Here is a 144,179-nt window from a genome sequence, read left to right as displayed (position 1 = left end):
TGAAGTGGAAACATGTTTGCACATCTGGCAGTGAATGAGTTCAGATTATTTTCTGCACACAAGTAGGACAACAGTAGCTAACTAGTTGCACAGTTGTTTACCAACCGAGGCATTGGTGGTTAATATCGAAGTGTCCTTTAGCAAGATACTAAATACCTATTTTGCTTCTGATGCTGCGTCAACAATACGTGAATACCCCATAATAGTGTAAAGCGATTTGAGTACCTAAGGTAGAAAAGTCTGATAAGAGACAGCACATTTACCAATAGTGATTTTTCTTCCCCTTGAAATTATTGGAATTATGTTTTGATATGTGATCTTTTTCCCCAAGGTTCTTTTCCTTCTTCTTCTTCTTTTCCTTTCGGCTTTTCCCTACAAGGGGTCGCCACAGCAAATCAGTGTCCTCCATCTTTAGAGATTTGTTCCGCATGTTTGTTTTGTCCAAGCTTTTACGTCGGATGCCCTTCCTGACACAACCCTCTGTATTTATCCGGGCTTAGGACCGGCACAACAAGACTTATGTGCCTTTGTGGCTACAGAACAAGCAACTCGCTCAGTAAAAGGCTCCCAAACACAAAATGGTCATTGGCACAGCAACATTAAAAAAAGCAAATACTATACTCACCATTTGATGACAATGCTCTGATCTTACTCTTCCTATGCAATACATTTTCATTAAAAAACGGATTTAAGTTACATAAATACTGCGACCTAAAAGGGCAGTCTTATGGTGACATAAAGACAAATGAATCAATTGATATGAAAGACCTAGTCATACACCAAAGAGGGTGGCAAATGTACTCAACACTTGTTATTTCTGCACTGTCTAAGTCTGGATGTCATGTTAGCCACGAGAGGGCAGTATTTATCTATGTTTCAGTCCTGCCGCTTACTGAGTAGAATCAACTTTGATTCAAATTAAGGTTGAAGACTGCCACTGACCTCTTTGGCGGGTCACCCTTCTGAACTTTGACCCAGTGCTCCACTTGAGCCAGCGTACTCTTCCTTTGTGCATGTTTCTCTGTGTCAGCCCCCCTCTGATACAGCAGATTTCCATTGTGCAGTTCCGATGGCAAAGGCCCCGGCTGGACACTCAGGTGGCCGTTCCTTAATGGGCCACAGTCCGCAGAGTTTAGAGAAAGTTTCTCCCTTGGTTCCGACAACCTTGGCCTTCCTTGGACCTCGAACATGTATGTCCCCTCTTCTCCGAGAGCTAGTCGTACACCTTCACCTTGCTCTCTGTCCATTCTTGGAAATGTTTCAGACAAAGGTGTGGTCTGGTTGACATGGTTTGTCTGAGGAAGCTCCTGCTGTATGCTTTTCTCAGACTTCTTGACTTCTCTGAAATGTGATGCAGAAAATGGCATTATAAATACTTTGGCTGAACACATGAGCATTCATTTTGAAGAGCATCTATCCAGAAGTTGAAGCAAAAATATATTTTCTTTTTTTAATTTGATATATGACAGTGCTGCTCAGCGTCCATCCAACATCCAAAAAGAGATGACAAATGAAAAATGATGGAAATTATGTCATCCAAGTGTAAATATTTATTTCGCTATGACGCACTACTTAATTTGATCCTCCATTGAAGATACACAAAACTTCTGGGACACAAGTAAAATATGCAAGGTCATTCTGAAAACAAAACATAGATGATCAAAAAGACTCATTTTGTAGTATCTTATTGTGGTCAATACAACCAGCTAACAATTAATTTTTGTATTAGAAGCACGCTACACTAGTTTTAAAATTGCTGCATTAGCTCCTTGTGGTTTTCTGGGTTGCTTTTAAGGCTCTTTTTAGTTTTTAAATGTCTCCCTTCATGGTCCTGATGACCCATGGCACCTGCCTTTGAATTATTCGTAGGGTGAGAACCCAAATACACACAGAAACAGTTCATTTTTAAGAGGAAGGTTGAAACCCAGCGTCTTAGTTTGGCTTTAAAACTATTTATATGGCTCTGTTAATTAAGGACTATTTTTATGTAATCTTACTGTTTTAGGTTTTTAGCATTATAGCATTTAGCTTATATTCTTTCATCTTAGCTTAAATTGTTTCATCTTTGTATTGTTTTTTTATTTTTGCAGGAGGGGGAGATCATGTTGCTAATTTATTTATTTATTTATAGCTTTTAGCGCCAGTACTTCATCATGGAAGACTCTGTAGTGGTGGCACTCCCGCACTCCCTGGTCTTGAGCTCTTATTCCTCTCAGCGTGAATGAGCTCCCCTTGGGTGCTTTTTCCTCACATGGTTTCTCTGTACGATGATATTTTTTTAACTGGTTATTGTTATGGTTGTTTGTGGGGGGGGATGCGTTTGTGTGTGTGTGTGTGTGTGTGTGTGTGTGTGTGTGTGTGTGTGTGTGTGTGTGTGTGTGTGTGTGTGTGTGTGTGTGTGTGTGTGTGTGTGTGTGTGTGTGTGTGTGTGTGTGTGAGCACAAGGCATGCTTATGGGGATATATTTTGTCTTTGTGCATGTTAAAATGGAGGGGGAAGGTCTTTTTATATTATATCTTGGATGATTTAATGCACAACACTTTTTTTTTGCATTTCTTTTTATGAAATGATGTTCGAAAAGTGTTACATAAATAAAATTTGACGGACTGCTTCATCCATACAGGCATAGTTCACATTGTTTTGAGATACAAGAAGGTCAACTACAGAAGCACCTGTCTTCACTGGGGTTTATGTCCAGCTGGCAAAGAGCTTCAGTCTTTATTTAGATGCACCTCAGAAATGATCATGACCCTAAACAGCTGGCCAGTGCCTGACCTGTTAAAATTAAGCCTCGAAGGGCAGGCTAACTACAGATCATATATTTCGGTCATACAAATGTTAGTACGTAGATCTTGTGGGGAACTTGTGCATCCAGTCTCTATCTCTCTATTTTTTTTATTCTTTTTGTAATACGAAATACCACCTCATTTCGCACAGATTACTGTGCTTTATGAAGAGGGCGGGGCTTTAGTTATACAGATGGAAGCCCATCCAATGTGAGACGTATCCCGTGAGATGAGACCAACCTCTTAATGGTGCGAGTCTGCTGCATCAGCGCCGCCTGGTTCATGGCCCGTATCCAGCCGTTCATGTCCTCCTGTGTGTCTGCGCTGAAGAAATACGTCCGCATCCCGCAGTGTTCCGCCTGTGAGCCAATCACAGAGTTCTTATTGTAGATGTAGGAGCGCATTCCCGTGTGGCTCGCCTGTCAGAGGGAGACAAAGTGAATGTAGACGTGAGCACAAAAACGACCAACAGCAATGTTGGGAGTGACAGATGTCAACTAAAGAAAAACATCCCATTTTCCAAAGGGCGGGGGAGATGCACATAATAAACAAAAGCTTTATTTATTTTATGACAACTAGCTACCAATAACACAATGAAGGATTCGATGAGTAATGGGATATTTGCCAATTAAAACAGTAAATACTGGATAGTCCTTGTAGTTTGTCATTACTATTGAGAGAATCTAATCTGGATAACTATCCACACTAAAAAATATTCATCTTCTAATTTTACCCACCCAAGCCATACAACTCAAGCTAAACAAAAGCATCACTGCAAACTGTTGGTGACGTTCCATTGTATTCAACTTTTTGGTATAATACAGCTGTACTCACAATGAACGGTTTGTTTTTCAACTTATCTAGAGTAAAATGCTTATTAATTCATCCATCGATACATCCATTTATCCAGCCATCCATCAATTTAGCTAGTTACTTAGTTGGTTAGTTGGTTAGTCTGTTAGTTAGTTTGTTCAGCTTGTATGTGAAATGATTGTATCATTCTAATTGAATTATTATGAATTCTAGTACAATTTTCCCATGTATTTAAACAGAGTGAATGTTCACATTTGTGTTCTGTCATAGTGGCTGACAATGCCATTGAATACTTCATACTTTTTAGCAATAACACTTCCTTCTAATTCAATGTTGGTCATGATCATGAGGAATGGAGAGTTTTGCATTCATCAACGTAAAAAGACATCTGCTGACATTTTCAAGAAAAACTCCCATCCAATAGGAGCTATTCAAATTATTATTATCATAGTTCTGCATCTTAGTGAAAAGAAATTAGCACCTTAGTAATGAGAAATTAGCAACTATTTGAGTTTATTTGCTAATTTTAAAAATACAATTCTGAGTTTCACCCATACAACATACCATACACAAAGTCTCAGTTTCACCCAATTCTGTTTCCATTTCCCGATTTAATTTCCAACGAATACCTTCGTAATTTAAAATTCATTCTGACCACCAGAGTTTTACCACAAAATATACGTTATAATAAGGAAGTTAAACCATCAGTGTAAAGATATGTACAGCGTTGACTGGTAGAATGAATCCCATACGGTCTTAATATGGTTTTGCATTTGAAAATACATATTAAACCTAATGAGCCAATTTCACAATTCTTTTATAAAAACATCTCTGAGTTCCAATTGGAACCTGTGAGAGATCCTGAACAATAAAATGCACTGACTAGTTGATAAATCATGAAGCTTACACAGACTACAAATGACAAGCTGTTGCTGGAGACAAGTATTAACACTACATTGGGGGGCGGGGGGTGAGTTTAGAGGAGTCGTAGAAAGAAATAAGAAAAATGAACACACAAAAGTAACAAATAAATAATCTATTTACTGTAGAGGAACACTGAATGGCAAAAATCAATTGAGTAGTTCATAATAAATAATAATAATAATAATAATAATAATAATAATAATAATAATAGTACATTTCATTTATAAGCGCCTTTCGAAACTCTCAAGGACACTTTACAGTCACAGGATATTTTTTTCTGTGGGTGAGCAGTGACAGCCACACGCGAAATGCAAACATTCATTGCCAAGAATGAGATTCATCATTCCTTTATATGTATGTGTGTGTGTGTGTGTGTGTGTGTGTGTGTGTGTGTGTGTGTGTGTGTGTGTGTGTGTGTGTGTGTGTGTGTGTGTGTGTGTGTGTGTGTGTGTGTGCGCGAGTGTGTGTGTGTGGATTGATTGATTGATTGATTGATTGATTGATTGATTGATTGATTGATTGATTGATTGATTGATTGATTGATTGATTGATTGATTTGTTGAGTGTTATTTTTATCAGAATCATAAGAAAGGGTTTTGAGTTGTGCTTCCCATTCGAGGAGTAGTAATGATGAAAATCACCAGTAGAGGTTAGAGATGTACCATTTTAGATATAAAATGACCTATTTGCTGTTGTGTGACCAGTTTCTGTTACTTGTGAAACGTGAATGTGATAACTTCATCAATCAGCCAGAGGGCACACCGTGGAAGAAAATAGTGTTGCCTGTAAAATTAAATTATCTTTATTCATGACAGTGTTTAAAAAGATAAATGGCCATCAGTTAATATAAACAAAGATTTGCTGGTACTCTGGTGATCGACTTTTGTGAAAATGGCTTTTACTGAGTTTCGTAAAGTGACAAAATATTTGTACTTTCCACCAGTCCACTTTTCCATGATGACAATGACAACATGATGGCTGATAAAGAGCATGACAAGACAAATACCAGAGCCGATGGGAGAACTATTGATTAGTCCTGGCTATCTCACCCCACCAAAGATTTGTTGATGTGAATTGTAACATATTGCAAGCACAAACTGAGTTGGACATCAACTCATTAACATATTTGGTCAATTGTGCAAACACTGAGCAGGCCACTGACACTGCAGTTTCCTGCTCATTCAATTTCCTAAAGTGCAGATCCAATATCAAATGAGTCACCATCCATATAATGCAAAAACAATGTGTTCAAATTAGGAGCGCCTCAAACAGCTCTGGTATCGATCCGCCATATATTGCCGTTTCACGAATAACAACACAGTACCAATGCACATTTAGGAATGCACATTGTGCACCAGGAAGAGTGAGGTGACATTGCTGATGATGATCACTGGTGATGATGTAAGTGAAATGAAATACCTACAGTGTTCATGCAAGACAGGAAGCTTGTGCGAATCAGGACAGCCGCTTGGAGAGAGAATAGTACTCACGCCGCCCGAGCACACACACCCGGTCACAATGGAAGGCAATTGACCAACAGGAAATGAGAGAGACATATTGAGATGGGTTAAAAAATAAATAAATAAATAAAAAAGAAGATCAGAGCACAAGACGTGAAGAACAACAAATGGCTGAGACTGTAAACTTGCCTTGACAGGTAATTCTAGGGAACATGGTCAGTCAGTATATGTTTACCCATGTCATCAAAAAAAAGTTACCATTGTATTTAAAAGTAATACTAGAACCACAGTACATGGTTGTCAATGACCTTTGTTTTAAGTTTCATCATACAATCCAATAAGCGAAGTGGATGAAAGCATGTTTGCCTTCAAAACACCAGCAAGTTGAAATTAAATTACAGAGGGCTTGAATGTGCAAAGCAGTTTGTTTCCAAGTCTTTATCGACCAGGTGTCACAATGCGGTCCACTGGAGTAGCCCGTCAGAGTATACTGTACGTACTAAGATTAGCCCGAAATAACTTGAGCAAATGTGTTACTTCTGAAGTGCAAATCAGATTTCTGGCCTTTCACTTTACTAAGCACCCAAGAAGTAGCTCTCACTTGCAGAAAAAGGTTGGTAACGCTGGTAATATTTGTTAATAATAGGCACTCTAATACTTTCAGGGGGCAAGTATGGGTTTGACTGCGGTTGACCTAAACTGAAGAAAAAAAAATCACAAAATGTGTTATTTTGTGGTGAACTGCCAGAAATTCCCTGTTATTTTTTCCCTCAGGTAAGACCTATTTTAAAGCCAACAACAAAAAAGCAAAAACACCAAAGCAATGAAAAGAAAACACTTTTATACACATTTTTACGACAGTATGATACCTATTTTTATATTTTAATGACATTGACTACACCATAAACAAACGTTAATATTTATTTTAACTATTGCTTGTGTTTAAAAAAAATGAATTGACAAAAAGTTAAAATAGCTTAATAAAACACACACACTTCAGGGGGTCCACTGCAGTTGCTAATTCTTTTGGACATTAATTAAACTAGTTAGATCAGCTCTTGACCACACGCAAAACATCCCAAATATGAATATGTGAACATCATAAAGTGTTGCCCATTTTTGTGACAAAACCACGTGGATGAACAGCTCTTAACAATGATGATTTCAACGCTGAGACATTGCTTCTAGTGATGGTCTCCATTCAACATTTACTATCCAGTCCAACACAGATGAGTTGCTATCAGGTCATGAATTATATACAACATAAAACGGACAATTTCTCACAGGTGTGAAAAAAGGTAAGAAGCTCTTTCCACGCCCCTGTGTATTTAAGCCACAATTAACTGCAGGCTGCGGGGATAGGAAGCAAGCATAATCTATCTTTTATATTCCGAGCTGGACAATGAAGTTACATTGCAGTCTGACATTGAAAGGCACATGAGAGTCCTTGAGAAGTTTACTGGCACTGTAAATCCAACTACAAGAAGTACAAGTAGATTATTGGATTCTGGGTGATTCCAACAGAATTCCCCTCAGCAGAAGCACAACATCAAATATTCAGGCTGTATAGTATTTCCACAGAGGCAAACTACAGTATTGTCACCAAGGCTGATATACTGTGAATGAATGCATTTACTGCCCGCTGGGATAATTCACAGAAGGAAAAGTGCATTTAAATGTTATCCTTTGGAGTCACCGGTTCAAATTTGGCCACTGTTTACTGTAGTATCACTGCGAGTTTCACTTATGTAGCCAGTGGGATCGCTGCACAATCAGATGAATTTTGCTCATGTTGAAAATAACTGCATTGTTATATGTATTTTTGAGCATAATGAATGCAAGTAAAAACCAAAAGCTTTTGGTAACTCCCCCACAACCATCAGTAAATAAAATCGGTCCGTAAAAATGTCATTCGTGCTTGACGTACTGTATATATGCTAATTCATGCTTGGAATACATAAAAGATTCACTGCAGTGGAGACAGCCATCACTCGGGGTTAATAAAAAAGGTGAAAAACCAGACCTTGGCCATCTGGATGAACTCCTCAGAGCTCGTTCACTGATGTGCTGGCAAAATAATTCTACATACTGATGTTTGTCAAAAGGTTTGACTGATCATTTCCTGAGTACCATTGAAAGCAATGATGCTCTATTTTAATAGATTTAAGGTCCCTTACCATCGTGAAAATTGAGATCACACACCTTATCATTATGGGCGTTGATCAAGGTTCACCTCTCATCAGGTGTACTATTTAATGTTATCATTTATAATTGTGCTATCTATGTGTGGTACATTTGAGAAGAGTTGGGCTTGCCATTAAAAGATAACTGACCTAACATCCAGCTGACTGAGATTTTCGCTCCTTGTTGACTTATTGATGTGGGCTGCTCTTGAAAGCCATTTGAATATCTATACCAAAAGTTGGATATCAAGCATTCAGATTAAATATTCAAATATACCAACGCTCAAATGGCTTTCCATATTTGTCAAGCTCTACCCTCTCTGTACCTTACTATACACGAATTAAGTTTTAGCAAGGAATCCAAAGTGAATGGCTTAATTACTATTGTAGCTCAAATAATAGATGATGAAAGGCTGTACAATGGGCCTGAAACTAATTATGTGTGAACCACATTGTGTCACCAAGAGGGAATATTGGTACCTTGAAAGCATATTTGCGGCTGACGTGGTCCTCAGGTGCAACTGGTGCGATGAGATAGCTGGGCAAGGGAATGCTACCAAGGACTGTCTCTTCGCGGCTGTCTAAAGCAACGACAATAACAAAAACACAGAAGCATGTTGGTAATTGGACCCAAAACACTCTGTTCTGCCAAGATGTTTTATGACGTTAACAAGATATTTGATAGTTTTGAGTCGTGGGGAATTACGCGATAATTTGTGAGGAGCAACTGTTTTGAGCGATGCCAAGTGGTACTCGGAGGTCTTTTGTTTACCTATTAACAGAGATGCCACGTAATCTCCCCCCAAACAAAATCAGGGAACAATAGAGTCAAATTGTGTCTTTTTTCTGTCTGTGCGTTACTTATAATTTATTGCTTTTTGCATAAATGTTTCAACTTGTGTTTTCAAAGAAATAACATTTTTGGGATTCTCTCTCTGGAATGACCTCACACTGACCATTTGGCAAGCCCTTTCGATGCTCATCCAATAAAACCCGCCTCAAAACTCACTGGTATTCTTTGGCCTTTTACTCAGCATGACTTAGGCTTGATCTTAGTTTTACTGTTTTAAACATGATACTTGCTCCATGTACAGTACTTTGTAGACATCAAATAACTCTAGATGGGGTCCAATAAAAAAGAGTGGCAAACAATATTAACCCTTCTTACGACACCATTCAGGACAGAAATGTAGACAGGAACCGTGCCAAGAGTGTTGGGAAAGTAAAAATTGTGTATAATTGAGTTGTTTGTAGGCTAGGCCATTCAAGAACTGAGGTTGCATTGAATAGAAAAAAATATTTTATTGAAAAAATTAGCTTCCCATTTACAATGACCAACTCTAATATCATAACTCGTTCTGATGTATTTTCTTAAACCTAAAAGCAATTGCTTCACTCACACTCACCTTTGTAGTAAAACAAGCAGAAGTCGGACAAAACAAACCACTTTCGTTTCCAGAGTCGCATACCGCAGCTGTCCTAAAAGTTCATAACAAAATGTGCATGTGGTGAAGAACGCAACAAAATAACAGTTTCCAAAAAAACAAACCTGTTGCAACAAACAAGATCAGTCACCTGTTTATAGAGCCAGCCCCGCACCACCACAGGGATATTGAGGTTTCGTTTAATGGATTGATCCCTCTTGCCAAAACTATGACATTTGCTCGAAGCTCTCGAACCCTGCAAGGACACAATGAATGAATGAGGTTGTTTTATCTGCATGAAAAAAAATAGGGATGGATGGATAGATAGATAGATAGATAGATAGATAGATAGATAGATAGATAGATAGATAGATAGATAGATAGATAGATAGATAGATAGATAGATAGATAGATAGATAGATAGATAGATAGATAGATAGATGGATGATGGATGGATGGATGGATGGATGGATGATGGATGGATGGATGGATGATGGATGGATGGATGGATGGATGGATGGATGGATGGATGGATGGATAGATAGATAGATAGATAGATAGATAGATAGATAGATAGATAGATAGATAGATAGATAGATAGATAGATAGATAGATAGATAGATAGATAGATAGATAGATAGATAGATAGATAGATAGATAGACTGCAAATTCTCCCAAAAAAAGAAGAAGCTATTACACATCAGCGCTTCATCGAGACCTCAAAATGTGTGTGACAACGAGACCACATATTCATTCGGCATTTTCATGCTGTAACTTTTGTGACATGAAAAAAAGTCTACAAAGTTTTGCCTTTTGCTAAATTGCAATCCAGTTTTAATATGAAAATGTTGACCAAACACATCGTGGTCATTAATCAGAATAAAGATGGTGTCATCTCGAGCTGATTAAACCACTTCATCAACATTAGTATTTCTTGTCAAACAGAGTTGAGAAAATAATTAAAAAGCAGCAAAAGGGAATGAGTTACTTTTTAGGACAACTCTTCTCACCTTTGGCGCCAAAGTGGAATCCATTGCTGCTGTGGTCACATTCTTGGAGGACTCTGTGACCATCCTGGGTGATCGGCGATTGGACATGAGGGACTCTATCCTACAGTACAAAAAAAACAGAATCTGAGCACAGCTGCACTCTGTTGTTCATTCTCTCTCGCAGTTGTAAAATAGAATACAATTACTGTACCTAAGTATGTTATTCCACAATCTGTACTTTACTTTTTTCTTGTGTATATTTACTTGATTCCCTCCATGTGAAAACTACTGTACTTTCTATTTCTTTTTAAATATTGAGATGTTAGAAAGAGTCAGAAATATAGGCAATGACACCTTTCTAAATAGTTTATTGGATCTTGTCATTGAACAACCCAGAATAAATCACATTTTGCTACAATGCAGTCAGTGCACATTGTGTACAACTTGAATTACATGGACCCATGCTTGATCAAGAGTGCAAAGGACATTCTTCAATTGTTAGGAGTTTGCTGTGCAAAATATAAGAAAAAATATTTAAAGAAAGAAAATTTAAGCCACGTGTGCAAATGTATGCTGCGCATTGTAGTAAACTTGCGCTGGATATGAAAATAGGGCCCACTACATGGAATGTTTGACATGACAGTAAACTGTCACCTGTATACTGAGTTGATGCTCGACTGTCAGAGTCCTTTTTAAGTACATGGGCTTCCATTTAAGCACAGACTAAAACAACAATTGCCACCTCTGCCTATTTCCTCTGACCAAATGCACATAAGCACAGATATCTGGTCAAAACGGATGTGACCATTTTCGGGAATTAGCTAGACCGTCTGCCCAGACAGCAGTGACACAAGAGTGGAGAGAGGACAATGGAACCTGCAGCAAGATAACGTCAGCTTTCAGTTAAATGAATGGTCAATAGGCTCAGTAAAAACATGTTTGGGAAGGAGCAAACAGCACAGTCTTCAGACAGAAAATATAGCATGCATTGTGTTAAAATTCAACGTACCTCCTCCCAAGAGAAACAGTTTTTTTAATCCAATATTCACACTAAGACGTTAAACTGCATTTTCAAATACCAGTCCCTGTTTTGTGCGCATATTATTGATTTGTGGTTTTGTTTGCATGACATTGTCCCATGCCTTATTGATTTCATATAACAGTGCTCTTATAATTTGCATTGATTATGCAAATGCCAATTTATTTTGACACAAACACTCGTATTAAGATTACATTGATACTTGGGTGTTTAAGTTATCACTTATTACTAGATAATTGCTTTTGAAAGAGGCCGTCATAGTTGTGACTGACATTCAACTGCGTCCACATTTAATCATTCAAAATACATAAATACAAAGTCAATATGAAATAAGAGTGTCACAAAATCTTAATATGGAAATATATCTGCCAGTGTTAATGCTAGAAAAGGGCTCGCTAATTTGAACTCATTTGACCAAAACGAGAATGAGACGAAATGAAGTGTAACACTTGGCTGCAATCAACAAATGAGATTCAGCAAGTCTCAATTTAGTTTGCTGTCTAAAGAATAAGACATGCATCGAAAAATTCTACAAATGTCTTTTTAAATGCAGAGTCAATATGACCGAAAAAAAGGTTTCTTCGGCCGTCATCTGTACTTCTTTGAAGGTGTCGGACGTTTCGCTTCTCATCCAAGAAATTCGTAGAGTCAAGATGAGTCATTTCAAAACTTTTTTGCACCACTAGTCTAACATACAGTATAATGTAAACATCAGAAATAATCTAGCAATTAAAAAAAAATCAAAAATAAATCACAGAAATATTGTGGTTGTACCCTTATAAATGGAGTTGCTGCTGTATTAAGAATTAGCCAATCAAACTTGAAAGTGCCTCTGATTAATGTATCCTAGTAGGTTTTTGCTGAGATTTTTGCTTTCAAGCAAAACACTGAAGTATTTGTGTTAACCCACACCCTACTCCGAACTGTTCATAATTGTCAAAGATGTCCTGCTGAAGACAAAAAAGTGTCAAAAAATGACGCTGTACTCAAGTCCAAGTAGTCCAGATTGCAAACGCGGTTCATTTAGTCAGAATCAAAGTCAAAGTCAGCTTTATTGTCAAATACGCTAAAATGCATGACATACAGCACAGACAAAATTACTGTCCTCTTGGACCCAGAGACCAGTCTCACTTTATGACTTAAATTTTGTCATCAGCCCAAGAGGTTGAAAAGAGTGCCAAACTTGTATTTGACAAAGCATGGAGTACAAAGTACAGCTTACAAATGAAAGAGTAAATAGAAGATGTTATCATTAAAAAAGGAATATGCAAATGGAATATGCTTACTGAAAAATATACAATCAGTACAGTAGCAAAATATTTGTACTTCATACTTTCATCACTGCTGACATGCAATGGTCCATTGCTTCGAAATCTACTTTACAATCTGACCGGGCTCAAGATAGAAAACAATGTGTGACCTGTTTCCGTGACATTTCAGCAACTGCAGCTCCTGCATTGTTTCACAGCTAGGGGAAAATAAACTCTCTCCTTTTCTTGGTTTGCAGCACTACGATCAAGAAGTACGAATGAATGAGTCGAGAAAACAAGATAACAAAGTCAGCATAACTCTTCTTTGCTGAACAACCCGCACGGCAGCAGTCGTCTCTTCCAGGATGTTTCTTGTCATATCAAGGGGGCCGTTTTATGTGACATTCACTCGTGTTCACCATGACTGTCATCGCAGTAGTTTCCCAGGAGATTTGTTGTGGTATTTGCGCTGAGGAGGGGTGATATTTTACATTTGTGAGAGCGTCAAGGCTGGCTATATTACGACGATAATGGGAATTGGATCATGTTAAATGGCTGCCCTTCTGGCGCCATGGGACCATTGTGAGGACAAGTGGTTCAGAGACTGGATGGATGGAGTGTTAAAATGAGAAACTGATGATCTAATGGATTACAGTATTTATTAGGGAGTCCAATTGTAAAAGGCCAAAATATAGACTGGTGATCGGTCCACAAGCCAATACCTGTTCTTGAGGGAAAACCTTTGTTTAAACTCTTACACAAAGTCATTTAATCCCTGAAGAAACCCACTTTCGACTTCGTAGTATTAAGACATGCGAGGTGGATTCTCAAGAAAGACAGTGCTATTGTGCAAGAGGAGGGTGTATGCCTTCAACTCTTAGTCTGTCAATTGCAGGGCATACTATACATTACATGAAGAAACAACTGTTCACATTCATGTTCACACCTCTGGACAATTAGTCTTCAATAATATAACCTTTTATTTTCTGTGAATTAGGCCAACTGAACCCTTTTTTTAACCTAAATTGACTTTTGAAGAAGCGGGACTATAGGATCAATAAGTAGTTTCCATCAAAAATAGGTGGTTGGCTCCCCCTCTATGCCCTTTAATATATTTTTAAACTATATTATAAATTCCAGGAGTTGTGATGTCAAAAGGTGACCAAACTTTTATCTACCATTAATGTTGCTGATAGTTAAAATGAACCAATTCATTGATCATCCACTTCTCCTTATGAGGGACACGGGGGATCCGGAGCATATCCCAGCCGTCTATAACAACCATTCACAAACAAAATAAATAACTAATATTACATGGCTGCATATGTGTACAGCCTCGCAACTAACCATTCAAATTCAAACTAATGTTAAATGGGAGTCAGCACAGTCATGCCACAATTTAAAATGTCGCTGTTAGATGTTCAGGTGGCATTTTTTGCTCTCTAGCAGACACCTGAAGTATTTGTGTGAAAATTGATTGCTATTTAATCTAGCTCATAATTCCTTTTGTCCTTTCTCAGACCCCCGTGCCGATGAAGAAAAAAGTCTCAAAGTTTGCGACTGCCAATAACTGTGCTTGACTGTATCAGTATCATGTTCTTCAGGTCAAGAACAGGGTTGCGTCTGCAACAAAGATACCTTTTGAAATTTAGGTAAAAAGGCTTTGTAACAAAATCCCCCAAACGTTGCAAAATAAGTACAGTGAGTCATGTGTCCAATTTTGGAATAAGGCTGGAACATAATGTATAAACTTGGCAATTTCGACAATCTGGATATCAGCCAAGTACAACTTCTGTTGATGTTTTGATTATGCATGTCAGGTGAAATGTGATTCCATTAGAACAATATTTAATACAAACCAAGTACGCTGAAAAGTGTAGTTTCATTTATACTGCACTTACTGTGTGAATGTAGACCTGCTGAACATTCTCTCCCGAACATCCCACTTATTTATCCATGAGGGGCATTTTCCTGACACTATTCTTGGTTACAAACTGGAGAATGCAAATAAATCCTAACTTTTGTGCTGACAACATTTGAACATCTTGCAAACGTGTCAAGCGTCACCGGCCAGCTGGAACGTAATCGCACTAAAAAAAAGACTAATTATGCTGTAAATCCGTCAAGCAGCTTTGATGGGTTTGCAAGCATGATGTGTTGACAATGTCATAAAATGAAAGGTGGCAAAGCCAGCTGTAACACAACATGATGTTCCATACTGAGGGAAAGGAAAGAACAAGAACAACACTACTCATCAAGGATGGCTTCGCTGTAGTGGCACCGAGACAGGTGACAAAAACAGCCAAGGTCGATTGCATTTTCTGTATGACTTTACTGTCATTGAAATAAATAGCCCCAGAGAAAATAGGCTGTAAAAGCAGAATGATGACTTTTACTCAAATGTGACACAAACACAGTCAAAATTTATTTGAGTGCATCTGGTATCTAAGTGGAGATACCAGATGCATCATATTAAAAATACTGTGAATGACATGCTGCCAATTTGAAATAGCATCCGGGTTACGAACACAACCCTCCTCAGAACAAATATACAATGTATTCCAAGTCGGTAATTTTCACAGAGTCATACGAGCTACCTCCAGTTTGCCACTGCTTCATTACAACACATTTACATTTAATCTTTCAGATCTCTTTGCTTTTTAAAGTATAATTTTAAGTTATAAGTTGTGTTTTTTTGTGAGTTTTTTTTATTTAATAAAATGTCACACATATTCATCCCTGCCTCCATCAAAGCATCTTAGCAGATTCCGGCTGACCTTGGGCTTTAGACAGGCGACACACTGTTTTTGGAAAACCAGATTACCCGGATGAAAACAACAGAGGCACAGGGAGATCATGGAACTCAACAAAAGAAGGATGGAATCCTGAATTGAACCTCGCATCCCACACTGTCAGGCTGACGTGATGTAATACATTACAAGTGGATCATTATTTAAGTTGTGTATTTAATGTTTTCCTACGCTGCACTTAGTGTTCTGTGGCTGAACTCATTTTCTCATTAAGTCTTAATTGAAAGCTTCTCCCGCACTAGTTCCACATGATTAAACTTTGACTAGGCACTTTCCCAGTTGAATGTAGAAGTCCCATTTCCTGACCTTGAACTGAAGAAAAGTGAAAGGAGAACTCACTTATCCTGTAGTGTGTATTCAGTGTTTTCTGGTGAAATCTGCCCGGTAACAGGGTGCCGAAATGATGTACATCTCATGTTGTGGCTGCAAGAGAAAAGAAAAATAAGTTGTGAATACAGGAAGCAACCAGGTTCTTGCACAGAAAACATAAAGATATGACGTGTTAATGTTAAGCAGATTCCTTACTTACAGACAGTGTATTGTAGGTGTTCAAATACCTGACATGTTTCGGCGACTACTTCCGCCTTCGTTGGACGAAGGCGGAAGTGCAGTGCAGCTTTCTGTTAGCTATGCTCAGAGCCCCAACCATTTAATCTTTAATCACCATCAGCCAAGAGAAACATTTCATTCCTAATCATAACTTTCATTATATAAGCTTGAACTAAAAATCGAGTGAAAAAAAGACTTCTGCAGTTTTTTTGCAAACATGCTGCACATAAAAAAAATCTGCAAAAAGCCTGGTCACACATTCATCGCTTCGGTGCACTCATAATGACTGTATTACTCGTGTAGTGATGGGACTAAGACAACAGCAATGCTGAACGATTCAAACATAATTTCTCAATGAGTCGAGATTCATGTGTTGACATTCTGGAAAACCTCAGATAACACATTGAATTGATGCCAAAAGATTCCGCATATACAAACAATATCACATAAAAGAAGAAAACACTACAAGTACAAGTCCAGGGTTACCATAGCCATATAATGAAAATCACAATTCTAAATCCAGATGCCCAAACATTGGGCCAGGCCTGTTCCTGGTACCAACACATCTAAGGGTGATTTACATCGGACACACTAGAGCAATGCATCACAAGCACACCCACCGTTAATTAGAAATCTGTATTCTTCGAGGCTTTTGTTTCATCCACATTACTTCTGAACTATTTGTCACGGAATTTGCAGCATCCCCAGTTAGCAGGGGAACACTGCTGAAACAGTTTGTCTATTTGTTTGCAGCCAACTTCATCAGTGCTTGTGGCAATATCATCCCGAAAGGCCAAATAACCTCCTGCATGCAGAGAAACACACACGACAGAAGTGCACTATATACTGCAGTGACTATACAATGCATAAAAAAGGCCCATGTCCTCCCCTATAGAGTGATAGCGTAATGAGTCACTGAGGCACTTTCAGCTGCTTAGTGAGCTGAACAAACAGCCAAACATGGAATTACAAAATAACAGAAATGTATTGTTTAAAAGCATACACTACATAACGAACCAACGGCTTTTTGTTGGCGAAAAAGTATCCAAGCGGATGTGAAATTCAACAAGCTTCAGTAAAAACGAATCTAAGCGAAATACTTCCTCCTCGCATTCAGCTTGTATCCCATATCTCACATCAGACTTCGTGATTGTGATTGCTGTGAGGCCTAGGGATGTAACCAAACTAGTGGCGGTTTGAGCACATCCAATTTATATTAACACACATTAAGAGTCCTCGTGTCAATCACAAACATTACATGAGCCTTGACCACAACACATCATCACACAAAATAACACAGATACAGTATGTCATGCACTATGTGGAGAACATCTGAGTTTGTTGTTGGACGCGGAGGTATGGTGAATCAGCTGTGCTATAAAAATTCATCGGAATTCTCTCAGGACTACCAGGGTAGGTATACAGTAGGATTTTGATCCATCCAAATGAATCAGAGAAGGGTGGAGGTTCACAGTGTCTAGTTCAGAATGGGAAAGATCCAACCGCTTCCCCTCAAGGGAATGAATACCTTGGTTACTTATCAGATCTACTTCTTTCTCCATGTTTTTTTACTTCCCTGCCCCTCCCATTTTTCTAAGTATTTCAGTTTCTCTGCTGGACTTGGATGATGTGTGAAGCATAGCTATAGAAAATGTTCTGTACTGCGTAGCAGTCATCAAAATAGCATCAGGAAAAGTGTCTTGCATTTCGTTAGCAGTGTCAGAATACGAATTGACAAGGGAGAACTCAACGGGATAAAATAAGTAACCCAAATCAATCAGACAGACATTGATCTTTAATTGGTTAAATGATCATACATTTGTCCAAGCTGCAGTTTACTATGCCGTCCAGTGACTCCGAAATAAATGTAAAACTTTAGCACACCTCCAAATCCCTGTATTAACTGATTTATAAGGCACATTAACCTATAAACTATGCCAATAAGGAATTTCTGAATAATCCAGAGGTATGCGAATGGATGGCGCAGTACCAAGACAAGATTTCAGTAAATAATATTATTGAAATGTGTGATTATAATTGTATAGATGTAATCACTAGGTTAGAAATTTTGGGAAATTTGACAAATATAAAACATTGTTATTGCTTACAGTATTTAATCCCTTTAAACAGGGGTGCCCAATTCATCAATCGTGATCAACCAGTCGATCACGAACTGGTCCCAAGTGGTTTGCGAGTGGTGTAGAGGAAGGCAAAAAAATAATTAAATTAAATAAAAATTTCTCACTTCTGTACTGATGTGGAATCATAAATACGAAATAAATATGTCTACTGCTTACTGCCCAAATACAGCTGGGATAGGCTCCAGCACCCCCATGACTCTAGTGAGGATGAACCAGTTTGGTAAATTAATGAATAATCATCAAATCATCAACACCACTTTATACATTGCGTATTTTGTGTAAATTATGGTAAATTTGAGTGACACTAAAAAGCGGCCAGATGTTTCAGTGGTGAGCACGTCGACCTCAGTGCAGTGGTCTTGGGCTCGATCCTGGCTCTGGCCTTCGTGTATGGCATTTGCAACTTCTCCCAGGGCCTGCATGGGTTTTCTCTAGGTCCTCCAGTTTCCTCCCACATTCCAAAAACATGCATGGCAGGCTGATAGAACACTACATAGTGTGCCTATGTGTGGATGTGAGCGCGAATGGTTATTCATATCTGTGTGGCATGCAATTCACTGGCAACTGGTTCAAAGTGTCCCCCACAACTGCTCGAAGACGACTGGGTCAGGCTACAGCACACCATCCCTGTGACAATTGTGAGGATAAAGCTGATGAGAAAAGGGATTGATGGAGAGTAAATTTGATGGAGTGGAGCTGCTCACTTGTTTTGTAATGTCGGAAATAGCAAACAGATGTTAACACCAAATAAGACAAAACGAGGTTTCACTGTGCGCACACACACACACACACACACACACACACACACACACACACACACACACACACACACACACACACACACACACACACACACACACACACACACACACACACACACACACACACACACACACACACACACACACACACACACACTTCAATGTTCTAGTCAATCAGCCCACCCAGAGTGAGCATGTGGGAGTGTGCAAGAGAGAGAAATATCCAAAAGCATTATGCAGCAGCATCCGGTTAAGCAAACTGAATGAAATAAGCCTTAATAATAGTGCATGCCTTCTCTCAGCAAGCCATTAAGCAGATAAGCATTCTGCAGCGTGATTTGCACATGCCGACCGACCTCTATCAGTTTATCACTCGCCTTACAACTAAGCCATCGCAGTAATCCTTACTGGCTGGTTTTACTGAAACTCAAACACTGACCGGCCTGTCCTCGTCATTGTCACTCATGACGATCATTATCACCATTAGCAGCAAATCCATAGGGTGTATGCAGCAGCCATTTATGACCATTACAGAGGAAAGTCATCTTTCTACGAATACTGTAAATGCAATCAGAGACGGCATCAGTACTACATGAAAAACGATAATGTGACAACCTTGGGGAGGATATAAAACACGTGAGGGAATTTGCAGCAAAGCAGTGGGACTGCAGTGAATGGTGGAGAGGCTAAAATGTGTGCGCCAAGGCTTTCCTGTCTTACAAACAGTCGGCCTTAGAATTTGGCACAATTTGAAAGACTGGTGCTGGCTACCACCTCATTAACATTCAAGGCACACCCACCCTTCTGACATATCACATTTTATAGTCGTCCCGGTGGTGCGCTCAAAAACACAAGCAATCTGAAAGACAAGCTAGGCAACCAGTTAACTGTTCAGACTTTATGAAGAGCTGTAAAGTGGCCAGTTCGTCCTCACATCAAATTATGAATATTACAAGCCTCACGCTCAGGGTGATATTTGTTCTAGTTCTTATCAACAATACACATTTCAATGACATGTTGACACTGTTGAAAATATAGTTTATGGTTTCCTCAAGAATAGGCACTAAGTGCAGCGAAGTACAGCCCAAGAACCATCCAAAAGAGAACATTTTCTGAGCATGGGATTACCTCAAAAAGTTTTGTATTTTATAAAATCACGAATGTGCACACGTCACAGAGAGAAAGGAGAAGAACAAGGTAGGAGGCTCATTTTTTTAGAAATTATGAAGCTTTGTTCTACATAGCGAACTGACAGAAAATGCCTTTTCTTGCCAACCTTCCACCTTCACGGTGTTTCTCCTGCCTATGACGAACGTGTGCCTGGCTCTATAAAGGTCAGGGCCCGTCTCAGATGACGAGCCCCCACGAACGTAACGGGCCATTGGCCTCAGGAAATCCCATGTTAATTAAGAGTAAGAGCTCAACTTCCCACCTCCATGCTCCAAGGGGTCGGAGCAAGCATGAAAAGCATTCAGCTGTGATATACTGGAGGTCACAGTGTACTAATTTCGATTGATGGCACTTCAATGAGAACAAAGGGTAAAGCACATGTACATCACCTCGTTGAATGATAGCAGGACATCAGCGGCAACTGTTGATTTGTTTTGAATCTGAATTCCATTTTACATTTCACAGTGACAAAAACACATAGTGACTGCAATGCATGAGTAACATTGCAAGTAGCTGTCACATTATTATGCATAGTTTGAACATCAACACATTGGCAAAATACATGAAAACTATACAAAAAAAGTTAAATACAAGCGAACTACTGAGGCAGCGATTCTTTCAAATACAGTAGAACTCAATGAAATCATGTTTGCAGCCAGAAATATTTCACACATTTTTTCAACACAAAATTAAGATCCTTTCAACGCAAACAACTCGTTGTCATCAAACAAATTACAACCAATTAGATTGATGAAGCAATCAGTGTTCAGCTTTTTTTCATTTTAGCAAAGCAATTAAGTTTTATGTTTAGAATAAATGTAATGTCCATTGTTTGCACTAAGTAGCTATTTTAAATCAAACCTTAAAGGACAACCGACGTCTCTGGACAAGTTGTCTCCATAATTTGTAAAATGGCTTCAAATGACTTCTACTGAGCGTATTTTACAAAGATTCCACCGCATATAGCTATATTTTACGTTTTAAGACTTGTACTGAATATTCCGGAAGTCTTGTTTTTGAATTGGTGACGAGTCCTCACCCTACGTCACTGAAGGAACGCCCCTCACTGAGAAAGGACATACCTTGCATCACCTCAATGCATTTTGCGGTAGTTTGTTTGGTCTGAAAACTTCGTGTTGATCAGTGTTGATGGCAAAATTAGAAGGAAAACACATAAATAATTCGATGGTGGATCGTTGTGTGTTGCATCAAAACTTCTACAGTGTATTTGACATTCGCTGACAAAATCTCCCAGGAGACAATTTCCACGGAGCTTTGTCGCCACCTTCTGCCTTTTTTGGGTACTGTGAATACTAAAGAGTTTGTCAGTACATTTCTCGCCAGATGCATCAAAATGACCGGAATACATTCTTTAATTGATTGCAAACATGTATGCTTTACTCTTCAGAACTATTTGAATCATATTCATAACTAGATAAGTAACAAGAAAGCATCTTATCCGAATCTGAAGCCATTGTTTTGATTCTCGAGCAAGGCAAAAGATGTCTTGGCATGACACCACAAACAAGGGGGCGGGACCTTCTGAAACTGGCCACTTCCGGTTTCAAATTGAAGTACTTTTTAGACACTTTAAGTCATTTTTATTGGTGTTTTGCATTTGACTAAAAATATCATTGGGCATTTTAGATGCTATAAAACGTTTTTCTGATGTCAGTTAGGAAACAAAAAAGTGATGTCAGTTGTCCTTTAAAAGCTATGTTTCTGATTTTTTTTTTTTTGCAGCATAGTTTTTTTTAAGTCCCAGTTAGGCACCCATATATTGAAATTATCAGAATTACCCTACACATTGAAAAATATGAAGTCACTAATCTTACAGACTATTTGATGGGAGACAAGAGTTGATGAGGGGGGAAAGCAGCATACCTGATGACGGATTTCAGGTATGTCTCTTCAAATGCAAATGACACATTAATTAACAAAACACTGCTAATGGATAAAATACTGCATTGTCCCACCCTGCAGTTAAAGATGCCTTTGCTTTTTTACTGTAGGTACCCTAGTACAAGTATTGTTTTATTTGCATAGTGTTTCCTTTTCGTCTGCTACAAAAATCAAATCCAGAACATCTGTTGAAACAAAACAATCCAAGTGCATCGCAAAGCCAAAAACAGCTAATCGCATAAGACATGCAATGTAGGACAGAAGGGGATGCTAGGTGCTCGGACAAAAAGGGTGCTCAAAATCTCCAGCAGCAGCAACTAAACAGTGGGCTTCAACACAATAGACAGAGCTCAAGAAAACACTAAAGAGACTGGCTGTTAGGCGAAGCAAGTTAATGTGAAACAACAATACGAATAAAGAACCTTTTTACATCCCACAGTGGAGAAATCCCAATTTACAGTATCAAAGTTATGAAAGGAAGAAAGTATGAGAACAAAAAGTATAAGGGCTGCTGCAAAGGTTAAAGCATTGTAAACAAATACAATTCAAACCAATTTGGAACACTTAATATTCTACAAACCAATCGTGAACTTGTGGTGTGACATAATAGAAAACATGAGAGATTACACCCAAGTAGAATTTCACTTGAATTTGACCCACGCAGCCTTCAGTCTTTTTAGGAGAGCTCGACCCATGTGTGGGAGGCTGAAAGAGTGAGCAATTACTGTCCTATCAGCAGGTTTAAAACTGAAACTATGAAGTTGGACAACGAATAGTGAAAAACTGTGCTTCCGTAGAAGGGTGAAAAACAGTCCTGCAGCAAGTTTCACGATATAGTCAACTAGCTTCATACGTAATTGTGATAAAGTTATGACATCAAAACAGGAAATTAAAATTCCATGAAGGCCGAAAAGGTTTTAAGGTTTTAACAGAATTTATGGGCACAGTGTTTCAGTTTAGTGTAGTGCAGTCCACTTTGCATCAGGGATAAATTCTATGATATTTGAATCAATCAAAAAATGTACACTTACAGAAAGTTCTCAGATGTTATGAATTAATGTCTGATGATACGTAGAATTTCATTGGCTTATGTAAATTTGTACACACAGAAATAGCATTGGTAACTTTAGTTAATAATACCCACCAAACGTTAAATTTAGTTGCAGAATGGTGTTGGTAGGTTTCCGGGGACCATTGGATCGGATTGGATTTACCTTTATTAGTCTCGCAGTGGAGAAATTTACATTTCACAGCAGCAAAGTTATGAAAGAAAGAGGAAAGGAAAGAAAGAAGTAGCGGCGCCATCTTGAAGTAAAAAAAAACAACAACAAAAAACTAAATAACAAATAACATTACAAAACAAAGACACAGAGTCATTCAATCTTCAGCACTTGCTGTACTCTCTTTGTTACATGAAGCGGTTCTAGATGGAAGAGGAGCGGATCAAAGCCTCCTTTTCAGCAGCGGATCAGGGACGTCATGGTGGAATGTGCCCGTCTAGAACAAGCTAAATGTTGAAAGCAAACACTCAACTGTAGCATCCATTGACGAAAAGAGATTGTCTCACATCTCCTGTCCCACATAAATCCGCGAGAGATCCCGCAAGTCAGTTGCTGCCAAGACAAGTCAGATGAGTATTTTTGCAACAATGCTTAATTCTATTCAGAATCCCATGTAAATTTTGTTGATTGTCCAATTACGTCCTATTCGGTCACATCTCTGAGGGGGCATATGTCTCATAAAAAATTGAAATTCAGAGTATTCAGAATGTCCCAATTTTACCGTTGTTATTGTTGTGTTTAGAATTAAATTCTCCACAACCTTTGAATTCCACTGCATCTTGTCTGCAAATCTGTGTACCACAACAAGTAATATGTTTGGTTTTACATCGGTCAGATTAGGCACACGTGTTAAAATAAAAAAAAGTGGGCTACCTGCAGGTTACCAGTGCCGCTTTCATCCAAAGGTTTGTCATCTCGTCTTTTCTACTCCACACTCGTCTGCAACAGGACCCCATCTGATTTGACTAATCGAGAAGAGCTCTTATTTGACATACAGACTCCTATCAACGGGAACACACGCTCACACAAATTGCATATGGCTTTCGGCAATCACTCCGGACGCCCACGCAGAGTTGGAGGGCTTCCAACTCGTACGAGCGGACAGAAATGAAGGCAGCGGTAAGCAGAAAGGAGGGGGGATTGCTGTATTTGTGAATGACAAATGGTGCAATCCTGGGCACATCACGGTGAAGGAAAAACTTTGCACTCGGGACATCGAGCTGCTAGCCGTTAGCCTCCGGCCGCATTACCTGCCACGGGAATTCTCACACGTCATAGCCGTGACGACGTACATTCCCCCTACGGCAAATGGCGGCGCTGCCTCCGATGCCCTCATATCTGTTGTAAACAAGCTGCAAACCCAGTCCCCCAACGCCTTGTTTATTATCTCAGGGGACTTCAATCACATTTCCCTGAAATTCTCCCTCCCAACATTCACACAGTATGTAACTTGTGCCACCAGAGACAATAACATATTGGACCTATTTTATTCAAACGCCAAGGATGCATACAAACCCTCCCCCCTCCCCCCTCTCGGAAGAGCAGACCACAATATGGTTTATCTCCAGCCTGTGTACAAACCCCTTGTCCAGAGGCAACCAGCTGTGACCCGCACAATCAAAAGATGGTCCACAGAAGCTGAAGAAGCTCTGCGGACTGTTTTGATTCAACCAGGTGGGAGCTCTTTACTGAGATTCATGGGGAAGACATTGACTCACTCACCAACACCATCACAGACTACATTAACTTTTGTGAACAAAACACCGTACCCACCAGGACTGTGCGGTGTTTTGCCAACAACAAACCATGGATTAATCCCGACATAAAAGTCCTCCTGAAGGAGAAGAAAAGGGCTTTTGTGTCGGGCAACAGAGAGGAACTGAAGGCCGTGCAGATCCAACTGAGGAGGAAGATCAGAGAGGGGAAGAAGGCCTACAGGATGAAAATGGAGGAGCAGCTGCAAGCCAGCAATGTCGCTGGTGTCTGGAAGGGCCTGAAAAACATCTCAGGCCACAAAAGCCCAGTGACATTGAACGAAAAAGACAAGGACTGGGCAGATGAACTCAACCGCTTTTTCAATCGGTTTGACAAGACGCCAGCCGCCCCCGGCCCACCGTCAACTTCACCTGTAGCTGCACCTGCACCAACTCTCACTGTGGCCTTACCCTCCCTGCCCCCTCTCACGACCAGCTTTCCACAACCAACATCTGCCCTCCCAACCGTTGCCACACCCTCAGCCGCCACTCTGCCTCCTGGTTCCTGCCTGTCTGTCACAACTGCGCAGGTGAGGAACCAACTGAGGAGGATGCAGGTGAGGAAGGCAGCAGGTCCGGATGACATCAGTTCCCGACTCCTCAAGACCTGCTCCGACCAGCTGTGTGACATTGTCCAGCACTTGTTCAACCTGAGCCTGAAGCTGGGCAGAGTTCCACAGCTGTGGAAAACGTCATGCCTGGTCCCAGTGCCCAAGATTGCCAACCCCAAAGAGCTCAACAGCTACAGACCGGTGGCGCTGACGTCTCACCTGATGAAGACGCTGGAGAGACTCGTCCTCGCCCACCTGCGACCGCTGGCAAGCTCATCGCTGGACCCGCTGCAGTTTGCCTACCAGCCCAGCATCGGTGTGGAGGATGCCATCATCTACCTCCTCCATACGGCGTTGCTGCACCTGGAGAATGCTGGGAGCACGGTGAGGATCACATTCTTCGATTTCTCCAGTGCCTTCAACACCATCCAGCCAAGTCTACTGGGGGACAAGCTGCAGCATGCCGGAGTCGACCATCACCTCACATCCTGGATTACAGACTACCTCACAAACAGGCCACAGTACGTGAGGGTAAAGAACTGTGAGTCGGACAGGCTTCTCTGCAGCACCGGAGCGCCGCAGGGAACAGTCCTGGCTCCATTCCTCTTCACCCTCTACACCTCGGACTTCAACTACAACACCCCAACCTGCCACCTTCAGAAGTTCTCTGACGACTCAGCTATTGTCGGCCTCATTACAGAGGGAGACGATAGGGAGTACAGGGGACTGACAAAGGACTTTGTGGACTGGTGCCAGCAGAATCACCTCCAGATCAACACCGGCAAAACCAAGGAGCTGGTGGTGGACTTCTGCAGGAAACAATCCTCTCCTGCACCATTGAACATCCAGGGTTCGGACATTGAGAGGGTGACCTCCTACAAGTACCTGGGTGTTACTCTCAACAATAAACTGGACTGGACAACAAACACGGATGCCCTAATCAAAAAGGGACAGAGTCGCCTCTTCCTCCTCAGGAAACTGAGGTCTTTTGGAGTTCAGGGGTCACTCCTAAAGACTTTCTATGACTCTGTGGTGGCATCAGCCATCCACTATGGCATTGTCTGCTGGTCAGGCAGCATCACCACCCGGGACAGAAAAAGACTGGAGCGCTTTGTCAAGCGGGCCAGTTCTGTCGTGGGCTGCTCGCTGGACTCTCTAGAGGAGGTGGGCAACAGACGGACGCTAGCTAAACTAAAAGCTATGACGGACAGCCCCTCCCACCCCCTCCTGCCCATCCTGACAGCTCTGGGTAGCTCCTTTAGCCAGAGACTATTACACCCGCGCTGCAAGAAGGAGAGGTACCGCCGCTCGTTCCTACCGACTGCTGTCAGGCTTCACAATTCCCAATGATCACATGTGAAAAAAAAAAAAAAAAAAAAAAAACTGGACACTTGTAAATATGGGTTGTTGCAATATATCTAAATGCATTTCTTGATTCTGCACTATGTACAGTCTTGTTTATAGAACGGTTTTTGCACATCTACATTTGCACAGTATACAGTTGACATTTTTATTTTGTTATGCTTAGAATATCTTGTTTTCTATCCTTTCACTCCCACCCCAACCCCATCCCTCTTCAATTGCTGCTGTGGACTGCAAATTTCCCCATTGCGGGACGAATAAAGGTATTCTGATTCTGATTCTGATTCTGATTCATATGTCAGTGGTAAGATTATCTTTCTGATCTCTGATCTCGATAATCCCTCAACATCAGAGACAAATCTCACAGAGACACACACACACACGCACACACACACACAAATAATAATACTCTGGGTCTGTACGATCTCTTGTTTTCTAATTTTAGTGCATCATTAAACGCCTTCTGGGCCTGGATATTCGACTAATTAAACTCAATTAGCTCCGAGTGCAGCACTTTACACAATTATGAGACAACTAACCAATGATAAAACACTGCTGTACTTTTTTTCTTTGAAGCATACAGAATTAACGTGTGAGCTATTGTACAGTGTGTGTTTGTATTGTATGTATAGCTATAAATTAATATAACCCAGTTGCCACTGCTTAGATAAAGAAAATGGAAAGAAGTAGACTCGTTTCCAAAGTTATATTCATTGAACACGGCTATATAAAACTTAATAACTCCTCATTAAATCTTGTTTTTTTTATGACAGCGAAAACTATTGGAAGACAGATGGATGTGGCAAGGTGTGTCAAATTAAGATGAAAAATCAAACTCCGCATCACCAAAAATTATGCAGATTGATAACATCATTAGTCCTTTGGAGTTGTTCAAGCTGCAGGTGATTTGGTTGTCATCGCTTTGAACACAATAATTCAAGCACAAAAAAGATAGTTCTGCATCATTGTGTGGCTCCTCTAGGGTGCAATCCTTCAACCCCACGGTGGCAATATGAAACACACATAACAGATATACAAGTAGACAGCCGCAAATGCTCTGAAAAATCGAGTAAGCTTACTTAGTTTTCACTGTGTATTAAGAACATATGGCTGGGCAAAAGAAGCAGATGTGTCTCCCATCTACAGTAACAGTGTACTGTAGTTACAATATGCATCCGCATCTCATTGTCGGATATTAACAAGACACATTGGCTGCAGTTTACCCACATCATTGACTGACTCCTCTCACAGATACTGGCAAGCTATCGCACAATCAATTCAAATATTTCACTCATTCATTTATTTTCTAAATCGCTTCATCCTCATCACGGGGGTCCTGGAGCCTATCCAAGGACAGGAGGCGGGGGGGACCTCCTGAACCGGTTCACAGCCAATCGCAGGGCACACAGAAATGAACAGCCATTCACGCTTATACTCATACCGAGAGACAATTTACAGTGTCCAAACAGCCTGCCAAGCATGTTTTTGGAATGTAGGAGGAATCCGGCGTACCCAGAGAAAACACACGCTGGCTCAGGCAGAACAACCTAACTCCACATAGGGAGGCTGGAACTGGAATTGAACCCCGTGGCACAACACTTTGAGGTTGACACGCTAACCACTGGTCCAATTAAAAGAATTTACCGTATTTTCCAGTGTATAAGGTGCACCGGAGTATCAGGCACACCCCCAATGAATGGCGTATTGTCAAACCTTTTCCATATATAAGGTGCACCGGACTATAAAGCGCACCTTCAATGAATGAAAATGTTCTCCAAATATAATATAAAAAAATAGTTTTGAAAGGCGCTTAGAAATTAAATGTATTATTATTATTATAAACGTTTTCCAAAAATAAGGCACACCACATTATAAGGCGCTACAGTTGAGGCGGGGCTTACGCACAACAAGGGGAAATGGAGTCAGTGGCTGCTGACAGTAGTTGCGAGACCTGTTGTGGCTCAATATTACTTCACATATAAGGCGCACCTGCGTATACGGCGTAGGGTCATCTTCATAAGAAAATGAAGGCTTTTGGGTGTGCTTTATACAGCAGAAAATACATGAGGGGAGTTTGTCTTACGTCGCTGAGAGCGGCTAACTGAATTCAAGTGTTATTTTTAGATTTCTATATACTGAGAGTAGTAGACTGTTGAGGCTCATTCAGGCAGCAACGTGGTAGAAGGTCTACAGTCGACCCACTCCAAAATAGACTTGCCAACAGAAGTGAGATTTTAGCTAAACATCCCCTTGATTGGAATGGACTTGACAGAGGGTGATTTGCATTTGTCACAACCGAAGGAATTTAAAAGGTCACCATTTTAACAAGCAGAAAAGGAACTCCTCATTTTTAAATACAGCAACCTTCTGCTCAGTACCACCATGATGTCTTTTCTTCAAAGGCATCTCCCGAGAAATGACTTCCTTATTTCTGGGTGTAATGTCCCATGAACCTATTTTAGGAATGTAATTTTTCATGTCGGGACACTCAAAATTGCAGTTAACAAAGCCATGACCCGTGGCAGCTATATGAGACACTCTAGGTGCTGGCCACAAGATCCCAACATCAAAGCTGATATTACTCAATCACGCTGCATAAATCACATTCCATAGAAAGGGATACAATACCCTATTAAATAATTACCTACTGCTCTTGGATGACATTTATCACTGACCCCTGGCCACTGAGAGATGACTTATAAATGGGTACAGAAACCTTAGTGCCTAGATGACATTGAGATCCATCATAAACGTGCCTTGATCCATTAAAGACCGAAAGGATTTGCAGATTACAGTACGACCTAACTGAGGCTTTACAAAAAAGAAAAATAGGTTTAGTTTGTTTCATTGGGGAGGGTGGAGAACTTTGAAACAATCAGTTAGTTTAATTCACTAGACTGACTCTTTTCAAATATCAACATGATTTAGAAGCATTTGTAGCTGCACATGGATAAGATTGTGTCGAGCCTTGTTAGGCGAGCAGCTGGGTTTTGATCATAAAGAGGGTGAAACTATAAATCACTGAATGGTAATTGAGTTAACACAGGAGACAAAATTGATTTCGTTACTTGAGCAAATCTAGTGAGATTACAGGTGCAGTGTTGCCTCAAAATGTCCATTTAGTTTGTTCATTGACCACACAAAGCACTCATATGTCAAATCATTTTTTCCAATTGAAGTGAATGAAAATTACAGTAATCTGTTCAAGTCTCCAGTTCCAGACGGTGTGCTAACCACTCGACTACCTATAGGCGGTGGCCCGGTAGTCGAGTGGTTAGCACACCGGCTTCACAGTGCAGAGGTCGCCGGTTCGCGTCCCGGTCCGCCCTCCCTGTGTGGAGTTTGCATGTTCTCCCCGAACCCGCGTGGGTTTTCTCCAGGTCCTCCGGTTTCCTCCCACACTCCAAAAACATGCATGGCAGGCAGATTGACCACTCCAAATTGTCCCTAGGTGTGAGTGTGAGAGTGACTGTTGTATGTCTTTGTGTGCCCTGCGATTGGCTGGCAATCCCCCGCCTCGTGCCCGAAGACAGCTGAGATAGGCTCCAGCAACCCCCGCGACCCTAATGAGGAATAAGCGGTACGGAAAATGAGATGATATATATATATATATATATATATATATATATATATATATATATATATATATATATATATATATATATATATATATATATATATATATAAAATCCTCGTCTCACCCCTCATGGGTGGTGTCTGTCCCCCATTTTAGCTCGGGTCCTCTACCAGAGGCCAGGAAGCTTGAGGGTTCTGCGCAGTATCCGTGCTGTTCCCAGCACTGCGCTTTTCTGGACCGAGATATCCAATGTTGTTCCCGAGATCTGTTGCAACCACTCGTCGAGTTTGGGGGTCACTGCCCCGAGTGCTCCGACCACCGCAGGCACGACTGTCACCTTTACCTTCCAGGCTCTCTCCAGCTCCTCTCTGAGCCCTTGGTATTTCTCGATTTTCTCATGTTCCTTCTTTCTGATGTTTCCATCACTCGGGACCGCTACATCCACGACAACGGCTTTTCTTTGCCCTTTATCTATGACCACGATGTCTGGTTGGTTGGCCATTACCATCTTGTCAGTCTGTATCTGGAAGTCCCACAGGATCTTTGCTCGGTCATTCTCTACTACCTTGGGAGGTGTTACCCATTTTGACCTTGGTTTCCAGACCATACTCTGCACAGATGTTTCGGTAGACTATGCCAGCCACCTGGTTATGGCGCTCCATGTAGGCCTGCCCTCACACTATCATTTCACTGTGTGCATTCAAAAGCACTTTAGCTGGAAAGCTATTGCCATAAATTACATGTGAATCAAGGGCGTGAGATACACACCTGTAAACCAGGCAGGACACCGGCCGCCTCTCATACCCAACTTGAGCGGACCGTCCTGGTTGGCTCAACATGTTAGTGGCAGGTCTGTGATTTGCTGCACTGTCCTCAATGCTGCGCGCCTACTCGCTCGGCTGACTGTGCCGCTCCTGCCGCAACAGCTGCTGATGTCCTCTGCTGAACACGCTTTGATTCATTCAAAACATCCTCCTTCCCACTGCTCCCGTGTGAGCCTGCTAAGGTGCATTCACCAAATTTCTGGGTCTTGCGAGGGCATTACACTTGTGATGGGTATTATTAAGATCAGTCAACCTCAGCAAGGTATCTTTTAAGAGCCCGCCAAAGAGCAAAGTAAAAACACGCTGCTACAAAGCTTTTAGGCATAAGCCTTAATCTTCCTCTCTACTGCTTCACGTTCCCTCCCCGTAGCCATATTCTTTCACACCCCCATCTCATCAGAACTGTAACTCCTAAACACAACGGCCCCCTGAGCAGGACACCCTCTCTGTTATATTCTCTCTGCAGTCATCCAGAAACAACAACCTTGGCCAAAAGCAGAGGATGTAAGAGTTGTTACAGCAAAGGATACAATTTCTGGCAAGAAAGCCAGAATAGAGCACAATTAATTCTGAAGTCGAATTCACCTGAGGTCAGACAATATGGAATTCAAGCATACTCTGTTGTTACAAAGCACTTTCAAACAGACTATGTTGTAAACAAAAATGAGTTTGATCAAGATATTAAAATATGTCCAGGAGTTATTTTTAATATATGTATACACATGTATGACTAAGAATGATAAGAATGTGTCGCAGAAAGCGTATTTTTTTTGCCTCCAAAGAAGTTAGAGGTCACACAATAATACGAATACGAAGAAGAAGAAGAAGAAGAAGAAGAAGAAGAAGAAGAAGAAGAAGAAGAAGAAGAAGAAGAAGAAGAAGAAGAAGAAGAAGAAGAAGAAGAAGAAGGTCATCCAGTGTTTTGTCAACATTACAGAATAAATCAGAAGAGCAAACAAAACAGCCTCTAGGAAAATATGTCAAAAGGTAATATACCATAATGCACGCTGGATAATAATTAACGCAAGACATTTATTCATGTTTATTCAAGTTCTGATGTTATCTTCTTAACAACAAGCTATATGAGGAAAAAGTGGTACGGATTGCACAACTATGTTATGTTTTGTGTTTATTCTTTTACTTTATCTTTACTATTTTGTTAAGCGCTATGTTACAGCTTCAGCTATTGTTAAGGCGCTATATAAATCAATATGTATTGTATTGTAATAGTGCCGCATTCTTCACCCATTGGATGAATGACTGCTTGCAGATGACACTGAGTCAGTCAATAATAAGAGGGTCAAACAGAAACTTATATCGGTCGCTACCTTAAACAAAGTTAACAGCCACGCATAGTAAGACCTCCACCATATTTTCAAGATAATTTGTACCCCTGAATCCCCTTTTTTCCTGAGTAAGTATTGAGTGAGGACAATCACAGATGAACCTAAAAAACATCTGAGAATCCACCATGCTGTTGCACAAAATATCAAAAAATATATTTTACAAATTTCTGGGACATACTGTTTTGAGTATTAAACACGCTTAAAACGATATAATTCTGGATGAATTTATTGTGCATTTCTTTTCATCCATAATCACAATTCTCTTGAGAACAGAGGCTTTGACAACCAAAATAGAACTTTGTACAACTACAACTGTAACTTGAATTTAATACCGGAGTCCTTATTCCCAGTCCAAGATTCAACCGTGGACATAATGATGGCTGCATTCCATTCAGGTGAGTCAGTTCCAATTCTGGAGCCTTGTGTTGAATTTGCACAAGTTATATAGCTATCGGCAAAGTGGCAACTTTTGTTTGGTTCAGCATGACACAAATGAAGGTGAATAATGTAATAAAACAACACAATTCTAAGGTAAATTCATGACAGATATACCAATTCAAAATAAACATGGCATAGATTTGTTCACATTCAGTAAAAAGTCCATGTTTTTGTGAGGGGTTTTTTTTTGCACAAAACCAAGTACATTAAGGTTAACTCAAGTGCATGTGATAACAACATATGTAGAGTTTGTGACTCACCTTTATACAAAGTAGAAAAAAGTCAATCCAACTCAAGTAAAGGCTCCTATGATGTCATGAAGGCTGCTTTGCGCTGGTCTTGGGTTAGTGTGAAGCTCAGTAAAGACTAAGAGCAACTCTCTCTCTCTCTCTCTCTCTCTCTCTCTCTCTCTCTCTCTCTCTCTCTCTCTCTCTCTCTCTCTCTCTCTCTCTCTCTCTCTTTCATTCTCCGTCTCTCCGTCTGTCTCTCTCTCTCTCTCTCCTCTCTCTCTTTCTCTCTCTCTCTCTCCCTCTCTCTCTTCCCTTGATTACAATGTGTAAAACTGGCTGCATTTTAATTGTAATTGTACAGCCCGCTGAAGCCTCTCCGGGGTGAAATAAAACGATAACAGGGTCTACTTCCTCTGTTTAAAGATAAAAGGGAAGGGAAGTCCCATCGGGCACCGTTATTCTTATTGGTCACTGAAGATGAGCAGCTTTCACCTCTATGCAAAGTGCTGACGAAACGTTGTGTCTGCACCTGATCTCTCCTTACCGGACGACACCAGTGGGCCAGGGAGACAGGAATGGCAGACAGATTACAGCAGAGTGGTAAATTTGGTTCGGCATGCCGCCAAATCAATGATCCACAGACATACATATGGATAAGGGCAATAGGGCAGGGATGAGGCTGGTTCTGCTTCCATCCATCAAAGAGACCACTGGGTCAATTTTCATTTTCTACAGTGACAACCACTTTCAGGGTGCTCTATTTTAAAATAGTGGAGCTCCCAATGACCAAAAGAAGAGACAAATAAAAATCTGTGAGGCCTCGACAGCAATGTCTAGTGGCAAGATGCGGAAAAACATCTGGCTCGCCATTGTTCTCTGGGAGATCCCATCAGCCTCTGATCAACATCATCACTTATTCGCAACAGCGCTGCAGTAACTTGGAAATAAAGAGAATTGTATCAGATTGGAGCCTGACCCAGAGTACAAAGGCATAAATTGATTATTTGTTGGTTCATGAATAAGAAATAAGCCTGCAGCCCTTGACAAATTGCATTTGAATTCATTTATACGAAGTAACTATTTTTATTTCAACAAATGCTGCAGAGATTGCACAAACCCAAAGACTAGCTCTCATCAGTCAGATTAATATCTTTATGCCTATTTGTACTCAAGATCCCACTCCATTCCAGAACAACATTCATTCAGGTGCAGACAGGAACGTGACTGGTTTACTTTGTTTTATTCCGCAGGGCAGATCAATTATGTAATTGGTAAATTGTGCAAATTTTGACACTGCAGTCAAACAGCAATAGTGATTGAAAGCGAAAACTGGTTCTTGTTGAAAATCAATTCCCAGAATTTCAATTTATTGACATGCTGGTCTTCTCTTATCAATTCTCGTCGGGGTGAATGATGGTTCCGGAGTGCTCAACTCAGCAGCAACGGAAATGCGATACTGTCTTCTCTTGTCAATACTCCAGGAAACTGCGTTAGTGCCATTTCGACCTTATTGTAGAACCTGTTGCATGGCGAGAAAGAGTCTGAATGGCTCATAGGATGGCAGCACTGCTTCCAGTTGACTGCCCGTTTCTCCTTTCACCAAGGTCCCAGATTCCAATTGGATTTGAGTTGCTTTGTTACTGACTGACCTATTTCATTTATATCATATATGTGTTGGAATCTTAGTATACATTATTGTGCGTTTACCATAGATGTATCTATTTTTTTACTTTGCCAATCGCTACAGAATTATCCACCTAAACATTTTTTTTCATCCAATGCCAAAACCTTCACTACGAAATAACATCCGCTCTCAGAGATATTATCTTATAAATACACCTTTGTGGCTGCTAACTAATTGGATTGGATTTGGATTGGATATGCCTTTATTAGTCTCGCAGTGGAGAAATTTACATTTCACAGCAGCAAAGTAATCCCTGCTGTTCCTACTTGTGAGGTGAGACAAGAAAAGTGCACCTTCTCTCTCTGCAGTGGCTGCAGTCACACTGGGCTCTGACAGAATGCGGCAACTTTCATCTGAATTAAATGAGAGGCTAGGAGGACACGCACGCACATGGACATGTACACACACACACACACACACACACACACACACACACACACACACGATCAAGAAGCAGCTGGATAAGTTCAAGTGCAGAACTTTGTTCTTGCTTCGCTATAGGCATTACTTCCACATAGTGGAAGGTGGTTTAGGTGGGGATGGATAGATAAATGGACAATAAATCAACATAAATGTGAAACAGGATGGATTACATCACTATTAGGCAATTCAGTGGTCATGAATAGTGACATCAAGGCAGTTAGCCTGAGTATGCACAAGGTTTTCTATAGCCTTATTTGATTAATAACTCACGCATCAAGCCCGGTATGCACCAATGTGTGCTCTATGAGAGAAATTGAGAGTTTTTCTACAATGTGAATGAAAATAAAGATGTTGGAAGGACAAATGTGTGTTGATCTTTATATGTGTTTCACCTTCAGAACACATGGGGCCAAGATTGGAAATTTGGGGACTACCAGTGCATCAACGTGCGAGTTTCAAACGGGGAAGCAATATCTTAATGGTCTTGTCAGAAATAATTCATCTCATAATCCATTTTGCTCTTGGCTGCAGTCTTCAATCGCAACTCAACTGCATTGTTAAAAGGCCTCATTTTCAGAAAATGTTGACAAAGCCGCTCTTTCTTCCATCTGCATATACATTCCCACGTAAACGACAGCATGGTTTAATACACTAAGACATGGGACTATATGGGATTTTCTCAGCGTGCTAACTCTCGTTAAATACTGCCCATATCAAAACAAGCTCATTTTAATGAAACATGACAAGAATATTACCAATTGCTGTTCCATGTTTCTTGTGGGGGTCTAAAATGTATTGGGTGATTCCTACTCTAAAGTGAATCTGAAACAAGATGTATGCTTTTACAATGAAGGCTTAAATTGGCTGTGATGCGAGAAGTTGCCTCACATTGCAGGCTGTCCTTGATACTTCTCAAGTGTGCTCTAATGGGATCTGATTGATAATCAGCAATTGTGCCTCGTCTTTAACACAGATGTTTGTTTTTTTCCCGAGGACACTCGACAATCAAACAGTGCGGATCCATAACCATAATTTGGAATGAATGTCACTGAAATATTTTACGTTACCTAAATGACATAAATGTGACATTGAATGTATTTCTTATTTGGACAACAACCCCTGACACACCATTCAAATTTCTGTTTGTATTTCTGTCTGTATTTTATTGGGCTTTTCTCTGCCTGTTAATGAAAAACTATGAGCTGAGAGAAACTTTCAAAAGGTACAATGACAAGTTTTACTCTACTTTTAAAAGTTTAGAAGTCAAACTCAAATGTATATTGTGCTGAGTCAAACGAAGAAAGAAAACACGTTACAATATGGGTCTCTAATTCTGGTCCTTGAAGGCCACCTTCCTGCTTGTTTTTCATCTCCGTGCTGCAAAACACCTGATTCAAATGATCAGCTCATTGGCAAGCCCTGCAGAGCCCTGATAATGGCCCTGGTCATTTCAATCAGATGTGTTGCAGCAGGGACAGACTCGAGGACTGGACTTTGAGACCCATGCATGCATTGCAGTCAACAAGAAGAAAAAAGTTTCAGTGGCCTACTTTTTCAACACATGACGCAGTGTTTCATATACAGTACAGATAAAGGCAAAGGTGACACAGGGTATACAGTACTGTATTTACAATTTGACATGTCTTTTCTTACCCCTTGATTGAGAACATTAACTCATTCACTGCCAGACAATGTGCAAAAATGTGTCCACTCTAATACCTGGGTTTGTGTCCTTCTAACTCAAATTGTCGGACCCACAGAATATAGAGTTTTAGGACTACATAAATATCCAATGCACCATAAGAAACATTAGACTATGTTCTTTCTTCAGAAAAAAAGAGTTAATTCCTAAGTTATATGGGTCTGAATTAATATGAGGTGCAAGTGGGGGTGGCTGTACAAAAGGCAAATGCTGCCCCTTCGTGAGAGGGAAAAAAATGCCAGAGGTCTGACCAGCACTTTATCGGCACCCCGCCTGCCCCTCGCAAGAAAAACCAAAACCCGAACACATTCTGGAATGGCGCTCCACGTCATATTCTCAATTCCTGAGTAAATTCGGAAAATGGGAGTGAATGAGTTACAATTGTTTCAGAAGTAGCTTGAAGAAAGACGAAAGTCATTTGGTGCTTATGTGAACAATTACATCTTCTGATTTGAGTCATATAAATAGACAGAATGCTATGTTTGCACGAGGAGGAAGCTTCATTAAATGGGGATTAAGATAAGTGACGACAGGGATGCTACAGAAAGAAAATAAATTATTCGATGAGGTTTAGATGGAGAACCACAGTTAGCTGGGATAGACTCCAGCACACCCGCAAACCTCATGAGGATAGGAAGGAAGGAAGGAAGGAAGGAAGGAAGGAAGGAAGGAAGGAAGGAAGGAAGGAAGGAAGGAAGGAAGGAAGGAAGGAAGGAAGGAAGGAAGGAAGGAAGGAAGGAAGGAAGGAAGGAAGGAAGGAAGGAAGGAATGGATAGATGGTTGGGTGGATGAATGAATAGAGAGGGATAGAGTATTGGTAGCTTTTTAGGGTTATCAAAAAGAACAATTTTGCATTATATTTTATCAAAAACATTTCTGACTTGAAAACAGCCGTTACCAACGTGTTGCCCATGGGCACCAAGTAGCCCCCACGACCACATATGTAGCCCACAGGTTTGTTCCAAAAATAATGTAGCTCTCAACTGATGGGGCATTGTCAGTCATAATGAATTTCTCAGCATCTCACAAACAACTCACTGCTTTACATCCAGTTTCCAAAGACATTGCTTGAAAACAATTTACATTTCGGGCTATTATTTACACCATTCTGCCAATTGTCTGGCCTAATTGTTACATGAGAAAACAGATTTTGATAATTAGTTCACTTTGCAATCAGCCTGAGTACTATAAATAAACCACGGGTCAGCTGTCTGTGTGGAGGACAACGGAGGGAGCAGGGAGAGTGAGAATTAGGGAGTGCACAGGAAGAAAACATGGAGGCGAATAAGCCAAGAGGGAGGGAAGGAGATAGACAAGAAGCTGAAGATGGAAGGCAGATAAGAAGTAGAATCATTGATGGCACCAGACCGATGAAAGCATATCATGTAATGAACCATGGATTTTTTTCCCTCGCTATTTCTCAATGGAATTAGTTAGTTGACGTGGAAAAACAAAGTTTTGTACTTGCGGTAAATGCAGACATTTGAATAAAAATCATTATATTTGTATTGCTGTGTACTTACAGAAATTGAACTAAAAACAAAGAATAAAATCTGTGCAATAGGTAGACTTGGCCATGCTTTGCTCTAGCTAAACTTGCTGAATAGTATTATGAAGCTCATTTGATCCATGTAGGATTAAAATGGGAATCATTTATACTTCTCAGAGATTTGACAGAAGTCTGGTCTGACTGCAAGGGATAATGGTAAATAATATATCCGGCCTCCCTGTGTGGAGTTTGCATGTTCTCCCCGGACCCGCGTGGGTTTTCTCCGGGTCCTCCGGTTTCCTCCCACCCTCCAAAAAGATGCATGGCAGGCAGATTGACCACTCCAAATTGTCCCTAGGTGTGAGTGTGAGAGTGACCGTTGTAGGTCTTTGTGTGCCCTGCGATTGGCTGGCAACCAATTCAGGGTGTCCCCCGCCTCGTGCCCGAAGACAGCTGAGATAGGCTCCAGCAACCCCCGCGACCCTAATGAGGAATAAGCGGCACGGAAAATGAGATGAGATATATATATATATATATATATATATATATATATATATATATATATATATATATATATATATATATATATATATATATATATATATATATATATATATATATATATACAGTAAAGTCTCGTTATATCGATATCGGTTATATCGATAGTACCGCTTATTACGATAGTATTTTCATTTCCCTTGCACATTTCTAGTCTTTTTATGTATAAGTAGTACCGTTTAGTACGATACCCGGTTATTACGATAATCCGGTTATTACGGTGCTCCTTTTCATCCCCCGCCGGCCATTTTTGTTGTTTATATCGATATATCCGTCGCGCCATTGGTCAACTTGGTCACGTGTCTTGTTACGTGAGCCGCCATCGGTCGCGCCATTGGTCGACTTGGTCACATGAGCCGCCATCGGTCGCGCTATTGGTCGACTTGGCCGTGTGACTTTGTCACGTGACACGCCATCGGTCGCGCCATTGGTCAACTTGGTCACGTGTCTTGGTTACGTGTCACGCCATCAGTCGCGCCATTGGTTTGGATTGATGACTTTTTTAAATTGTATACATAATACAGTAAGATGTAAGCGTTGCAGTTTCCCTGTTGTGTTATGTACATGCCCACTGTACTGTATATGAATGCAATCGTTTTTTGCAACAATGTTTCTTGTTTTGTCTGCTGAAGCGCGATGATTTTGAAAATTATTAACATTCCATACTGTGTACTAAAGGACAGCCGATGTCACTTTTTATTCAAATGCAAATAAAAATGACTTCACGCCAAGACGTCTTGCATTGCTTGTGAATCCAAACAATGGCTTCAGATTCGGATAATATGCTTTCTTGTTACACATCCAGTTATGAATATGTTTCAAATACACTGTAGTTCTGAAGATTAAAGCATACATGTTTACAATCATTAAAGAATTATATGTGCCATTTTGAGGCAACATTGGGGGAACATCTCTCACCCCCAAAAAAAAGGGAGCTAATGGCCAGCTCCGTTTCTTATATGGCGCTTGGCTGCCCTCTTTTGGCGGCCTTTGTTTAATGCAGTTCGGCGCAGGATCGGATATATCGATAGTCCCGGTTATATCGATATTTTTCGGACTCCCTTGAATATATATGTATATATATATATATATGTGTGTCAACTCAGTCAGCCGTCTACATCAAAATGACGATGATGATAATGTATGCTCCCGCTGCTGCATTCACAGTCTGACTACATACAGAACAACTGATGTTTCAGTATCTTCCTCAAGGATCCTTCAAATACACTGGTAACTTGTTCAGCAATACATGACCAAATAATGGAAACATATTTTTTCTTATGTGTGCCCTACAGGACGCAACCAGTTCAGAGTGTACACTGCATACTGCCCGAAAACAGCTGGGATAGTCACCAGCACAGCCACAACTATTGTGAGGATAACGGGATTGGAAAACGGATGGATGTTTGCATGTGAAATGCAATCAAATACAGCAGCTGATGACAGAAGGGCACATAATGATATAAATGTACTGTATTGATAGATCCTGAGAAGCACAGCTAACAGCAATGAGGAAAACTGCCCCATAATACTACAGGTGTTACAAACTTGCAGCAATATATTCAAGAATACCAGAGTCTGTAAATTTTCTGTACTGAGACCATCCAATTTTCTCAAAAGCCAGCAGTGCACTTTATAATTCGATACGCCGTATGTATGAATCAATTTTCTGATTTCTTGGACATAGTATTATAAAAGTTCTGAAAATTGCTTTGTTACAGCTGCAGTGGTTGTGAAATCTCTATATGAAGATTTGTTGTATTGTATTGTCTTCCCATTAGCGTAGCTCCATCTGGAGGATGCATAACACAACTGCAGCCACTATTTTAGATTATATTTCATGCGTCTTAGTTTGAGGTGCGTGTGCCCTATAATGGAAAACTGTTTTAAAATATGCCACTCATCGTAGCTGTGGTGGTAGTGGGTGTTGATGCTGTTGCGTGTCGTGAGAGCTAGGGGGGACAAAGATGCCTCCCGACCAAATGAAGCGCCTACCCTCATTCATTTTAAATTCAGCGCAGGGAGAGACGCACGGTTTCCATGGCATGTAGATGCAGAAGATTGGCACGTGCAAAGTACATTTTAAAGTAACTGCTAGAAGTTTAAGGTTGCAGACGATGTAAAATATCTCGCTTTGGATTGGCACTTCTATGGCATTCTAGCCCATTTGTGTGTCCGTGTGAGACAAATGTTGTTAAATATATACCTTGAAGGAGTACTGATCTTAATCATTAAGCTGTCCAATCAAACACATATTTTATCAGCAAAGTAGTAAAAAAATGTACCATCACTATGTATTCCCTTTTACATTTTAATTGGCTAAGTGCAGCAGTTCAAAACATACAAGGCTCTTAATCAAGTGACACAAATGTCTAATTAGCCAAGATACACATGGGATGAATGGAGAAACCGAGCATCATTCACATCTACAGTTTATCAAGGAGCTGAACTTCAGAAGCACTGTACTCTCTTGCCACTTGCGAATATGTTGTAGCATCAACAAAAAAATGCCTCCCGAGCAAGCGGTCAAATTCAGCTTGCAGTCGATCACCACGAACGGACAGGCGGACGGATCGTCGGGGACGGACAGACAGAGAGAGAGAGAGAGAGAGAGAGAGAGAGAGAGAGAGAGAGAGAGAGAGAGAGAGAGAGAGAGAGAGAGAGAGAGAGAGAGAGAGAGAGAGAGAGAGAGAGAGAGAGAGAGAGAGAGAGAGAACTGAAATGGTTTTTTGTGTGCATATTTTGAAATATAGCTGTTATAATACTATAAACATTGCAGAGTATCTTGTCTAATTTTAACTATGACACAAATACATTAAAAAAAAGCATTTACATTTTTATTTGATCTCTTTGGCCCAGTGTTATTTATTTTTTGTCTCTTGCTAACAATCACATATTTGGAATAAAAGGGAAATCTAAGTAGAGTGAATTACTTTAGAGAACCAATGTGGAAGGTGGAAAACTATGTGTCATTAAAAACAGTGGTGCAAAAGGTATCTTAAGTGTCTTACGTGTTTTAATGACTCGTGTGAGTTTTGCATCGACCGGACTAAAACGAAAAGTGTAGACAAAGGTGTCACATATGGTTGCTTAATAAATATATAAAGACATTAACTTGGAACTGCAATGTAAATCTAGCCTGAAGGTCAACAGTGCCAATGGCGACCGTTGTTTACCCGGGCCTCGACCGATGGGATTCAGAGGTTTGATTCGCGTATATTTGTTTTGGCAAAAAAAATTACATCGGATGCCCTTCCTGAAACAACCCTCTGTATTTGTGAGGGCTTAGGACCGGTACAATAAGACACTGGCTTGAGCCCCCTTGTGGCTACATTTAAATCAAGCATGGGGAAACAAACAAATAAATCCGTCTGGGTGCGACTGAATTGATAGGCCTGACATTCAAGCTACCATTTATTAATCCAGCAGTCTTTTTACAGCGCAGAAGACATCTGTATTCTGCACACAATGAACATTTTCACAACAACAAACACAACTGTTATCAAGCAATTCCATCATTGCAGTATCTTGTGATGTGTATAGTGAAGTACATATCATAAGACTACAAACCTCTTATCACCCAGGGACAACCAGACAGACGCATCTGAGTTTATATAAAACTGGGTCATGACAAGATTAAGGGTGATGCAACACGCTAACCTTGAACAAGTAATTTTAAAATACGCTGCCTTATAAATCATGTCAGACACAAAAGCACCTGGCTTGCATATCCCATTATTTCGTAGATGGCATTGTCTGCGGCTGAGAGCCCAAACTGACTTGTTCCTCAATTTCTCACCAGAGAATCAAGCAACACATGACCATTTAATTTAAAGCAGATTCTTTACTTACAGACAGTGTAGGTGTTCAAATACCTGACATGTTTCGGCGTCTACTTCCACCTTCGTCAGAGTGTCTGAAGTAGACGCCGAAACATGTCAGGTATTTGAACACCTACACTGTCTGTAAGTAAAGAATCTGCTTTAAATTAGATATCAAGTAGACAGGATGAACTTAGTACAACGACATGACCATTTAATTTCCCAAATATTACAGAGAAGCAGTGGAGGGAAATATTGAAGTAAAAAAAACAGGTGTTTGTGGTTAGATATTTTTGCATTTACCCCCACATTTGTACAAATACAATTGTAGTTCTGAATCCTTTGTTAAAATAGACTTAACTTTTTTCAATCTCTGTCAATGACAACATGACGTACAAAAATAAAAACCCTTAATTTGAAAAAAACCATCAGCTTGCTTTTAGATCTTGATTGATTCGATTATTAAGTGATTTGGGATATTATTTTACAATATGGAAAATGAGGGAGAGCGGTCAAAAGGACGAATGTCAACAAGTAAAACATTAACAGCAATGACGCTAGCGAACAGGGAAAGAAAAAAACCCTCCTTCTCTTCTTTTCCTTTCGGCTTTTCCCTTCAGGGGCCGCCACAGCGAATCAGTGTCCTCCATCTATCCCGGTTTTGTGCATCCTCTTCTCTCACACCAGCTACCTTCATGTCCTCTTTGACCACATCCATAAACCTCCTCTTCGGTCTTCCTCTCGGTCTCCTGCCTGGCAGTTCAAGGCTCAGCATCCTTTTCCCGATATAGTCGCTCTCTCTCCTCAGGACATGTCCAAACCATCTCAGTCTGGCCTCTCTGACTTTCTCTCCAACGCCTCTAATATGAGTTGTCCCTCTAATGTACTCATTCCTGATCCTATCCTACCTGGTCACTCCCAAAGAAAACCTCAACATCTTCAGCTCTGCTACCTCCAGCTCTGCTTCCTGTCTTTTCTTCAGTGGCACTGTCTCCAGTCCAAATTTCATGGCTGGTCTCACCACTGTTTTATACACTTTTCCTTTCATCCTAGCTGAAACCCTTGTATCACACATCACACCTGACATTTTTCTCCAGCCACTCCAGCCTGCCTGGACACGCTTCTTCACCTCTTTTCCACACTCTCCATTGCTCTGGACAGTAGACCCCAAGTACTTAAAATCTTCCACCTTCTTTATTTCTTCTCCCTGTAGCATCACTCTTGCACTTGGATCCCTCTCATTCACACACATATATCTCGTCTTGCTGCGACTGATCTTCATTCCTCTCCTTTCCAGGGCATATCTCCACATCTCTAGTTTCTCCGCCACCTGTTCTCTGTTCTCGCGACAGATCACAATGTCATCTGCAAAAATCATGGTCCAAGGAGATTCTTGTCTAACATCCTCTGTCAGCCTGTCCATCACCCTAGCAAATAAGAAGTGCCTTAGAGCTGACCCCTGGTGGAGTCCCACCTCCACCTTGAGTTCCTCCGTCATACCGACAGCACACCTCACAACTGTCTTACAGTCATGATACGTGTCTTGCACCGCTCTGACATACTTTTCTGTCACTCCAGACTTCATCATGCAATACCACAGCTCTTCTCTGGGCACCCTGTCGTACGCTTTCTCCAGATCTACAAAGACACAATGCAATTCCTTCTGACCTTCTTTGTACTTGTCTATTAGCATTTTTAAAGTAAACACTGCATCTGTCGTACTCTTTTTTGGCATGTAGCCATACTGCTGCTCACAAATGTTCACTTTTGCTCTGAGCCTAGGGAAAGAAAAAAACCCTACAGGACCAAAAAAGCATGTTTCAGTGTTTGTATGTTCCTGGCCTGGCCTGGCCCCTCTGTTAAATTTTATAACCCATTGTGGCCCGCGAGTCATAAAGTTTGCCCACCCCTGTTTTATGGGGACCTGGGAATGGATTATTCTATTTTTTTTTTCTTCAGGGAAATAAATGTTCGACAGACGAACTTTTCGCCTTACACACACTTTCTGGGAACCAATTAAGTTTGTGAGCTGAGGTATCACTGTACTTGAATATAACAAAACGTACAGGAAGATCAGCAAAGCTTTCCCTCACCTCCTTCGAACAACTCTAGTTTTGGCTCTACACATGGAAAGACCTTTTAATTATTTGATTTTTTGGCTAAACGTGCATTTTACACCAGTTAATAAAAATAAATAAATAAAAATATATTTTCAAAAAGGATGGCAGAAAACAAAAATTTGAATTGAAATAAATGGCTTCCATCGGTATTGTGTAATAATTGACAGTCAAATTTCATTTCTACCTTTGCAGTTAAATTTGTAATTTGATCAGTCTTTTTATACTAGTATTGGTGTCTCAGTACTTTTACTTCCCCTGCAAAGGTGTGATTTTACTGCAGTCATGTCTGTCTGCAGCATACCCAGCAGCAGAGAATCTCCGTTGGTCCCTAGAGCAGTGAGCTCTCTGCTGCCACTGCAGACACAGTGGTAATTGTTCAAGAATAAACACAATTTCACAAGATGCAGCACATGTGAGGGTTTTAGGGCTGGACACTGTGATCCTTCTTTGTGGTATATGCAGTGAGAATTATTCCTGGGGGCGGGGGGTTAAAAGGTGTCTCCAGTTGTGATCAGCTTCTTTTGGAAAATCACTGCTTGAATGGAGCAAACAACCAAACACACAAATACAAAATGTTAGAACATTTGCAACCAGCTACAATGAAATGTTCTCCCACTAGATAACAGAAAGTACTTTTTAAACCTATGTGCCGAATATTTGCCTTATATTTTTCTCCAAAGTGAAATATGTGCCTTAATTGAGTCAAACACTGAGTCAAATACTGCAGTCTTATCAAAAAAAATATTTACATTCAATTTTATTATGATTTTGTACAATAGTGTGTTTTCAACACAAAACCAAAATGTTTGGTTTTGTGTTTTAAGAAGTGAATGGATTATTAAGTAAGTATGAAGTAGTTATTAAGTAGATACCACTGTATTGCATGATGTAGAATGAGCATAACATAAAAATACAGTGCAGCTGTACAGATCCTACTGATCCTATTGATCCTACTTCACAGTGGGCATATTAATTATTCATAATGGTGGACACATTGATTATCCTTCTATGACGAGCACACTGATCTTTTGCTGTCCAGGTTAAGCTCAACAAAATGGTGACTTGCTCCCAAGCGGGCATAATGAACTGCAAATTACTGATATAAAAGTGATTGATGATGGTGACAAAAGAAAAAAAAGACCATCAGCTTGCAATATGACATAATGTAAGGACCACTGTGAGGCCATGCGGCCAAAACGGACAGAATCGTCATGCAGTGTGCCGGTCATAAGTGGCAACCATCACCTATTGAGTGAGGTGATCAATCATTGCAAGCAGGCTCCAAAAATATCTACACTTTGGCAATGCCACTCTGATTCATGCCGATCAAATTATTTGCTAGCAATCACACATTGTTTTTGTCATTCATTAAAAAAAAAATATATACTTGAAGTGTTCTCTTTTGACCTGTATGTTGCTTGTGGATCACCAATACCTACATGTACAAGGTTGCAGTTCCCGTGTCGGTAAATATGCAATACTCAACTGCTTGGTGAATGACAAAGAATTGTTAGTCGTATTTGGTCAGATCTTAGCGAAGGTCCATTCTTGTAATCCAATGACTCCAAGCCATTGTGACATGCCACATTAACCTTAAAAGATCATCAGATGTGCAATGAATAATGATCAAATTTCATTCATGTAACTTTTTTATGCATGTTTATTCAAGTACAGCACATGTGTCACGGCCCGGGGGCGAGATTCAGCCTGCGCCCCGCGAGAGTAAATCATGTGTGTCAATTTTTACGATCCTTGTTGAAATCTGTACGGAAATGTCAACTTGTCGTGGGTAATAACAGTGTCTGAAACTCATGACAAAAAGTTACCGGACACCATTGCAGACAACTCTGAAAAGTTGCCTGCCCGACCATAAAGTTGCTTGCCCGATTTTTCACAACTTGAAACACAATAAGATGACTCATCGCAAAAAAAAAAAACATTGTTGCAAAGTATTAAGTAATTGATGTACCGATGAAAAGGTTTCTTCAGCCGTCATCTGTACTTCTTTGAAGGTGTCGGATGTTTCGCTTCTTATCCGAGAAACTTTGTCAGCAAACTAAAGTCTTACTGGTAGTTTAGGTCATATATATATCCCTACTGTCCAGATATGGCGGTGCCGGACTCTGCTATGATAGGTCCCTGCTCTCGGGTTGGGGGGAGCAGAGGACTACTCCCTGCAGCTCCACTGATTGTTCCTATTGTCTGACTAATGACTGGCCTGATTGCCCCACTTCCACCGGTATCACCTCATCAATATTACTAATCCTATGTTGCCTAAGCAGGCTATTGTATGAACGATCCAAATTGAACCTCACCTCACCATATAAAAAGGAGAGGAGTAGCAGTACCTTACATTGCAGGAGTTTCTGAAAAACTACAAAGCGTCCTTTGGAAACACAAAATTCCTACTTATTTCAAACCGATAAACACTTTAAAAAAGATAAGCTGCCAAATAAAAACAAAGTAATGTAGTTTATTCAATACATTGTAAGAATGAAAATTGTAAAGAGCAGTACATTAGGGAGACTAAACAGATTCTCAAAAAAGACTTTATCAACATTGCAGGGATAATACCAGTGGGCCTCAATCGGCCGTACATATGCACCTAAAAGCTAGCAACTACTCATTTGACGACAATGAGGTTAAAATCTTAGCGAAAGAACATAGATGGTTTGAAAGGGGAGTAAAAGAAGCTATTTTCATAAAACAACGAAATCCTTCATTAAACCGATATGGTGGGGTTTCTTGGATAAGAAGCGAAACATCCAACACCTTCAAAGAAGTACAGATGACAGCTGAAGAAACCTTTTCATCGATGGACCACTCCTGTACGACTGAGAGCTTACACAGACGTAATTGATGTATCTACCAAAAAATGCTCCCTTGTCACGGTTTGCGACACTTCCCGGCAGGTTGCACAGTGCAATATTTGCGTTGCGCCGTCTGCTGCAAGCCACGCGATGCTCTCAATGTACGTTTACGTTTTGGAGCGTCATAAATTTTGTTAGCTTCTTTTGAGTGTCTCTTTTGGGGCTGAGGTTTTGGCTTGATTCCGAACCACTTATCCATTTTTCTTGTGCTCTCTGTGCGTCTACTTTTGAAAATGATATGCAAATGCACGACCTGATAACGCTCAGGAAAGTCCGGGCAAGAAGTTATTCGATGCAGGCTTCTGATTCAGCCTGCCGAGTATGTCAATTGCCAAACGAACCGAAATTGAAAATTGCCAAACGAACCGAAATTTCAAAGCGAACGAATATTTCAAAATGGAAAGAAAGCAAACATTTGATTTGAAAAAAAAATATTTCTTTTTTTTCTGGAAAAAGTTGTCGGCCACCCGGGCAGAGAGGTTCTGGAGGTTGTACGCCCGGCGTAAAAGTTACATGCCTCGGGCATCCGGGCAGACGTTATTTCAAACACTGGTAATAAATAACATTGAGATTTTGCATCGGTCCTCCAAGAGAAGCCATAACTCCGAAGCAGCTCAGAACAAAAAATGAGTTTGACATCACTGAACTACAGTATCAACAATTACTGTATGTCAGCAATGTAGAGTGATGGGCAGAACAATATCATGCCATTCCGTTGGATGGTCAGAATTACATACTTAACCTGGGTAGCCCCTGTTTACAGCATTTTTTCCTGGCTAAATAAAGAGGGAAACACTGTTCTAATTGACAGCAATGCGCTCTTTGCTCAAGTTGAAGGCCTCAACAGGTAAGTGTAATAAAACCAGATATATAGCAGTGTCAGTGACTTCCAAAATCTTAAAAGGGTGCGTGTCATTGCACTATTTTGTCAGCTATCAACGCTTTGACGGGAAAAAAAAGACAGAAACAAATCACACTGTAGTTTGTGACTTTGGGGAAAATCTGTCCTCCCTTCAATAATGCAATCACGATATACATCTTTGTCACCACAAGGTCACAGATCTCTCTCTCTCTCTTTCTTTCTCCCACCTCTCTCTCACACACCTCTCTCTCTATCTCTGTCTCTCTCGTCCCTCTCTCCCCCCTTTCTCCGTTCTCTCCACTGTCTCTCCGCGCGCGTACACATACACGCGCGCGCGCGCGCACGCACACACACACACACACACACACTTACCTAATGGAGAGAGTAGAGATCCTGCATGGAGCATTATGTGAGGAGAATTTTAATTTCCTTCTTCCTGTTTTGCTTGGGCTGCCACTTTTACTCACACCACAAGCCCAATTATATTTGTCACCAAACCAGTGGCACTAAATACTGTGTTGTTTGTTTCTCAATTCAAACTGAAACTGGTTGCTGGACAACAGGTTTGCAGTATCAGCGATTGATGACAAATGTGGCATTTCAGACGTGCCTGAACTACACAAGGCAAATACTTAAAATACATACAAATTGTATCGCATTTCAACCAGCAAACAATACAAAGATGAGCAACTCACTTGATAAAGTAGCTGGCCCCTTCGTCCGTGAATCCCTCTTCCCATCCTCTTGGCAAATCTGGAAGAGAAGCAGGACACCAAATCAAAACTACGCCAAGCCATGCGCCACATCCGAACAGGCGCTCTGTGGGTCTGACGATCTTCGGCGTACCTGAACGTATCATGTGTCCGGAATTAACAGGTTCGCCAGTTCGCGGGTGAAGCCAAGTGGTACTGCTAGTTTTGTCACTGCAAGAAAGACACCTGTTACTTTGTGGACGGTGATTGAAAAAGTCTCGTGTTGAGTATTCCAACAAATGCCGAAAGGTTACTCCACGAAAAGTGGCTCACTTGATAAAAAACACCCGACCATCCTCACAAACTCCGTAGGACCAGTGGTGAGGAAGTGTGTCCCGTCCGAGCCGTGCCGCCATGATTCCTCCAGTCCTCCGCTTCGACTTCTACCCCCGACCCCTCCTCCTTCGAGCTACCCCTTTCCTCTCACCGTCCCTCTCTCTTTCTGTAGAGCTGCTCGTCCCTTCTCGCTCCGTCGACTTGACGTCGAAGCTCCAATAATCCCACCGCTAATGCTGCACACTTTTAAAGGGGCCGAAAGGCGAAGGCGCCATCGACCACTGCAGCGTTTGTTGTGTGTGATGGAAAGCCCTCAGAACATTATTGTTTATCCCTGACTTCTATCATGTGCAATAGTCTTTGTCCAATCTGGCAAAATAATTCTTTGCACTAAGTAACGTTTTTTTCCACTACTGGTGCTTCCTTTGGCCTACTAATACTTGTGATTTTTGCAATCCCAAAGTAGCCTGAAACCCCGGATGTACTTTATGCATGTATGTAAATGTATGCTTTGTACGACACAATATTGCAGTACAGTGGAAAACATCCATCTATTACTGGACTCGCTCACGTGAGTGGCGTGGGCGTGCTAGAGCCCATGCCAGCCGTCTTGGGAAAAAGCAAGATACATTCTACGCTGCAATAACCATCCACACTGAAAGCCACTCAGAGGGACAGTTTTAGAGTGTTTCATTAACCGACCATGTATGCTTTTGTAATGTGAGAGGAAACTAGAATTCCCGGAGAAAGCCCATTAAAGCACAAACAGAATATGCAAACTCCACACAGAGCAAGCAGTTGGTATTTTTCTGTCGCATACTGGTCACTGGAGGAACTCTTTTGGAAACAGGTGGTCTTATTAAAATGCTCTACATGCAGAGAGATGGTCTATCCTATAAAGCAGACGTGTCCAGCCCCAGGCCTGGAGGGCCGCTGTCCTGCCTGTTTTCCATCTGACCTGGCTGCAACACACCTGATTCAGATGATCAGCTCATCAGCCAGATCTGAAACAGCATCAGAATGGTCCTGATGATTTTAATTAGGTGTGTTGCTCCTGGGAGAGTTGGAAAACAGGCAGGACAGCGGCCCTTGAGGACCGACTTTGGACACCCCTGCTATGAAGATTGCCAGGACCCTTAAACTAAACAGCAGCCCAGTAGCGCAGATCGTCTGGTGGTTTAACAGGACAGGTACGAATGTCATGAAACCTTTACTGGAAAGATTTTGTGATCATGGCAGTTTGGTCCCAAAACAACACTTTGATTTGCCAAACTTGTGTTGTAATCTGAACAAAAAAACAAAAATGTTGTAAATGAGAGCTTCGACTTTATTCATTTTTGACAGACTCCATCCATTCATTTTCTGATGTGCTCAATCCTCACAATTTGGGTGTGCTGGAGACCATCCCAGCCGCCTTCGGGCATTAGGTGTGGGACGCCCCCAACCTGTTATCACCCAATCACAGGGCAGACAGAAACGAACACCCATTGACACTTTCATGTATAGGGAAAATTCAATGTTCAAACAGCCTGCCATGCATGTTTTTGGAATGTGGGAGGAAACCGGAGTACCTGGAGAAAACCCACGCAGGCCAGGGGAGAACATGCCACCTTCACACAGGAAGCCCGGAGCCAGGATCAAACCCTCGACCTCTGCATTGTAACGTCAACATGCCACATGGGTTAATCGGGCCGTCCTTTTTGATTTTGTCACTTTCTCAACAAAAAAAAAAAAACTATGGACATATGCATCAAGAGGAAGATAATGACAGTGAATGAAGCTGTTGTCTGCCTCATCTTTTCTGTCGTGTTGTTTGAAGGAGAGAGCCTTTCTTCCTGGCGTGCTGACACTGCATCCAAGAGTGTAATTTACCAGAGCTGCCCCTTATTTTACTTTGTAAGTGTCGAGCACAGCATCTACAATATATCCTGACAGGGTTCCGTTTACGGTACATCCTTTGTATAGAGAAATAGTAAAAAGTGCGAAGGGCATTTCAGTGCAGAAAAGGCTTGTTTCATCCTGAAAGCTGTCACATTATTCACAGGCTCCCAATCCAATCTCATGTCCTGATATTTCTGCAACCTAACCTAACAGTCAGACAGTCTTGTGTTTAAGATCAATCAAATCAACGTCAATAAAAATGACATTTGTTCATAATTGTCTTCATCAGTTATGCACTCTTTTAACCCGCCTTTAAACAGATTCAATATTGTGTCATTGTACACACTGCAGGAAAACCATCTGATCTTCCAGTTCATCAATTTCATTTTATGACCTTGACATGATTTATCATCAAAAGCGGCAATCATGCACATACTCACTTAGCCATAGAACTAAATCCACTCCCTGTATGTAGGTGCAGTCAAGTACAGCTCTGTTGTTTATAATCTCAGCTGGATTCCTGCCTCTGGGTGGTCAGAGGTACAGCAAGGTGACTCAATGATACTGTCTTTTCCTCCAAAGGCTTTGTCATGCTGCATGTGCTAACAGCCATAAAAGAGAACATTTAGATAAAGCTTCATCTTAAAATGGAGAAGATTCCGTCTTGTAATGGAACAACAGAAAAATGAACCATTTCCAAGGATTGTTTTTCATTCATGCATTGCTTGTCAGTAAAATCATCTATCCCTTTTTATAGCGCTTGTTTTCATTGGGGCCAAACGTGGCTCACCCAAATTTTAAAAATTCTGACGCATTAAACAATCGTGCTTGTTTTTGGAATGTGAAACGAAAACTCAAGTGGGACAACATGCAGCTCAAAATAGGAAAACAGGACTTCTGGTCCTTAGTCCTACAATATGAGACAAACGTCCAAACCGGTATGAGCTTCTCAAGCAGACAACAATGCCTCCCTCTAGTGGATTTCTTTACTACGCCTACTAAAAGCAATGTAGTCCAATACCTGTACGTATAACAAAATGTCAAGAGATGGAAAATGTTATACCCCTCACTTGAAATCATAAAATACTAAATTTGACTGATATTTTCATGAAGATGATAAAGCTAATAATTTAATAAATTTACCCATGGTTAGGTGCATTTAAAAGAGCGGACTTGAGGATATACAACACAAATTAGACTGCTGGTAAATAGCCAAAGCAAACTCACAATCAAAACTATCAAGATAAGACTATCAAGAGGCCTAACATTTTTTGCGACTCAAAATAGTTACCAAGTTTTGTAATATGTCTGAAAAAAATTATATGGATCAAAAAATTATAGCCATCCATTATCTAATCTTTGTCTCCTCACGAGGGTTGCAGGGCATACCGGCTGCCTATCCCAGCTGTCTTCGGAAAGAAATATTGCAGTTTATTAGAACCATAATAGTGTAAGTAATCTGTTCAACCTCCTAAATTCAGATCTTCTCATATTTTAGCTGTGACAAAAAAATGTTTGAATCAGAAGATGTGTTGAATGTGGCTGAATAACAATGTGTGTGCTGATACAGTCTTACGATTGAACTGGGCTACACTGTTGCATAAAAGTGGACCGGAATTTCTGAACATATCGCTCACAGATGTCATCTCTGAAATGCTCATTTAATTCCATATTTGACAGGTAGGTGGTTGAAGAATCCGCTTCCCATAATTCCATCGACCGTACATTTTCTCATGTGCGAGTGACATAAAATCACATCATCACCTACCTAAAATAATGTTTTTTCCCCAGACAATCTATATCTGTCAGGAATGTTTTTAAAATGACACTATAGCCTTGGTTTCTTAGTGAGAACAGTATTTACATGAGAGAGAGAGAGAGAGAGACCATGTCCTTGAGAGTTTTGAAAGGCGCTTCTAAATAAAATGTATTATTATTATTATTATTATTATTATTATTATTATTATTATTATTATTATCTCATCTCATCTCATTTTCCGTACCGCTTATTCCTCATTAGGGTCGCGGGGGGTGCTGGAGCCTATCTAAGCTGTCTTTGGGCACGAGGCAGGGGACACCCTGAATTGGTTGCCAGCAAATTGCAGGGCACACAAAGACATACAACAGTCACTCTCACACTCACACCTAGGGACAATTTGGAGTGGTCAATCTGCCTGCCATGCATGTTTTTGGAGTGTGGGAGGAAACCGGAGGACCCGGAGAAAACCCACGCGGGTCCGGGGAGAACATGCAAACTCCACACAGGGAGGCCGGACCGGGACGCGAACCGGCGACCTCTGCACTGTGAAGCCGGTGTGCTAACCACTCGACTACCGGGCCACCCTATTATTATTATTATTATTATTATTATTATTATTATTATTATTATTATTATTATTATTATTATTATTATTATTATTATTATTATTATTATGTATTTACTGTAGCAACCTGGAGCTTGCACAACCTAGAAATTATGTACGCATGTGTCTTGGTGTCCGGTAGGTGGCAGGCAAAACCATTCAGAGAAACTGAGTGGAATCGTCCTTCATACTTCATTGTATGTCACAATGTGAGCACGTTCGTCACGTTTCTCATCTTTTAGATCGACACAAGATGGTCGTATGATTTGATGAATTCGATATCCTTGACAGCTTGAGGTCCATGTCCATGTACAGACTGTCCTCACTAGTGAGGTGGAAGTAAACTACTGTGCTGCATTTTTAACACTGCTTGGCTAAACTGTTATAGATAGGCACGTGTGATGCATTAGTATGCTCTTAGAACCTACGAGTTGCACCAAAAATCCCCCCTTTTTTCTTCACTAGTAAAATTTACTAGTGAATTCCAAGAATTACAGTATATCAAAGTTGTTTCTACTAGTGTGATAAGATACCACACTGTTGTGGAAGGTTCTATGGGAAAAACTATTACCGTAGAGGTCCAACAAGATAAACCAAGAACTAATTGATTATTAAAATAAATGACAAGTATTTTTATAATTGATAAATGGTCCAAAGCCATGGGCCAAATCTGTGAAAAATCCCACCTCTCAAAAGCAAATATGCAATATTCTCAAATTTTAGATGACATGAAAGGAGAATTATTATGTTTGTGTTCATATCAAATATACGCATTTTAATTTGATATAGTGCTCAGTGTCTGTGTTGTATCTGAATATAGGAATGGGAATTTTAAAAATATTCGTTGCACAATTCATCACATAAAAAAACCCTCAATGCCCGTACATGGAATTAAAAACACCAAAGATACAGTATTGAATAAATGGTCAAAATGGCATCCGGTAAATGCTCAAACGGCTTTGTATCGTTCACAAATCAACAAAAGTACTATGGAAAGACGTTTCAGAATATTCACAAATGTCTCCATTGTGGGACAAATAAAGGGTTGTTTTATTCTTATTATTGAATATCCGTAAAGCCCAAACAATCGTGCTGCACAGCATACTTAAATGTCATACAATCGTGGGGTGGAAAATTACTGTAATCTCGTACGACACAGTCGCTCCACTGGTGTGCTGCATTGTTTTATGAATCAGGTCAACTAGTTTACTAGTACAAGGACGTCGCGCTGCATAGTAAGTGTTTGCCATAATAAATTAACCAGGAAGGGTACAAAATGAGGCAAGGTGTAATAAACGAATAAATAAACATGTAGTTGTCAACCGTATGGAGTTCAAATGGCGACTCTTTTTGCTTTTCAATGCCGAAGCTCCGAAAAACGTCTTTGCCGGTGCAGCAGCCTGGCAGCACCACAAGTAAATGAGGGCGGGGTTAAGAAGGGAGGGGTCTGAGGTTGGTTAGAGGCCGCTGATTGGTCACCCTCCCCTCGGTCGACCCGGAGCAAGTGTTTAAATAGCCAATCGCGTTGCTCTGTGGGGTATGTGTGGAAGTGTCAAAGAGCTCACTGTCCTCTCTCGGTGGAAGACCGCGTACGCGCGACATCTCGCTGACCTTACACACCCAAAAAACGCGTACCATGGATGAGTCGAGTAGTTGACGTTTCCCGTAACCTTCTCTTTTTAAGCTTTCTTCCGTCCGATCACATATCACCTGTCTATTGGCGTTTTTGACTTCGCGACGTTTTATTAGCACCAGCGGAAATCATGAAATACATCATCGGCATCGGAGGGTGAGTAGCACAAATGAATGGAGCGGTGTGGCTTGCTAAGCTCGGCTGCTCGGCGTTAAAGAGGCCACGACACGTGGAGGAGCGGTAATGGCATGCGCGCTCTTGTGCTTTCTGGGTGGAGTGCAGCTCATTCCGTGTACATGTTTGATCATACTGTATTCATTTTGAAATGAAGTATCTGGATTTCAAATGATGGCCCCGCGCTTGGTTATACGTTATGACGTCGTATGACGTCGAGCTAATGCTAACTGTACTAGACAGATTTAACTGAAAATAAGAATGCATGCTGTTTAAATTAATTATTGTCAGTGCGAAATGTCGCTCAATCTCTGTATATTTTAGACACGAGCAGGAGATTTAATGATGACCACAATTCGTATATATGCATAATAGAGTACATTGCTGCCAGAGTGTAAATAGTTGTTATGTTGGTATTCATCCCTTCAGCGTAACAAATGGAGGGAAAACGACCCTCACCAACCGCCTGATCAAGTACCTGCCTAACTGCTGTGTCGTACACCAGGATGACTTCTTCAAGGTGAGCTTGAGCTTCCAACATGTTTCTTTGTTTTTCTTCTTCACATGTTAGGCATTCAGGTTAGGGTTACCAGGATGGGTTGGTTGGCTATTACCATATAATTACTAGTAATGCCAGAAAAATCCCTATTCTAGAGCCTTCCATCTAGCATGGAGCATTAGGATATGTACCTTGGTACATCTTATCAATGTATGTTTCAGCCCCAAGATCAGATTGCTGTTGAAGATGGCTTTAAGCAGTATGATGGTAAGCCTGTGTTTGTATGGAAGGATCTGTGTATCCTCTCATTTGTAACACGCATGCTTTGTTGGCTATATAAAAGTCAGGTTCTCATAGTTGGGTCGCTCCCACCCCCTTCTTCCATCTATCTATCCCACCCTCCGACTTTCCTATCTCATCTCCAGTCATTACTGCTCTGGATATGGACGCCATGATGAGCACCATCTACGCATGGCTAGAGAATCCAGTCAAGTTTGAGAAGTCTCATGGCGTCAATAACACCCTGGATACGGAGATTCTTCCCAAGTTCGACCAGAAAGAGGAGACTCACATCCTCATTGTGGAGGGCTTCCTACTTTACACTTACCAGTAAGGATCCATTCCAACCTGACATTTCCTGTCATGTGACGTCTCTTTGCGGGAAAGAAACAATCCTTTCACTTGCTGGTTTGCAGACCTTTGATCGACGTGCTGAACCAGCGGTTCTTTATTTCCATCCCTTATGAAGAATGCAAAAAGAGGAGGTGGTAAGTGTCTGAACACATCCAAGTCAGTCTGTTTAAAACCGTTGCTTAACTTTCAAAAGCTTCACAATGAAAAATTATTTATCTCTTCCTGAATATCTTGGTCGATGCAAACTATTTCAGAACGCTCAACTAATTTGGACATGTTGGAATGGAAATATGTTTTACATACCCGACTGCTCCTTCCCGGTTTATGGTAGAATTCCAACAATGGCCATCTTGAACTTTTGCGCATTTTCAGAACTACAATGTTTTCTCCCAAATTCTGGCAATCTAGTTTGCAAACAAAGAAACGTTTCACGTGAATAGTTTCTTCTGTGGTCCTTCACCAATTTCAAACCACCCCAACGTTAAGTCTCTGATGCTTGATTTCAAAGCCAAGCTTTGCCATTTTGCATCATTTCAGTTCCGCTTTCAGCATTTGCATGTAATTGCCACATAAATTGCATTGTCTTGTTTCGCTATCTATTTTTTGTTGTTTGTTTTGCTTACTACAGCTCAAGGAACTACACGGTGCCAGACCCCCCCGGCCTCTTTGATGGGCATGTCTGGCCCATGTATTTGAAACACAAGAACATCATGGAGAGGACAGGCGTCGATGTTTGTAAGCGTTGAAACTCATGTCTTCTTAAATTTACTTTTTAATAGAAAAAAGATAAAATTAAAAATCACGAAACTGCATATTTTCTGTTTGTTACTACAGTGCAGCTAGATGGAACCAAGTCGAAGGAACAACTGTTCAACTTTGTCTATGGGAACATCCTGAATAATATCCAACATTCTCTTTAACAAAGGTATCATCAAAGAGTGCCTATCTGCATGTCAATGTTTTTCTCAAAGTAAATATTTGTATTATCTTTGTGTACTACAGGTCACTTGATCAGCTAAAAATGGAACACAAACTCAGCCCAGCCTGCTTGAAGTCCAGCTCGCCTTAAGTTTCTACCTGGCAGCTTATTTAGCTGACTGCTATTATTTGTAAACTTCAAAAAATGGTATAAATATGTAACTGGCGCCATCAAATGCTGGCATGATTTTATACCAAACGTATTTATTGCTTTGTACGGCCTACACTCCGCAGAATGGATGAATATATTCAGAGGATGGATGCATACGTCAATAAAATCCTCAAGCCCACTTTGTGTTGTTTTGAGTTACTTGTCAATGCAAATGACACTATCTCATATGACATTTTGAAAATGCTACCCATTATGTGCCACTCTGAGCATGTGATGCCCACTATCGGGGGGCCATGCTGCTCTTGGTGCAAGTGATAAGTGGTGTCACGAGTTTGTGCCCCTCCCTCTTCACTTCCAATTAGAAGTGAGGGTCTTATCTGTATTTAGAGTGTCCCCAGGTTTCTTAGAATAAGTACCAAATACACCATGATGATGCCAGTTGCCCAAGGATGACGTCCGAAATGGCAAGTTGGACAAAATAGACATTGCGCTTCCCCCGAAGGAGATAACCTTTCAAACTCATGACAATAAAAGGCACCTGATATTGGCTGAACGGTTTGAAAAGTAATGAAAAGCGTTACTTTTGAATATTGTCTTTTATATGAAGAAACATTGAAAACAAGTCTAAATCAACAAAAAAAAGGTGGTGTCAGTTTTTTGATTCCTCAACTTGTATCCAAATGATAAACACCAGTTATACTTTCTATACAACTTTGACAGGGAAATTACAATGGATGTAAATGGGCTGATGAAGCGAGTTTGTGCAAATTCTTAAGATGGAGAAGAAGCAGCTCAACAACAGCCGATTACTTTGATGTAATACAAATATATTTTGTCTGTGTGGAGGGGGGGGGGGGTGAGTACCTCATAGATTGCAACATCATTGATTGATTAGAGTCTGTGTGGAGCCTTGTTATCTGTTATAGCAGACATTTTGACTTGATAAATTGTAAGCATATGTACAGGGACTTGCAATGCAAGTTACAAACCTGCATGGTGCCTTAGAGGCAGTGACTTAACAGTTTTTTCTTCCCCTTACATATGTTGAATAGCATAACCCGTTTAACACTCCTACACAAACTCAAACATTATTGATCCAATATAGTTGATAAAAAATGTGAATGTACCAATTTTGCAGTTCAGACTTCTTCATTAGACAGCGCAAGCATCTTTTTTGGTCTTGTAATGACACCAACGTAGGTCAATATGTTACATATGTAGGTTTCATATGGAGCAAAAACATGATTTCCCACTGTGACTGATGAAATTCACTCCTGAGCAGCATTATATAACTTTTGGGAGGTTGATTTTTACATCAAATATTGTCACGTGACTGGGCCTAAAGATATGCCAGTTGTGTTCTTCTGTTGTACTGCAGATGACAGCCAAACTGCTGTTGGAGCCATGTGGAAATTTTAAAGCTGTAAACAATTTTTACATTTCAACTCGCAGAAGAAAAAATAGACTGGCGGATTTGCTGGGTTTGTAGTTATTCTATGGAGTATGCCGTGAGCTGGATTTGGGAGTGAGGAAGCAGTGAGTGAGTCAGAGATCGCATTACAACGCCATTTATCGGGGGAATATCCTGCAACCTACTTTAGTTTCTTGCAGAACAAACATTGAAATGCTTGCTCTCGTCTATTTGTTGTGTTCTTCAAGTTTAATGCTTATATATATTGTTCATTCCCCATGCAAACATATGTAAATTGACCTGGTCGAGGAATACCTGATAACTGCCTAAATGACCTTCCTTGAAGTGCCTTTATATATATATATATATATATATATATATATATACAGTAAAGTCTCGTTATATTGATATTCTCGGGAGTCGGAAAAAATATCGATATAACCGGACTATCAATATATCCGATCATATATATATATATATATATATATATATATATATATATATATATATATATATATATATATATATATCAACCAGAGATTGGGAGGCAAGCCCCAATGAATAATGAGATTGGGAAGCCAGCCCCAATAAATGAAATGCTGAGCGAGGCAGCAAATGACCTGAGAGATAAGATCATGGCAAGAATGAAAACTGGGCAACAAAGGCACCGATTACAACGGCTATGTGAAGTACCACCTGAAAGTCTCATGGAAACTGTGAATGCAGCACTGAGAACGATCCCGACCAGAACGATCACGGAAACCAATGAGCTGATATACACCTCAGCATCAGTGATCCTAGACATGCTTGGCTACAAGAGCAACCATGAGAGCCACGATATTCATTACCCACCATGGAAAAGACGGTTGGAGGCCAAGATCAAGGCGGCTCGGAAAGATGTGAGTCAATTGACGGAGACCCAGAGAGGTGTGAATAAAAGGCCAATACCCAAGAGGTACATGCAGATAACCATACCTGAAGCACTCGAAACTGCCAAACAAAGGCTCCAGGCCTTGGCCAGTCGCCTAAAGAGGTACACGAAAGAGAATGAGGCCAGAAGAATAAACAGGCTGTTCGCAACACAACCTGCGAAAGTGTACGCTCAGTGGCAGGGTTCTAACAGCAGAGCAGACCCTCCAAGGCTGGAAACTGAAAGATACTGGAAAGGCATATGGGAGAAGGAGGTCGCACATAACAGCAGTGCACAATGGCTGGTGACTCTGAAAGAGGAGCACAGCAACCTCCCTGAACAGAACCCAGTTACCATCACAGCGGCAGATATACAAGGAAAAGTCTCAGGTATGAAAAACTGGACGGCACCAGGCCCGGATATGGTCCACACCTACTGGCTAAAGAAACTCACAGCTCTCCACGAGCGCCTAGCAGCACAAATGAACCAGCTGCTGATGGATGGGACTCACCCAGGATGGCTAACCGAAGGGCGAACAATCCTGATCATGAAGGATTCCTCAAAGGGTGCAGTTCCTTCCAACTATCGGCCAATAACCTGTCTCTCCACAACATGGAAGCTCATGTCAGGCATCATTGCGGCTAAGATAAGTGGACACATGGATCAATACATGAGCAAAGCACAGAAAGGCATTAGTAGAGATACTAGAGGTGCCAAACATCAGCTGCTGGTTGACAGAACAGTCGCTCAAGACTGCAGGTCCCGACATACCAACCTGTGCACAGCCTGGATTGATTACAAGAAAGCATATGACTCGATGCCACACACATGGATCAATGAATGCTTGGAGTTGTATAAGGTCAACAGGACCCTGAGAGCCTTCGTTGCAAACTCGATGAGGATGTGGAAAACCACACTTGAAGCCAATGGCAAGCCACTAACGCAAGTGTCCATCAAATGTGGCATATACCAAGGTGATGCACTCTCCCCACTGCTGTTCTGCATAGGACTGAACCCCCTCAGCCAGATAATCGCCAAGACAGGCTATGGATACCGCCTCAGAAATGGAGCTACGATCAGTCACCTCCTCTACATGGATGACATCAAGCTGTATGCTAAGAGCGAAAGGGACATAGACTCCCTGATCCACACAACCAGGATCTACAGCAGTGATATCGGAATGTCATTCGGGCTGGAGAAATGTAGTCGGATGGTGACTAAGAGGGGCAAGGTAATTCACACTGAAGGGGTCTCACTCCCTGAAGGAACAATAGCAGACATTGAAAACAGCTACAAGTACCTCGGTATACCACAGGCCAATGGCAACCTCGAATTAGCAACAAGGAAAGCGGCTACGACCAAATACCTCCAGCGGGTGAGGCAAGTCCTCAGAAGCCAGCTCAATGGCAAGAACAAGACCCGGGCAATAAACAGCTATGCCCTGCCAGTGATCAGATACCCTGCAGGAATAATAAGGTGGCCAAAGGAAGAGATTCAGACCACGGATGTTAAGACCCGAAAACTCCTCACCATGCACGGAGGGTTCCATCCCAAGTCCAGCACCCTGGGACTGTACACAAGCCGTAAGGAAGGAGGCCGGGGACTAGTGAGTGTGAGAGCCACTGTCCAGGATGAAACATCCAAGCTCCATGAATACATCAAAGAGAAGGCTCCAACGGATGATGTACTCAGAGAATGTCTCAGTCAATGGGGAACAGAGGATGAGGTGCTGGAAGAGGGACAATCATGGGAGGAAAAGCCCCTACACGGGATGTACCACCGAACCATAGCAGAAGTGGCTGATCTCAAGAAGTCCTATCAGTGGCTAGAGAGGGCTGGCCTAAAGGACAGCACAGAGGCACTCATCCTGGCTGCCCAAGAGCAGGCCCTGAACACCAGAGCCATAGAGGCAGGGATATACCACACCAGACAAGACCCAAGGTGTAGGTTGTGCAAAGAGGCACCTGAGACAATCCAACACGTAACTGCAGGGTGTAAGATGCTGGCAGGGAAAGCCTACATGGAGCGCCATAACCAGGTGGCTGGCATAGTCTACCGAAACATCTGTGCGGAGTATGGACTGGAAACCCCAAGGTCAAAATGGGAAACACCTCCCAAGGTGGTGGAGAATGACCGAGCAAAGATCCTGTGGGACTTCCAGATACAGACCGACAAGATGGTAATGGCCAACCAACCAGATATCGTGGTCATAGATAAAGGGGAAAGGAAAGCCGTTGTCGTGGATGTAGCGGTCCCGAGTGATGGGAACATCAGAAAGAAGGAACATGAGAAAATCGAGAAATACCAAGGGCTCAGAGAGGAGCTGGAGAGAGCCTGGAAGGTAAAGGTGACAGTCGTGCCTGTGGTGGTCGGAGCACTCGGGGCAGTGACCCCCAAACTCGATGAGTGGTTGCAACAGATCCCGGGAACAACATCGGATATCTCGGTCCAGAAAAGCGCAGTGCTGGGAACAGCACGGATACTGCGCAGAACCCTCAAGCTTCCTGGCCTCTGGTAGAGGACCCGAGCTGAAATGGGGACAGACACCACCCATGGTGGGTGAGACGAGGATTTTTTTTTTTTTTTTTTATATATATATATATATATATATATATATATATATATATATATATATATATATATATATTCAAATTCAGTTCATTTGAATTCAATTTACAGTAAGTTTGTTCATTTTTATTATTTTCAAAATGGTTGATTTTAGTTAGTTTTTTTAATTACCGTAGTTTTAGTATTGGTCGTCTTATGTTGAGTACTAATAAAATGCATAAACATGGTCAGCACTGTGTAAAAAAATTAATGACAAATATTTTATTGATTTAATTTAGTGTGTGTTATTTTTTTAGTTTTCATTAATTCTAAACATCACATTGACATAGATATTTAATCGTTCATGACTTTATTTTTAATTTACAACCACTGACATACGAGCACGTATGAACACACAATCAATTGAACAGTTGCATGCTTCTGTGAAAATGTAGTGCTTACAGGTGCAGTCCGCGGGTCTCTTTGAGTCTTTCGATTATTCTCCCGTGACTTTTAAAAAGTCAAGCAGGTGCATGTACAGGTAACAGTGCAAATTTAGTGGAGACAAAGACAGTTCTCGGGACGACTTTATGCTTGTGACCTGGAGGATTAAAAAAAAATATGGCCTGAACAAATATGAGTTTTAATATTCTCACCGTTTTCTTCGATTCAACACACAATGGTAACTCTAAAACAATTGACAATAGAAGAAATGGAACTTCCATGGTTGAATAGTTTGGGTCATAATCAAGTCATCCAATTCGATCCATCCATCCATTTTCTGTACCGCTTATTCCTCATTAAGGTCGCGGGGGGTGCTGGAGCCTATGTCAGCTGTCTTCGGGCACGAGGCGGGGGACACCCTGAATTGGTTGCCAGCCAATCGCAGGGCACACAAAGACGTACAACAGTCACTCTCACACTCACACCTAGGGACAATTTGGAGTGGTCAATCTGCCTGCCATGCATGTTTTTGGAGTGTGGGAGGAAACCGGAGGATCCGGAGAAAACCCACGTGGGTCCGGGGAGAACATGCAAACTCCAAGTAGGGGAGGCCGGACCGGGATGCGAACCGGCGACCTCTGCACTGTGAAGCCAGTGTGCTAACCACTCGACTACCGGGCCGCCCCTCATCCAATTCCCAATTGCAATAAAATCATTTCGGGTTTATTTGTTGCTGCCTAAACATTTCAAATGGACCCAAACTGTGTGTGAGTGTTCAGCCCATTATATTGGCAAAATAAAATGTTTTACTTTTTACACTGCCCCTGAGTGTCACAACTCTCCCTCTGTTATTCACTGTAGCAAAAATACTTTGCATCTGAGACAAACATTTTGCAGCTTTTCACAAAGGCCAGTCCGTTTATTTTGACATGGGTGGAAGTGCACACAGCTTGCCAGCTGGTCAGAGTAAACTTAAACGTGTGAGATAAGTGGTTGCATAACTCCATTGCTGCTTTGGGCTGCCCCTTGTGAGAAGGAGAGAAAAAAGGCTTCACTGTCCCACATTTGCACTACAGTATAGCCATCCGATCCTAAATAACTGACCTCTTTGTGTGTTTGTGTGTGAGTTCACACAACATGTTGCAATAGTCAACAAAAGATCCAAAAACAAAAGCCCACATTTTTAGAGTTTTGCTAGTTCGCTGAAAGGGGGGGTGTCTGTGAATTTATTCTCCTTGGATATTCATTGTGTGAATGCTTGCATATTGGTGGTGACAGATCGCTTTGATTTTGCCGTGGTGGGAGGTAACGAAGTCCAAAACTTTGGTACCACTCTTCTTTTTTCAGGTATTTGTATTTACGTATTCAGTTTGTTGACAGCTGTTTTTATGGGAGACTTAACCACAACAATTCAAACTATTTGGAGAACCACAGTCTCTGACTTAATTTAAGAATATTGTTTGCTGTTGTTTTCACCACAAATGAGTCTTGGCTAACGTGTTTTTTGTCTTCTCTCAGTCATAAAGCCACATGCGCCTGGTGTTGAAAAATTATCATCCAGCTTGCCCTTGAAAAAAAAAAATGAATATAAAGAAGGGAGAAGGAAGAAAACCAAAAATTGATTGCGACAAGTTACAAAAATGGTATTGTATGTAACTGACATTAATTTTTTTTGTCTTTTTATTTTTTACTTAAATGGAGTTGGTATTCAATTCAGTACCTTTACGAGTGTACAGAGGTGGTCAGCGCTCATTTGATTTTTTTTCTTGAAACAAGTAAACATCTTCATGATGAATGCGCGTCAGATCACCCTCACCCGTAAATTGTGGCCAAGTACCCAACTTCCCCCACCATCCAATCACATTGGCTCCTTTACAGAGGAGGGGAAAAGGTGATTTTCTGTGTTGCAGTTACAGTAGGCCAAAACCCTTGAAGTGCCTTTGTTTCTATCATGTAATACAGCACATACAGCTCCACAATTGCTGTGTCGTTCTGATTGTGTATTAAGTAATTGTATGTTTACTTACTCACAAAAATGTCCCCAAAGATTTATGAAACAACTTTATTCCTCTCGTCTCATCATGATGCATTTTTTCAAATACAACAGAACGCGCGTCTTGTTGAAAAATACAGAACAAAAATATTGCGGTGGGGAGGGCTGTAATGAATTAATGGCATTTCCGTTAAGTTCAATGATTAATTTTGATAGTTTTATGAGCTCTGCAACAGAACTAATTCAATGTGTAAGTCATTCTCTTATTGTATATAAATAAACCCGTGTGCTCTTCTTTGATTCTGGTAGTGTAATAAAATTATTTTTTTGCCTGTATCATAATGTAGATGAAAGTCAGAAATAGCACAAGACTTCAAGCAGGCTGACCTTCCTTACCTCAAAGTGTATGTGTTTGATTAATCCATGCATCTTACTTAGTTGCTTAGTTTCTATATTTGTCTTTTACTAGCGTCTATGAGAAGCTGACAAAACCAATGATTTGCGCAGTAAAACTTGGGCCACGACTGGAGTTGTTGCACAGACTTGTTTTGAAAACATTGACGGCGGTATGGCCGCCGTGCTTTCGAGCCACTGAGCACTGCACCTGTGGGATCGGTGGGGAAAAACAACTCTTCACCTCCCGTGGTTGACCACAAATGTCTGTGTTTACACTGAATTCGTCTGCCTTTGGGAGAAAATAGGCCACTGTACCGACACAGGGTAACGGATCAGACAGCCAAACACGTTTTCAACATAAATTCTTCAGCCCTTGTTCAAAGTCAGGCCCGGGGGCCAAATGCGGCACGTGGCCAGTTTTCATTCGGCACAAAACCTCCGTCATAAAATCAATAATGTCTGGCCCGCATGTAGAATTAAAGGACAAGCGACACCATTTTTTGTTTCCTAACTGACATCAGAAAAACGTTTTATAGCAGCTAAAATACCCAAAACACACAGGCTGATGTTTTAGTCAAATGCAAAACACCAATAAAAATGAATTAAAGTGTCCCAAAACAAGCTTAGAACTTGGCAGATTCAGAAAATCCTGCCCCCTTATTCGTGACATCACTATTGGTCACACACTGCCTTGCTCCAGAATCAAAACAATGGCTTCAGGGAGTTCAGATTCGGAGAAGATACTTTCTTGTTACTCATCCAGTTATGAATATGATAATGATATGATGATGATATGATGAATATGAATACAGTAAAGTCTCGTTATATCGATATCGGATATATCGATAGTCCCGGTTATATCGATACTATTTCTATGCACGCACGGAGAAAATTACATGCAAACAGGGTCGGATATATCGATAGTCCCGGTTATATCGATATTTTTTCGGACTCCATTGAATATCGATATAACGAGACTTTACTGTAGTTCTGAAGAGGAAAGCATAAATGTTTGCTATCGATTAAAGAAGTCCTTCCGTATCAATTCAAGCTGTCTGGAATCCAATGTAGCGGCCAGAAAATGCACAAGCTCCGTTGTAAATAGGCTGATTTGTCCGCTGCGAATTTGTGTAAGCTTACACCTTCTTTATGCGTGTTACCGCAATTGGCTGCGACGGACCGACGGACCAACAGACCGACAGACCGACAGACCGACCGACCGATAGACCGACCGACGGACAGACCGACGGACAGACCGACAGACCGACGACCGACAGACCGACCAGGTCCTGTAAAGCTTTGCCTTATCCATGACTTGTTTTTCAATATTTGACATTTTTAAATGTGTTTGAATGACTTTTAAAATGTCTTTGAATACAATCAAAAAGCTGTGCTTTGTGTGCTATGGAAACCACACATCAGTGTAATTAAATAGGGGTTTTAGTCACAATTAAACTTGCAACTTATTAGAAGAATGTTAAAACAAACAATAAAATCAGATGTTCAAAAAGTCTGGTGTTTTTGGTTCTAGATTATTTATACAGTTTTGGAAAATCCCATTGGTTACTTAGCAGCCTGTTTCGATGAAAAAGCTATTTTTGAAGAATCTGTTGAGTCACGGACACTTAATTACTAATGTTCCCCCTGTCCTTTACACCAGACATGCGTATGAAGTTATATAAGGCGCGGTGAGGAAGACAGAGGGTAAGTAACCTCATTTGCTGTCACGTCGGTCAAAAACACCATAAAGCGATATGTTTTCCAGAGACATCGGTTAAACTCTACACAGGGCCAAAAAACAGCATGCGCAAATACCGCCTCACCGTCCGAATGGTAAAACATGAGGGAAATAATTACACCACGCGGCTGTCATCAGTGTGGGCCCGAGGACCGTATCCTGTTATGGTGGCTCTGGGAGAGGCTTGGCGCTGGCAGTCTGAAGCAGACCGCAGCCTCCCACTCCTCAGCCGTTTGTCTGAATCACTGTTTACAGAGACAGGAAGCCCTCGCCGCTACAACTTCATCATCTCCTCCTGCTCAGTGTCTGTGGCTTCGTGAAAGGAGGTGGCTTGTGATTTTTTTTCTCATTTTCTGACAGCCAACTTTCTAAAAGGAGAGACGGGTTAAAACCAAACACGTGGAGGAGCGCGTCCCAGACGGTCTACCTCTCAAGATGTCATCCGCCCATGCCTGCCGGAAGAGCGTCTAATTGACTAATTCTAGCCAGTGGTGTGTTTATAAGGGGGAGGGAATAATACCTTGAGGAATTGTACACATACCAGGAGACCGATTGTACGTCTTTTACTGAAAATGATTTTCCATGACCATGCTAATAATTCAAAAGACTCTCAAATCATGTTCCCACAATGACACAAACGTCATTAATCGGTTTCAGCCTTCACTCCCCACCCCACAACATATTGGTCATGGATTTCTTTTAAATTGGGAAAAAAAAAACACCCTTTTATTGTGAAGGCATTTGTGAAAACAAACAGTAATGACATCATTAAATAGAAGATAAAGAATGAACACTTTGGGCAAAATTAGATAAGATTAACCTTTATTAGTCTCACAGTTGGCTGGCAACCAATTCAGGGTGTCCCCGCCTCGTGCCCGAAGACAGCTGAGATAGACTCCAGCACGCCCCCCCGCGACCCTAATGTGGAATAAGCGGTACGGAAAATGGATGGATGGATAGTCTCACAGTGGAGAAAATCATAATTTAAATTATGATTTTAGCCACGTGGAGACAGTGCCCTTTGCTCAATAAGCCCGAATAATAGTAGTCATTCTTCGCAGGGGATAAAGAAAAGGCTTGCGAGAATTGTTATATTTTCCATCGCCTTTTGTTGTCTTTGTTTATATTCAAATACAGTAAAGTGTCATTATATCGATATTCAAGGGAGTCCGAAAAAATATCGATATAACCGGGACTATCGATATATCCGACCCTGTTTGCATGTAATTTTCTCCGTGCGTGCATAGAAATAGTATCGATATAACCGGGACTATCGATATATCCGATATCGATATAACGAGACTTTACTGTAGCTTGAAGAACAGGTGTCAAAGTCAAGGCCTGGGGGCCAAATCTGGCCGACCACATCATTTTCTTTTGGCCAAATCAAGCATGTCAAGTGTCATGATGCTTGAAGTCCAAACCAAATTTTCAAATTGTCGTATGTATATCAAAATAACAGTCATTATTCTTAACTTCAGATTAGGATTGGATTAGCCTTTCTTGGTCTCGCAGTGGAGAAAGATTTCACAGTAGCAAAGGTATAGAAGGACAAAGAAAGGAAAGGAAGAAGTAAAAAAAAAACAAAATATAGGAGCTTTTGGAAAGGCAGACTCTTGCGGCGCCATTTTGAAGTCAAAAGAACAAAAAAAAAGACAAAAAAAAACTAAACATGACAATACAAAGACGCAGTCAATCTTCAGCACTTTCTGCACCCTCTTTGTTGTACGAAGTAGTTCTCGAAACAGGAGAGGATCAAAGCGTCCTTTTCACCAATGGATCAGGGATGTCATGGTGATATGTGCATGTGTGCTATAAGCTAAATGTTGAAAGCAAACGTGAAGCTCTAGTATCCATTGACAAAAGATATTGTCACATCTCCCATGTAAATTTGCTTTCATTCCAAGCCGCGACAGTGCCACATACGCATCGCATCGGTCCAACAGCACCGACCTTTTCGCTGAACAAAGTAATCTATATTTTTCCTTATCATGTACACTTTAAACAGATTGCATCATATTTTAATTCTCTTTGTTTTCTGTGTCAGGTTCTGTGTCAAAGTGTTTTGGATTTGGCCGTCATTTTTCAAAGGTGGTACTCACAGTTGCGGTTTTGTTGTGTGGAGCCAAAGGCTGAGGAGAGCAGGTACCATTTGAATTTCAATCGGTACACATAGTAAAATACAGTACTGTCCATATTTAAAGGAAAACAGACGCATCCGGACAAGTTGCGCCCATAATTTGTAAAATCACTTCAAATGACTTCTACTGAGCGCATTTTACAAAGATTCCACCGCATATAGCTAGATTTTACGTTTTAAGACTCGCGCTGAATATTCAGAAGTCTTGTTTTCGAGTTGATGACGATGCCCTACGTGACGACACGGAGGGAACGCCCGTGACCGAGAAAGCGACACACAATGCATTTTGGGCACTTTTTATGGTCTGAAAACACCGTGTTGATCGCGAAATTAGAAGGAAATATTGACCAATAGTGATGTCACGAACAAGGGGGCAGCCCTTTCTGAATCTGCCCAATTCCAAGCTCATTTTGTGGCAGTTTTGGGACTCTTTAAGTCATTTTTATTGGTGTTTTGCATTTCACTAAAATATCAGCCTGCGTGTTTTGGGTATTTTAGATGCTATAAAACGTTTTTCTGATGTCAGTTAGGACACAAAAACATGGTGTTGGTTGTCCTTTAACTGGAGTGACTAATACCCCACTTGAAGCAACGAGTGTAAGCTCTTTGTGTTGATAAGTGATAATTGTTTGACAAACTATGTATCAGTACGAGCTCTCAGAAAATGTGTAACAGTAAAACCTCCGCTGACGAATGCTTCAGCTCATGAACTTTTTGCCTCATGAACATTAAATTTGCGAGCATATATTCTCTGCTGACGAACCCGTTTTCGGCGGACGAACCAAACCACACGGTCGAACCGCATCATGGGGGCTGGCGGACTAGTTTTGGGCGGACGAAACCAAACCATCGCTTCCCAGTTAGTCACCCCCTTTCTTTGAGTGCGGACATCGTTTGTGTTTGATCGACATTTTAGACCAAATCGAGTATACTTTTGCTATTATAGATGGCTATATGAAAAAGACCCCACCACAGGCTAGTGTTAAGCCTAAGAAGACATGAAAGAAAATTGCAATCGAGCAGAAGGAAATCATTGAAAAACACGAATGAGATGTGTTTGTGTGACTTAGCAACCCAGTACCAGTAAGCTAAGTCTACCATTTCTACCATCCTTAAGAACAAGGAAGGTATTAAGGGTGCATATGAGGCTAAGGGTGTTTCTGTTGTCCAAGCAACGGTCTCAGGCAATAGAAGAGGTTGAAAAACATCTGTCGATTTGGATTAACGAAAAGCAGCTATCAGGGGACAGTGTGAGTGAGGGTATTATCGCCATGAAAGCCAACCAGGCAACCTGGAAGTCGTCATCCATTCCGTCAAGCCATCAACTACCATCACAAAGGTAAATAAAACAACTTTATTATTTATTTAATTACAATACAATAGCACATTTATTATACATACAATAAGGTATATTTTGTGTAATTTTAGGGGTATTTAGTAGAAAATTATATTTTATGAGGACCTGGGAACTGATTATTCTCATTTTATTGGTTTCTTATGGGAAATAAATGTTTGGAAGAGGAACTTTTCGCCTCACACACACTTTCTGGTAACAAATTATGTTCGTGAGCTGAGGTATCACCGTATATCAAATAATTTTTTTTGTATATTGAGGTAAGTTTTTTTCCAGTAGCTACCTTGCAACTGTAACCGGCCTCAGGCCTACGGGATACCTGAGTCGGTCCAAACGCGTCACAGGCAGGTAGCACTGTGAACGACGAGGAAAGACGACACGAGACAACCGTGTTAATCAGCTTCACACAACGGCATTTATGACAACTGCGCATCAAAACATCAATTCAGCAATTTCAATATCAGAATACATTCATGTGTAGATCTATACATTCAACATCTATACATTGTATATATCCTCCACATTCGCACATGCTTATGCACGTCTGCCCGCTCGTGTGTGTTGTACTGGGAACTACAATTGACATCCAAAAATCCAAATTCTCAAAACAACAAAATATTCATCAAAGCCACAAAACAAGGTTTCATATCTAGCATCGCCCAATAAGTCCCCAATTACTTTAACATCTTGAGAATGTCTAACACTTATTATTTTGAATACCTGTGAACGACGAGGAAAGACGACACGAGACAACCGTGTTAATCAGCTTCACACAACGGCATTTATGACAACTGCGCATGCGTGAGCTGCGCCTACATCGCCTTCCTCTGTTCCATTCACAGGCGCGTAGCGCCCTCTCCTGACTTGGTAGTCTAATCGACTAACATCCAATAACAGAGGTCGTTTCTAACCCCCTACACAACCTATTTCTGTAAAAGCTTCAAAAAGATGATTCCACATTTGGTATTGCATAACAATGTTGCAATTATATGATACGTTTGTGAAACTGAATCTTTGCCCTATATTTAAAATGATTCTTCATATTCTCCTGACATAGTTTCATCAATTCAGCTGCTCTTGCTTTTCTGTTCAGCTTTCTGGTATCTACATGCAAAGGAACTGCATTTCAAACACACAAACACACACACACACACACACACACACACACACACACACACACACACACACACACACACACACACACACACACACACACACACACACACACACACACACACACACACACACACACAAACACAAACACCTTGAAGGATAAGCCGCAAGGAAAAGAAGAAGACACATAAACACAGAATTGTTTTCATAAGTGGCCACATTGAAAGGACAGTACTGTATTCACTTCAGCATCTTGATCTTCGACGGCACAGAGTTAAGGGCTGATACATCCCAAGTCTGAACCCCATCCATAACCACTGTGTGGGGCACTTTTAGCTCCAAGCAAGGCGGGGCGGGGGTGAACCATGCAGTATTGGTTTCTAGCAGTACTAGTGAGGTAGAAAATTGGAGCTTTATGCGAATTGGCAGGGCTCCAGCAGACACGTGGTTGTGTTGGGATTCATAGGAATGTAAACTGATTTTCTGTCAACAGAAGAAAAACATGTTTTTAGCCAGGACAAAACAATGGTGGTGGAAATTAGTTGACCATTTTAAAAACCACCGTCTGACAACTCTGCCGAGGAGGGCAAAAGTACTCCTGCTCTGTACTTAAGTCATAGGAATACAGATACTTTATGCAATGAAAGGTCAAAGCTGATTCGATTCTTGTACTGACAGAAAAGACAGACAGAGTGATTTTTTTTATTTACTGTCAATCATAATCTTTGTTTTGGTGACTTGACAATGGAAATAAATTAGAACGCTGGGCATAGTTTTTCTCTTTTGTTAAAAATGGTCCCTGTGTATTGAGATGATTTCACACAACTTCACTGATACAGTCAGCACAAGTGCTGATAAGGATGTGCTCCTTTTAGGCTTCTGGCCTTGCCCCACCTTTCACATGCTGCTTTTTTTCAGAAACGTATATATGTATTTCTGAACATGAGTATTTCTTTTTTTGATTTATAAATTTTCACTGCTTTCTTTGGAAAACCCATCTGTATAATCTGACATGTTCTTAATTTGTCAAACTACCAACTTGGTTGAAAAAAATTACATCAGCGCTCAGACCTGTGCTGCCGTTGGATTACTCTTAAAGGCCAATGCTGACATCTTCTGTCCTGACATTGTCATTGCATCCAACGTGAGTTGAGGACCTTGTGTTCTATTATTTTAGAAATGTGATTTCAAACTGCTGTGAAAAATCATCAGGTGTTTCACGGGAAATTACGGGGTATTTACATATTTTTACTAAATAGGCAGAAAAAAAGTAATTTACTGCAAATGCACTGTCCACACATTTTATTTTTTGTGTCCCGAACAATTAAATATTCTTCCACTAGATGGCAGAATCAACCTGTAGCTCAACCCGCAAACGAAATACAGTGGTACCTCGGTTCTCGAACGCCTCACAGTTAGCACAAATCGGAGTTCGAACAAAATATTCGAGATATTCTTGCCAATACGACACGTGAGTGCGTACGCGAGGGTGGGGTGCTGAGCGGCGTACGGGTGTATCGCTCTCTCCGTGACCAACTGTTGTCGCTTGCGGACGTGCTGCGTTTTGCTCTAGCGTTTAATATGTAGGTGTACGAAGAGTTTTAGCCCGTAATCATGCAATCAATCGTAATCAATCGTTTTTTTGACGACGATACTCGTGCAGCGTGTTCTACCGGAAACAAATTCCTTGTGTGTTCTACATACTTGGCAATAAAGATGATTCTGATTCTGATTAGGTCGACACCAACGAAAAATGACAGGATATTTATTGAATTTATCATTTACGACTGGACAGTTGAGAATACCAATAAATAAATACCAATAAATTATTAGCAACTCACCATTAATCCATCACTGTTTTGTATGTTTCTGTGTATTCATTTTGAATCGCATAGGCCTATGAGAAAATTTGTTATTTTTTAATCCAATTTATATTTCGAAATTTATCAATTTACTTGAAAACATTCATCTTAGATTAAAGATTTATGTTTAACATGAGGAGACGAGCATCTTGAAAATGGGACTATCAGGCAGTTGACACATACAGCAAAACTACCTAATAGGCGGTGGGGGGAAATATATCTGAGGAAGGGGTCTTTTAAAGTATGAGACTTATTTTGACAGCTATTTATTCATCACGGTTAAAAAATGTCTAAAAAGAAGTTACAGAACGTTTTTGCACTGTGCATAGCTGCATACCACTTGCGTACCAGTAAATCAGTGGGAGTGTCTTGGATTTCAATATAATGGGCAATGTTTAGATTGCTCACTTATTAATTTCAGTTTAGATGCATTTTAATATAACTATACAAAATCGAGACTAGTAATTGTGGACAAACTTCATCATTCAAACTTCCATCACTGTACAAGTAGTGCCTTGAGATACAAGTTAAATCCATTCCATGATCATAATTTGAATTCAAAGCTATTTGTTGAGTGTGCGTGTGTAAATTTGTGCAGACACGATTGGGGACATTTCATGATTGATGTCACCTGCGAGCTGATCATGTGATACCCAGAAATTGTGAAGCCTTTTTAAGAGCGTGCGCAGAATAAAATGTTTGTCGAGTTCCCAGACCAATGATTGACACGGCTGTGCATCATTTTTCTCTTGTATTTTCAATCGCTACCAAAAGTTACCATTTTGGTTACTGTTAAAACGCTAGAACTGCTACCAGAATGACTCGCGCAACACTATTTCACAGCATCTTTTCACATGGAAATAAATGAAAATGTCAAATCTGTTTCGCCAAAAAAATGTCATGTGTTCTTCAATAAGGAAAACAACACTGTATTGTAGTACTGGTATAAAAAACATGACATATGTAAATGGAACGGTCATTCTCAAAGTGTGGTATGAAGTACCTCTTGTGGGACACTGTTAATCTCTAGTGCTATGGGAAATCAAAATAAATACCCAATTTACAAAATTTGAAAAAATCCATTACAATCAAACATATATTAAAGCTTATAGCAATGGACACTGCCCATTTTTAACACAGTATTGAACTTTTTTTTTTTAACTTTTAACAGTACATTTGCATATGATATTTATTAATTTAATGTTTTAGGTTATAGTGTGAAATGCTTGAGAACCGCAAAAATAGAAAACACAGTTTGGGCCTCAGTTCATTGTGAGTGTGCTACTTCAAGCCCATGGGCTGACTAAAACAGCTTGTAAGACATTGTTTTTCAACACAATCATGATTTCATGTATGGAACTCTCAACTCACTTTGTACATCAGTAAGTGTTCATGCTGCAACATTTTTTTCTTAACTTCATGCAATTCTCATAATATTGGCAAGTAGTGGGGGAGAATACTGCATTAGTATTTCTGAAAACTCAAAAGAATGGTAGATTTTTATGCATAGAAACAAAATAGGCTCAAAAGAATGCAGAACATCGGACACAAAAACCCACTCACTTGATGGTTTCAGGCCTTGTGAAATGTTCTAGAAACAGCAACCAGTAAACTCCTGACTGCAACAACGACTGTATGAAACTCCAACACTTTGGCCTCTTACTGAGTGTCCTTAAATGTTATTGATTGTCTCAAATTAGAAGCAAAATGTCCTTTAAGTCTACATTAAATAAGTGTCATTAGTTAGCAGCTATGTACATAATTGTAGAAAACTGGCTGCAAACATGCAAAAAAAAAACAGACCACTCATGTTCTTTTAGCTGGTTTGGCAATAAGCTGTCGTTCTCTCTCCATCTCCTTCTCACGCTGGTGCTCCCTCTCAAGCGCTTCCTTCTGCTTATGCTGCTGCAGCTTTAAAGCTCTTTTCTGAAACCACATGGAAACAATCAGTGCCCCCCATTGACATAAGGAGAAGATAAACTATAATGGTGTTTGAGGAGTAAAACACCGTAAACATTTTTAAAGGAAGATTTATAAACAAAGAATTACCTTTAGTTTTGTTGTCCTTTCATGGATCAAAACCATCTCTTTTCTGATATTGACCAGTTTGTTGTGGTAAACCTTGGCCTCTGTAAACTGTAAAAGCCAATGAACTGGATGAACACGTCTCCTGACCTTTTGAGGCAGGGGATCTGGTGGTGCAAGTGAGGGTCAAACCTACCAGTGAATTCAGGTCAAGTAAGGTGTTGCATTCTTGGAACTTGGTGACTTCTTGGTCCAGTGTGTCCAACAATATAAGCTGATTTTGTCTGGAAGAGCATGTCAAAATATATGTTGCCAAGTCCACTTGTGAGAATGGCTTCCACTTTATCTTAATCCAGAACAGAATATTTGTTATTTCTGTACTTTTTAGTTGTATTTAACTTTTCATGTTTTCTTTTGGCAGTGCAATACATTTGAATAGAGTCATGATTTAAGTAGCTTTCATCGTAGGATATTTAAGTGCTGTGTTGTTGATGTTCTACTGTGCATAATTACAAAATAATATACTGTAAAGCGTACTTTTTAAAAAGGAAAGTCAACCCCTTTTCTTTACAATATGGTCTATACGCCTCCGCTACTCTTAAAATATCATTCTGATGATTGTGTTTGTGGAATAGGAGTTAGTCAGGAAAATCCACCCATTTTCATCCATCTAAGGGGACAGCCATTTCACAACTTGCTGTCAAAACTGAAAAAGACATCACAGTTGCTCACGTTTCAGGGAAGAGCCATTCATAACACAGCAGCGGTGAACAGGTGAGCCAACGTGTCATGTACATTTACATTAATCAACTCCGATGTAACAGGATTGTGATACAAAGAACATCCTGTTACTTAGTGTACCGCCTGTATCAATCAAATACTATCTCCCAAATAGTCCATATATTACAAAGGCCCCCTTACTCGAACGACAGTTAAAAATGTCTAACTGAAACAAGATCTGTCTGGTTAATTAAGATTTTATAATGGGGCCAGTTGAACCCCCAAAAAAATCCACTTTACATTTCTTCCTATGCAAACATTTGTTTAATAAAATTAATTTGGAACTCCACCTGCATTATGGAATGGATTGTGTTCATTTTGAGATTCCATAGTACTCAATGAAAAATGAGTCCATGATCTGGGGTCACCAATCAACTTACGCGAGCTCTTGGAGGGTGCGTTTCGAGTTCTGCAGGCCAGGCAGGTAGTGGGAAAGCAATCCCTCTGTCAGCTTGGACACAGCTTCATTGTCTATAAATACTTTTTCGCCAGGGCAGGAGCTCTCCACAGACACTTGGTTCCCTGCCAACAGCTGCACATCTGAAAGATGATGTTAAATCAGGCATGGGCAAACTACGGCCCGCGGGCCACATACGGCCCGTTAGGCTTTTTAATCCGGCCCGCCGAATTTGCCCATATTATAGTACAAACAGTGTCTAAAACTCATGACAAAAAGTTAGCGAACAACAGGACAGATAACTGAAAAGTTGCCTGCCCCATTTTTCACAACTTGAAGCACAATGAGACAACTAATCACATTAAAAAAACATTGTAAGAAAGCATAAAGTTTATTCTGAAATCAAGAATGCACCTACTACAAATGCTACCTTGCTTAATTTACGATAAATGTGCATGGCTGTAGATTTTGCTGCAGTAGTCGATTGTCATTGCCGTGCACAATGCAACGTTTGCATTGCTTCCTACGAGCCACTACGCCCCTTTCATAAGTCTCACGTACACTTTACAGTCACGGTTTAATGTAAATTTACGTTTTTTAGCGTCACATATGTTGTTAGCTTCTTTTGAATCTTCCTTCTGGTCTGAGGTTCTGTCCATCTATTTTGGAAAATGACATGTAATTGCACGACTTTATAACGCTTGCGAAAGTCCGGAAGAAAGAAGCAGGTTTCTGATTGGCTGCCGTGCCGAGTATGCAAATTTCAACTGCAGGTAGTCTATGTTTGTGTGCTCGGCGACGGTACACGTGTATTGTTTGCGCGTGAAGGCGAGGGCGTCAGTGAGGAGTTTGTTGAGCGCGCGGTCAGGACAAGCCATCTATGATTTGGCGGAATTTAACACAAGTAGGTATTATTGAGCTTGAATATTTCGTTGTGTAATAATATGTTTTGAATTTTGAAAGTGATTCCATTTTTCAATAAATGTTGATTTCTTTAACTTTGCCCCTTCGATGGAAACTTATTAAAAACAGACGCAATCTTGATAAATCACAGTGCATGTTATTTTAATCTATTTCCATTTCCTCCTCCAAGTATCTGCGAAATAGTATGTAAAAACGCCATATTCCTTGAGACAAATTTATTAACTGATCAGGGATATTTTTCACATTTGAAAGACTGTTAATAAATTGGGTTCTTACTGTGCTATGAGGTTTGTACACAGTACATTTAAAGGACAACCGGCACCATTTTTTTGTGTTTCCCACTGACATTAGAAAAACGTTTTATAGCATCTAAAATACCCAAAACAGGCAGGCTGATATTTTTAGTTAAATGAAAAACACCAATAAAAATGACTTCAAATGAATCCGGAAATGGTCAGTTTCAGAAGGTCCCACCCCCCTGTTCGTGACGTCACGCCAAGACGTCTTGCCTTTTATCGAGAATCAAAACAATGGCTTCAGATTCGGAGAAGATGTTTTCTTGTTACTCATCCAGTTATGAATATGATTCAAATAGTTCTAAAGAGGAAAGCATAAATGTTTGCAATTGATTCAAGGAGTCCTCCCATATCAATTCGAGCCATCAATGACAGCAATGTAGCACCCAGAAAATGCAGAAGATTGCGCCCAACCTCCGTTGGAAATGGGCTGATTTGTAAGCTGGGAATTAGTGTCAGCGAATATCAAATAGTTGTCTTGGTGCAACACACAACGATTCACCATGGCGTTATTTATGTGTTTTCCTTCTAATTTCACCATCAACACGGATCAACACGAACTATAGCTATATGCTGTGGAATCTTTGTAAAATACGCTCAGTCGAAGTCATTTGAAGTGATTTTATAAATTATGGACATAACTTGTTCAGAGTATTTCCGGCCCAAACACTCCCTCCAAATACTCCTGCCCCGGCCCCTCTGTCAAATTTTAGAACCCAATGCGGCCCGCGAGTCAAAAAGTTTGCCCACCCCTGTGTTAAATGTACAAATTAGCATTGCTAGTGAGACATTTACCCACGTCATAAACAAAGTAATACCAATGTGAGGCGACTGACAGAATGTATGACAATAATATTAATAACAACAACAACAATAATAATAATAATAGATTGTATTTATAAGCACATTCAAAACTCTCAAGGTCACTTTACAGTCACAGGATGAGTTTTTCCGTGAGTGAGCAGCGGCAGCCACATGTATAGTATGATTAACATTTGGAAACTTGATTTCTAAAACGATTACAAGATTGTGCTCTTTTGGAATGATATCCCTTTTGATGTCAGGCAAGCTTGTTCAGATTTTTAAAGATGAGCTAAAGTCCCACCTTTTGACTGTGACATTCATCTCATCATTGTTGCTTTGTTTTAATGGTGTGTTGTTGCATTCCAAAACTGTTCTTTTGTCTTTTTGAAATGTCTTTATTGCATTGGTATTTGTATCTGTACTTGCTTATTGTAATCTGAACAGCATAGTTACCGTAAAACTGTTATAACAGTGTTCGGGAACCTAACGGCTCGTGAGCCATACATGGCTCTTTTGATGATTGAATCTGGCTCGCATATACAACTAAATATTCTCACTTTTTGGCTGTTCATTTCTTGTTTGGTCTGCAGTTGGGTGAAAGATCAATTTTGATGATACTGACCTATGTGGCCGTTGATGTCGAAACAGGTAAACGCTCCCTTTTGAATAAGTGGATGAGTAAAAAAGATGACGAGTGTTGCAGGTTGAATGGACCGAAGGATTCGCCTTTGTGGAGAGAACAGGTTCTGCCGTAATTCTAATTTGCAATGAAACAATATCATCAGTCAATATGTACCAGTCAAATGTCAGTGGCACTTTGACAAGCACCGTCCTACGTTTGCATCGTTATACTTCTGCAAGAGACACCAGAAAGAAAGCGTGCAAGCTAATGAGCAGTGTGCGGGCCAGCTAGCAGTACCTTCATGTATGGAACCGGCAAGTTCACTTCCGATCGTTTTTTTACCAATCATGAAGGAACGGAAAACCATTCATATCGATGGTGAGTATTATGAGTTTTTTAAATAATACATTCTGACGTTTTGTTGAAATGACACACACTATAGAGAGAGAGAGAGAGAGAGAGAGAGAGAGAGAGAGAGAGAGAGAGAGAGAGAGAGAGAGAGAGAGAGAGAGAGAGAGAGAGAGAGAGAGAGAGAGAGAGAGAGAGAGAGAGAGAGAGAGAGAGAGAGAGAGAGAGAGAGAGAGAGAGAGAGAGAGAGAGAGAGAGAATGTGACTCTTACTGCTGAAAAATATTTCTAAATATTTTACTTTTACGGCTCTGAGTGAAAAGGTTTCCCGACCACTGTGTTATATTTTCGGATTCTTCCACTGGTCACTCGCAGTTGTCATTGAGTGGTACCATCGCACTACGGTACATTTACATTATGTAATGTTCTTGCATACCTATTTGTGATGTCCTCGTTTATTATGATATTAGTGCAGTGTGTACTACTGGAGACAATTTCCTTGTGTTCAACATACTTGGCAAAAATAGATTTTTCTGATTTTGAAATCCTTGCTTCATACCTTGATGATGATAACTACTGTATTATCGCTGAATCAATTGAAGAAGGATAGACAAGCACACACCGGAAGTCCAAGTTCAAGTCTAGACTTAATTACAATGAAAAAACTGGGACATACAGATGCCTTCCAACGGGACACATTTGGACCAATTGCATGAAAGATCAGTAAACTGCTGTCTCGTCAAGAACGAGGAGTGTGTGAGGGTAAATATCAAGTTACACACCTTCGCTTTGCGGAGGTTCATCCTGAGATGAGGGTCCTTCATCCTTCATTCCCTCCATACACTCCAAGATTCAGCAACCTGAAATTTTGTGACAGAAAAGCACTGCAATTGTGCGTAGGTTCCACTACATGGGGACAATGCATGTACAACCGAGAGGCACATAATCAACGTCACGCTTGAAGCATGTTCATAATCACGATACTGTGCGACACAAATCACTGTATTTAGTAGGCTAATTATTTGACACGGGAAAAACCACCTCCACGTGAGGCTTATCAATCATATTATGAACCGTTCGAGCTTAAAATACTTGTGAGTAAAGAGATAGACAAATGCAGTAGAGAGGCGCAGTCCTGCTTCTTTCTGAGGTACACATCTTCCAACGCCCGATTCAAATACCATACGGCACTCCAACAAGCTCTGTAAAAGCTTGTTAATGATTCTTATCGTTTGAAAGAGTTGTGTTGCAAGAGGGAACACCGAAACAAGCAATTGCTGTTACAAGCAGAGTGAGGTCGGCTCATGGTGCGTGCCACATGGCTAGTACTTGACTAGACAACCTGTAAACCACCGCAGGAAATAAGATGTTTTGACAAATTTATCAGACAGTTAATTCCCGAATGCGTTGCGTGGGTCACAAGTCGTTGCAAAAAGAACAGACAAAAGTATAACCAGCTATTCGCTTCTACGGCGTCTGTCGAACAGTCCGTCAAACCGGACTTGTTTTTTCCTCTGGCGAGTCATATAATTCACAAACAGCGTTCAAAATATTTTTATAACACGTTACCCGTTGGAATTTCTTTTCTGCGACGACTTCGGACGTTTATTTGGTGAGAATAGTTACTGCTAAAACAGCGACAAGATTCACATTTTGAGTTGCTTGCAGTCGACAGACGTCGTGTGACTCGGTTGGTCACGTGACTATAGACTTCTCCACCAAACTTGCTACGTTAATTCGCTCAGCTTTTCTAGTTGTCAGAACTGTTGTTAGGACGACTCAAAAATGTACCAGGATGGCCGAAGACATCTCACGAAAATATTTCACCAGGTAAGTTTAGCCCTGTTTATGTCATATTATTTTTATGCAAATTCGGTTGTCGCCTGTAGACACGACCAAAATCTCCCAGTTACGAGCTGCCCTGTTACTGTTTAGCCACAGCTGCTTCATTGGAGGCGACTTTCGATCTCTTTACTGTCTATTTACATGCCAGGGTGTGTTACTGTTTAAATTGGAGATGAAAAACAGACCATTAACATCCCCTTCACATCCTTTTTATTTATTTTTTTTCGCCGTGTTAGTCCAAATGTGACGGTCGATCCTCGGATTCCATGTCTGTCATTGAGGTTAACAATAAAATCACATTGTTCTATTCTGACCACTTGTGTCCATTCGTGAACGACGAAAACGTCGTTACAATTTGTTTTCATTTTCTTCCATTTTGGCACAAGCAATTTAGATTTATTCTCAGCGCAACAGTTCACAACATATGGACAACCGACACCATTTTTTCGTTTCCTAACTGACATCAGAAAAACGTTTTGTAGCATCTAAAATACCCAAAACACACATGCTGATATTTTTAGTCAAACGCAAAACACAAATAAAAATTACTTAAACTTGCCCAAAACTGCCACTAATGAGCTCAAAACTGGAGAGATTCAGAAAGTCCCGCCCCCAGTCTGTGACGTCACGGCAGAAAACTTCACAAACTGCCTTGCTCCAGAATCAAAACAATGGCTTCAGAGAGTTCAGATTCAGAAAAAGATTATTTCTTTTTGCTCATAGTTATGAATATGATTCAAATAGTTATGCAGAGGAAAGCATAAGTGTTTGCGATCGATTAAAGAAGTCTTCCGTTGCATTCCGTTGCATGTAAGCGGCGAAACTGGTGAAGGACACGACATATGAAGCTCCATGAATAAGCTATAGAGCACAGGTGTCAAAGTCAAGGCCCGCTGGCCAAATCCGGCCCGCCACAAAAAAAAAATTCAGCCCGCGAAAGCAAATCAAACTTGTTAAATTCCATGATGATTGCTAAAATTGGATTGGATTGGATATGCCTTTATTAGTCTCACAGTGGAGAAATTTACATTTCACAGCAGCAAAGTGATGAAAGGAATGAAAGTAGAAAAACAAAATACATGAGCTGCTGGAAAGGCAGCCACTCTCGCGGCGCCGTCTTGAAGTCAAAATAACCAAAAAAAAAAAAACTAAATAACTAATAATATGACAGCATAGAGACAATATGACAAAACAAAGACACAGAGAGACATTCATTCTTCAGGACTTGCTGTACCCTCTTTGTGATGACATGAAGCAATTCTAGATGAAAGAGGAGAGTTTCAAAGCGTCTTTCCACCAGTGGGTCAGGGACATCATGGTGGAATGTGCACGTCGACTACAAGCTAAATGTTGAAAGCAAACACGCAGCTGTAGCATCCATTGACGAAAAGAGATTGTCTCACATCTCCTGTTCCACATAAATCTGCTTCAATTCCAAGACGCAACAGTTCCACATACGCATTGGCGCTCTGCGCTGACGCTCCTTCTTATCGCGGGTTCCTCAAGCCATGCATCCATCCAGCCGCAGACTGTCCAACAGCACTGACCTTCCACTGGACAAAGCGGGGCTGTGAAGATGCTGCCCATTACAGGCGCAAAAAAGCACAATGGCCCCTTTGGTGTCCAGCGATGGCAGTCGAATGGCTGCGACATTCCTCCCATTCAAAAACAGTACTGGCATATTCATGCTGCCGAAAAGGCGCAACCGCTCAGCACAATCTCCTCCTTGATGAATGTCGTGGTCAAAAATGCTGAAAAACAATCTGTATCAGTTCCACACGATGCACAACAACACAAGTGACAAAAGAAAACACAAAAAAAAATCTGAGCCAAAACTTCATATTTTTGGATGTCAACCACAATAAGTCATTATTCTTAACTTCAGATTTGAAAACGAGTTATTCATTAATTTGCTGTGTGCTCTATATGTAATATTTGAAGGGATTTAAACATTCTAATGGGTTCCCCAAATTCATAACGGCCCTCGAGAGGAAACCATAACTACAATGTGGCCCGCGGCAAAAAATGACACTGCTGCTATAGAGCGTTAATTGGGTGATATGTGGCATATAAGGACATGAATAACAAATAATAAGCTACAAGATGTCAACATTAATGCAGATTGTTTGCTCGTTGTGCATGCAAAACGTTGTTTAAACTTTCAAGATGAAGAGTTACGAACTTGCGTATGAATGACAGCGCTTATCCATCGCTAAACTCCGGTTAGCTCCTCCTTCCAGCAGCGGAATATTTGTCAGATAGGTTTGTTCCACTATTATGACGATTTCTCTCTTTCACCACTGGAAGCAACTTTCTACCCATTGTCAGGCTGGGGGGATGACAGCGGTTATCCAAGCGGGGATTCGCGCACTATGGGGAGGTACTCGCTGGCGCTATACTGCTCTAGCTCTTGGAAATGCTGCATGGTTTGTCCACTGGGAATTTGTGTAAACTAACGAGTCTTAAAACGTAATATAGAGCTATATGCGGTGGACTCTTTGTAAAATGAGGTCAGTAGACGTCATTTGAAGTGATTTTACAAATTATGGACGCAACTTGTCCAGGGGTGTCGGTTGTCCTTTAAACGTGTGTGCAATTGCACTCACACACACACACACACACACACACACACACACACACACACACACACACACACACACACACACACACACACACACACACACACACACACACACACACACACACACACACACACACTTTTTAATTTTAGAGGAAAGATGGTTCTAATTCAAAAAAACGACTCAATGGTACATTAAACTCGTAACAGTTGGTTGCGACAAGAGAGACGCCACTAGTGATACTCACGCTTTGGAAAAGTGAAGGTTAATTACATTTAAACAGTACCATCCAATGTACTTCACCTGATTATGTGACTAAGCATCAACTTAGTCGCTGAGTTTGGCACATGCAATAAGAGCAAAAGAATGCAGACTCGTCTGCCAAATAAACTATTACAGAGAAAAAAATCCATATTCAATTTCTGATATTGTTTTACAACCTCCATATAGTCCAAACAAACTGGAATTTGAAGAGATAATTGAAAAAGAAAAACAAAATAATTTCATACCACATGGACCTACATTTATCCCAAAGACCAAAATGAGGATTTACGGTTTAAGATACAAACCGTGGTAAGAATGTACATGCTGTTCAGTAGCTCTTGTTTTCATCTCTTGCAGGTCCCAATGAAATAAACGTGCATGCTCATAGCAGCTTTGCAATGTGAATAATTGACTCGGGAGGAAAGTGTCCTGTATGCATAGTCAGCCTTGGATACTTTTAAAGATGTCCGGTGGGAGCCTGTTGAGCAAGGTGCGTTCCGCCTTCAGGAGAGAGCGTAACGAATGGGACATGAGCAGCGACACGGCGCCCTTCGACTTCTCCAACGAGCTTGTGGAAGACGAAGCGCCCAAATTCAGCAAACTAAAGGTATGGAAATCAGTTTATTAATTATCTTCAATGTCTATCCCGGGGTGCATGGAATTGTACATTTTTTTGTCCTCAATAGTAAGCAGAGGTGAGAGATGTCATTGGTGTTGTGCAAGTAATCTTTTCAGAAAAGCAAAAAAAAGAAAAAAGAACACATCTTGAGCCATTAACTTTGCTTTGTCAAAGAGAGCAAGCCATTCTTAACAGTTTGTATTTGTTCATAATAAAAAACATCTGTGGAAACTGACAAATGGATTGAAGTATAGTTTTGTGAAAATGTGCAATTTTAGAAGGTTTCACCCAGGCGTGCGCATGTCAAAGTCTCAAGTCTAAACAGTCAAGCAAGTCGCAAGTTACTGAGGGAGCATTCAAGCAAGCCATTAAACATTAAGTCACATCATAAAATCTTGCTCAGTCACATGTATTCGTACATTTACCACTTGGCACACACTAACCGTCCTAACACATTTGCCATCATGATTTTTTATGGCTCCAAAGGTAGAATTATCATTTCATTGTCGTCTCGATTAAAATCTTAACATACACATAGTATAGTATTTAGAAAATGGATTGGATTGGAATGGATTTACCTTTATTAGTCTTGCAGTGGCGAAATTTACATTGCACAGCAGCAAAGTTATGAAAGGAATGAAAGAAGTAGAAAAACAAAACACATGAGCCGCTGGATAGGCAGCCACTCTCGCGGCGCCATCGTGAAGTCAAAAGAACAAGAAAAACTAAATAACAAATATGACATCACAAAGACAATATGACAACACAAAGACACAGAGAGTCATTCATTCTTAAGCACTTTCTGTACTCTCTATGTTACATGAAGCAGTTCTAGATGAAAGAGGAGAGGATCAAAGCATCCTTTTCACCAGTGGATCATCGATGTCATGGTGGAACGTGCCCGTCCGCTACAAGCTAAATGTTGAAAGCAAACACGAAGCTGTAGCGTCCATTGACGAAAACAGATGTCCAAATGTCAACAGACACATTTTACCAAGTGATGTTGTTTCAATGTGTGTGTGTGTGTGTGTGTGTGTGTGTGTGTGTGTGTGTGTGTGTGTGTGTGTGTGTGTGTGTGTGTGTGTGTGTGTGTGTGTGTGTGTGTGTGTGTGTGCGCGTGTGTGTGTGTGTGTGTGTGTGTGTGTGTGTGTGTGTGTGTGGTTTACCTTATTACTTTCCGTATTTGTAGTGTGTACTGTTAGTCAACCATTCTTATTTCAGTTTAATATCAAGTTTCTGCCCTTAACTCGTAGCTGATAGGCTCCTTTTGAAATGATGTCATTCCCATTCTCTGTATAAATAACATCTGTGGGGGAGAGCAGACACTTCTCTCCTCTTGGCCCGCTCCTCCTCCTCCTCCTGTGAAGAGCATTTTCTCTTTCTTTGCTGCCCAAGATTAAAATAATCTTTCTGTTCATCACTTTGATTCCTGCTGATTAAATATTACCACAAACACCGCAAAGAGCCACGAACCAGAGAGAATCATCATTTTAAACCCAATATTACCATTGTCATTTTACAAGACCAATTCCAATTAAGTTGTGGCGTTGTGTTGAACAAATAAAAAACATTCTTATCCGCTTAGCCTCACAAGGGTTGCATGGCATGCTGAAACCTATCACAGTTGTCATCGGGCAGTAGGGTGGGTATTTCCTTCACTGATAGCCGGCCAATTGTAGAGCACACATAAACAACCAACCGTGTTCGTATTAACACTCTGGGATGTGGACTTAGTAGTGAGGGCAAAGAGGGGATCGGTGGACATTAAGATGTTGAATAAATGCCCTAATGGCTTTGCATTTGAAGGTGGTGGTCTCCGGCGAGATGTCGGACTACTCCGCAGGGGCTCCGTCCAACGGGATCACAGTCAATACGCTGGTGGTGGCGGGGCGCGAAGAAGATGATGACTCCCTGCTGGACTCTTCGTCCAGTCTGGGGAGCCCGGGCTTGAACATGGACCCATGCGGTAGCTGTACCAGGAAGAGGGAGATCATGAAGCAGAGGAAGGTGATGAAAAAGCTGGTCATTGCAGCTGTGCTCTACTTTCTGTTTATGGTGGCTGAAATTATAGGTAAGTAGCATCGCACCTACTTCTTGGGTGGGAAAAGTTTAACTAGACACTGCCTGACTGCCTGCTGCGTTCTTTAATCTGGCCCAGTAACATTATCAAGGGGTGTGTATTAAATACAGTGATACCTCAGTTTACAAACTTAATTGGTTCCCAGAAAGTGTGTGTAAGGTGAAAAATTCGTCTGCCAAACATTTATTTCCCATAAGAAGCCATTAAAAATGAGGATAATCCGTTCCCAGGTACCCATAAAACACAATTTTCTACTAAATAAGCCTCAGGCCTCAGAAGAGCACTGTCCAAACAGTCAGGGCGGTTTGTGACTGCGACAACCATCACGTCTTTGTTGCACACTTCCTGGTTGCTCATCTGTCAAAGAGCACAAATATATATGAGCAGCAATTTGTGGCTGTTCACCCATGGAAATAAGAAAAAATAATCACTGAATACACAGTTGTGGGAAACCTGAACAGATACGATAACATTGCTGTTGAGAAATAAACAGTAAAGCAAAAGTCACACACACATTGGAATATAGTGATACCTCAAAGTTCGAACTGAATTGGTTCCCAGAAAGTGTGTAAGGCGAAAAGTTTGTCTTCCAAACATTTATTTCCCATAAGAAACAAAGTACAAAGTACAAAGTAGAATAATCAATTCCCAGGTCTCCATAAAACATAATTTTCTTCTAAATAAGCCTTACAACTACACAACATATACCTTATTTTATGTATAATAAATTTGCTATTGTATTGTAATTAAATAAATAAACTGTACAGATTAATGAAGTTGTTTTATTTACCTTTGTGATGGTAGTTGATGTAGTTGCCTCTTGATGATATCCGAGTGAAGTTGCCGTGCTTTCTCGGTGATAATACCCTCACTCACACGGTCCCCAGGAAGCTGCTTTTTGTTAACCCAAATTAACAGAAGTTTTTCAACCTCTTCTATTCCCTGAGACCGTTGCTTAGACAACACAGAAACACCCTTAGCCACACGTAGCAATTGTCGACTTAGCAAACTGGTACTGGGACTCTAATTTACACAAACACACACCTTTTTTGTGTTTTTTTGGTGATCTCCTTCTGCTCGACTGTATTTTTCTTTAATAAAAATGATAATAATAATAATAATAATAATAATAATACATTTCATTTATAAGCACCTTTCAAAACTCTCATGGACACTTTACAGTCACAGGATATTTTTTCTGCGGGTAAGCAGCGCCAGCCACACGCGCCAGCGTTCACGTGGGGTCTTTTTTGGTCCCATAATAGCAAAAGTACTCCACTCAATAGCAAACCACTCTGCACTCAAAGGGGGTGTGGAAAACGAGTCCGCCAGCCACCGTGGCACTGTTCTACCATGTGGTTTGGTGGTCATCCGCCAAAAACTAGTCCGCCAGCCACCATGGTGCTCCGTCTGGTTTTGGTTCGTTTGCCGAAAACTAGTTTGTTTGCCAAGATTATAGTCTCGCAAATTTAATGTTCATAAGGCGAAAAGTTCGTGAGCTAAAGCGTTCGTAAACAGAGATATCACTGTACTGGCTATAATTGTAACATTTTTTTTTAATACACTGGATTAAAATCCCCACCTTCTCAGCTGTGATACATAAACATGCTAACCATGACGGCACTGTGCTGCAAGCAATCACTCTCAATTAAAACATGAACTTTTCCTTCATAAGCTTTGTTATTTGATTCATTTTATTAATTTATGTCAAATTGCTATACCCAATGTCCTGGCAGTACAATGGATTTAGTTGTGTGGTTCTTTCAGGTGGCTATGTTTCAAATAGTTTAGCCATCATGACTGACGCTGTGCACATGTTGGCTGATGTGGTGGGCATCTTGTTTTCTCTGCTGGCTCTGTGGCTGTCCACTAAACCACCCACCAAGAGATTCACCTTTGGACTGCATCGCCTCGGTAAGGCTTGTTGGGGGAAAGTGGCCTTCTTTCCTCTGCATGTTTGTTGAGACGGGGAGGATATTGGTTATCCAAATACAGACATGAGTTGATGAACAGGTTCTTCGTAGCTTTTAATAACAGAATACTCCGGGGACTAATGAATTACAGACAATGGCTCTGGATCACGAGTGCAAAGATGGAAGCGATTCACAAGATATTTATATCATTGAGGGGGCGGGGTGCAAAACCTAAGGTGTGACATCGGAACGTTCGTTTTCTCTGAACCATTTCTTAGCTTTTCGTTTAACAAAGCACGTCACAATGGGAAGTGTGTCTCCCAAAATGTTTTATGTTTTTATTTTTAGATTTTAACGCTTATATTTTATATTTAACAATTGTAAGTGATGATTTCTTCAAGGGCATAAAGTTTTGCTGCAGGCACGTTAAAGTTATACTAAATATGGACAGAATACACACATCAGGGTCTAATTCCAAGATCCTCAACTGATGTGTGACAATTCCAAGCAAAGATGTGATGAAAAGCTGTGGAATGATTGATATTTCATTCCACAGTGTCTTTGTCATATTATGTTATTTTGATTTTTTTGTCATTCTTTTGACTTCAAGACGGCGCCGCGACAGTGACTGCCTTTCGAGCAGCTCATGTATTTTGTTTTTCTACTTTCATTCCTTTCATCACTTTGCTGCTGTGAAATGTAAATTTCTCCACTGCGAGACTAATAAAGGCAAATCCAATTCAATCCAATCCAATGGAATGACTGCCCCTCAACGTTGATGGCTACTTTTTGTGCACTACTGCTACCCTCTGGCCACTGGTGGTATTTCACCAAAAGGTTTAATCAACCGGCAAAAAAGTCAACATTTGGGGGTGCCAGTCTGAGCTCAAATTTTATTTACCAGTCGTACCCGAATATAAGTCACAAAAATGTGACTTGGGTTGTCTAAAATATACGGTAATTACATTCTATTACTAAGAAGTGTTTCCTACACCTGGGAGGTTAATGTTTGCCATTGTGTGGAAATTCTATAACAAATACAACACCATTTGTTCACATTCCTATGAAAACTTAAAGGGTGAAGCACAAATGAGAATAAAACAATTACTGTACCGTTCAATGACCATCCATAGGGTTTGAATTAAGAAGAACAATTTTTTTTACCTGTTTTGTCAGAGTAATCAAGTACACGATGAAAGTTGTTGTTATTTTTACATGCTTTTTGTGATTCAGACCAAAAGAGGGCCTCATCCTAAAACATACTTTTACTGTGATACTGAACTGTTTCTGGTGCAGAGGTAATATCAGCTGTCCTTAGTGTGGCGCTCATCTACATCCTGACGGCGATATTGCTCTTTGAGGCCGTTCAGCGGACGGTCAACCAAGACTTCAACATCGATGGCGATGTCATGATCATCACGGCAGCTGTGGGCGTGGCCGTCAACCTCATGTGCGTCTGAATGTGTGTTTCTCACTCAACGAGATTGGGTGAAAGTTGTGACTACAGTAATATTAATATTATTGAGCATAAAACATGTTTTTTTTCCTATTCAGAATGGGCTTCTTATTAAACCAAGGTGGTCACCTGCACGCTCATGGCCACAGTCACTCACATGGTGCAGCAGCCCCATCAGGGTCACAGAGCACAGGGTCGGCACAGAACCAGAGACCGCACGGCAGCCTGGCTGTCCGAGCTGCTTTCATCCACGCTTTGGGCGACCTCCTGCAGAGCTTCGGGGTTCTCATAGCCGCCTACATCGTCCGCTTCAAGGTGCCTTGACGTCGCTCTTGCATTTGTTCATACTCAAGATCGTCATAAATCTAGTTTTTGGCAAAAACTATTTTAACTTGAAAACTAGTGGTGCAAAATATGGCCCAGAAAATAGGAAGATTGCAGATAATGTCTATCTTCTGTGTTACCACTTGAAAATATATATTAAATTTAATATTACAATTAAATACATATTTCTGCAATGCCACAGCTGTTCTAGATTTTTTATGCTCTTTCCTCACATGACAGTGTATAGGTGAACCTTACGTCTATGTAAGCTCTGTCGTACTGGAGTGGTGAACCTTGCAAAATATTTGCAGCTTGGAACCAATTTACTTCAAGGAGAAAATAAATGTACATTTCGAGAACTGATTTTATGTCGCATAAATGGGGACCATAGTACATGTATTCTCTTGTCAAATATCAAAATTATTCCTTTCATTTCTGTTTCGAAAATATATTACGCTAAACAGAAAAAGTGATCAATTGAATTCATGAGCTAAATCAATGAATGCATCAACTTGTTTAGCTTGTGTAATTTGTCATTTCACATACTCTACATGGATACTTATCTTGCATCCTTGACTGTTAAAGGACAACCGATACCATTTTTTGTTTCCTAACTGACATCAGAAAAACGTTTTATAGCATCTAAAATACCCAAAACACACAGGCAGATATTTTTAGTCAAATGAAAAACACCAATAAAAATGACTTAAAGTGTCCAAAAATGAAACCGGAAATGGCCAGTTTCAGAAGGTCCCTCCCCCTTGTTTGTGACGTCACGCCAAGACATCTTGCCTTGCTTGAAAATCAAAACGATGGCTTCAGATTCAAATAGTTCTGAAGAGGAAAGCATAAATGTTTGCAATCGATTAAAGGAGTCTTCCCATATCAATTTGAGCCGTCAACGACAGCAATGTAGCACCCAGAAAATGCAGAATATGGCGCCCAAGTTTCGTTGGAAATGGACTGATTTGTCTGCTGGGAATTTGTGTCAGCGAATATCAAATAGTTGTCTTGGTGCAACACACAACGATTCACCATCGCATTATTTATGTGTTTTCCTTCTAATTTCGCCATCAACACGGATCAACACGAAGTTTTCCGACCAAACAAAGTACCACGAAATGCATTGTGTGTCGCTTTCCCGGTCAGGGGCGTTCCAAACGTGACGTCACGTGGGGATCGTCATCAACTCGAAAACAAGACTTCCTGAATATTCAGCGCGAGTCTTAAAACGTAAAATATAGCTATATGCGGTGGAATCTGTGTAAAATATGCTCAGTAGAAGTCATTTGAAGTGATTTTACAAATTATGGACACAACTTGTCGGGAGGCGTCAGTTGTCCTTTAAGGCTCAACTTTGATTGCCACACTCTGGTGCTCTTTATCTCCGCAGCCTGAGTATAAACTTGCTGATCCCATCTGCACCTACATCTTCTCTCTTCTGGTTCTCTTCACCACAGTCCGCATCATACGCGACACAACAGTCATCATATTGGAAGGCAAGTATCAGATTGTTCCCAAGTGTGCGACCTTGCGGTCTCATATCCACATTTCTCCCCTTTTTGGGCCCCGCCCAGGCGTGCCCCGACACCTGGATACCGTGCAGATCAGAGAGGATCTCCTGAAGCTGGAGGACGTCCAGTCAGTGGATGAACTGAATATTTGGGCACTGACTGCGGACAAGACTGCAGCACTTGTGCATCTTCAGCTAAGTGAGTCACTTCAGCGCACCATTTATTTACAGTGTGGTTCTCAAATAAGCACCAAAGGTTATTTTTTGGTGTTCATTTTTAATCCTACCTGCCAGCCTCACCTGTTTTTTTTTCAGTTCATATTTCCAAATTAAAACAACATATACCATTTCATCAAACATTCTTTGTTTGTAAAATAAATAATCAGCAATACAATGACTTGCCCCACCAAAGAAAATGAATGAAGCAATTTTGCTTCATGTCATCACAAAGAGGGTACAGCAAGTCCTGAAGAATGAATGTCTCTCTGTGTTTTTGGATTGTCATATTGTCTCTATGCTGTCATATTATTTATGTAATTTTTTTTTTGTTCTTTTGACTTCAAGACGGCGCCCCGAGAGTGGCTGCCTTTCCAGCAGCTCATGTATTTTGTTTTTCTACTGTCATTCCTTTCATCACTTTGCTGCTGTGAAATGTAAATTTCTCCACTGTGAGACTAATAAAGGCAAATCCAATCCAATCCAATCCAATTTTGTGACACCCTCTGCTGACCATGGATAAGAAATACATTTTAATTTAGGGAGTGGCAGCTTGCTGTACAATATTGCATAAGAAAAAAATGTGGCAACCCACACTCGCCATGATTTACAAATGCTTACAAAAAATATAATTTATATACATCGCATAATTTAAAAATATCCAATGGAATATCCAGTAATGCTCTTCATGATTATAAAAGTGTCATTGTTTTATTTGACATGTTCTGCTGATTGTTGTGAGGTTGAAATAGCCTTGTACTTTGTGACTTCTCACCATTGCTAATTTCATGACCGCTTTTCCAATGAAATGTTGCTTCCAGCACCCTTAAGTGCCAACAAGTGGGAGGACGTCCAGGCAAAGGCCCGTCACCTGTTGCTCAATACCTACGGCCTGACCAGATGCACGGTTCAGGTTCAGACGCACAGACAGAGGCCCGTGCGCATCTGTATACACTGTGAGCAGCCCAGCACTTAGACACTCTGCGCTTTCAATTACTTTCACTGCTTCCCCTTTGTGCATCTCTGCTGAGCCATGTGTTGGCAATTTCAGGCAGAGCTTGGCCGCCTGTTTCACCGCCTGAAAATGATGTGGAACGTTAACTGGAGTCGAGCACGTCTACCGAAAGGATTATTGCAACCTGTGAAGACTGACTGCTCTTCAGGCAATGTGTGGCTGACCATTGACATGTACAGTTAAAGGATGTGAATCTTCAACACATTCTCTTCATTTGCCGTTGAGGCCTATTTCTCCTGATTTTACACTTTGGCTTTTGGCAACGGGTGAATAGTTTTTGTTTTTGTGTTTTATTATACTAAATCCATCAAAAGCCACAAGAGCGTTTATTCATTTGCCTGGATATCCAGCTTCAAGGGCCTTGTCGTGGTACACTATTTTGGAACAGCTGTGTCTCACAAAACAAACAAACATATACAGACTGAATTTCGCTCCACTCGTTCTATTACACTGTTTAAATCATTTTTTTCAATCATTTTTTGCCTTTATATCTAGCAAACTCCATGTACAAACACCCTTATTGTAATTTTGGTATATTAGCAGAACAACTACATGTCAATCATGAGGCAAAACTACTTTTGGGGTTTTGCTCTGGCCGGTTGCGTGACTAGTGCAGCACAGACCTTCACCAGTAAGGTTTAATTGTTTGCAAGTAAGTGATTCTGTAATTGCACTCAATTGTCTTTCAGGAAAGGTCAAAGGGTGTACCCATAGATGGACCTTAAGCCGGATAGCAAGGACATGGAACAAAAGCTCAAACCGCTTTCCTTTGTTTTGCAGCAATGTACAGCTGTGGCCAGTAAGCTGACTGAATCAGCTAAGACACCTCACTGTACTGACCAAAGTCATTTTATGATCAACAGGAAGACTACAAGAGTTATCCACACTAGTATTCATTTCTGTCAATACTTGATTTTGGAGTCATTAAAGTTGCAGGTGGCAGGAGTTGGCGTGTTTAACTGCCATGAAAGCTGCTGTACTTCGGTGGTGACTGACAGTGTTGTTGCAGTGACTCAAGTCCAGTATTTCTGTGTTTGAAAATAAGTGGGACTTGGCACTCAGAAATTGACATGCCGTTCATATTGCTCAACCTAAATATAAGAACACAAAGCAGGATCAGTGTTTTGTCATAACACCTTTCGACGTTCACTCAGTGCATTTTATTTGTATGTATATTTTTCATGGTTTAGTGACTAACTTGTCATGAATTTACCTTGCATACTACATCGACTCACGAGAAATGAACACGTGTTGCTAACATAATCAGGTATTCTGTCAAATGTAAACATCTTTAAACATCTAAACTAACACTTATTTGATAGTGGGAGGTTTTCCATTTTGCAATCGCAAACTTGAAACACGCTATCTATCGGCTGTCATGTTCTTTGACGTTCCGCATGATGATGAACTGACAACTAGATTCAGGATGGCTGTGAGATTTAATGTATTGCAAGAAGGCAATGCAATAATCCGCACCTTTACCATGTACAACAGAGGTCACCAAACTAGGGCCCGCGGGCCGTATCCGGCCCGTCAGCACATTTGGCCCGGCCCCCTGAACAATACCAGAGATGCTGTCAGATTTTTTTCCTATTTGGCCTCCAGAAAAATAAAAAAATCATTTTACAAGTCAAAGGTCGGTTTTGAATCATTATCTGTTCCTATTTTAATCAATGTCTGTTGTTTATAATCGTGATTGAACAATACAAACACGCCTGCTCACAATAGAACGCTAAAGGAGTCGGTCACAATACGACACGACACAACAAAGTGACGGATGAGGAAGTGGAGGGGAGTCCGGTGGTACATTCAGGTGCGCTCAGTTTGCCGCTCTACTTGGTCCCTGACCCGTTTTCTCTTGTAAACCTTCCTGTAAAAGAGTGAACGGAATAATGGCGAAAAGGTTAGGTAAGATGTTTTTGTTTTTTACCTGTTTTGTCAGAGAGTAATCAAGTACACGATGAACGTTATTTTTACATGCTTTTTGTGATTCAGACCAAGAGGCACTCATCCTAAAACATACTTCTACTGTGATACTGAACTGTTTCTGGCGCAGAGGTAATATCAGCTGCCCTTAGCAGTGAGTGCGGTGAGGTTCATGGCTGGTGAGGCACTGACGTCATCAGTCAGATTTACAAACATAAACTCCACAGAGTAGCTTATTCACCATTTGATTGGCAACAGTGAACGTGTTTTGTTTAAAATGTCACATCAGCATACTTTATATACTGTATACAAACTGTAGCATAGAAAAAAAAGAATTCAGAAAAACGTTATCGTGTTACCTTTACTTATAAATGAAGTCCAAGTCTCTCTGTCTCAATGGAGATCACTGCCAGTGAAGAAAGTCGTCCTTGATCAGTCCTGTTCCGACTATATGTTTTCGGTCTTTTGTGCTGAGAATGACCGCTCCACTGATGCTGTAGTAGCTGGAACAGTGTGCATGAGCTGGAGCAACTTTGTCGCTTCAGGAATAGTTTCAATGAGATCCTTCTTGGCCAAAAAGCTGAAACGCTGTCCGGGAGATTTACATTCATCCCTCACCGTTTGTGAGCTATACAGTCCGGTGTTGGTCTTCCTTTAATTATTATCTCCTGCTTCGATTGAAAGTCCAGTTTAGAAAATTCTTTCAATTTAGATATGTAATCCTCCATTCTGAAAACAAGGCCGAGCAACGCGAAAAAAATGACTGGATGGTTGCACTTAACTTGCTAACTATTGACTGTAGCTTGATGTCACTAATTCTATTATTCTGCAGCCGAGGAGTCGCAAGAAGAATCTCGAAACACCAGCGCCCCCTGTCATGAGGCAGGAGAACTGCCTCATGACAACCGTGAACGTAACATCAATACATTCAATAGTGCACAGCGCCCCCGTGCACACCAAAGGGATAATGCAGTTTGAGAGGATGCAATAATAAGATAACAAAGCTCATTGTAGTTGTTTTATTAAAAAAAAGATTTGTTGGTGAAATTTTATATTTTCTTATATGATGCTATTTGGTATGTTTGGATTTGCTGGGCCGTGAGAGATGGCCTGGTTTTCTTGAGAGACTGCAGGAAATGCACATGTTTGATGCTTGACGCCTCCATGTTTTCTTCTAACGCCAGCAGAGCAGCCTGAATCACAAAAACACGTTTTCACATACTTAATTCAGACTTTTCTACCCTGATCTGAGACTTGAGAAATGCTCTCCATTACCTCTTTACAAAGATTTTCCAGGTCGGCCCCAGAGTAAAGATCGGTCCCAGCAGCCAGCTCCTCCAAACACACATCGGGAGCCACAGGCATGGACTTTGTGCATACCTTCAGGATGGCGAGACGAGCCTAAAAACGGGACAAGTCACATTTATCAACCCGCAATTTTGAAATTCCGCAAAGACATCAAAAAAATAATTATTATTAAAAATAAATCCAATCTAGATGTCGCTTCTTTCATTTTTAATCCTCCCTCAAAATGTTTAGGGAAATGAATTAAGCTTATTCTGAAAAAAATCCCCAAAATGCTGTTGATTGAAGGTTTATAATTACTGTAACTAACATCTATCCCAATTTCCGTTAGCCTGACTGTGGCGTTTCACGTTATGCGTTATCTTTAAACGAGGGAACTTTCGCTGAACTAGACTAAATTGTTTGGTTTAATGTTTGGTTGTTTCATTAAACAATGTTTATTTGTCTTGGATTTTGATCTTAAACGAGAACGGCTTATTTTGAGAACTGTGTGATCTGTGGGACGAATAAAGGTTTTCTGATTCTGATTATGAATTTGATGAAAGCCCAGTGGTGTTCTTAGTTTTTCTCCCTGAAATTATTGATTTCATTGAGGTAATTTATAGCACGTGTTTTATTGAGTGGAGACAACCAACTAACCTGCCGGTCCGGTGGTGGCACATAAAGAATGTGGTCCAGTCTACCGGGCCTCAGAAGAGCACTGTCCAAACAGTCAGGGCGGTTTGTGGCTGCAACGACCATCACGTCTTTGTTGCACACTTCCTGGTTGCTCATCTGTCAAAGAGCACAAATATGTATGAGCAGCAATTTGTGGCTGTTCATCCATGGAAATAAAAAAAAAAAATCACTGAATACACAGTTGGGGGAAACCTGAACAGATAGGATAACATTGTTGTTGAGAATTAAACAGTAAAGCAAAAGTCACACACACCTTGGAATACAGTGATACCTCAACGTTCGAACTGAATTGGTTCCCAGAAAGTGTGTAAGGTGAAAAGTTCGTCTTCCAAACATTTATTTCCCATAAGAAACCATTAAAAATTAGAATAATCAATTCCCAGGTCTCCATAAAACATAATTTTCTTCTAAATAAGCCTTAAAACTACACAAAATATACTTTATTTTATGTATAATAAATGTGCTATTGTATTGTAATTAAAGAAATAAACTGTACTATATAATAAAGTCGTTTTATTTACCTTTGTGATGGTCGGTGATGTGGTTGCCTCTTGGTCGTCTGTCTTTTTTTAGCCATATTATAAGCGCCTTGCACGCTGGGTCCGAGAGGACATTAATTTAATCTTTCATCTGTGTATGTCATGCATATGAGCATATCTGACACTAAAGCTGACTTTGACTTGATGATATCCGAGTGAAGTTGCCTTGCTTTCTCGGCGATAATATCCTCACTCACACGGTCCCCTGTTAGCTGCTTTTCGTTAATCCAAATCAACAGAAGTTTTTCAACCTCTTCTATTGCCTGAGACCGTTGCTTAGACAACACAGAAACACCACATGTAGCAATGGTTGACTTAGCATAATGGTACTGGGACGCTAAGTCACACAAACGCACACCTCGTTCGTTTTTCGATGTTCTCCTTCTTCTGCTCAATCGTAATTTTCTTTTCTGTCCTCTTCGGCTTAACACTAGGCTGTGGCTCGATAACAAACCATGTCTGCACTCAACGAAAGGGAGTGACAAAAACTAGTCCGCCAGCCACCGTGTCGCTGTTCGACCGTGTGGTCTGGTGTTTATCCGCCAAACACTAGACCACCGGCCACCGAGGGACTCCGTGTGGTTTGGTTCGTCCGCCGAAAAGTAGTTCGTCAGCCAAGACTATATGCTCGCGAATTTAATGCTTGTGAGGCAAAAAGTTGGTGAGCTCAAGCATTCCTAAGCTGAGGTACCAATGTATTTGTGTGTTAATGGAGTATTTCTGCATTCATGGGTGCCTTTAAGAGGCATGGCCTCATGTTTGGCACAGTCTAACCTGTTGTGTAGTCTGGTTTTCCTCTGCTCCCTCGACCTGGAGGATCTTCTGCGTCCCATTCCTTTCCAGTGTCTTCAGGCCGACGCCGTCCATCTCATTGAGAAGCACGGACAAGAGTCGGGTCTGAACGCTGCTTGGTGTCCGACCGTTGCAACGCGAACCGATCACAGAGTCAATCTCATCCAGGAAAAGGATGCAAGGAGCGCAAGCCCGCGCTTGACGAAACAGCTGGGCAAAAAGAGGCAAGTTTGCAGACGAAACCCCCAAAAAAGAGGACACGAAGAGATGAGACAAAGCACCTGTGACAAAGCCTTCTCCGAGTCTCCCACAAAGGGCGAATAGAGGTCAGCGCCACTGACAGACAGGAAAGTGCAATTTGAGGCCGCGGACGCAGCTCGGACCAGTGTCGTCTTGGCACAACCTGGGGGCCCGTAGAGAAGGATGCCACGTGGGCGACACAGACCTAGGCGGGAGAAGGCTTCAGGGTACATCAGTGGCCACTCGATACTCTTCAAACAAAAACACACAGGCACGCACAAACACATAGGAACAAAATGAATGGAAGGAAAAAAAATACATTAAAGGAGCTAATACAGTGAACCTCTAGCCTTCATTATTAACCTTTGACCATTATTGTGCTCCGACCAAAGCAAGAAGCAGATGTTCTGGCATCTTGATGCCAAGGAACTATGTTGAAGTACAGGGGAGGATCTTCTTTTACACAAAAGTAGTGGTTTTCCAGCATTCTGTAGCACGTAGAAGGAGCCAATTTAAAGTTCATTGTTTTGCTACATTTAGACCTCGAGTAGGAACTTTTCCCCATACTCAAACATTTTAAGACAATTTGCTGACAACAGAACGTGGGCGTGAATGATCATCCGTTTGCCTCGAAATTTTCTCATAACATGTTACAACGCCATCTCGTGCCTCAAAGCCAGTAGGCAGTTCTCAAATACTTCCAACCCAAAGGCAATGGACTTGTCCATCTTCTTAATTGTGCATTGCAAACTATTCAGAAACTCTTCTGATCAAAACTAACACAGGTTTCAACAATGCTTATGGTTCGTCTGTGTAAGCTCTCAGTCGTACAGGAGTGGTCCATCGATGAGAAGGTTTCTTCAGCCGTCATCTGTACAAAAGTGAAGGTTTCGGACGTTTCGCCTCCTATCCAAGAGGCTTCGTCAGCGAACTAAAGTCTGACTGGTCGTATCGGCCCCATTTATATATCCCTAATGTCCAGACATGGTGGCGCCGGACACAGCTATGATAGGTCCCTACTCTCAGGTTGGGAGGGGCGGGGGACCCCTCCCTGTGGCCCCACTGATTGTTCCTACATTCCTGACTAACGATTGGCCTATTGCCTAATGCTTATGGTTGTAGCAGCACATTTGTCAATGTCAGCCAAGGCAGAAGCAATAGAGATTAAATGAAGAGTGACACAAGTGACGCTTTTCATCACCAAACGAGAATACTGATCAAAATGGTCACATATGATAACTGTGGATTAATTCTATTACCATTCACATTGAAAGAGTTGCAATTCTTGACTTGTTACCTTATACTCCTCAAGAAAGATTTTAAGACGTATTTGAGCAGTGCCAGTTATTTAAAGGTGAACTTTTCAAAGCGGTTCCTGTACTGCAATGCCTGGCAATTGTGTAAACAATTGTATCATCTAATATGAGCATCACATAGTATCACAATTTATGATTTCACCTGTCTCAATTTCAGTTTGATGTCATCTAGACCACCGATCTGCTCCCAGGCCAAGGGAGCAAGCTCCATACGGCCCAGGCTAATCCGTAGGCAGGACGGCCGCACCAACTTGAGAGCCAGAAGAAAATGTTTCAGTGCCACGGTCTGATCCCCTGAACCCTGTGTGAAAAGATGACAAGGCAGCTCAAGATTTAACTTTACTTTGGTCACATAAAAGAAGCTTTAGTGAATAAACGAACAATTAACCTTTTTTGTCATGATAAAAGTACTTTAAAAATATCAGTGGGAAATCAAATATAAGCTCAATGGTGAATATACATTTACACAATGGCGCTGACTCTTGCCAAAATAGGGAGAAAAAAAATGACAGCCTGGTTCAAAGCAGTGTATAATTGTGTATGGATGCCAAATGATAGCAGCAAAACACTAAAACGGAGAGGATCAAAAACTATCAACGCTGTATATCGAGCATGAACACAATAATGCTATACTAGCTATAATCCTTTTTTTTACATATCGTTGGATTCACCTTTGCATTTTCCCGCATAGCGTGCATGGCGGCCTCCCTGCAGAGTGCGCCAAGGTCTGACCCGACATAACCTGTGGTTCTCTGCGCCAGCGCCGTAAAATCTACAGTAGAACACACAGGCATATTTTGACATAGAACGGACAAGATAGCTGCCCTCTGGCGCAAGGTAGGAGGCCCAATGATAACCTGCAGAAAGCAAATAAGTGTTGGGATGTTAGTGACAATGCCCACATTACCTTTCTTTTTAAATATTTTTATTTATTTTTACTTCTCTGTCAAATCTTCCAGGCCTGCGCAGGGCAGGATCTAAGCTGTCCGGCCGGTTGGTAGCACCGATGACGAGGAAGCGATTTGATCGTTCCACTCCGTCCATCAGTGTGAGGAGCTGAGCCACCAGCCGATTTTCAGGTGCAGATGAGCCACTTCGTCTTGGGAAAAGAGAATCCAACTCATCCAAAAAGAGGACACATGGACCCTCCTCTGCTGCGGCGCAAGCCTGTGTGAACACACCTCGCAACATCTCTTCACTCTCGCCTGGGCGGGAACGAACAACCTGGAACATCAATAACCATTGGTAGATAGTAGGTAGATACTGTAGAAATTGTTTGATAGAAGTTTACCTCAGGTCCTCTGACCACCACAAGGCTGGCTCCTACTTCTCCAACCACTTTACGAACAAGCTGTGTCTTTCCGACACCTGGAGGGCCCACAAGCAGCACCCCTTTTGGACATGACAACCCAAGAGAACAAAGGGCACCTGGATAGAGAAGAGGCAGCTGCAGCATCTCTCTTAGCGATGCGCTCACCTAGAGGCATTGCAGGACAAAAGAGATTTTAGTTTGTGTTGAAATTATTAATTGCACAACTTTGTTTCGACTTTAGATGCTTTGAAATAATTTGTCTTGGCTATGAAGAAACATTGCTCATTTAAATGTATGCACGCTGACCTCCTCCAGACCACCTAAAGGCACAGTGACTTTCCCTTGCAGATGGCTCTTGAAGTGCCTGACAGTTTGGATATCAGCAACCTCCACATTAGTTTTGGAAGTGACAAGTCCAGCTGTGTTACAATCTGGATAGATGTTTTTAATGACAACATATTTAATGTCCATATCAAAGTCTTCCATGCTTATGACATGCTCGATATGCACTAAGGCACCTTTCAGCATGTCTTTAACAAGTTCATGAACAAAACGAGGTGGAGTGTTTCTCTTGAATTCGACACTTTGAATGACCACGCTTATTTTTATTCCTTTCAGTTTAGGACACAGGACGAGAGTCACTTGCTCAGGATCCAATGTCAGGCGTGAAGGGGGATGCCTGAGGAGATATGGGGAGCAGCACTTCATGTCCACCTGCAGGAAGCCTTCAGCCAGGTCAGGCCTGGGCCATGCGATGCACAGGCAGCTACCCCCAGGAAAAGACACCAGTACCGGTGAGCCCACACTCAAGCCCAGCGCTGTCATCAAACCTGGACCCAGCCTGCATCTCTGCGAGCCTTGATCTGATGGGTCAACTGACAAAAGCTTTAGAGACGTCATCATCAAATTGATATTACTTTCAGTCCTGTTTACCGTCCAGTGATAAAATCCATGACGCTCGTACAGTACTTATGGAAGTCCGGTGTTCGCTATGCTATTAGCTCGCCGCAAAACAAAGTCACCAGCGACCAAGTGAATTTAAAACAAATACTCCGCTTCGTGCAAAAAAACACATACACGTTTCCGTGTGGGATTTATGCCCCTGTACACGCGGCGAGGATGTGAAGAAGTAATGTTTACAATATCCATGTGGCATGAAAATTAGTAAAGTACGATGTATCCCTCTCATTGACTTCCGTTTGTGAACACGAAAATAAAACCATTACCCAAACCATGACGGATGTAGGACACTGATTCGCTGTGGGGATATCTAAGGTATGCAAATACACAAACAACAATATATTTTTATATACAATATATATATATATATATATATATATATATATATATATATATATATATATATATATATATATATATATATATATATATATATATATATATATATATATATATATATATATATATATATATATATTATTAATATTATATATTATTATTATTATTATTATTATTATATAGAATATATAACAATATATTTTTATATAAACAATATATTTAGTGGGGGGTATTTGGAGGACATTACCTGATAGTAGTGATGGTAATTACGGATCTTTGCAGAGTTTTACTTACACATTAAACTAATTGTAGTTATCCTGTTCCGGTGTCTCGGGAGATCTGATTTGTCTGGCGGAATATAAATCAATAGTTGATTACGTCACACAAAAAGTGGGGAAAGGGAAGTACGTACCGCTACCCTTTTCCGTGTATGTGTGTTTGTGTGTCCATTCACCTGGGCTCCTCAAGCGGCTCCTGATCAAACGTATACTTTTTTTCTGGTGTTCGTCTGGGCATTGATTGACGCTAAACCTTTAATTTGATTCTCTCAGCACTACAGTATTTAAGTCGCGTCTGCGACGTGCTTAACTCTGCTCACTGGTCATGAGTAAGAGTCACGTGGTTTGCTATTTATCCACAAATAGTGCAGGCGCTGCTCGATTGAGACAGCAGAAGGTCGTGTCTGGAGTCCTGCGTATTTGTGCGTGGACGGCCAGGTGACAAGCGGTCGAGTCGAGGACAGTGGCTAGGCTGTATCTGCCGTTGAGCCTGAAGTACAGCGGTTTACCCAGTCGGAAACCCTAAAAAGGCAAGTTTGGAAATAATACGGCGAACACCGACTTTAATTTGTGGGTGAATCAATGCAACAGAATGGAACATGGTTATGTCATTCGGTGGTTTAACCTTCTGGACATATGCTGGATTCATTTCCATGAGTCCAGTGTCAATGCAAATACAGTACAAAATAACGCCCCAAGAACGTGAATATTGGTCTGATTTCACAATGTAAATTTAAAGGTCTATAAAGACATCTAACGGCGTTAAAGTGTTTCTTAAAAATACATGTTTTGCACTGTCATCCATTGTAACACACAAAATCAACATCAATACATCATTTACTGGATTTGAAACATAAAATTTGGTTTCAAATTGGTTTCATTCTAGATTGAATACCTGGCTTTTTGTTATGCTTTTTGCCAACTAGCAAAGGGAGGCATTTCATGGGATAGACCCCCACTAATGGAAGAATTACATTTAAATTTAACATGTGCATGCTCCCTCAACAGTCCTCAAAGACGAAGGCGGAAGTATACGCCGAAACATGTAAGGTAATTGAACACCTAATAAGCCACTGTTTGTAAGAAAAGAATCTGTTTTAAATTAGATAACAAGTAGACATTATGCACTTAACACAACTAGTCCTCAAAGACTATATTGTAAATGTACCTAAACCCTTTTATTCATCAATCAATTGTGTGCTTCCTGTCATGATTTTTATTGTTTCCCAAAACTCTTAATGGCCCTCCAAGGGAAACCGTAACTACAATGTGACCCTGCTCTAATCATTTGAGGCTCCCGCTTAACTTTCTCCGCTTCCTGCCCGCACACCAGCCACAACGCACTTGGCACACTTTCCATCTGTGCCGTCATAATTCCAGATCTCGCGACTGAGCCGCGGTGTGTGAGATCAAGCCCGGGACCGCATGTACAGTGTGTGTATCTGTGAGTTTGTGTGTGTGTGCAGGCATGCGTCCGTGTGTGTCCTGTTTGAGCTGAAATGTCACTCTGCTACGTCTGCTAGGTCTCTTGGAACACACAGCCAAGGTGTGTGTCTGTTGCTTCAAGGCTTGTTCATATTATACTTATCAGCAAAATCAGTGTTAACTCGTAACTCTGCTTGCCAGATCCAGAAGGAGTCTCCGGGTGGACGCACCGTCGCCATGTCGACCCTCCTGTACGGCATCTCCTGCTCATCTCTCACTTTGCTCCAGAGAGGGGTCCGACAGAGGATTCCAACAAGGAGGAATTTTAGGACATTGCCTGCATTATGGGACCAAAAGGTCAACAAAGGTAGGACAAATAGAGGTTTTTTTTTTTATAGAGATGCCTGTGTGTTGAATCGTATTTTAGGAAGAAAGGCAAACTGACGAGAACTGGACAAAGGCAAAAAACACAAATGGAAACTTTGCTGCCATTCTTTCTTGACTGCTAACATGTAAGAGGTCAGATAAAGGTGACCTGTACAAACCTTGCGCTTTGGAAAATTCTCAGCTAAAAATAAAGTAAGGATCCAATGTGGGTGCTCTCAAAATGTTTGTAACTCAATGTTAAAAGTAGAGTTGTGCAAGTTTTCCGTGGCTACTTTCCAAAGCTACTTTGCCCCGCTATCTGCGTTGGAGTGGGCCTGAGCCACACTGGCTGAGAGCCAATCACCTGCTAATAGTTCCACCATGGCAGCGAGGTCACAGCTCCATTTATGGAGAGAAATGTTCACCTGACACTTGGTCTCAGCCATTCAAGTGCGGCTCGGGCAAAAAACAAACAAACAAACAAACAAACAAACCAAAAAAAAGCTACAGTACATTTTCGTAAAATATATCAGCGACTCTACATAAATATCTCTCAAACTTTAACCCAATAATAGATAATAAATCAAAGTTTAGTATTTTGTGACATACATTTTGATGTGTTTTAGGAATCATCGAATATAGATAGATAGACATTACTTAAACAAATCATTGTTTTAAAAAACTTTATTGTAAAAAAAATGCCTAAAAAACATTTATTTACAGTAAAGATAAAAAAATGTGATTGTCACAACTGATTAGATATCACGATTGAAACAAAAATGCAACAAAAGCTGTGTTGTCTTTCTTAGATGATCACACTATTAGAAAATAATCTAAAATGAATGAAATGAAAATGTGTCACACCCGGTATATGTCATAGATAAATTAAGACTTATGAAATATTTCAATTTGATTTTGTTTCAATTCTATATTTTGAAAGGAAGGCATAATGAAATATAAAGAAAGAATATATATCACATTTACACTAAAAGCACTTTTGCTATGATACCAATTACTGTCAACCAAAACTGAGATTTACAATTTTTTTTCAAAAACTGCTTAACATATGCATGCAACATATTGGATTGTTCAAGCAACTCTTAAAAACAAGCAGAAGACCCAGCCCACTCCCAATCTTTTTCAAGTATTTCGGGGTACCCTCATTGTAAAAGTTATGGATTTGTTCTCCCTAGAAAATGCTAGTTTTAATTCGTACTCTGCCACCTGAGAAAATTACATGTAATTTCCTTTTTGCTCATCTGTTTTCAAGGTGTTCTCCACAAGCATCTAGTTGTTGGCGTTCCCAAAGAGACCTTCCAGAATGAGCGGCGTGTGGCGCTGTCTCCAGCTGGTGTGCAGGCGCTGGTCAAGCAAGGCTTCGATGTGAAAGTGGAGAGTGGAGCTGGTGAGGACTCCAAGTTTTCTGACCAGCAGTATAAAGATGCAGGCGCCAGCATCACTGATGTCAAGGGGGCCCTCGGATCAGACCTGGTCCTGAAGGTGTGTGCAACACTGACAATCTACTCAGTTGCGTCAAAGCGAACGCTTCTATACTGTTTGGGTCATAATTCAAGCACCTATGTTCTACTGTAGGTTCGAGCACCCAGTCTGAGTGAGGCCGACCTCCTAAAGCCAATGTCCACCCTGGTGAGCTTCATATATCCAGCTCAGAATCCAGACCTGATGAAGAAGTTGTCAGAGCGGAAGAGCACAGTCTTGGCCATGGATCAAGTGCCAAGAGTCACCATCGCGCAAGGCTATGATGCACTCAGTTCCATGGCCAACATTGCCGGGTGAGAACCTGCAACTGACACCCCCAAACATTCTCATTGATACCACTTTGAATGTTGTTGTGCCGATGACCATTTTGTGTTTGGGAGCCTTTTACTGAGCGAGTTGCTTGTTCTGTAAGTCTGTAAGATAAATACAGAGGGTTGTGTCAGGAAGGGCATCTGACGTAAAAGCTTGGCCAAAACAAACATGCGGATCAAACCTCTGAAGATGGAGCACACTGATCCGCTGTGGCGACCCCTTAAAGGGAAAAGCCGAAAGGAAAAGAAGACCACTTTGAATTTCCGGAACCAATTTTATTATAGTTCCATGACACCAAGCTGCCACAAGGTGGGAGAAAAGCTCTATCTTTTTAAACCGACGTTCCTCAACCCACTTCAGCAGAAAACCAAGTCATCAAGATCTAGCCAAAGCATTGCTTTCGTCTAAATGAAGATCCTGCTCTCGCTTTGCAGGTTACTTGGCAACCTGATGCCAAAAGATGATGGTGCAGCATTACATTTGTCTAAAATTAAACTCAAATTAACAAAGTTCCTTTGCACCAAAATGCTAACTATTCAACTCAAATTAACAAAGTTCCTTTGCACCAAAATGCTACAAGATGTAGGTAAATAAAGATAAGATAAAGTTCCTTAACTCAGTTCAGCATAGTTCCTCGGCACAAAATTGTCAGATGATGGTTTCATGACACCACTTTTCTCAAAATAAAGCCCCTCAACTCAATTCAACTGAGTTCATTGGCACCAAGATGCCACATGACTGTGGCAAGACACTAATTTTGTCGAAATCAAATATCTCAACTTAATTTCAACCTTTTTGTTACTGTATTGCATTTCTGCACAGGTGTAATTAATTTTGTCGCCTCCGAATGTAAAATGAGTAGACTGTTGTTCACAAGGTTTTATCAGTGACTTAAGTGTCTTGGTTTGTAGGTACAAGGCTGTCGTTCTGGCTGCCAACCACTTTGGTAGATTTTTTACTGGTCAGATCACAGCAGCAGGAAAAGTACCACCAGCTAAGGTAAATTCCACATTCAAGTGTTGATATTCAAGATTTGTGACTGTTTCTTACCCCGGCTTTCAAATCTAAAATGTGCTCTTTTCAGATTCTGGTAATTGGAGGAGGTGTCGCTGGTTTGGCTGCTGCAGGGGCAGCCAAATCAATGGGAGCAATCGTGCGAGGATTTGACACAAGGTAGACACTCTTTGTCCATGCTCGTAAACCAATTCATGATGAGGATGTATGAGTATGACAATTGTATTGTACTACTAACGATTTTCCCACCATTTCGGCTACTTTTAACCAATAAAATATATAATTAACTTAACTGCTATTTGATTACAGAGTGCACAAGGTGTAATGGAAATAGTTAAGGGGTAGTTGTTTCACAAGAGCTTCCTAGTTGACTGAAATTTCATAGTAAGATAAAGGATATTGAATAAATATTCTGAGTGCTTTCAATAAAGCCGTTTGGGCATATATTTGATATCCAGTTTACGGTCCATGTACTAGTACGGTCTTTATCTTGACTTGGAGGACAACATTGGTATACTCGTAGAATGGCTAAGGTGCGCGAAAATGATGACTTTGCCTCATAAGAAAAAAAAACAACAACAAAAAACAGAAACAGTAATCTTGTACAGTACGTGGACCCTAAAATGGATTGCAAGGATATTGAATTAATGCTCGGTTGGCTTTCCATAATAGTGTTGGGTGTCTATCAGACCAGCAGCTTTGGAACAGTTCAAGTCGTTTGGGGCGGAGCCTTTAGAAGTGGACGTCAAAGAGTCTGGAGATGGGGTTGGTGGTTATGCCAAAGAAATGTCAAAGGAGTTCATTGAAGCCGAGATGGCACTGTTCGCCAAGCAGTGCAAAGAAGTCGACATTGTTATCAGCACCGCCCTGATTCCAGGTAGGTCACTCTGACTCTGGCACTGTATTTTATTTTTCACCTGTCCTGGCTGGCTTGCTAAAAAGTAGTTCACACTTTGGTCTGCAAATAAGCTTTTTATTGTCTCTTTTTCAGGAAAGACGGCTCCCATTCTGATCAAGAAGGAATTTGTGGAGTCAATGAAAGATGGTTCGGTGGTGGTGGACCTGGCTGCAGAGGCCGGGGGCAACATTGAGACCACCAGGCCTGGAGAACTGCACATTCACAAAGTGAGTTTGTATGTATATATATTTTTTTACATCAATCGTACTCATTGAATGAGATCGGAAAGCGGTGATAGTAGTGACATGGAGGGACATTAACAAAAATGGCAAGAAACAAGCTCTTCGCTCTCCATCTTATTTTTAGTTTGATGTTGGCTCCAAAAATGATTGCATGGACCTGTGCCAGCCGAATAATCGCTATTTTCTCTAATCTAATCTGAATGTGTATTTTTTTCTGTAGATTAGAACAATAAATTACTAATAATATAAATACATAAATAAATAAGCAAATGAATAAACAAATAAATGAATACATGAAAAGATAAATACATTAATATTTAAATAAATACATAAATATACATTATGTTTTCCTCACACACATAACTATTAACATTATTTTACCTCTTTTTTTACTTTCCGTTATTTATTTTCAGGTGACTTTTTACTTTCAGCCATTACTGATTTATTGGGGAATACAATTTCAAACTAGCATTGTAATCAATGACAGTCTATGAGATGGTATTGTGTATGTAAAAAAAACATGTTTCCTAGTACTGGCAATAATGGCACAATTTACATTATTATAATAATACATTTCCTTTATGAGCGCCTTTCAAAACTCTCAAGGACACTTTACAGTCACAGGATATTTTTTTTCTGCGGGTGAACAGCGCTTCCATGTTTCTACCAATAAATAAAAAAGCAGTAAAAGTTTTTAAAAAAGTGCTAGGTCATAATGACAATTTACATTAAATACCAGTTAAAAATCTTAGCCTCAACTTTGTTGCTTATTACTGGAAAAAAAGAAAAATAGTCTTTATGAAGGCATCGTCAATTTCTCCGGGTTAGGAGTTGAATGATTTCTTAAAAGTTTTTTTTTTCTTTTAGCTCAAGTATTTGTACTTGTACATAAGTCCAGATATTGAGCGATTTTGGCACTTCCAACCAATGCTTTGATTTTTTTTTCCTGAACAAGAACGTGACCCACATTGGATACACGGACCTACCTAGCCGCATGGCCACCCAAGCCAGCACGCTCTACTCCAACAACGTCCTGAAGCTTCTGAAGGCCATCAGCCCCGACAAAGAGTACTTCTACTATGAACCCAAAGAAGACTTTGACTATGGAACAATGGACCACGTCATCCGCGGGACGCTTGTAATGAAGGTTGATTTGATTTGTAATATTTTGCTCTGCTGGCATTCATTTCCTCCTCTCGACTATCGGACCATCTCATGCGAGTGTAATTTGCCAAATGAGTATAAAACTTCATGTCGAGCTTTGAATATCCCACCAGTAAGAATGTTAACAAGGCCTCATAAATTTCTTTTCCGGGAATCTTTAGCTCTGACATATTGTTTCTTGAAAGCAAAGCATGCAACCTCAATGTTGCATATCGATTCCTCCCTCTAAGCATTGCTCACGCTGCGTAACAGAAACAATTTGTTTTTCAAACCCACTGTTTAGTAGTTCTTGATTGCTGTTTGTTCTTGCTAATCTTGCAGTTAGGGTTTGGAATACCCTTACTCTTCTGACAAGGTCTACCACAAAGCATGTTTCTCACGGAAAACTACTACGCACACTATTTTATTGTTGTAATTCGCTCATCCATTCTTACACGATTGCATGTTTTTGGTGCGTCAACAGGATGGACAGAATATGTTCCCGGCGCCACACCCCAAGACAGTGCCGCCACCACCCGTGAAACAGAAATCTGTGGCAGAGCTGGAGGCTGAGAAAGTGGCTGCAATTTCTCCCTTTAAACGCACAATGACCAATGCGAGCGTTTACACTTCAGGTTGGGAAAAAGACAGGCAAAGCTTTTAGGCCACTATTTATTCTTCTCACCACTTACAGAAATTAGAGCTTCAGGAGGATCAACTGTCACCTCCAGACAAACAATTCAATTCTTGCTTTTAATTAATTGATTGTTGCAATCATTTGTAACTATACTGTACTGTAGAGTATAGAGAACCCCATGCATGCTATTTTTTTTGTAAAATGGAGTGCTAAAACAGTCATACCTCAGTTTTTGACCATAATCCGTTCCAGAATCCTGTTTGAACAGTAATTAGTTGGAAATCTGAAACAGTGTTAGAAGCCCATGATTAGGGCCTGATACACTACACAGATATGCGTAAACAAGCAACAAATTAGTCTGCTTGCAATAAATGTTACACAAGGAAGCGTCATTTCCTTGTGTAAGGAAACCAAAAGGAGACTAGTAGTGTGTTCGGGTTTCCTCAGTTTGGTGCAAAACTAGTTTTTGGGCTTAATCTGAGCCGTACCAATCTCAAATTTCCTGGTCAAAATCTGCTTTGGTCGAGAACAGATGTTCCATACCGAGGTTTGACTGTACTTTAAAAGTATCCTTGAGAGTTTTGAATGGCGCTGATAAATGAAATGTATAATTATTATTGATTTGTTTAGGCCACAAACTTGTAAATTAGGGAAAAAAGTGTTTTCACACCATTTCGTGGTATTCATAAGCAAGTACAAATCTTCTCGGGTGGGTGTCAATTACTCACGAATGTCGGCCTTTCCCAGAAGGGCTCTGTCCCGACGTTTAATTATAGACCAGTGACTTTGTATCAAATGAAGTGAAGCTAACTGTCTGCAGTTAACTATGATTATTATTTACTGACCCCTGCAGGTTTGTCCACCTGTCTGGCTCTGGGCCTCATCTCTCCTAACGCAACGTTCACGCAAATGGTGACGACCTTCGGCCTGGCTGGGATTGTGGGCTACCACACTGTGTGGGGAGTGACACCCGCGCTACACTCGCCTTTAATGTCTGTGACAAACGCCATCTCAGGTCCCAATTTTAGCCTTGGCACTGAAAATAAAAGAATTAGCCAAACCTGGAATTGGTTGGAAGTTAGTTAATCTCAGTGTTAGTCGTGTGTATGCGCTTGTGAACAGGTCTGACAGCAGTTGGCGGACTGGTTCTGATGGGCGGAGGTCTCATACCATCTTCGCTTCCTGAGAGTCTCGCCCTCGCTGCTGCTTTTATTTCCTCCATCAACATTGCTGGTCTGACCCTTTTGAGACACATTGAATGTCACTTGTCTTTTATATAACCACTGAATAAGTAAGCATACCTGTTTTATCTTCAGGTGGTTTTCTGATTACCCAGCGGATGTTGGACATGTTCAAGCGCCCCACGGACCCACCTGAGTACAACTACCTGTACATGTTACCCGGAGCTGCATTCGTTGGTGGATATGGTGCTTCTGTGGCAGCTGGTTACAGCATTGAACAGGTGGCAATCATTTGTCAGTAGTAAGACCACAAAATGTCAGCATATTGGCGACAATGCCCAATATTGAATTGAAGAGTTTCATTTTGATTTAAAAACAAAAAAATCAGGACATACTGCCATCTTGTGGTACCTTGGTGCCAGAGAACTAAGTTGAAGTGAGCTGAGTACTTTCGTTTAGACCATTGCTTTCCAATACCTCCATTTTAATGTCAAAGAACTGTCAATTAAGAAGTTTGATTTCAACCAAATTATGCTTTTGCCACAATATTGTGGAATCCATTAAAAGGACTTGAGGAGCTTTCAGTAGACCAAGGGTGTCCAAAGTCATTTTTTTGCTGCGCGCCACATTGTAGTTACAGTTTCCTCTCGGGGGCCGTTATGAATTTGGGGAAGCCATTAGAATGTTTCATCCCCTCCACATATTACAGAAAGAGTGCACAAGAAATGAATGAATAACTAGTTTTCAAATTTGAAGTAAAAAATAATTGGAATTTTGTTATTTGGTTCAGACTTTAGCAAACATCATGGAATTTTACAAGTTCGATTTGCTTTTGCGGACCGAGTAAAATCATGTGGCGGGCCAGATTTGGCCCCCGGGCCTTGACTTTGAAACATAGAGCCTATACCAGTGGTGGGCAAACTTTTTGACTCGCGGGCCATAATGGGTTCTAAAATTTGACAGAGGGGCCGGCCAGGCCAGGAGTATTTGGAGGCAGTGTTTGGGCCGGATATACTAAAGCATTAAATGTAGTGTGTACAAACCTCAGCACAGTAAGCACACTACAACCCAATTTATTAAATGTCCTTCAAACGTGAAAAATAGCCCTTAGCAGTTCATACATTTGCCTCAAGGAATATGCAAGATATGGCATTTACATACTATTTCGCGGATACCTGGAATATGGGGCCAGCAACTTTTCAGAGTTGTCTGCGCTGGTGTCCGCTAGCTTTGTCATGAGTCAGTTTTTACTATAATTTGGACAAGTTCGGCGGGCCGGATTAAAAAGCCTGGCGGGCCGTATGTGGCCCGCGGGCCGTAGTTTGCCCATGATTGGCCTATACATTACAGAAGACGATCTGATCCCCCCCCCCCCCCCCTTGGAGCTGTTTAATGTGACCTCCACCTTGTATAAAGGACCATTTACACTGTCATGGTCTCTGCAGTTTGCCTCTAAAAATGTAAATTATTGTGGTGCCCACAAAGTGTGAGAAATTTGTTTGTTTGCTGTATTCCTCAGATGATGTATTTGGGCTCCGGCTTGTGCTGCGTTGGAGCGCTAGCAGGCCTTTCCGCTCAGGGCACCAGTCGCCTTGGAAATGCACTGGGCATGATGGGAGTTGCAGGCGGCATCGCCGCCACGCTTGGTGCACTCAAGCCTTCCCCGGAGCTATTGTCTCAGATGTCTTTGGCCATGGCCACTGGAGGGACATTGGGTAAGTACTTTCCTATCTTTCAGAGAGCACGTTCTGCCGACTGTGTGCTACAAGCTATTTACAAACTTTGCATGATAACTGCTTCTGTGATATTGTTCCAAAAGACATGGCTTGATTTTTATTTGAGAAAATGCAGCAGATGTTTGATTCCTAAAGTAAGGATTGAGGACGAAAATAGAGAGAAATATGGAAAACAAGATCAGTAAAAGCTTTGCTGCCAATATTTGTAATTATTCACACATGCCCTGAGACATCAGCCTCAAACTGAAATTCACACAACTTTTCACATCAAATAAGTGAAATTGTCTCACTATCTGCACTCTACTCAATGATTTTTCATAATTATGTGTTTTGTAATTTATATTCAATTATTCTCCACTGCAAGACAAATAAAGGTTAATCCAATCCAAGGGACCCATTAACGATTGAAAAAGCTGAGGGCACAACGGCAAACAAAAATGTCCCAAACAGAATGATTATTTTAAAAATGATGAGCTCATCACTATTTACAGTTACAATTCATTTGCTCGGATACAGATTTGGTGCTATTGGAAGACCATTAAATTACTATGCCTGCCAGTATACATCGCTGGCATTGAACAAATACAGTGTTTACCGGTATTTGGAACTCATCAAGAAACATTTTCCGATGGAGTTTGGATTGGATTAGCCTTTATTAGTCTCGCAGTGGAGACATTTACATTTCACAGCAGCAAAGTGATGAAAGTAAGAGCAAAGGAAACAAAGAAGTAGGAAAACAAAATACAGGACCTGCTGTAAAGGAGGCCACTCTCGCAGCGCCATTTTGAAGTCAAAACAACAACAACAAATAACAAATAATGTGACACAACACAAAAGACACATACAGTCTTCAATCTTTTTAAGCACTTTCTGCACGCTCTTTGTTGCATGAAGCAGTTCTAGATGAAAGAGAGGATCGAAGCCTCCTTTTCACCAGTGGATCAAGGGCGCTATGGTGGAATGTGCACGTCTGCTACAAGCTAAATGTTGAAAGCAAACAGGGAGCTGTAGCATCCATTGATGAAAAGAGACTGTCTCACGTCTCCTGTCCCACGTAAATCCGCTTCAATTCCAAGGCGCGATAGTTCCACATACGCATCAGCGCTCTGCGCTGACGCTCCTTTCTTCTCATTGCGGGCTCCTCAAACCCTGCATCCATCCATCCGGTTGAAAGTCCAATAGGCAAAATGGGCCAAGTCGTTCGGGTCAGAAAGGAATACAGTGATACCTCAGCTTACGAACTTAATTTGTTCCCAGAAAGTATGTGTAAGGCAAAAAGTTGGTCTGCAAAACATTTATTTCCCATAAGAAACCATTAAAAATGAGAATAATCCGTTCCCAGGTCCCCATAAAACAATTTTCTCCTAAATAAGCCTTATTACTACACAAAATAATAAATAATAAAGGCAACTCCAATCCAAAAATATATATTATTTTATGTATCACAAATGTGCTATTGTAACGAAAGAAATAAACTGTACTGTATAATAAAGTCGTTTTATTTACCTTTGTGATGGTCGTTGATTTAGTTGCCTCAAGATATCTGAGTGAAGTTGCCGTGCTTTCTCGGCGATAATACCCTCATTCACACTGTCCCCTGCTAGCTGCTTTTCGTTATTCAAATCAACAGAAGTTTTTCAACCGCTTCTATTGCCTGAGACCGTTGCACAGAAACACCCTTAGCCACCCGTAGTAACAGTCGACTTAGCATACTGGTACTGGGACGCTAAGTCACACTCACGCACACCTGGTTCATGTTTTTCGATGATCTCCTTCTGATCAACCGTAATTTTCTTTTGTGTCCTCTTCGGTTTAACACTAGCCTGTGGTGGGGTCTTTCTCAGTCCCATACTAGCAAAGGTACTCCACTCGAAAACAAACCACGTCTGCTCTGAAAGAAAGGTGGTGACGAAAACTAGTCCGCCAGCCACCGTGGCGCTGTTCGACCATGTGGTTTTGTGTTTATCTGCCGAAAACTAGTCCGCCAGCCACCATGGCACTGTGTGGTTTGGTTCGTCTGCCAAAAACTAGTTGGTATGCCAATATTATATTCTTGCAAATTTCACGTTCGTAAGGCGAAAAGTTCCTGAGCTAAAGCATTCGTAAGCTGAGGTTTCACTGTATTGTGCAAAAAAATAAAGTGAAGCATACGTTTATGAGAAAGACTTTGCACAATTAGCAAAACACAGACCGACTGGTGTCATGTGACTGTAAAGTGTCATTGAGAGCTTTGAAAGGTGCTTAAAATGGAATGTATTATTACAGTAAAGTCTTGTTATATCGATAGTACTGCTTATTACGATACTATTTCTATGAACGCAAGGAGAAAATTTACATGCCGCAGGATCGGATATATCGATAGTCCGGTTATATCGATATTTTTTCCGACTCCCGAGAATATCGATATAACGAGACTTTACTGTATTATTATTATTATTATTATCGTCATGTAATATCATGTCATGCCATTTGTATTTCTTTGATGTGGATCATGTCTATGCTTCTCTTCAATAATGTCACACATCCTTTCGTTTAATATTTAACTGAGCATTTATTATATATTTTTAAACAATTTGTACTTTTCCGCAAATCCGACGAAGGAAATTTGAGTTTCAACTTGGCATCTGTTTCTCTTGTTGTGAGAGTGTAAATATAAATATTCCAACAGAACAGCCATCACTCATGTTCTATTGGTTGTTTCAAACATGGGGATGACGTGATGTTCGGCACGCTCGTCTTGCCTTCCCTTTTTTTTCTCTCCCTCGGGGGCAGGGGATAATGGAGGATCGGAGTTTTGACTGTTGTTTTGTCCTTTGAAGATCAAGCTTCATTGCTAAGAGTAGAAGAAACAAAAAACAGGTGACTGGTGTTTTTCTGGGTTTTTTTTCTTCTTCTTTGAACACTTGGCCAACATACATAAGAAGGTGTGTTCAGGACATTCGACACTCGACATTAAAGCTGAACACGTGATTGAAAATTGAATTCAAAATAATATTGCAATGCAGTCGAATTGGATTTTCAAATTTCAAAGGATTCAAATTTTGAAAAGAAATAGTTATATTTATTTATGTATATTTCATTTATGAACGAGTATTTATATTGTGTCGATCTTAATTCAGTCTTTAGTATGTGCAGTCCATGTTTACACATGGTTGTTTCATGAAATATTTTACCATAAGCCTGATCTATGTAACCAGAGCATTTTACAATACATTACAATACATTAAATATTGATTTATACGTATCAGAATCAGAATCATCTTTATTGCCAAGTATGTAGAACACACAAGGAATTTGTTTCCGGTAGAATGCGCTGCACTAGTATCGTCGTCAAAAAAAACTGCTAAGTGGCACTATACAGTTCCATTTTGGCTACTGTTGAAGTGGCACTATACAGTTCCAATAGATAGTATAACGCTTTAACAACAGTTAGTGCTTAACATGGACAACTATCATATACAGGAAATAAAGTAGCCACAAAGATCATGGAAAACACCAGTTTTGAATGTTTCTGTACTGATGACCATTTTGTGATTGGGAGCCTTTCACTGAGCATCTTCATCTTTATTAAGTTCATGGAGTTGCTTGTTCTGTTGCCACAAGGGGACATAAGCCAGTGTCTTCTTGTGCCGGTCCTAAGCCCTGATTAATACAGAGGGTTGTGTCAGGAAGGGCATCCGACGTAAAAGCTTGGCCAAAACAAACTTGCGACTTAAAGGACAACCGACGTCTTCGGACAAGTTGTGTCTATAATTTGTAAAATGGCTTCAAATGACTTCTACTGAGTGTATTTTAATAAGATTCCACCGCATATAGCTATATTTTACGTTTTAAGACTCACTCTGAATATTCAGGAAGTCTTGTTTTTGAGTTGGTGACAAGTCCGTACGTGACGTCACGAAAGGACCGCCCCCTGACTGAAAAAAGACACATTGTAGCAGTCCTTCCATCACGGCAATGTATTTTGCTGTACATGTTTGGTCTGAGAACCGTGTTGCACTCAAAAGCCGCCAGAAGAGGGCATCCAAGCTCCATATAAGGAATTTATCAGCCTGTGGAAGCGGAGGTGGCCACTGGAGGTCGCCATTTTGTGCCGCTTTTTTTTTGGGTGAGAGATATATATAAAACGTTTTTCTGATGTCAGTTAAAAAACAAAAAGGTGACGTCGGTTGTCCTCTAAAGGACAACTGACACTATTTATAGCATCTAAAATACCCAAAACACGCAGGCTGATATTTTTAGTCAAATGCAAAACACAAATAAAAATGACTTGAAGTGTCCAAAAATCAGCTTGAAACTGGGGATTTTCAGAAAGTCCGGCCTCCAGTTCGTGACGTCACGCCAGATCATCTTGCCTTGCTCAAGAAACAAAACAATGGGCTCACGGAGTTCAGATTCGGAGAAGATGCTTTCTCGTTACTCATCCAGTTATGAATATGATTCAAATAGTTCTGAAGAGGAAAGCATAAGTGTTTGCGATCGATTAAAGAAGTCCTTCCGTATCAATTCGAGCTGTGTAAGCAAAGAGACAAAACTGGTGAAGGACACGACATATGAAGCTCTGCGAATAAGCAATATGGCATCAACTTTGATGACATGTGGCATATAAGGACATGAATAACGAATAATAAGCTCCAAGATGTCAACCTCAATGCACGTTGTTTAATGGTTGGGCGTGCAAGATGTTTAAACTTTCAAGATGCAGACTTACGAACTTACATGTGAATGACAGCGGTTATCCATTGCTAACTCCGGTTAGCTCCTCGTTCCAGCAGCTGAATGGTTGTCTGATAGGTTTGCTCCACTATTATGATGATTGCTCTCTTTCACCACTGGAAGCAACTTTCTTCCCATTGTCAGGCTTAGAGGGTGACACCGGTTATCCAAGCGGGGATTCGCGCACTCTGGGGAGCTCCTCGGCTGGCGCTATACTGCTCTGGTCCGTTGGAAATGGCTGGTTTGTCCGCTGAGAATTTGTGTAAACGTACACCTTCTTTATACGTGTTACCGCAATTGGCTGCCACACAACGATTCCCCATCGCGTTATTTATGTAGTTTTCCTTCTAATTTCGCGATCAACACAGTGTTTTCAGGCAGAACAAAGTACCCAAAATGCACTGCATGTCACTTTCTCGGTCAGGGGTGTTCCCTCAGCGACATCACTCCGGCATCAACTCGAAAACAAGACTTCATGAATATTCAGTGTGAGTTTTAAAACGTAAAATATAGCTATATGCGGTGGAATCTTTGTAAAAGGCGGTCAATAGAAGTCATTTGAAGTGATTTTACAAATTATGGACGCAACTTGTCCGGATGTGTCGGTTGTCCTTTAAACCTCTGAAGATGGAGGACACTGATTCGCTGTGGCGACCCCTTGAAGGGAAAAGCCGAAACGAAAAGAAGAAGATTGTTTATTGTAATGCATAAAAATACATTGTTTGTGTTTGTATAAAATACATGGGAAGACAATAAACTTAAAAAAAAATTCAATTGGATTATTTTTCTAAATTATTCAACCTGACTGCCTGCATTTACTGGAATCTTTGCCTGCGTGCAGGTTTGACCATTGCCAAGAGGATCGAAATCTCCGACTTGCCTCAATTGGTGGCGGCGTTCCATAGCCTTGTGGGCCTGGCCGCAGTTCTCACCTGCGTGGCGGAGTACATGATCGAGTTTCCCCACCTTGACGCTCACCCGGCCGCCGGGGTGCTCAAGACAGTGGCCTATTTGGGCACATACATCGGAGGTGTCACCTTCAGCGGATCGCTGGTTGCCTATGGCAAGCTGCAAGGTACTTAACGTGGTGTCACTGCGGCATTTGGAGAAGACTGTACATGCACATGTTTCATTACTGCTTTGGATTTTTTTACATTCAATAATCATTTCAACCTTTTCAGTTCCTGATATTGTCTTTGATCATTCTAAAACCAAAATGATCCCCAGGGAAATCCAGCTTTGGATTTTAACTTGGCCGTGGGGATCATATTTATTTATTGTTCGCTGGTTGATTTTAACCCGTTTTTTGCATTCATTTTCTTTGCACACATATGTTTCTGGTGAATATTTCACCACCAAAAAATACCTTCTCAAGTGTTGATGACATTTTGTTCTGACATTAATAAATGGATAAGTTAAATTGATCAATGTTTCAGAGACAAGGTAGTCAGATTTTTTTTTTTTTTTTTTTTTTTTGAATGATGCTACATCGGAAGTAACTTAGTGATGTTTAGCTGGAGGACACTGATTCGCTGTGGCGAACCTGAAGGGAAAATCCAAAAGGAAAAGAAGTAGTTATGTTTCGGTGGGAACCTGTACAAACAGTTCTTAGGACAGTTTCAATCTCCCACATGAACGGCTTTCATATTAGACTGTAAAAATACACATGTTGTACGTTTAGGCTCTTTAACATTGCAAGATTCATCCATGACCCTTCAAAAGCCATTAAGTACATGCATCTGTTGGAATATGTGCAATTTATGTCAAACAGATAGACAGACAGAACATCTCTCTAGAGGCCACATTGTAGGTACAGTTTCCTCTTGAGGGCCGTTATAAATTTGGGGTAACCATTCAAATGTTTCATCTTCTACTTTTCAAATCTGAAGTCAAGAATAATGACTGTTATTGTGGTTTACATACAACAATTCGAAATTTTGGTTTCGTACTTTAGCAAGCATCATGGCAGTTGACATGCTTGATTTGCCTTTGCGGACCGAATAAAATGATGTGGCGTGCCAGAATTGGCAACCGCGCCTCGACATTGACACTGTGCTCTAGAAAAAGACAGTTGCAATGCAGCAATCAATAGAAACAAATTGAGATCAACAATAATCTCGCTCTCTCTTTTTTTTTAGGCATGCTGAACTCTGCGCCTCTTATGTTGCCCGGACGTCACATGTTGAATGCCGGTCTTATGGCGGCATCAATGGGTGGCATGGTGCCCTTCATGCTTAGTTCCAGCTACGGTACTGGAATGGGATGTCTCCTGGGAGTATCTGGGTTGTCCACTGTTATGGTGAGTTACCTGTAAAAGGCAGTACTGTATTCAAAAGTACTCATACAAATATTTTCATGCTAGTTAATATATAATGGTGTGATTTGTGACATCTCAATCGTGAGATCAGCTTTTGCACACCTGTTTCAGGCATTTGTAATTTTAAATATTTGTCCTTTTTTCAATTATTTTATGGACAGCATGGTGGTTATGTTATCACATGTTTTGCATGTCTGCCTTACAGTCAACGTTTCTTTGTTTAATTTTCTCCTGTGACCCTTCAGTGTGGAGTTTGCTGGCATCAATATTTTCTCTGTAGTCATTCCAGAAACATGCACGTTGGGTTAATTACGCTGTATTGTTCTTCTAGTTCTTCGGAAATATAACCAAATGGGAGAGACTGAGCAAGATAACTGATATAAGCCAGTGGCAAGATGCAGTGCCACAAATTATGATCACATATCCCAAATGAGTAAACAGGTGTGTGTGTGTGTGTGTGTGTGTGTGTGTGTGTGTGTGTGTGTGTGTGTGTGTGTGCGTGTGCGTGTGCGTGTGCGTGTGCGTGTGCGTGTGTGTGTGTGTGTGTGTGCGTGTGTGTGTGCGTGTGTGTGTGTGTGTGTGTGTGTGTGTGTGTGTGTGTGTGTGTGTGTGTGTGTGTGCGTGCGTGTGTGTGTGTGTGTGTGTGTGCGCGTGTGTGTGCGTGCGTGCATGTGTAAATAGCTTTCTTCTCAGATGAGATAACTTTTCTGAGACTCAATAAACTGTGTGTTTTTTGTTGTTGAGTTACAATACTTAATGTGAAGCTATTGGACAAGTTAAAACCCATTACAGAAAATGTAATTTTAAGTTAGAGCCAATAAGAAAAGAGAGATAATGAACCCATTCAAATGAAATTGTGAAAAATTTTGAATTGATGGGACCGAACCTTGACAGGAATAGCAAAAATCCACAAATATTGAATGGCCCCGACACCCCACCTCCAAAAATAGGTTTAGAGTTCTTCATACATGTCACAAGATGGTGAAAAAGAATTGCTGTTGTCAAATGGAAGCTCTTCAGCTCACGTCAATGTAGCCCCCTGGCAACATGATGCAGGCAAAGCACTACTTTTGTCTGACTAAAGCTCTTCAACTCACTTCAACGTTTTGGGAGAGGTCTTAGTATAAAATCTATTGTACTTTGTCAGGGTGTCACTTTGACAGCAGCCATCGGAGGTGCAGATATGCCAGTTGTCATCACGGTATTGAACAGCTACTCTGGCTGGGCCCTCTGCGCTGAAGGATTCCTACTAGACAACAATCTCATGACCATTGTTGGCGCTTTGATTGGCTCCTCCGGCGCAATCCTGTCTTACATCATGTGTGTGGTGAGTACACAAAAACATTCTCTATACTTTAATACGTATATACACAGGCATAGCAAAAGTACAAGTACTGATTTGGTTCCTGGATTTAAATGCGTACAAAAGTAATGAGGCAAAATTAATAGAATAAGGACAAGAAAGTACAGCTGTGTTGTAAAATGGACAGAAGTAAAAAATATTGGACACAGGTATGATACACAGAGGCTGCCCAGCTTCGGAACATTCAACTTACGGAAAACTGTACATACGAACATTTTTGCGGGTACTGTATGTTGAAAAAATTGTGGACAGAGATGCTGTAAATTAGATTTTGTATTGCGCACCTTTTTCTGGCCCAGCTGGCTTGCGATTGGCTGCATACTGTGCTTCACACGCATGCACGCACACAGACACATTGGATGTTTCGAGGGCTGGATGTTTACGCGACGGCTATGCTGGTGTTCCCAAGCAGTTCAGGCCCTGACCTGCCGAGCTCGCTTACGATTGGCTGCGTAGAGTATGTGGGCGGAGAGGAAATCCCTCATCCCAGTTGACACTCCAGGAGGACGCGATGCAACACAAAAAATAATGGCTTACTGAAGACCCAAGGATATATGTTGTTGTACTACAGTAGTTGTGAATTTATTCTACGACTGTTAGTGTCTGTGTTTTATACTTCCCTGTTCAGTGTTTCACTTAAACATACATTCTATTCAAAATACAGCACTGAAGCCACTTACAAACAAATTTACCTTACGAACAACTGCTCGAAACGTATCTCGTTCGTCAGGTGGGGAGCGTCTGTACATACCTGTGTAATAGGCACAACTTCTTTCCACTGTTGAAATCTCGATGACTATGTTTGTCGCCTCTCCCAAGGCGATGAACCGTTCCCTACCCAATGTGATCCTGGGTGGCTATGGCACCACCTCTACAGCAGGTGGAAAACCCATGGAGATTGTTGGCACCCACACAGAGGTCAATGTTGACCAGACCATCGACATCATCAAGGAAGCCAACAGCATTATCATCACGCCAGGTACAAGACCTCTATACGTGTATACAACCACTGTTTACTTGCTCTTAGATTTTGTTTTTGGTGCTTGCATTCATCTTCTAGCGCTCGCCGCAGATCTATGTGGTTCTTGTTGTATTTAAAGGACAACTGACGTCTCCGGACAAGTTGTGTCCATAATTTGTAAAACGGCTTCAAATGACTTCTACTGAGCGTATTTTACAAAGACTCCACCGCATATAGCTATATTTTACGTTTTAAGACTCGCACTGAATATTCCGGAAGTCTTGTTTTTGAGTTGGTGACGAGTACGTACGTGACGTCACTGAAGGAACGCCTCTGACCGAAAAAAGGACACATTGCAGCAGTCCTTCCATCACGTCAATGCATTTTGCTGTACTTTGGTCTGAAAACATCGTGTAGGACCAAAAAGAGGCAGAAGAGGGCGACAAAGCTCCATGTAAGGAATTAATCAGCATGTGGAAACGGGCTGATTAATTCCTTAAACGGCTTTGTTGCCATTTTCTGCCTTTTTTGGGTGCAACATTTCTCACCCATGATGCCTCAAAATGACAGAATAAATTCTTTAATCGATTGCAAACATGTATGCTTTGTTCTACAGAACTATTTGAATCACATTCATCACTGGATGAGTAACAAGAAAGCATATTCTCCGAATCTGAAACCATTGTTTTGATTCTCGAGTAACGCAAGACGTCTTGCCGTGACACCACGAACATGGGGGCGGGAACTTCTTAAACTGGCCACTTCCGGTTTCAAATTGACGTACTTTTTAGACACTTTAAGTCATTTTTATTGCTGTTTTGCATTTGACTACAAATATCATACTGCGTGTTTTGGATATTTTAGATGCTATAAAACGTTTTTCTGATGTCAGTTAGGAAACAAAAAAGTGACGTCGGTTGTCCTTGAAGTCACAGTCACAAAACACACAAGTGATACGATTTCATTGAAACTAATTGCATCATATTCAAAGTCATATTTCTCCAAACATTAAGTAATGCAATATGACTTATTATGTTATGACACCCATGACGTTGAGGTCAAATATTAAGTCAGTTAATTTGTCATATGTACTCGAAGTAAATTAACTGCGTATTGGTTTATTGGAATAATATGAATTACAGTAAAGTCTCGTTATATCGATATCGGATATATCGATAGTCCCGGTTATATCGATACTATTTCTATGCACGCACGGAGAAAATTACATGCAAACAGGGTCGGCTATATCGATAGTCCCGGTTATATCGATATTTTTCGGACTCCCTTGAATATCGATATAACGAGACTTTACTGTAATGTGTAAGATCAGAGCATTGTCATCAAATGGTGAGTATAGTTTTTGGTTTTTTGAATGTTGCTGTGCCGATGGTAATTTTGTGTTTGGGAGCCTTTTACTGAGTGAGTTGCTTGTTCTGTAGCCACAAAGGGACATAAGTCTCCTTGTGCCGTCCCAAGCCCGGATAAATACAGAGGGTTGTGTCAGGAAGGGCATCCGACGTAAAAGCTTGGCCAAAACAAACATGCGGATCAAACCTCGAAAGATGGAGGACACTGATTTGCTGCGGCAACCCCTTGAAGAGAAAAGCCGAAAGTAAATGAAGATGTTATGAACAACCCAATTTCTATATCTGACTATCCAAAAGAATAATTATGGATACACATGGTTGCTATTTTCTTTTTTTTAACGCACAAACCGTGGACAGATTTGTGGTCCCAACATACGGGTTTGATTAGGAGAAACTGTATCCAGTTAAACTGATGCCCGGTGTACAAAAAAGACGATGGAAAATAAATGGTTCTGAGGAAAAATAACATTCAAATTCAAAGGTGGTCATTTCTGACCCATGTTGAGATTTACACTACGACAAACGCATTTCAGATGTGACCACTGTGAATTAAATACATCCCGCAATAGGATAGAAGAAGTTAAGAATATTATTTATTCTTAGCCTACGTTGGCTTCATGCGTGCCTTTTTGCCTTTTATGTAGGTTGGGGATTGTGCGCAGCAAAAGCACAGTATCCGATTGCAGACATGGTGAAGATGCTGAAGGAACAAGGCAAGACTGTTCGGTAACTGTCAGCGCAGCACATCGGCTCGAAGGTTCTCTTGAAATTGACAAATAAAATGATACACTGCGAATGACCCCCCCCCCCCCCCCCACCCCAGGTTTGGCATCCATCCAGTGGCTGGACGTATGCCAGGCCAGCTAAATGTGCTCTTGGCTGAAGCCGGTGTACCTTATGATGTCGTATTGGAGATGGATGAGATCAATGAAGACTTTCCGGGTGAGCATTTTTCAGGAATACACAAAATGGGAGATTGTCACTTTTGCCACGAGGTGTTGAAGAAAATTACAAGAAATTAACTGTCACGCCATTGACTTATTTCACTTTCTTTCATCAGCCTGCTGTTGACGCAACACGCAATAATCTGGCGTACACTCTGAAACACATGCTTGTGTTTAAGATGATGCTTTGTAGTGCTGGGAAATTCATTATTGGGGCGTTTCAAAGCAAGTGTTTCTTTTGTTTAATACACGCCCAACCCCTCAATATGATTCCATGTAAATATCTGTGGCCCACAGAGACCGACCTGACGCTGGTCATCGGTGCAAACGACACTGTGAATTCTGCTGCTCAAGAGGATCCAAACTCTATAATTGCTGGCATGCCTGTCCTGGAGGTTTGGAAGTCCAAACAGGTTGGTCCATTTTTAGATTAGAATTAATCCCTAATATCAAAGTCATCTTTATTGTCAAATATGCTAATATGCATGACATACAGCACAGATGAAATTACTGTCCTCTCGGACCCAGCATGTAAGGCACTTATAATGACTAATAAACATGAAAACGGCAATTTGCCGGGGAGAGGGGAGCCGCTGCGTGTTCACGCGCTGCCATTTTGGGAAAAACAAAAAAATAATAATATGACAACACAAAGACACAGTCATTCATTTTTCAGGACTTGCTGTACCCTCTTTGTGATTACATGAAGCAGTTCTAGATGAAAGAGGAGAGGATCAAAGCATCCATGTCAGCAGTGGATCAGGGACGTCATGGTGGAATTTGTACGTGTACTACAAGCTAAATTTTGAAAGCAAACAGGCAGCTGTAGCATCCATTGACGAAAAAAGATTGTCTCACATCTCCTGTCCCACATAAATCCGCTTCAGTTCCACATATGCATCGGCGCTCTGTGCTGATGCTCCTTTCTTCTTATTGCGGGCTCCTCAAGCCATGCATCCATCCAACCGCAGACTGTCCAACAGCTCTGATCTTTCCGCTGAACAAAGCGGGGACAGTCAAATGGCTCAGACATTCCTCCCATTCAAAAACAGTACTGGCATATTCATGCTGCCGAAAGGCGCAACCGCTTAGCACAGTCTCATCCTTGATGATAATATTGCAGATAATTAGCTCATTCACTGCCAGACGTGCAAAAATGTGTCCACTCCAGTGCCAGGGTTTTTGTCATTGTCACTTGAATTCCAGGACCTGCATAATATTGAGTTTTAGGACCACATAAACATTCAATACAGTATAAGAAACCTTAGACTCTCTTCTTTCATGAGAAAAAATGTCAATTCCTAAATTATATGGGCCTGGAATTATATGAGCTTGAAATTAGGGTGGCTGTCCAAAATACAATGCAATACATGCATATTGGTTTATATAGCGCTTTAACGACAGCTGAAGCAGGACCAAAGCGCTAACATGGAAAAAGGGGAAAGGCAGCCCCCTAGTGGAAAAAAAGAAATATTGCCAGTGGCCATGGCCAGTGCTTTATCGGCACCCAAGCATGAAAAAACAAAACCCATACAAATTCGGGAATGGCGCGCTGTCATATTTTCAATTACTTCTCACAATTAATTTTCAATTAGTATTGTCGAATAGATGGCAGTGAATGAGTTAAAAAGAGCAAATGAACTAACCTATGAGAATGACCGTACTTTCTACACTATCAGGCATACCTAAAAACATTCCACGTTCTCAAAAGTCAACGGTGAACTGTTATGATTCGATGCACCTTCTATATCAACCGATATTCTGGATATTTGAACAAACCCAGTGGACCAACACGTATATTCGTTATCCAGAATGGGGAATAATGAATACGACAGGTTGTTGAGTTGAGATCACCTCCTTGCACCGAATAACGATATGGCTGTATTCTGGCCCCATGATGTGGCAATTATATGCAATCTATTTAATCCTGTCATTACAAAATGTTTTCATGCAGTACAATGTGATATTGATTTCAGTGAAAAAAGACGATTTACAGTTACAGCCACGGTCCTAAAACAAATGAATGCTCATTTCTTAAGACATGAGTCTATACTAGTGAGAGAACTTTTTCAAACTTGTCTCTAGGTGATCGTGATGAAACGGACCCTGGGTGTCGGCTATGCCGCAGTGGATAACCCCATTTTCTACAAGACCAACACATCCATGTTGCTGGGAGATGCCAAGAAAACATGTGACAGCCTTCAAGCAAAGATTAGGGAGACGTTCTACTAGGCCCAACGCCACCAGCTGACTGACCACGTTAGATCTTGGAACAAAATCAATGTCTTGGTTTCCATCCTCGGCATTGGCTTACAATACTCAAGTCTGCATCAAAAGTTAAAATTATGAGCTAAGATGTACAATAGTAGATGAGACTTAATGAATGGAGAAAAAGTATAGACTTGTGTACCGGTTTGTAAATAAAGCTATTTAAAAGTACTGTTTGACTCCTATTGTGCTGCTTTTTAAAGTGAAATAACCACTCCTTTTCGGGGAGCTTTTGGATTGGATTGGATTGGAATGGATTGGATATGCCTTTATTAGTCTCGCAGTGGAGAAATTTACATTTCACAGCAGCAAAGTGATGAAAGTAGGCATCAGAGATTGCGGTGGAGTATCCTAGATTTGCCCTTCCCCCTCTCAGGTTTCAGCTCATAAACTGGAATGTCTTGGCTGACTTGACGAACCACTGTATGAACAACATCCTCCCAGTGGTTTCTCAGTTTGCCTGAACCTCCGCGTGGGGTTAAGTTTCGAACCAGAACACGATCACCGGGCAACAGGGTAGAATACTTTAGTTTACTGTCATATAGTCTCTTACTCCTGGCAGCAGCTTTGTTGTTATTTTCTTGCGTCATCACATACGCTTCCTCCATGCCCTGTTTCCACTTCTTCACATAGTCCTTCTGGTTGGTGTCACCCTGGTTAGAGTCTGGATTCAAACTAAACAACATATCAACTGGCAAACGTGGTGAATGTCCATAAAGTAAGTAAAAAGGTGAAAACCCTGTCACCTCACTTTTGGTACAGTTGTAAGCATAAACGAGTTTGTTTAGTGAGTCTTTCCAGTTACTCTTTTGTTTCTCTGTCAGTGTCTTTAACATCTGGATCAGTGTTCGATTAAATCGTTCAACCTGTCCATTTCCCTGTGGATGGTAGGGGGTTGTCCTTGAACCCGCAACCCCACAATATTCCTTCAGTTGAGCAAAAAGTTGATTTTCAAATTCACCACCCTGATCATGGTGAATTCGAAGGGGGAACCCAAACTTTAAAGCATAGTAATTAAAAATTTTGTTTGCCGCTGTTTTGCCAGATTTGGACGTTGTAGCATAAACTTGAGCGAAACGTGTAAAATGGTCTACTAGCACAAGCACGTATTCATAACCACCCTTACATTTGTCAAGATGCAAAAAGTCAACGGAGACAAGTTCAAAAGGCTGAGTAGTCACAATATTAGTGAGAGGGGCTCTGGTCTCTCAACTCTGGTTTACAACTTTAGCTTTACAACCGTAATTATCATTCATCTTCTGGTATTTTACTTGAAAGATGAATGACACAAATTTTCAAATGTAATTTTTGGGGGTCAAGACACTTTGAATATTCAACTGGCATGACCCCTTGTTGTTGGCTGTAACCTGGTGGATGTCTGGACGAGCCGGTGGGGCATTTTTTACATGTACTGTCATTATTTTTAAAGGGCAACTTGACAGCCAGCACATATATGGAGTGGGGCTTTAGGCTGCTGGTTAAAGAACATCATTCTTGACCATTCGTGTGTGACGGTGGTGGTTCATCCAACATGACAGCAAATGTGTCAACTGGGGTTTTGTGCTGCCACTGCTGATTTAGTTGTCACGCCCTACAATGACGTGGATGGAGATAATCAGGCCAAATGGATGTTTTTGCAGCTCAAATGTCTCTGAATAAGAAAGATGCTGGAGAACGTCGTGATAAACATTTTTTTTTCCGGGTGTAGTCGAACTATTTCACATTTAACAGTTAAGTGGAGCATGGTTTCAGCGCATTGCGTGGATGCGCACAGCGTTTATGAGTGGCAAGAACAGCTTTTTCAGATACCTTATTGATATTCAAATGTTTTTTTATCATATAAAAACAGCAGTACAGTGTTGTTGACAACATCACTGTGTGGTGTGTCAATTTTACAAAACATTCATTTTCAGTTTACAGGGACTTTAAGACTATTTTTGGTCTGTCTGGTAACACATTAACTTAACTACGATTCCCCCCACACAAGTCAAATTTGCATTTCACCTGGTATGCATTTAACAAATGATCCTAACTTCCCTCCCAAAAAAATGTTAAATCAAACTTAAAAATGGATCTCCATTTGGATTTACAGCTGCCTTTCATTCTCCTGTTGTTTTTTTCTCTCCTGGGCTTGCTTCCTTCCAGCCTCCTTCGACTTGTTGACGACTATGTGCAGGTAAGAGTAGAAGAAGAGAAGGTTGTCATACTCTCCGCTGTACTCTTGAGTGAGACACTGCTCATGGAAGTCCTTAAGGAAATAATAAATGGCTTCGATCGTTGCAAGGTAAGTCTCTGGTTTTCCTTTCTGAGAGCGCCAGAAGCACGTTTTCCTAGTCCTCAGCTCGACCTGGAGCAGTTCTGAAACGTCACAGCACAGAGTGGCCATATCAAACGGTTGAATGAACTTGTGAATAAAAAAATTGAGGAGTACCTTGTAGCCTCTCATCTGTGCTGATTTTGTTGGTCTGGTTCCATGTGCTGTCAATGAAGACCACCCTCTGGAGGGGATGCACTCTGGAGTCACAGCCCGTTATTTCATCTGAGGTTCCTGACCTTGGATCTTCGGTAGAATGTGCGGCGGCTGGCCAGTTTTCTATTTTCTGTCTCTTTACCCAGGGGCCACGTGACCTGCTGTCACTCTTCTTACGTAGACACTGTATCATGTCTTTTACTGTGACGGCGCCTGGACCAGGGAACACCAACACAACCTGGAAGTAGAAGAAGTGAGATAACTGGAATGCAGAATGTATGAAATGATGCCAAGTATTTCACAGACTGGGAAAAGTTCCAACTGTTATTTAATCAGGAAACAAAACAACGCAGGTATTTAGTGTTTTTTTTTTCTCGTATGACACACTTGCCTAAGTTGCAAAACAAGAAAATGCATGACCATTTCCTTAAACACGGGTGTCTTTTTTCTAACTCATTCAGCCCTGTCATTTAAATATGCATTTGAGAAAATAAAGACCATCACACACCCTCAAGGATCATGTAATGTGTAGCTTGAATATGGGCAATATTTGAAACGTCAGGTTATGTCCGATCATGGACCACCATTATGAAGTGCTAACCTTGTCTTGATCATACTCGGGAATGCAAGGGTACATGTAAATGGTGATGTCATTGGGCGCTAGGATTTTCGCATGAACTGCAGTGCTCTTGCCATCAGTCTCATTGGGATGTTTGATGATGTCAATCTTTACTGGAAGCTATATGCAGAAAACAAAACATCAAACATAACATTAACACTTAGAAATTAAATGGATTATTATTATTATTAATAATAATAAAACTGGCACAACCATCGCAAAGACTTGAACCCAAGGCCGAAAAGAATAAACAATCTCAAACCTTTACACTGACCTTGACGACGGGGATTTCTTGAAGACTGACGTCCACTAATAGGCAGCATGTGTAGCAGAAGAACATCCTTGATCCTCCGCATTTTGCACATTTCGACCTGCCCCTCTGCTGTGCTTTCTCCAACACTGTATGCGGTGCCAATTTCAGTCCTTGAAGTGGCTGCTTGGACAGCTCGAGAGTCTGTGCTGAATCGCTGGAGCCTTCGTCCAAGCTGCTCATGCTTGCTCGTGTTTAACGTTGACAGTCCTGATGAGTGAATGTGGAACAGATATTAATAGCTGCACAACAGGAACGTGTTTTGGCTTGAAACAAGTGATATGTCTTTTTCACATTTTGAATAAGATAACCAATGTTTTGGTCCCCTAATGCTCACAACATCAAAGGATATTAATCACTGGCAGACTGTTTGGGATGCTTTACAATACCTTGTTCTTCAAAAATCGTTCAATTATTCAATAACAGTTTTGACTTCAATATGTTTTCTACTTCTTTCTATCCTTTTCTTTTCATTTCATCGCTTTGCTGCTGTGATATGTAAAATTCTCCACGGCAACACTAATAAAGGCTCATCCAATCTCTTAATTTTACACAAAGTAGCAGTTTTCAAAATATTTATTTTCCTACAACAGCAATGCTCTAAATGTGTTTTCTCGGTAGTAAAATGGACCAGTGTGAATAAAAGTTAAGTTGTGGATAGGCAAGAGTGGAGACACTTTGCGGGCTGGCCGTGCTACTGGTCCGTATATATAAATGATCAAGTGGGTATCCAGAGTATCCCACTTGATCATTTATATACGGACCAGTAGCACGACTAGACTGCAAAGATCTTACAAGTACGCCAACCTTTGGGTTCGCGTACTTGTAAGATCTTTGTCCTTACTAAGAAACGACGGGGAACAATTCTGTTACAAGCGCAGCAAAACTGTGCACGAGTTGACATCCGTGCTGCTGGTAACGTAGTTTTTTTTTGCAAACAAAAAAAAACGTATTTCGGATTACCGAGCATACACCGTTAACAGACAAACACGTGTGAATGTTTCTCAAAATACAACGTGGAATGTGTACATACACGCCAAACAGGCCGTTATCTGATGCATTAAAACACGTTTATGTTGATGATGTTCACTTACTGGTCACGCACACCACTCAATTAGGTTGTCAAATCAAGAAATTGTGGCCCACGGTGTTTTTAACAGCTCCTTTCTATTTCAACGGTGTTTGTTCCGGTTTGCAGCAATCTAGATTATAGATCCTCCTCGAAGCAGTGGCGTCCGTAAACGGCGTCGCCCTGTTGAATGTGGAAAGTCGAGTGATTGGTGAAGACCTTGTTTATTTGTTGCTTGGAATGTAGCACTCCATAAACACTCTAAACTGAATATCGCGAAATTAAAGCTTAAAACTGTCCTTATATTTGGCTGATTTTGGGTTGAGTACCATGACTAAATAATATCAAAATTAATGTATTTGTAATAGTAAAAGCGGGTACGAGGACCAGGCATCTCACCCAGCACGTGCACAGGAGGGGGCGGGTTTATGTTACATATATTTCACTGCATTTTCTTTTTGAGGAGATCCACTTGTTAGCCGTTGGAATAAACACATGTCTTCGTCCAATCTTGTGTAACGGCTACACTGGTGACCCCGACGTTTAAAATGTTTCTGTCAACCGACGAAGAGGCATCTTCCTCGGCCATGTCCTCAAGACCAACGCTCCAACTCGTAGACGCCGCCTCAGCCGTGAGACTGCCCAAGTTCTGGCACAGCGATCCGGCTTCGTGGTTCCAGCTTGTGGAAGCACTTTTCCATCTACGAGGCATCATGGCGGATGAGCCGAGAGTTTACCTGGTCATGACGTCTCTCAACGAGCAGACGACTCGTCGTGTGCTGACGCTCTTACGCCGGCCTCCACAGAGCGAGAAATACGCGGAGCTCAAACACCTGCTGCTCAGAAGGTTCACGTTATCGGCCTCTGAGAGAGCAGACACACTTCTTTCCCTTCCCGGACTCGGCGATGGAACAGCAGTGGATCTCATGGACAATATGCTGTCGCTCTTAAAGTGGGATGAGGCCTGATTCCTTTTCCCCCATATATTCCTCCGTCAGCTACCAGCCTCAGCGCGCGCCGTGCTAGCTAACTCGATGTGCTTAGCCACCGGCGACTATCAAGGTTTGGCTGAAGAAGCAGATCGAGTGCTTCTGGCGACACGACGGTTCGCGTGACGGCCGAACCACTAGGTGAAGAGGCATCGAGACTCGATCTGACCGTCGTGGCAGGAGTGGTATCGGAGAAGCGGCGCGGGAAGACCGCCTGCTTCTTCCATCAGCGGTTTGGCGCCAAGGCTCGACGCAGCGTACCCTCCTGCCGCCACGAGGCTCCGGGAAACTCCCAACGCCGGCACCCAGTAACAGCCGTGGGCGCTGGCAACGAAACTGCGCTGCTTTTCATTACGGATTCCTCGTCAGGAAGACGTTTTCTTGTGGACAGCGGGGCAAAAGTAAGCCTGCTGGCGCCCACCGCTGCGGACAAGACGGCAGGTGGATGCGGGCCTACCCTGCGCGCAGCTAACTGCTCGCCCATCGGCAACTTTGGCACCAGGTCGGTTACTGTGCGTGTCCACGGATGGGAATTCAAGTGGAACTTTATTGTTGCCTCGATCACAGTTCTGATAATCGGCGCAGATTTTTTTATGTGCTCACGGACTACTTGTGGACATTGCTATTCGTCGTTTGATTGACGCCATCTCTTTCGCGACTTTCCCGTGTGAGGCTGGAGGGCTCGGAGCGATAACAACGCAAATTATTTAACGTCACGTAACGTTTACGAACGTTATTTAACGTCACGTAACGTTTACGAACGTCTGCTGACCGATTTCCCGCCGTTAACTATCGCCGCCTTTTCCAATTCCGATACGAAACACGGGGTAGAGCATTTCATCCCCACGGTTGGCCCGCGCTCGTCGCCTCGACGCGGCAAAATTGGCAATGGCGAAAGGGGAGTTTGCTACGATGGAGCGCTTGGGCATCTTGAGGCGTTCCAACAGCCCGTGGGCTCAAGGCAGCAGGCACAGCCCTGAAACTTGAGGAAGTGGCACTGTGTGAAGGGGGTCCCGCTCTCCTCTGCGATGTGTCTACGGGTCACACTCGTCCCGTGGTTCCGCAGGAGTGGCGTCTGCGAATTTTTGATTCTATTCATTCACTCTCACACCCTGGCATACGAGCATCAGTCAAACTACTTGGGGCCAAGTTTGTCTGACCTGGGTTACGAAAGGACGTCAGCAAGTGGGCAGCTGCATGCGTGGCATGTCAGTCCACAGGCACACACGGGCAAGCCTGGAAATACGGGCAAGCCTGGAAACTTTTCCAATTCCGGCCAGGAGATTTGACCATGTCCATGTGGATCTGGTCGGGCCCCTCCCTCATTCGCAGGGTTGCACACATCTCCTCACTTTGGTCGATCGGACCACTAGTCCCCCTGTCCTCCACGACCTCGGCAGATATGGCCCACGCATTTCTGTTGTCCTGGGTCGCGCATTTCGGCACGCCATCTGACATCACTTCGAACAGGGGCCCCCAGTTTGTGTCCGACCTCTGATCGGCCATGGAAGAGTCCTTGGCTGTGCAGGTACATTGCACTATGGCTTAGCACCCACCGGCTAATGGGATGTGTGAACGTTTCCACCGGTCACTTAAAGCTGCGCTACGGGCCGCACTATCGGACAGTAACTGGGTCGACCGACTTCCGTGGGTCCTGCTCGGGTTACGTTTGGCCCCGAACGAAAACCTTAACGCGGCTTCGGCAGAGTTAGTGTTCGGCCAGCCGCTCCGCGTCCCTGGGAATATTTGCCCGAAGCTTCGGGTGCACCTTTCCCCTTTTTACCGTCTGCTCTTAGCTCAGCCTGGTTTGTCTTTGTGCGTCACGATGCCCACCGCTCTCCCCTCCAGCCGCCGTACGATGGCCCGTTTAGAGTGCTCGAACACGGTGAAAAGAGTTTTGTGCTCGATATGGGTGGGCGAAGGGAGGGCATTTCAGTAGACAGGCTCAAACCGGCTCATTTAGTTGCGGGCGAGGATGTTTCGCTGGCCCAGGTCCCATGTCGCGGACGCCCTCCGAAACCTCCAGCCTCACTGCGGCATGCCAGGGTTGAGTGTCATTCCCCCACACAGGTCTCACCCGGTCACCTGCCCGAATAACGTCACCTGCACCACCGAACAAAGGACTGCATAGTCATTGTGGCAGGCTGGTCAAGCCCCGAGCAAAGTTTTCACCTTGACTTTCCTTCTGGGTGTTCTGGGAGGGGGCCGTGTGGCGGGCAGTAGGACCAAGCATCCTACCCAGCAGGTGCACTGGAGGGGACGGGTTCATATCACATATATTTAACTGCATTTTCTGTTTGGCTCAGATCCACTTGTTTGCCGTTGGAATAAACATATCTCCACATTCAGTCGTGTGTGCTCTTTCCTCAATGGCTACAGGGGTATGAAATGAATATTGCGTTTAAAATATCCTATGGTAAATGGTCATTGAACGCACCTTGTGTCCACTTGGCAGAACGTTTGAGGTTTGGTTTGAGGGTTGGTACTTGCTTTCTTTTGCCACAAAATCAATTGTGTGTGGTCCGTCCCCCCTTGCCCAAACTGTGTATAACTCTGAAATGAAACCGTGTGCCTCGGGAAAACAAGCATGAGCTCATCGGTTTATGTTTTTGCGACAGGAAAAATATGAAGGGTGCGCAACAGGTGGCGCCGTCCCCTGCTGTCCTTTTGTAAAGAGGCAATCTTTTCATCAGTTGCAACTGTTGTGTCTATTGAGGTGAACGCTTTTCGCTATTAAAATTGCTGAGGTAATGTTGGAACGCGAATTGGAGAGTACAGCTCGTTGCATTGTTCATAATGCACGAAATAAGGACACAGCCTGCAGTGTTTGCTTAACACGCGGCTATTCTGAATTTGGTGTCAAAGGGACGACCAAATACAGGTAACATCCGACTTACGACCCGGTTCCGTTCCGAAAAAAAACCGTCGTAAGTCACAATGCATTCAATAGGGCCGACACAAGGTTTATACGACAGAATAGTATACAATGTCAAGCTGTAGTTGTTAAAGAATGTTTTCTGTTGAATACTATTATATGCCGAACTGCTTACGGTTCAATTATAAATCTTAACTTTTAGTGTCATTTTTATCATTTTATATTTCGTATTATTGATTTTTATTACTGTGTCGTTCTGCTGACCCAAATACGCACGGCCTCCCACGCTTGCGCACTGTTCAAAAATCACTCACCCTGCGAACGGAGAAGCCGCCCAACACACACGCTCGGACTTAGGCAGTCTCAAGGAGGCGGTTGCGGCGTGGGCCCGATGCGGCGTTCTCGTCGCGCCGATCACACGCGCCTGAGCGCAGACGGCCGACCCGCCTCAGTTTTTGCCCTAGCCGGTGTCGTTTTACTTAGGAATATACATAAAGATTGGAAGTTTTTCTTGGTCTTGTTTTGAAATGGGTCTTTGTTTTTGTACTTTATTTTATTTTTTTGTAGTACTTCATGTTTTATGTTCAGAAGAATATACTGTAAATAAAGCCATATAAATAACAAATGACATATTGTTTTTTTTCATTAGTAATTTGTTTTACATATAATTTTGCATTATTTTTGGAAGTAAATTAATTTCAGCAACAAAAAAAAACTGAGGATCCATATGGGAGCCGAAAGAGCTGGCTCTTTTTGGTGAGCCGATCTAAAAGAACCAGCTCTCTAAAAAGAGCCGGGATTCCCATCACTCCTCAAAATCCCCGAGTTGCTTTGTGAGCACAACGCACAAGACCCTTTGGCCTTTCTTTCAAGTGATTTTCACTTGCCAATACTTTCAACACCCAGTCGCCAGGTTCCTTCACCACCTCATTCACATCCAGCCTTTTCTGAAAATCGTTGCTTGTATTGTCAGACTGCCGATGTCTGCACATGCAGTTGGTAATATGGACCACGTGTGGTTATATGCATGGATGCCACCACACAAACATCAAACGGATCCCAAACCAATTGAGAAAATCATGTGTTTTGTCCAAGAATCATTGTGTAGCAAATCAAATCAAACAAAGCACATATCACAAAGGCAATGCAAGAGGGATGGAAACAAACACAGCGGAACCGTTATTGGTGTAAACACAATTCCAGGACACTCGATCTCAGATTTCTTTTTTATTTTGAAACTTTTTTTTCCCGATGAGAAATTGTAAAGATTGAGATAATGTCTTCCAGACTCATGGAACCATTATTAAATTTGGACCGTAATATTTCAACGACAAAATGTAACCACGGAAACAATGAAACATTACATTTCAGTAAGATATATGAAGGCGTACATCTTGGCACATTCACTTTTCCAACTTATTTTTTTTCCAATTCTCAGTAAAAAGAAATGTCACGTCAGGTTAATGCATCACTTCTACTCATCTTTTTTAACCTCTGTTCTTGATAAAATCATTCTTTTTGTGAAATTATTCAGAATACAAATCGAACATACAAATCCTTGTGAGGCATTTTGAGGTTTCGTAACAAGTAGTGCATGATGGCAGTCATTTTCTTGAAATTGGATGAGTCTAAATGTAAGAAAAGGTAAAGAAGAATCAAACCATTTTATACCACCTTTCTTGTTTTTTTTCTCCAACCATTATCTATTATTAGGGCTGATACTACCAATTGTTGTAGATATATAGAAAGTGATGATCAGTTAGTTACCCAATTGTGAAAGACGTCAGAAAATGTTGGTCATTGCTTTCAAAAGTAAAAACAGATGTTTGCAAATGTTTTATTATTCATTCCACGTAGCATATATCTGTCTGCTTTCATGGTGACTACACAAATCGGATTTCATTTAATCTTAAGAGACTGCAATTCCAAAAACGTGAATAATTTTAAGTTAGACTCAGTCTGAAAATCATTAATTATTGATTGTCAACATATTTAGAGATATTTGACAATCGATCAGCTTAAACAAAATATTGGGTTTTCTCCGGGTCCTGCGGTTTCCTCCCACATTCCAAAAACATGCATAGCAAGCTGATTGAACACTAACATTTCTATGAGTATGAGTGTGAGCGTGGATGGTTGTTAGTCTATGTGCTTCCCCTGCAATTCTTGGAAACCAGTTTAGGGTGTATCCTCCATACTGCTCAAAGACAGCTAAAATAGCACACCCGCCATCCTTGTGAGGATCAGCAGATTAAAGTAAAATAGATCAATGGCTGGATCGTGAAAGCCCATGCCACACTTTGAACATCAATTTGATAGATATCCTGTTATGCGTCTGGTTAGACCTTTTCAGCATTTCTGCCCATCGATGGTCCATCGATGAAAAGGTTTCTTCAGCCGTCATCTGTACTTCTTTGAAGTTGTCGGACATTTCGCTTCTTATCCAAGAAACTTGGTCAACAAACTAAAGTCTTACTTTCCCTGCCACTCCACTGATTGTTCCTATTGTTCTGAACAATAGGAAGAATCAGTGGAGTGGCAGGGAGTAGTCCTCTGCTCCCCCCAACCTTAGAGCAGGGACCTATCATAGCAGAGTCCGGCACCACCATGTCTGGACAGTAGGGATATATATATATAGGGCCTAAACTACCAGCAAAACTTTAGTTTGCTGACAAAGTTTCTTGGATAAGAAGACGGATACAGATGACGGCTGAAGAAACCTTTCCATCGATGGTTAAATTGATTATATAATATTGATCTTTTGTTCTGTAAAAGTGTGCTGTAGTTCCAATGAAGTTAGTACGTAAGTAGGTGCAATTTTTGTATCAATTATGCCACTCTTTGTGCTCTCTCCTGACAGTTCTCTCTCTCACGGGGGCTGGTGCCTGGGGTCCGTGGGGAATGCACAAACTTGAATGTGAAGTGAGTTTACATTTTAAATATGTTCTGAATTATCTGCTGAGACTAACTTTGCGTGACTTGGCAGGCAACTTTACCTTGCTCACATGTTGTTTGGGTCAAACTTATTTCAGTGTTTCGCTCTCCCAATTTGACTCTTTTGCTGACAAGGGCCCAGATGTGAACCGAGCCTAGTACAAAGGTAAAACAGTGAGTGTGTGCGTGCGTGTGTTTGTATGTGTGCATCTGCATTTGTGTTCATGCATGAATGAGGCTGGAAAGTTTGGGAAGTCTGCCAGTATGTCTGATATAGTGGTCATTGTCATTGAAACCCAGTGGAATCAAATTGCTTTTAAAACATCATATGTTTAGTTTCTACTGTATTTAGTTTATCAATGAATCTTTTTGGGGTCATCTCATCTGTACACGAGCAAAAATATTCCCCTCATATTTCTTTACCAATGAGGCATCTAAAATTGTTATACTGGAAAACATCAATGGCATTACAGTATACCTGTTGTATTGTCTTGAATAATATGAGTTCAATCACATTTCCAGGGGAAGAATATTTTTGGGAGTGACACAAGGGGTCAGATGATGAGAAGGTTTCTTAAGCCGTCATCTGTACAAATGTGAAGGTTTCGGACGTTTCGCCTCCTATCCAAGAGGCTTCGTCAGCGAACTAAAGTCTGACTGGTCGTATCGGCCCTATTTATATATCCCTAATGTCCAGACATGGTGGCGCCGGACACAGCTATGATAGGTCCCTACTCTCAGGTTGGGGGGGCAGAGGACCCCTCCCTGTGGCCCCACTGATTGTTCCTACATTCCTGACTAACGACTGGCCTATTACCCCCACTCCCACCGGTATCACCTCATCAGCATAACGACCCTCATCAGCATTATGAAAGCCTAAGCAGGCTATTGTATGTATTGTATGTATATTGTATGTATCATACAATATATAATAGGGCCGATACGACCAGTCAGACTTTAGTTTGCTGACGAAGCCTCTTGGATAGGAGGCGAAACGTCCGAAACCTTCACATTTGTACAGATGACGGCTGAAGAAACCTTCTCATCGATGGACCACTCCTGTACGACTGAGAGCTTACACAAAGGGATCAGATGGAAATAAAAATGTTCCTTTTATCTTTAACATACCATTAAATAACAAAGCAATCATCTTGTTACTTTTACACATGGGCATACCTAACTCATTCACTGCCAGACGATGTGCAAAATGTGTCCACTCCAGTGCCAGGGTTTTTGGCATTTTGCAGGACCCACAGAATATTGAGTTTTCGGACTACACAAACATTCAATGTAGCGTAAGAAACTCTCTTCTTTCATCAGAAAAAAAGAGTAAATTCTTAAGTTATATGAGTCCAGAGTTATTTGAGCTTGAAATGGGTGCGGCTGTTCAAAAAGCAAAAGCGGCTCCCTCATGGGAGGGAAAAACATTTCCAGAGGTCTGACCTGTTGCCAGCCCCTCACTGGGCACATAAACACATAAAACCATTCACACTCACACTCAGAGCTGGGGATGATTTGATGTGCTCCACAAATATGGGAGGAACCGGTGTACCCGGATAAAACCCACATAGGCATGGGGAGAACATGCAAACTCCACACAGGAAGGTTGGAGCCGGAATCTAACCAGGCACCTCTGCACTGTGAAGCTGATATAATAACACACATATGTTGCTCCGAAGAAATGCAAAATAACTTTGGCTACGTATTTTATTGGAATGTGCAATCAATACAATCTATTTTACATTCCAGTCAATTTTCACCTTCAAACCTTTAAAATTTCAAATTCACTCTTGAAAAGTTTGGCCACACTTTCTCATGCGATTTGGGATCCACTGTATACGATCCATCCAGTTTTCACAAACAAGTACGTATTAATATGTCCAATTTCTGGGAATACCGGCACTAAAAATGTTCAGTTGTGAAAAACTTTTATAAACAGCGCTTAAATATTTATTACACTACCTGTTGTAAATTGAATGCAGCGGCTTTAAGTTTCAATGGGCTTTCAACGTTTTACCATTCCATTGGGCCAATGTCCTTTGATTACAACCAGGCCAGTGGCTGGTTCTTTAGTCCAGAGTCCGAAGAAAAAGCAAGCCCTCCAGGGGGCAGCACCAATCTACCCGTACTCAAATTCCACTTAACTTTTAGGTTTGACATTATAGAGCACGGGTCGGGAACCTTTTTGACTAAGAGAGCCATAAAAGTAAAATATTTACAAATGTTTTTCAGCGAGAGCCACACACACGCGCACGCGCGGCCACTTTTCAACAAAATATCAGAATGTATTATTTAAAATAACTTTGTGATAGTACTCACCGTTAACATGGATGGTTTTCCGTTCCTCGTGTTTGGTAAAAATCCAGGAAAACGATCGGAATGAAATTCAATTTGCCGGTCCAGAGGCGAAGTTACTGCTAGCTAGCCTGCACACGGCTCATAAGCTTCCACACTTGCTATCTGCGATCTACTTCTCGCAGAAGTATGTCGATGCTAACGTTAACATGGGGCTTGTTAAAATGTCACTGACATTCGACTGTTTCATCGATGGTATTGTTTCATTGCAAATTAGAATCAGAACATTTTCTCTCCTCTAATGCTCCGGTGCGTTCAGGCTGAAGTGCACAAGTTGGGCTCATTTAAAGGGCCGTTTACCTGGTTCAACATGACGGCCACTATCATCCAATCAACATGGCGCTTTCGGAATGACGAAAAAAACGACAATATGTATTATAATATGTAATATTTATCGGCAAGCCATATGCAATCATCAAAAGAGCCATATATGGCTCGCGAGCCATAGGTTCCCGACCCCCGTTATAGAGTTTTGGCAGTCATTTGGAAATGATGGATGATTGTGTAACCTTACTGTCAAACTCAGTGTACAAATTTAATGTGGTAACCCCATGCAAATTAGTTGCACTGATTGGCAAGAAAATGATGACTTTCTGACAGACCCAACTTCGGAAAAAAAACTTTTTTTTACTCTCACCCATCTTCACATGCCTCTTTCAAATGAATTTGCACCTTTGCTTAATCCTTCCAGTTTAACTGTTTTAGACAATACTAAACGATTCACGCTAATTGTTTGAAAGACAATTTTATCTTGAAAAGCACAACAACCCTTTGGGTAGTATTAAAATGTAGCAAATTATTTAACTCACAAGTGTTACTAATGTCGAATGAAATCCGATGAGATCATAATCAATTGCTTTACAATTTGAAATCTAGTTTGCCACTAGGAAGATTTGATTAAAGTGGCTCTCCACTCTTGAATGAAGGCAGGACTGTGCCAAACTGGAATGAGAATTTGTAACTTAACTATTTTTCAAATACCTTTGTCTCATAGAACATAAATTTGTTGTTCACTGATTTGGTTTAATTGGGGTTTTGTCTTGACTAAGACCCAAAATTTGAATGTTGTGTTATAATTTGGACTCGACCATGTCATGTTCCGGTTGGCGACCAATGAGTGGCACTGTCGGCACCGCCTGCAGGTGCACACGTGTTGGTCGTTTTAATTAATGGCAGTTAAAAGGACTCTCGACACAACCATTGAGTGTTGGGTCATTGTTTGTTTCACCCTGTCAGGTTTGTTTGATCTTTTCATATTTTCACTCATTGTTTTGTTTGATACTTTGGACGTTTCTGTTCTCATGACTTTGATGTTTTAGATTTTGTTCCTGCTGACTTTATTTTAATATAATTTGTCAAATACACCCGGCTCCTCCCTCCTTGCCGGCTTTTTTTTGTGGTCCACCACCTCGCAAATCATGACAGACCATGTGTTTCATTGCCACTTTTATGTTTATCTATTTCTGTGCTTTTGTGTGTGTGTGTGTGTGTGTGTGTGTGTGTGTGTGTGTGTGTGTGTGTGTGTGTGTGTGTGTGTGTGTGCTGCTACAAAGAAAACAAACAAACGGAGAATGTATAAAGAAATATAATATTTAATAATAAAACAATAACATTGAATAGTGTTATAAAAGCTGGTGTAGCAAGTCAAGCTACTTGCTTGTCTTCAAGTAGCGTCATCCGAAGACAAAATGTTCTGACTTGGTTTGTTGTATTCACTCTTTGACTATCACATTCACAGAAAGGGGCGGAACCATGTTTAGCACACCGCCTCACAGTTCAGAGGTGCAGGGGTTCGATTCCAGTGCTGGCCCACATGTGTGGAGTTTGCCTGTTTTCCCGGTCGCTGGGTGTTTTTTTCCAGGTATTCTGGTTTCCTTTCACATTGCAAAAATGCGGCAGGTTAATGGAACACTGTACATTGTCGGTAAGTTGGAGAGTATGCATGGATGGTTTTTCGTCCATGTGTGCCCTGTGATGGGCTCGCATATCATATCATATCATATCATATCATATCATATCATATCATATCATATCATATCATATCATATCATATCATATCATATCATATCATATCATATCATATCATATCATATCATATCAGGGTGGACCCCTACTACCGTCGTAAAAACTGATAGGATAGGTTCTTGTAAGAATAAGCGTATTACAACATTGATGGATGGATAAGTTAACAGGAAGTGAAAAAGGGAGCAAATATGGATTTGATCCACCATTCTGTGAAGACGGTCCACACCATTTTAGGGTCATTCTAAAGTGGTTTGATGGTTTTGAAGAAATATTCTCTTCCACAAAATGTATCCAACCAAGCCTTTGTGGAACAGAAAATGCTTTCTGCAAGCAGTTGCACACATAATTGTCCATACT

At 41.1% G+C, this 144,179-nt stretch overlaps 8 protein-coding genes across 26 annotated transcripts in view; 3 read left to right on the top strand and 5 right to left on the bottom strand.

Annotated features, from left to right (window-relative positions):
* Positions 1-50,125, bottom strand: part of LOC148900574 (pleckstrin homology domain-containing family A member 7-like) — a 99,376-nt gene extending 49,251 nt beyond the window's left edge. For 7 of the 12 annotated variants that reach the window (XR_016114470.1, XR_016114469.1, XR_016114471.1 and 4 more), the window contains exons 1-10: positions 49,899-50,125; positions 49,720-49,796; positions 49,569-49,626; positions 16,018-16,101; positions 10,601-10,700; positions 9,742-9,846; positions 9,573-9,645; positions 8,647-8,747; positions 3,027-3,205; positions 943-1,341 (exon numbers count right to left, since the gene is read on the bottom strand). Coding sequence is in view for 4 of the 12 variants with exons in the window: in XM_088992392.1 (XP_088848518.1) it covers positions 943-1,341; positions 3,027-3,205; positions 8,647-8,747; positions 9,573-9,645; positions 9,742-9,846; positions 10,601-10,700; positions 16,018-16,101; positions 49,569-49,626; positions 49,720-49,796; positions 49,899-49,981 (1,259 nt within the window). In the remaining 8 variants the exon portion in view is untranslated. Of the gene's footprint in view, positions 1-942; positions 1,342-3,026; positions 3,206-5,946; positions 5,991-8,646; positions 8,748-9,572; positions 9,646-9,741; positions 9,847-10,600; positions 10,701-16,017; positions 16,102-49,568; positions 49,627-49,719; positions 49,797-49,898 lie in introns of those variants that run through there. The other 5 variants (XR_016114476.1, XR_016114472.1, XM_088992396.1 and 2 more) reach the window with 4 other exon arrangements.
* A 5,551-nt stretch (positions 50,126-55,676) lies between these two features.
* On the top strand, positions 55,677-58,352 carry mibp2 (muscle-specific beta 1 integrin binding protein 2). Its single transcript, XM_088992391.1, has 8 exons — positions 55,677-55,934; positions 56,382-56,472; positions 56,673-56,718; positions 56,877-57,060; positions 57,147-57,218; positions 57,713-57,819; positions 57,919-58,009; positions 58,087-58,352. Exons 1-7 carry the CDS (start codon positions 55,909-55,911, stop codon positions 58,002-58,004), a joined length of 612 nt encoding a protein of 203 aa, XP_088848517.1. The 5' UTR covers positions 55,677-55,908; the 3' UTR covers positions 58,005-58,009; positions 58,087-58,352.
* Positions 58,353-74,816: 16,464 nt separating this feature from the next.
* bloc1s6 (biogenesis of lysosomal organelles complex 1 subunit 6) lies at positions 74,817-81,983 on the bottom strand. 2 transcript variants are annotated; one of them, XM_088992389.1, is made up of 7 exons: positions 81,847-81,983; positions 81,060-81,137; positions 79,931-80,065; positions 77,268-77,427; positions 76,304-76,391; positions 76,132-76,218; positions 74,817-76,008 (listed from the first exon to the last, which is right to left on the bottom strand). In XM_088992389.1, exons 2-7 carry the CDS (start codon positions 81,115-81,117, stop codon positions 75,889-75,891), a joined length of 648 nt encoding a protein of 215 aa, XP_088848515.1. In that variant the 5' UTR covers positions 81,118-81,137; positions 81,847-81,983; the 3' UTR covers positions 74,817-75,888. The 2 variants fall into 2 exon arrangements, with proteins under 2 accessions (XP_088848515.1, XP_088848516.1); XM_088992390.1 differs by lacking the exon at positions 79,931-80,065 and having other exon boundaries at positions 81,847-81,979.
* Positions 80,109-95,712, top strand: slc30a4 (solute carrier family 30 member 4). Of its 3 annotated transcripts, none has more exons than XM_088992385.1 (10): positions 80,109-80,308; positions 85,323-85,572; positions 87,391-87,655; positions 89,432-89,578; positions 90,874-91,027; positions 91,132-91,348; positions 92,751-92,856; positions 92,935-93,069; positions 93,908-94,042; positions 94,138-95,712. In XM_088992385.1, exons 2-10 carry the CDS (start codon positions 85,399-85,401, stop codon positions 94,185-94,187), a joined length of 1,383 nt encoding a protein of 460 aa, XP_088848511.1. In that variant the 5' UTR covers positions 80,109-80,308; positions 85,323-85,398; the 3' UTR covers positions 94,188-95,712. The 3 variants fall into 3 exon arrangements, with proteins under 3 accessions (XP_088848511.1, XP_088848510.1, XP_088848512.1); XM_088992384.1 differs by lacking the exon at positions 80,109-80,308 and adding an exon at positions 81,983-82,107; XM_088992386.1 differs by lacking the exon at positions 80,109-80,308 and adding an exon at positions 81,983-82,107 and having other exon boundaries at positions 93,908-95,712.
* Positions 95,713-95,898: 186 nt separating this feature from the next.
* On the bottom strand, positions 95,899-103,487 carry afg2b (AAA ATPase AFG2B). Its single transcript, XM_088992383.1, is given in 10 exon segments — positions 95,899-97,220; positions 97,303-97,428; positions 97,972-98,106; positions 99,324-99,551; positions 99,623-99,832; positions 101,040-101,198; positions 101,569-101,754; positions 101,837-102,154; positions 102,156-102,374; positions 102,516-103,487. Coding segments are annotated over 10 exon segments (2,322 nt in total). The 5' UTR covers positions 103,113-103,487; the 3' UTR covers positions 95,899-97,076.
* Positions 103,488-103,968: 481 nt separating this feature from the next.
* On the top strand, positions 103,969-128,347 carry nnt2 (nicotinamide nucleotide transhydrogenase 2). Of its 4 annotated transcripts, XM_088992380.1 has the most exons (24): positions 103,970-104,316; positions 104,795-104,836; positions 105,253-105,332; positions 105,413-105,578; positions 106,848-107,077; positions 107,171-107,370; positions 108,301-108,388; positions 108,474-108,562; positions 109,093-109,280; positions 109,395-109,528; positions 110,499-110,690; positions 111,171-111,321; positions 112,177-112,338; positions 112,446-112,556; positions 112,640-112,785; positions 114,024-114,219; positions 119,798-120,031; positions 121,095-121,255; positions 122,421-122,600; positions 123,456-123,615; positions 125,609-125,690; positions 125,788-125,906; positions 126,206-126,321; positions 127,994-128,347. In XM_088992380.1, the coding sequence occupies exons 4-24, from the start codon at positions 105,449-105,451 to the stop codon at positions 128,138-128,140; spliced, it is 3,216 nt and encodes a 1,071-aa protein (XP_088848506.1). In that variant the 5' UTR covers positions 103,970-104,316; positions 104,795-104,836; positions 105,253-105,332; positions 105,413-105,448; the 3' UTR covers positions 128,141-128,347. The 4 variants fall into 4 exon arrangements, with proteins under 4 accessions (XP_088848508.1, XP_088848506.1, XP_088848505.1 ...); XM_088992382.1 differs by lacking the exon at positions 105,253-105,332 and having other exon boundaries at positions 103,969-104,316; XM_088992379.1 differs by lacking the exon at positions 104,795-104,836.
* Positions 128,348-128,429: 82 nt separating this feature from the next.
* Positions 128,430-132,776, bottom strand: dtwd1 (DTW motif tRNA-uridine aminocarboxypropyltransferase 1). The gene is made up of 5 exons (XM_088992388.1): positions 132,670-132,776; positions 131,540-131,785; positions 131,248-131,385; positions 130,608-130,884; positions 128,430-130,534 (listed from the first exon to the last, which is right to left on the bottom strand). The coding sequence occupies exons 2-5, from the start codon at positions 131,756-131,758 to the stop codon at positions 130,263-130,265; spliced, it is 906 nt and encodes a 301-aa protein (XP_088848514.1). The 5' UTR covers positions 131,759-131,785; positions 132,670-132,776; the 3' UTR covers positions 128,430-130,262.
* A 10,593-nt stretch (positions 132,777-143,369) lies between these two features.
* fgf7 (fibroblast growth factor 7) overlaps positions 143,370-144,179 on the bottom strand; it is an 8,875-nt gene continuing 8,065 nt past the window's right edge. For both annotated transcript variants that reach the window (XM_088991301.1, XM_088991302.1), the window contains one exon: positions 143,370-144,179. This exon is cut by the window's right edge. The gene's annotated coding sequence lies outside the window, so the exon portion shown is untranslated.

Source organism: Hippocampus bargibanti, linkage group LG03, assembly GCF_051943395.1.
Source record: "Hippocampus bargibanti isolate YZ-2025 linkage group LG03, ASM5194339v1, whole genome shotgun sequence".
In the NCBI taxonomy this organism is placed as follows: Eukaryota; Metazoa; Chordata; class Actinopteri; order Syngnathiformes; family Syngnathidae; genus Hippocampus; species Hippocampus bargibanti.
Note: the sequence above shows the minus strand (reverse complement) of the source record. Positions and strands in the feature narration are given on the sequence as shown.

What these genes read in the sequence shown, in the direction of transcription:
- mibp2 (XM_088992391.1), top strand. Translation starts at nt 55,909, where the DNA reads ATGAAATACATCATCGGCATCGGAGG. An exon ending in ACCAGGATGACTTCTTCAAG is followed by an intron (nt 56,473 to 56,672) that starts GTGAGCTTGAGC and finishes TGTATGTTTCAG; the next exon opens with CCCCAAGATCAGATTGCTGT. An exon ending in TGGCTTTAAGCAGTATGATG is followed by an intron (nt 56,719 to 56,876) that starts GTAAGCCTGTGT and finishes TCTCATCTCCAG; the next exon opens with TCATTACTGCTCTGGATATG.
- bloc1s6 (XM_088992389.1), bottom strand. Translation starts at nt 81,117, where the DNA reads ATGGAGGGAATGAAGGATGAAGGACCCTCATCTCAGGATGAACCTCCG. An exon ending in TACTTGACCTGAATTCACTG is followed by an intron (nt 76,219 to 76,303) that starts GTAGGTTTGACC and finishes TGGCTTTTACAG; the next exon opens with TTTACAGAGGCCAAGGTTTA. An exon ending in AAAGGACAACAAAACTAAAG is followed by an intron (nt 76,009 to 76,131) that starts GTAATTCTTTGT and finishes ATGTGGTTTCAG; the next exon opens with AAAAGAGCTTTAAAGCTGCA.
- slc30a4 (XM_088992385.1), top strand. Translation starts at nt 85,399, where the DNA reads ATGCATAGTCAGCCTTGGATACTTTTAAAGATGTCCGGTGGGAGCCTG. An exon ending in CCAAATTCAGCAAACTAAAG is followed by an intron (nt 85,573 to 87,390) that starts GTATGGAAATCA and finishes TTGCATTTGAAG; the next exon opens with GTGGTGGTCTCCGGCGAGAT. An exon ending in ACTTGTGCATCTTCAGCTAA is followed by an intron (nt 93,070 to 93,907) that starts GTGAGTCACTTC and finishes TGTTGCTTCCAG; the next exon opens with CACCCTTAAGTGCCAACAAG.
- nnt2 (XM_088992382.1), top strand. Translation starts at nt 105,449, where the DNA reads ATGTCGACCCTCCTGTACGGCATCTCCTGCTCATCTCTCACTTTGCTC. An exon ending in GGACCAAAAGGTCAACAAAG is followed by an intron (nt 105,579 to 106,847) that starts GTAGGACAAATA and finishes TCTGTTTTCAAG; the next exon opens with GTGTTCTCCACAAGCATCTA. An exon ending in TGCCTATGGCAAGCTGCAAG is followed by an intron (nt 120,032 to 121,094) that starts GTACTTAACGTG and finishes CTTTTTTTTTAG; the next exon opens with GCATGCTGAACTCTGCGCCT.
- dtwd1 (XM_088992388.1), bottom strand. Translation starts at nt 131,758, where the DNA reads ATGAGCAGCTTGGACGAAGGCTCCAGCGATTCAGCACAGACTCTCGAG. An exon ending in AAGAAATCCCCGTCGTCAAG is followed by an intron (nt 131,386 to 131,539) that starts GTCAGTGTAAAG and finishes TTCTGCATATAG; the next exon opens with CTTCCAGTAAAGATTGACAT. An exon ending in CCGAGTATGATCAAGACAAG is followed by an intron (nt 130,885 to 131,247) that starts GTTAGCACTTCA and finishes TTCTACTTCCAG; the next exon opens with GTTGTGTTGGTGTTCCCTGG.